We start from the raw sequence: 134,531 nt of genomic DNA on the forward strand, positions 1-134,531 counted from the left end.
ACTGTGGTGAATGAATTAACTGTGGAGTTGTAAAAGGATTGCCTAGAAGCAGTGAAGGCCATTGAGTGATTTTCTTCACTTTTGTTCAACAGCATGCAGACATTTTGCAATTGTTTTTGGTTGGCCTAACTACAAGGTTGAAAGGAACTTTCTTCCATTGGCTGAGTAAGCAGAAATTTCTTGGACTTTGAAAGGGCCCAAATCAGCACCTACTAGACCTTTTACAACATTCCTGTCTTTGGGATCTAGATGACTCCTCTCTAATGGCTTTTAGTGAGAGAATGATGCTGTATGTAGGATTAAGGGCCCTTTCCCTTCCCTCCTTGAAACCACATGGCCCTGAGAAATGGGCCTGGGTCCTTGGTCCTTTAGTCTAGGTACAGGGAGTGAAGTCTCCAACTGAACCAGATTGAGCCAGGAGCATGAGCCCTGAGGATTCAGGAGTTCAGGCATCTAGGCAGCCAGTCAAGCAGAGATACCCTAAGCAGCAAGAGTCTAGGACTCCAGCCCTCAGAAGCAGCAGCAAAGCCAGCTTTAGATGTGAACTTGTTAGGACCAATTTTACATAGGAACTGAGCTAAATTGTCAGCCTATCTTCCCACAGCTGCTGGAGGCATGAGCTGATGAAAGACAAAAGAGATACCATAACCCCTCAGGTACCCTAGAACCCTGAAGGGGAAGATAGAACAGGCCCAGCCCTCAGAAAGTAGGGCCAGAACTAACCATGTTACATGAAAGGGCCCATTCAGGATGAAATTAGGCCCCTAAAATTGGGGCCTACTCAAAACTTTAAATTTTGGCACTCCACTTTGAAGGATCCTAGAGAAATAGGTAAAAAAATAAATGGGTTGTAATTGTACAGTCTTCCCCAACCCCCCCTTTTCTGGGTATTTTCCCCTCATAAGTCAGTTCCATGGAGGTAACTTTGCAGACTCTGAATTTGTTGATTCCTTGAGTGGCATGCTATAGTATTGAATCCTTGTATAAATACTGATATTGAATCTAATGGGAAATGTGGAGTTTACATCACTAGAACACTCGTGTCTAATTGAGAAATGTTCATTTTTTTTCTTTTTGCATTTAGACAGACCTAGACTGCTTGCCTTATTGTGAGATCACTACAGGCTACAGTGAGGTCTCTTACCCAGGGGAGGACACAGCTCTGTAATGGGAAGAGTTGTTGAAAGAAAGGCTAATTACAAGGATGATAGCTTGCTAAGAGGACCCGGGTCTTTGTTCCACAGAGCTTGATTCAAACGGGCTAAGAGTCTTCTTCTTGCTCAGGAGATGGGAGGTCTCTAAGCCAAGACTCTGAGGGAGCAACACAGGGAAAGTTTCTTCTGGGCCTAGGGCAAGCATTTCTGATCTTTCTAAAAGAGCATAACAGTCCCCTTTCCCCCAAGATGGCACTGAAGGCAAAGAAGGAAGTAGTTGTCCCTCCCAAGACAGAAGCTAAGTCCAAGACCTTAAAGGCCAAGAAGCCACAAAAAGAAGAAAATCCAAATGTCTCCCACATTCCAGCGACCCAAGACACTAAGACTTCAACAGCAGCCTAAATACCCCTGGAAAAGTGCCCCTTGGAGGAACAAGCTTGACCACCATGCCATCATTAAGTTTCCCTTGACTACTGAGTCTGCTGTGGAGGAGATTGAGGACAACAACACCCGGGTCTTCATTGTGGACGTCCAGGCCAACAAGCATCAGATCAAGCAGGTGGTCAAGAAGCTATATGACATCGACGTGGCCAAGACCAACACACTGATCTGGCCCGATGGAGAGAAGAAGGCCTATGTCCGACTTGCTTCAGACTATGGTGCTTTAGATGTTGCCAACAAAATTGGAATCATCTAAACTGTGTCCAGCTATCCCACTCCACCTACAATAAAAAGTTTTCTAGTAAAAAAAAAAAAAGAACATGACAGTATACTAGTCATGAATTCCAGCTGAGCCAGAAGCTAGGGGAGACAAAATATGTGGCCAAGGAGTGACTAGCAGAGCAGTCTCCACAGACCAGAGTAGCATATTGTAGAAACTAGGAGACCAAGGTTAGCAGGAACAGCATGAAGACATGAGTAGCTCTTGTAGTTTTGCAGCATCACAGAAATTGCCTGCTCTTTGACCATATCTACATGGATGTGCCCTAGCCACACATGTTTTCTATATGTGAGCCTCTCTACTTGGGACCTCAGTATGTGTCCACTTTCCCAGATGATGCTGAGTGTACATGGAAGTGTACTCTATCATTTCAGTAAATACATTTCTTTCAGCTAATTGTGTCTTCTAGCTGATTGCAGAAAAGAAAACACATTGGCGGGGGCTAGTAAGCAACACTGTTAGAAGTGCAGAACCACAGAATACTTTAAACCTGAGGTCACCATCCTCTGGAGAATCTGTACTGCCACTTGGGGGGGGGTGCTATATAAATATAACAAAAGGTAATTTGAAGGAAGAAAGATTGGGGGATCAGGTAACACTTCATGGTGGTAGCTGAACTGAACTCTGAAGGAAGATAAGAATTTTGAAAGGAGGAATTGCATTCCGGGGATAGGGAGCAGTTTGTGAAACTGCACAGAGGCAACATGATGTCAAATTCAGCAAATAGCTAGTAGTCCAATACAAGGGCATAATGTGAAATAAAACTAGTAAAATGTGTATTAGTAAAATTGTGGAGAACCTTGAAAGCTAAGCTAAGGAGTTCATATTTTATCCTAGGGAAAATAGGGAACTAATAAAGCTTTTGAACAGTGGAGTGACATGCTCTGACTGGCGCGTGGAGATTACCTTTGCAGCTATATGAATTGATGGATTGGATAAGGGAATGACAAGGTAGAGAGAATTATTAGGACACTATTGTAATAGTGTAGGCTTGAGGTGATAAGGGGCTGAACCAGGGCTTTCTAAAGTGACCTACCTTTGCTTAGACAGCTACCTAAGGAGAAAGATATCAATGATCTAGAAAGTAGCAAGAACTAAATGAAGACAGTGAGAGAACTCAGACATTTTTGCAATAAATATTTAATTAGACTCACAGGGCCTTCTTTTGCACGTTTTGATCGGGCCAAGGGTGTTTGCTCTCTCAGTCTGCCCTGATGGGCTAACGGACCTCTAGGCTTCTCCGGAGAATCCCCACCCTTCTAGAAACCCCCAGGCTACACAGCTCTCATTCCCTCCTGGCATCCATCCCATGTTGCCACATGTGCTGGAATCCAGCAGCCTTGCCTAAGAGCTTTTTCTCTCTCTTCTAGTTTCCATGGAGACGCAACAGTTTACTTTTTCCCCAACTGTAAGCCACGGTTATTTTTGAAACACAAAACTCTGAGCCAGGTCACAGCTGGGATCTGGATGATGCAATGACGTTCATATCCACCCTTTTCTCCCACAGACTCCTTCCTTTCTGCAGTTGGGGATGGGGGTGAGCGGAAGAGGGAAGTAGGCACTTCTCAGAGATTTTTCTCCCTTGTGTAATTCTTCTTCATAAAGTTAAAGCCATGCCCTATAGTATCTTCTGGTATTTGAAGCTATTTGGAGTGCCTGGATGGGTCATAGTTATAGGATTTTAACTCTAGAGATGGAAAGGCCCTGACGAGCCATTGAGTCCAACCCTTTCATTTTACAGAAAAGGAAATTGAGGCCCAGTGAGGTTAAGTGATTTGCCCAGGGTTACACAGCTACTAAGGATCTGAGGGAGGAGTTGAACCCAGGTCTTCCCAACTCGAAGCTGCAGGTCATATTTCTGTAGGGACCCAGGTTGCGTTGATGGGGTTACCTCTCAGTGGCTGGGTTTTTGGAAAATATACTTTGGCCAAACGGGTCGGAAGCCCAATTCTTACTCTAAGTCAGAGGTATCAGGCCTCCCGGCTTCTATCTGCAACAAAGAGGTTGATCCTGCTCTAGCTTAACCATTCCTTTAAAGGGTCTCCCCTCCTATTGTTTACCCACAGATAGTGTTATAAGGAGGGTCAAATGATCTTCACAAAGCAAGTCAGGATTGTTGCCTAAGATAGTAGGTCACTGGGCTGAGAATTCAATCCTTCACCCTCTCTTCTTGAAGAAAGCCCTAGAGGGCCAGGGTCTCCATGGTAATTCTCATTGTAAAGAAATTCCCTCTAGCAACCTAGATTTACAATTCCCAGTCTCAGCAAGTTGCCTGGGGGCACTGAGAGGTTAAACAAATTGCCCAGGGTTGCATAATCAGTGTCAGAATTAGGGCTTGAACCCAGCTAATCCTGACAGAGGTTAGCTCTCTATGTCCTTCTCCTGGCTATATCTCCTTTTCATTCCTTTTCCTCACTTTGTGGGGGAAAGGCAACTATGCTCACATTGGAAATTGTCCTTTTTATCCAGACAACTTCCCAAAATTGGGAGCTGAAACAAGAAGATCTGACTGGTTACAATGGGCAAACCTCAATTTGAGTAACAGCTCACATTGGTAAAGCGGTTTAAGGTTTGCAAAATACCTAACTACACACTTTATCTCTGGATCCTCACAACAGCCTAGAATGGTAAGTACTATTAACTATCCCAATTTTGCAGATGAGTTAAGTGAGGCTCAGAGAGATTAAGTGATTTATCCAGGATCCAGCTAATCTCTGAAGCTTCATTTGAACCTAGGTCCTTCTACTGAAGTTAGAAGTTTAGGGGTGCTAGGACCCTGAAATAGTAATATGCGGGTCCTGCCCAAATGAATTAGACTCAAGCCTTCTTTCAGCCAAAGACAAGGTTTATTAAAGATCTGCCATACTGGCCAGATTCTTAAGGAATATGAATATTTGTGATGCTTGTATTGACAAGTGGGCCAGATTGAATCTGAGCACCTTGATGGAAAGTGGACCTTATATACAGAAAGACTGTGGGAGAGATCTAGGAGTGGCCAAGTAGTCTGGGGTGACTGGAGGTGGGGTCTGGGAGAAGGGGTCTAGGGAAGATCTTGATGGGAGTGAAGGGGAGGTCAAAAACCAGGGACCTGGACCAAGAAAATGGGGTCTAAATAGGATCAAAGAGTAAAAGTCTAGGGTGGAGTCAGGTGAAGATAATGAAAGGGCAGTTAATTAACTGGTGTACCCTGTCATTCCTCCCTCAAACAAATGGGACCCAAATTCTTTTGGAATAAGGGGCAAAGGTCTCAGCTTGGGCCTGTACCCCATCACTTCTATGTCCAAGTCTATTCCACCCAGTTGCCTCTCTAAATTAAAAAAAAAAATTCTCCTTCCAAACCCTCAACTCCCCTAAGCCTCCAGGCTGGGAATGCCAAGAATAGGAGGCCTAGCATAGGAGGCAGGATGGGAAGAAGGTGGACATGAACTTGCTTACTGAAGACACAACCATAGTGGGGACATTAAGTGAGAGTTTCACAAGTTCCAAATCCTGGCCCAAACACCACATGATGTTGTTTGCATAGTGCTGTTGTTTGTCCCTTCCCCCCACCCCCACCCCTGGGCTCAGAGTGAATGTAAATAGTAATTCTTTCTCTTTTGGCCCAAAACCCTGAGGGTCTTCCCCTCCCAGATTGATATATATATATATATATATATATATATATATATATTTTTTTTTCTTTTTGGTGAGGCAATTGAGGTTAAGTGACTTGCCCAGGGTCACACAGCTAGTAAGTGTCAAGTTTGGTCTGAGGCCAGATATGAACTCAGGTCCTCCTGACTTCAGGGCCGGTGCTTTATCTACTGAACCACCTAGCTGCACCCAAATTGTTTTTTTTTAAGGGCCCATCCCTCAGCTCCCTTCTTAAATAGCCTTAATCACTGAATAGCATTGCCTCAGTCAAAGTGAGAACTCAGACCATAGCTTAAAAAGGCCAAGGTCTCCTACTGCATCTGGGGCCATCTCCAGTTGTCCTGATATATATCTGGCCCCTGGACCCAGATGGCTCTGATGGGATGAGACCTAGACCCCTAAAAGGAAAAGACCATGTCTCTGCAAGTAACCTAGCCCCTGAACTTTCTCACATTGGGGCAGTTTGCCTGAGGTATCTGGCCCATCCCAGGCTACCTAGATACTCAATAATCCTTTTAACTGCCTTTTCACTGTGGCTCTCCACCACTTAACTCCTTTCATTGTCTACACCAGACCCACCCTAGGCTACTTGCCACTCCATAATCCCATCCAGACCCTTTCTCTGTTGCCCCAGACAGGACTACCCCAGGTGGTCCTTAATCCCATCCAGATCTTTTCACTGTCTTTTCTTGTATATAAACATCAGTCTTACCTCTACCAAACTTTAGACTCACTAGGAACTCTGCCCTCTCCTATAGGCGATACAATAGCAGATTTACCAGGAATCTGCCCACCATGCTGGTGTTATAATAAAACCTCACTACTTTGACTGAAAGAAGGCTTGAGTGGTCAAATTCTTTCAAGGCAGACTCACCTTCTACCCTTACATTTCTGGGTTCCCAGCACCCCAAACTGCAACGGATCCAAAGGAGAAAGTAAGGCTGTTGACTTTGCACTGCCCTCTCTCACTTAAATCCATTTCACTTGCAAGTCATGGCATCATCTTCCTGATGTCATGGTCCTCTTTGGGAACAAAGGACAATCAACAACAACAACAACAACAGCAACAAAAGCTGACTCACACCAGGAGAGAAAATTCTAAAGACGTAGTTTTCTAGAGCTTAATGGAAGAAAACTGAAGCTCCAATCCTCTGATATAATTTAAGAACAAGGGAATATAGGTTGGCAGAGTTCTTGTTGGAGGAGGAGGAGGAGGGGGAGGAGGGGGAGAGAAGAGGAGGGATGCATTAGAGGTGTCAGGAGTTGGCGCTTAGCTGTCAGTTCCCTCCCTGTAGAAGGGTGTTAAGATGACAGCATTTTTAGCATCTTTGTTTGGATGAGCTAGGGTTTAGGAAAGGAAGACAATTCTGAGTCTTTCTCTTTCCCTTTCTCCCCAGTGGGTGCCAGGTGTATTTCCACATCCCAAAGGCAACCTGGAAGCCTTCCGATTAGTATGGCTTGTAGTCCCCAAGGCCAAAGCTGAGTTAGAAAAATTATTGGTTGGGTAAAACCAGGAGCTTAATCCAGCCCAATGAACAGTTTGGGACCACAGAAATTCATCCCTTGGGCTCTGGAGCAGAAAACAGCCATCACACAAGCAACTAGCCCTAAAACAAAAGTGAAGCAAGTTCTTGCTGCCCAGGGCCCTCCCTAGGGTTTTCCTGGATGAGGGAGGTGAGGCACACACACACTAGGAGCCCATCTTTGAAGCAGCACAGATTTCTATATTTTCATACAGCCCTCAGCCTGTGAGTCTTAAGCTTCTCAATTGTACCTACTTACCTGGCACTATCTGCATTCATCTTTCTCCTTTCTTCCTAAGCCAGGATTGGAGCAGGAAAGGGTCTCTGTAAGAGTGATAGGCTCATAGACTTAGATGGAAGGGGTGTCAGAGGGTATCTTATCTGATCCTGGGAGGTGACAGATGAGGAAACTGAGGCCTGAGGAGAGGAAATGACAAGGTCATATTGGCAGAGCTAGAATTCGAGCCCAGGTCCTAACACTCTTCATTATATTTCACTGCTTCCCATGTCAAGTGAGCCAAGGTGACATGCAAGGATTTTTTTTAAATGTCAAGCACAGTGGACTGAACTATCAACTCTTCCAAATGTAACCATCTCACATTTACAAGCTTAGTAAGGCAACTAGCTTAAAAGGCAGTTAACACCCCCTCCATAAAAATGACTGACATTCATACAGCACCTGAAGGTTTTCAAAGCACTTTACATACATTATCTCATTTGATCCTTACCACAACCCCACGAGGTAGGTTCTATTATTATCTCCATTTTACAGATACTAAAACCAAGATAACTTATGACTTGCCCAGGATCCAAGATCAGAGGTGGGAATTTGAACCTAAGAGTTCCTGATTCCTTGTTCAGACTTCTAGTGATTATCCATGATGCCAAGGTAATTGTCAAAGAAAAGTAGACCAAGAATCCATCTCCCCACAAAAAGCACTGGGGCTACAAAGAAAGGCAAAAGTCGTTCCCTGCCCTCAGAGAGCTCACAGTCTAATGTAATCTTTGCCTTCCTTCCCCAGTCGCTTGCTCTTTGCTCTTTTTGGAAAAACTGAAACTCATAGTTAAACACTCTGACACGGTGGAGCCTGAGAGCTGGCCTCACAGTCAGGAAAACATGAATATAAGTCCAGTCTCTGACACATCCTGCCTGGGGAACCCTAGGCAGAGATGAAAAGACTTGCCCAGGGTCATAGACCTAATGGGTGTCTAAGGCCAAATTTGAACTCAGGTCTTGACTCCAGGTCTAGCATCCTATCCACTGCACTACTTAGTTACCTGTTGACATGGATGAAATTATAGGTTGACCTAAAAAAAATGCTGATCCTTGGTTATTCACCTATTCTCTCCTGAAAGACAGCATGATGACAAAGCAAATCCCACATTCTGCAGACAGCTTCAGGCAATTGCTTAGAAATAGATGCTGGAGAACACAGGTGTTTCTATTTAACTTTTGCTCCCAAAGAGTATCAATTCGGGGATGATCCTGATGAAAGAGGCTCCTTTCATAAGAAAGCCTTTTGTCATGACTGCTAGAATTGTGAAACTGAAGGTAATGTTCCTCCTTAGCCAGAATTGCCTGGGAGGCCCTTTCATAAATTTCTTAAATCTTAGAGATGGAAAGGAGGTCATCCTTAGAGGTGATCTAATCTATTCTATACCCCTCTTCCTCTATGTTATTGTTGTTCAGACGTTTTTCAGTCATGTCTGACTCTTCATGACCTCATTTGGGATTTTCTTGGCAGATACTGGAGTAGTTTGCCATTTCTTTCTCCAGCTCATTTTACAGATGAGAAAACTGAGGCAAACAGGGTTAAATGATTTACCCACGGTCACACAGCTAGCATCTGACGCCAGATTTGAATTTAGAAAGATGAGTCTTCCTTACTCCAGGTCTGGCACTCTGTCCACTGAGCCTCCCAGCTGCCCCTTCTCCCTTTATACTTGGCAGCAAATGCTGCTGTCAATAAGTCAACAAGCAATTATTAAGCACCTACTATGTGCTGGGCACTGTGCTAAGGACGTGGGGGTCCAAAAAAAGGCATCAACAGCCCCTGCCTTCATTGACAATTCCATTCCAGTGGGGGAGCTAACATGTAAATAAAATAGGTACATATAAAGTAAACATGACTTTAGACAGTGGCTCCTGTAGAAAGTGGCTCTTGAACTGGGTCTTGAATGGAAGCCAAAAATTCTAAGAACCAAATATGAAGAAAGAGGACATTCCAGGCATGCGGGGACAGCAGACACTGAAATAGGAGATGGGGTGCCCAGTGTGAGGAAGCCCTGTGTCTACACAGCTGGATCACAGAGTGTATAAAGGGGAATTAAATATATGAAGCCTGGAAAGGTAGGAAGGGGTCAGGGAGGACAATGGCATTCTCTCACTGTCTGCATAGGGTATCACCCATACCTGCTGGTGCTCTGCTCAAAGGGAATGTAAATTTTAATCTCTGAAACCTTTTTTTTTGTTTTTTTTCTTTCTTAAAAAAGATCAGCCTTAACCCCAAACCACTCTGGTTCTCATTGATTAGCCAACAATAGGTCCCAGGTCAAGCCTTACTTGGTCATGTTCGGGTCCTAATTAGCTCAGAATGAATGTAAATAATAATTATTTCTATTTTGGCTAGAAACCCTGAGAGTCTTTCCCTCCCATATATATATATATATATATATATATATATTAAACTAGGTAAAGAGGCCATTTTCTACCACATTTCCTATTAAGCCTTAATCATTGAATGGATTTGCCTTGGTCAACCTGAGACCTGTTAAAGACCTTAACCAACGTCCCCCACTGCATCCTGTGCCATCTCCAGTTGTCCTGATCTGTATCTCGCCACTGGACCCAGATGGCTCTGGAGGAGAAAGTGAGGCTGGTGACTTTGCGCACCCCTCTCTCACTTAAATCCAATTCACTTGCAAGTCATGGCATCACCTCCCTGAAGTCATGGTCCTCTTTGGGAACAAAGGACAAACAACAACAACAAAAGGAATTTCTTCTAGCTGAGAAAAAAGAGAGAGCTGCCTGGATAGGAAATGAGATAGAAGCCAGGCTTTCGGAACAAGTTCATTATAGGTGGAAACACTCAGTCACAAAGACAACCCTTTTTGCTCCTATCCCGTTAGATGCTTCTTTTCTTTTTCTTTTCTTTTTTTTTTAGGATAGGCTAACTACCAATGCATGCTGGTAATTTATTAAATCAACAAGGAAGCTCACTGTTCTCACTGAAGTGTCATAGACATTAAGATTCAGAGGGTTCAGAGAAAAGAAACAGTAGTGAACAAAAATGTTCAGTAGTGTTTTTTAATAGTATTTTATTTTTTCCCAATTGCATGTCAAGATAATATTTAGCAGTCATTTTTACAAGATTTTGAGTTCCAATTTTTTCTCCCTTCCTCCCCTCCTCTCTTCCTAAAATGGTAGGCAATTTGACATAGGTTATATATGTGCTATCATGTAAAACATATTTCCATATTAGTCACAGTTGTGAAAGAAGAAACAGATCAAAAGGGGGAAAAACTGAAAAAGAATAAGTGAAAAAAGTATGCTTCAATCTGCATTCAGAGTCCACTAGTTCTTTATCTGGATGTAGATAACATTTTCCTTCATGAGTTCTTTGTACTAGTCTTGGATCATTGTGCTGCTGAAAAGAGCTGAGCCATTCATAGTTGATCATCGAATAATGTTGCTGATATAGTGTACAATGTTTTCGTGGCTCTGCTCATTTCACTTTGCATCAGTTCATACTTTCCAGGTTTTTCTGAAATCTGACCTTTCATAATTTCTTATTGCAAAATAGTATTCCATTACATTCATATACCACAGCCTGTTCAGCCATTCCCCAATTGATGGATATCCCCTCAATTTCTGATATTTTGCCACCACGGAAAGAGGTCCTTTCCTCTTTTATATGATCTCTTTAGGATACAGACCTAGTAGTAGTATTGCTGGATCAAAAGGATATGCAGTTTGGTTGCCTTTTGGACACAGTTCCAAATTGCTCTCCAGAATGCTTGGAACAGTGCATTAACGTCCCAATTTTCCCACATCCTATCCAACATTTACCATTTTCATCATATTAGCCAATCTGATAGGTGTGAGGCAGTACTTCAGTTGTTTTAATTTGCATTTCTCTAATCAAATGATTTAGAATACTTCATATGGATATAAATAGCTTTGATTTCTTCATCTGAAAACTGCCTATTCATATCCTTTGACCATTTGTCAATTAGGGACTGGCTTATACTTTTTTTTTTTTTTTGGCTAGGCAATGGGGTTAAGTGACTTGCCCACGGTCACACAGCTAGTAAGTGTCAAGTGTCTGAGGCCAAATTTGAACTCAGGTCCTCCTGACTCCAAGGCTGGAGCTCTATCCACTGTACCACTTAGCTGCCCCTAGCTTATATTCTTATAAATTTGACTCAGTTCTCTATATATCTGAGAAATGAGGCCCTTATCAGAGATACTGGCTGTAAAGATTGTTTCCCAGCTTTCTGCTTTCCTTCTACTCTTGGTTGCATTGGTTTTGTTTGTGCAAAAGCTTTTTAATTTAATATAATCAAAATTATCTATTTTACATTTCATAAGCTCTATATCTTTTGTTTGTTCATGAACCTATAACTCACTTTAACTTCTCCTTTAGGAATTTGGATGCTATACCACTTGGTACATATATGTTTAGTATTGATATTACTTCATTATCTATGGTACCTTTTAGCAAGATGTAGTTTCCTTCCTTATCTTTTTTAATTAGATCTATTTATGCTTTTGCTTTGTCTGAGATTAGGATTGCTACCTTTTTTTTTTTTTACTTCAGCTGAAGCATAATAGATTCTGCTCTAGCCACTTACCTTTACTCTGTGTCTCTCTGCTTCAAGTGTGTTTCTTGTAAACAATATATTATAGGATTCTAGTTTTTGATCCACTCTGCTATCCACTTCCATTTTACAGGAGAGTTCATTCCATTCACCTTCACAGTTACGATTACTGTCTATTTTCCTCCATCCTATTTTTCCTCCTGTTTGTCCTCTCTCTCCTTTCACCCTCTCCCTCTTTGACAGTGTTTTACTTCGGTCTACTGCCTTTCCCAGTCTACCCTCTCTTCGGTCAGTGTCCCACCTCCTTTTTACTTAATCTCTTCCCCTCCTACTTTCCTGTCAGGTGATAGATTTCTATAATCAACTGATTGTGTGTATTATTCCCTATTTGAGCCAATATTGATGAGTAAGCTTCAAGCAATGCCCATTGCCCACCTTCCCATCTTTCCCTCCACTGTAATAGATTTTTCGCTCCTCTTCATGTGAAATAATTTACCCCATCCTATCTTTCCCTTCTTTCTGCACCCAGTGTACTCCTCTTTCTCAGTCCTTTTTTGATCATTCCCAATAATTCACCTTATACCCACACCTTCTGTCTATATGTATTCCTTCTAGAGGTACTATTAGTGGTACAATTATTAAGAATTACAAGTATCAACTTCCCATGTAGGGATGTAAACAGTTCAGCTCCACTGAATCCCTTGTTTTCTTTTCCCTTTCTGCCTTTTTAGGCTTCTTTTGAGTCTTATTATTTGAGATAAAATTTTTTGTTCAATTCTAGCCATCTCCTTATGAAAGCTTGAAATCCTTCTATTTCATTAAGTGACCATTTTTTCCCCTTAAGTATTAAGCTTAATTTCACCGGGTAGATGATTCTTGGTTATAGTCTTACCTCCTTTGCCTTCTAGAATATCATGTTCCATGATCACCAGTCCTTTAATGTTGTATCTGCTAAGTCCTGTGTAATCCTATCTGTGGCTCCCTGATACTTGAATTGTTTCTTTCTGACCACTTGCAGTATTTTTACCTTGACCTGACAGTTCTGTAATTTGGCTATAATGTTCTTTGGAGTTTTTATTTTGGGATCTCTTTCCTGAGGTGATCAGTGGATTCTTTCAATGTCTACTTTGCCCTCTGATTCCATGACATCAGGGCAGTTTTCCTTGATAATTTCTTGAAAGATACTATCTAGGTCCTCCTTTTGATTATGGCTTTCAGGTAGTCCAATGATTCTGACATTGTCTCTCCTGGATCTTTTCCACGTCAGTTGTTTTTCCAATGTGGTATTTTACATTTTCTTCTATTTTTTCATTCTTTTGAATTTGTTTGATTGATTCTTGATGTCTCATAGAATCATTAGCTTCTACTTACCTAATTCTAACTTTTAAGGAGTTGTTTTCCTCAGTTAGCTTTTGCACTTCCTTTTCCATTTGGCTAATTGTACTTTTTAAGGAGTTGTTTTCTTCAGTGGATTTTTGTATCTCCTTTTCCAATTGACCAATTCTACTTTTTAAGCAATTGTTTTCTTTTTCCAAGCTGTTGACTCTTTTTTTCATAATTTTCTTGCATCACTCTCATTTCTTTTCCCAATGTTTTCTTCTCTCTCTTTTATATGGTTTTTGAGCTCCTTTTTGAGCTCTTCCATGACTTCTTTCTGGGCTTGAAACCACTTCCCATTTTTCTTTAGGGTTTTGTCCATAGATGTTTTGACATTGTTGTCCTTTTCTGAGTTTGTGTCTTCATCTTCCTTGTCACCATAATAAGTTTCTACGGTCAGATTCTTTTGTTGTTGTTGTTGTTGTTGTTTTGCCCATCTTTTTTGGCCTTTTTCCTTTCTTTTAAATTTGAGCTCTGCTCCCGGGCACTATCTCAGGCTTCTTGTGCCAGGGGCTGTAGGCCGTAACTGCATATCTGGTGCTGTACTGATGTTGCCCTGAGGCCCATGGGGGGCCTTTGTGTCTGATGCTGTGCTGAGGGAGTGCGGTGGGGGGTGACTTGTGCTACTGGAGGCCATGGGGGCAGTGTCTGGCAGTTTACCTAGTGCTAAACCTGCATGTGCTGAGGCTGATGGGGTGTTTCTGCATTTCCCTGGGCGTATGCTCAAACACATGGAGGTCTGGCCTCTGGAGGTTGCCTGTTTGCCCAGGGCTGTGTTGAAGCACATGGGGGGTCTTTGTGTTGGCCATTTGCTTGCTCCACCACACTGTGGCTCAGGATCTCCTGCTGGTTTGCTGAGGTAGGGCTTGCTGCTGGCTTGCCAGGATGCTTCCTGTCCTAGATGACATTCCCCTTTTACAAGAATGGGACAGACCTTTCTTGTTGATCTTTCAAGTTTCTTGGGCTAAAAGATTGCTTCACTCTGTCTTTTTGCTAATTCTGCTTTTCCAAGATTTGTTTTGGGGTGCTATCTTATGGTTGTTTGGAGGTAAATATGGGACAGTTATGGTGATTTACTGGTTACTCCACCATCTTGCCTCCTGGAAGTCTGTTCAGGAGTCTGACTGTTTTTCAGTCATGTCTGACTCTTTGTGATCCCATTTGGGGTTTTCTTGGCAAAGATACTGGAGTCATTTGCCATTTCCTTCTCTAGTTCATTTTATAGGTGAAGAAACTAAGACAAACAGGGTTAAGTGACTTGCCCATGGTCACACAGCTAGTAAGTATCTGAGGCCAGATCTGAACTCAGGAAGAAGAGTCTTCCTGACCTTAGGCACGGCACTCTGTCCCCTGGGCCACCTAGCCACTCAATGAACAAAAACAGGGTTAGGAAATGGGACCTAGGAAAAGGGGCACTGGAAAAGAATTGATTCAAGAGAAGGGATGGATGAAGTCTTTAATTAGAAGGGAGGGCTATTACATGGAGGTTCTATTTCTATTCAGAGCAGGTTTAAAAACCAAAGCAAGAATGATTAAAGTTGACACATATTAAGAAATTTCATTTCATTAAGGATTTCAAAGCAGTTGTCTGAGTTACAGAGGAAGGTGAAGGAATCTCCCTCTCCAAACTCTTTGAGATTAAAACGAAATTATACTGGAACATGTTGGGTTAGGAATAGGTTTACCAGATGGTAAGTGGGGGGGAAAAAGGATTTTAGACGTTTTTTGGTGGATCCCGCTAGCCCTAGATTTACAGAGTAGAAGCTGTGACATAAAAAGATAGAGTCTTCACTAGGTAACAACAATGTGGGAGGAAATGATATGGAAAAGACGGCCACAACAGACACAGGCAATTGCTTTTTTCCTGCTAAACACAAAGTGGTAACAACTCAGGGGCTCCTGTAAAGGTCCATTTTTCACCAGAGCTAGCAAAATATGGTTGTTCTCAACTTTACCCAAAACAGGGACCTTGTCACTTCCCAAAACAACCCCCAAAGTGGCCTTTTTCACCCTAATTAGTTGTTTCAACCATTTCACTTCTCTTCTTTTAACTCTACTGATTCCTCATCAGAACTCCAAAACCCAGTCTGGTTTTAAAGGCTTACAGATTATCCCACTTCCCTCCCACTCCTAAGTACCCCAGCTGCCCCTTCTGTTCCAGCTAAACAAATCACTAGGCACTTCTCTTCCTCCCACTACTGCCTCCACATCTTCCACCCACTATGTCTAAAATGTCTTCCCACTTCCATCTGCCAAACCATCCCTCTTCTCTCATTCCCATCATCATCTCAAAATCCACCTCCACCAGGGAGCCTTCCTCAGTAGATAGGCTAGGGATAGCAGTAACTCAATTCTATAATCAAAACTGATAGGATGGGGGGCAACTAGGTGGTGCAATGGATAAAGCACCATCCTTGGAGTCATGAAGACCTAAGTTCAAATCCAGCCTCAGACACTTGAGACTTACTAGCTGTGTGACCCTGAGCAATACTGAGACTGGGCAAGTCACTTAACCCCACTGCCTAGCCAAAAAAACCTGACAGGATGGATTGCAAATTAAACTTGAAATAAGGGATAACTCCACGCCCCTCCCCATATAAGAGGTGTCTTAGGATCCACCCTATTTCAATAGAATGTCCTTTTTTCAAATACAAGGAAAGTCCTGCAGGGCCAATCAATAATCTCCTGTAACGGCAGTTGTGGCATGGTGGAAAGAACACTGTTTTTGGATGAATGGGTGGATGAAAAAGTATTCATTAGGTACTTACTATGTGCCAAGTGATGGAGATACCAATATAACTAAGCAAGGCTGACCTTGCCCATAAGGAACTTAAGAAGTAAGGTAAGTCCTAAGATCCAAGCACAGTGTCTAACACATAGTAGGTACTCAATAAATGTTGATTGGTTTAAAGAAAAAAAAAAAAAAAGAACTGGGAGCTCAGTAGGATGGTGTGGAAATTGCCAGGAAGGAATGTGAAAGTGAAGGTTCACCTATCAGAATCTACAACCCCATGGGCAAAGTAAAAGATTTGTAGGAGGGATGAAGGAGATGGCCAGAGTGGAGGCAGTATGATTTTAGGAATAGTTTAGGAATGGATGATGGATCTAAGTATAGAGAAGGTACACTGTGGTTTGGGGCAGGGGTGGGCATATCTTCTCTCCAGAAAAAGTAACCTTAGCAGTCAAAGAAACTGAGCTACAGGGCTACGTAAATAGAGGCAAACCCTCAGTCTGTATTTTATTCAATAGCAAAACATTTCTATCTGAACATGATTCTATCTGAAAGGAGGCCAGCATTATTATAGAAACTTCCTGCCTCCAAGAATATTTGATAAGACTAAACATTCCACTGCCACAAACCTGATCTTTGGAAACTCCAGAGATCCCCAAGATTAATCCTTCTAACCACAACCTTAACACATTCTCCCTCCAAATCACCTGCGTCCTGTCCCTGTTACTCAACCTCCCAAATAAGGAAAATGGCTAAGCAGCCTCACCAATCATCTCCTTTGGCCGCCTGAAATGTCACCCTAAGACTGTGTAAAACCCTACATGTGTGCATCTTTCCTTGTTCTGTGGAGTTACTATAGTCACCTGGAAACTGCCCATCGGCTGATGCTAATTAAACTTTTTTTCTTCTGAGATTTATTGTCCTGCAGTCCAACTGACAAAGGTGGGAGGAATGAGGGAGGATCTTAGGAACTCTGAGTTTAAGGAATTCCCCAAAGTGAGTCCTTCCTGGAGTCTGGGGACCTGGGTCTGAACCCTTTCCCAAATGACTCTTATCTCCAAATGATCTTCACTTTATCCCAATCCACATAAATCTCACCTCTCCTTACTTCATCTTACCCCCTATCAACATGAGTCTTGCCTCCACATTTTTTGCTGACCTTGCTCCTGGGAGGCTGTGCTTACATTGGATATTAATTTTCTTGACTCATTCTAGGACAGTGGAAAGAGCACCAGTTCTAGATTCCGAGGTCCTGGGTACAAATCTCACCACTGCCACCTGTGTCAGCTCTGGGCAAATCTCTAAAGCTTTCTGGGCTTCAGTTTCCTTATCTATAAAATGAGGAGGTTGGGAATCTGAGATCCCCTTTCAGCTCTAAGTCTCTGACCCTATGAAATAATATTCAAAATAATATTCAGAGTAGGGATTGTTTCTTTCTTTCCCCTTTCCTTCATTTATAGTTTTTAAAATTTCTATGCCTTGCTCTGAGCCTGGCACACAGTAGGCATTAATAAATGTCTGACTGCCTATAAAGTAACAAAATCAACTGGGCTCCTTTCCACCCACACTAGGATTCTCCGGAAGCTTCCTCCAGCTGTACTTTCATCTTTAAGGAGTTCTCTGTTTTAATTCCTTCACATCCTAGGAGGTTTTCCTTTCATCCTTCCAATCCCTTGGGGAAATGTGATCCATCTGCTCAGTTTACAAACCCCTTGGACTTTATGTAAATACAACAGAGGTCAAAATGTCTGAGCCTTGCTCCCAAGGAGTCCAAGATTGCTTTCAAGGGGAGCTTGGATGGCAAACAGGAGTTTGAATTTCAGTAACAAAGGGTTTGGCCTGAAGAAAGTTGCTGCCTAGTGCAATGTTTCCAGGGAGGGTGGAGTGTAGAGGAGGCAGCCTGGTTCTGTGAAATGGCTGGTCCTTCTTATGTTCTAGGAAGGCAGACTGAGACCTCAGTTTCAGGTTTGGTCAAACTTCTCATCCTTAGACCTGCGAAGGGACATATTTGAACTTAATAATGTTCAAAATTACTCACATATGCTCTGGTTTTCTTCCTTCTTCACCTACTGTATTTGCACACTTGTAAAAGTTTGGAAGAGTGGATAATGCTAGGCTTGGAGTCAGGACGACTTGAGTTCCTGGTCAGTCTTCAACATCCTAGCTGTGTGATTTGGCCCAAGTCACTTAACCTCTCACTGCCTCAGCAAACTTTCTAAGACAATAAATTATGGATCACCTGCTGATCTGCATTTGTGGAGGGAGTTTCTACAATGGGAATTCCCCACAGGAATAAAATCATAGCTCCCCCCCCCAAAAAAAAAATTAAGGAACACATTTCTTGCCTTTTATCACTGAGAGCTAGGGTTCAAATCTCACAAGTCAGGAACATCATTTCCATCCATCCCTAAGTCCCAGGCTAAAATAGGCAGAGAAGCCTAGGTAGGCCATATTTGCAGAGTATTTATTCCCTTGAGGGCTGGGACCAAGTTTCTGCTTTAATTCATATCCCTCAGGGATTAGCACAGTACCTATACATAGTAAGTACTTAATAAATGCTTGTTGATTTACTGATAGTTAAGAGTTGGGGGGCTAAGGGGGAAAGAGCCAGAGTCCAGTTCAAAGCTCTGGATTTGACACACCCACAAATTAAATAGCAAAACATTTTAATCCATTAGTTCTAAAAATAACAGAGACAGCTTCCACCCGGTGGGCGCCACACTCTACCACAGACTGATCAGGGAGCTAGCTGGACTGCAGTAAGTCCCAAGCTAAACCCTGTCAATTGAAGACACAGTTGGAGACAAGACGACACAGGGAAACTGGTGGCCCCTTTCTCACCAGGAGCAAGGGAGCTTCCAGTTGTTGGCTTAAAAAAAGAAGCTTAGGTGGGCCAAGCTTCTTCCTGATCTCTAAAAACATTGCCTTGTCTTCAAGACACTACCTTCCCTCACTGTACGGTATGCAAAAAGCCCGTGTCTCAGCTACCAGGCAAATGAGCTGGGCCACTGGGCCACTGGGCCTCTGGGCCCCTGGACCCATGGTTTGGTGCTATTTCGACCAGCACTGAGATGCGAGGTCCTGTGATTCTCATTTTAGTCACCAAGAGGCATGAGGGATAGATGCCCACTCACGTTAAGTAACAGCTTGGCTGGCACACAACTCTGTAGCACAACACTGATGATGACGATGGGAGCCTTCTAAAGCAGGGTGGGGGAGAGAAAGTAGACACTTTGGTACAAAACTGACAAAGTGCCCGAGTCCCCAAACAAAACTTGCTGGAATTCCCTTGGTTGTCCTTCCATCAACCACATTCCCAGCATCTGAGTTCTGGTCCCAGGCCCTCCAGGCCTCATGCTTTGGTGATGTACCCTTCTCGAATGAGGAAGTCATAGATTTTCCGGGTCTTGTTCACGTCTATCTTGATGAGAGCTCTAGCCTGTGCCAGTCTCAAGCTCCCCTGTTTGTTGCACTCGTTCACTAGAGCTGATTTGTATTCTAAATAGGCTCCAGGGACCAACCTCACCATCTGACAGAGCTGGAAGACATGGCAAATTTAATAAACATTAACATCTGTCACTCTCATAATTTTACCCAACAGGTATCACCAACAAGACAGAGAGTGACTTCATCCCATAGGTATTTACAGAGGAGCCACTGGCTGGCTGGGCCACATTCCACCAGGAGGCTTCTCCTTTAGGGAAGAGAGCAGCCTATGGAGAGAAAGCTGGGGAAGGATGTTCAGAGAGCCCAGGAAGGAGGCTGGCTCTGGACCCTGGCCTGTCAGAGTAGACCCAAGAGCTCTTTCAGAGGTATGATACCTCCTCCCTCAGGAGGCAGATGTTGAGCACCTGAGGAAAGACCAATCCACTCATCCTCATCTCTTGGTGGATATGGCCAAATGTGGCAGTGAGCAGGGAAAAGATACTTTATTTTTGAAGCCAAGATGCTTTTTAAAGTCTCAACCAAAAGAAAACACCTTAACAATCTCTTGTTTTGTAGCAAAAATTCCCTATCAGCAGGAGTGGGGGTGGGGTGAACAGATACTAAGAGAAAGCAGCAGGGCCTCCAATAAATATAGCAGCACAGACTTATGTTAGTTCACTGGCCTGCCTCACTTGAACTCCCTAGCCACTCTGCACTGAAGTTAATCTGGTCTGGCTCCTCAAACCAGTGTCAGTCAAAACCTTCCCTTTTCTCAAGAACCAAAAACTAGGTTTCCACTCTCCCTAGTGCAGGCAAAAAAAACCAAAACTAAACTAAACTAAACCCTCAAATATCAATCAAACAAGCATTTTTTAATTCCCTACTATGAGCTAGGCACTGTGCTAGGTGCTGGGAATATAAAGACATTCTATGACATCCTCACTCACTCACCATGACCCCCTTCTGCCAGCTCCTCCTAATCTGACCTGCAATAAGGTAGAAGGTTCTCTCACATGCCTGGGAGGCTTGATTTTGATTGATAACTTGAAGACTAGGCTAGATCCTCTGAACATGAGCATGTAAACTCACTGCAAGTAGACACTGTTTCCTCCTTTGTATTGTATCCCTAGTATCTAGCACATTACTAGGCACATAAATACGTGCTGATTGATTGATTAAACATCCCTCACCCCTACCCCCACCACTGCTGCATTAGAACTTAAGCTCTTGAAGGGCAAGGATGTTTCATTTTTGTACCTAGGACAATACCTAGCACAATGCCTGGCACATAGTAGGTACTTAATGTAGAACTGAATTAGCAACTCAGATATTTATTAATATCTATCACTGAATATCTGTGAACTGAACCAAACTGAGGTCAGTTGAGGGAGGGGCTAACCCTCAGGGAAATCTTCTGAGGATTTTAAGAGGAATATTGAAAAACACAAAAGGAACTGTAGCTTTGTCAGACCCTTTGAGGGTAGATCATTTTTGGAAACAGTCAAAAGAGAAATCCAATAAAATGGTAAATAAAGTGGGTGATCAAAGTGAGCTATACCATTTTGAATTAAAACAAACAAAAAAACTCAGATTGATTTTCCTCAGGGGCTCCAAGTCAGTTTGTCTAAAATTTAAAAGAGAGGCACTGCAACCAAGTTCACCCTACAATAAGTCAAAAGCTCCTCTGGATGGCTTCTTTTAAAGGACAATACTCATTTAGATGTGAAAGTTCTGTTCTGTTCTGGTTGTTTGTTCTTTTTTTTAAATCAGCCACAATACTTTCTAGGTATGTGTTACCAAAGAAATGGACACAGGAGTGTTTTCCTTCTACCCTCACAAATAACAAGGGTCAGAGGGAAGATGTCATGGAAGCACGGAAACGTAATCTTGTGTTTGTCTCTGCCCAGAAACACTGAGAATGCTCTGACACAGCTCTCTGCCTCCCACTTCTCCCTGGCTGGGTCAGGGCTCTGCGATGCCTGGACCCTGTAATTGGCTCTCAGGAGAGGTTAATTCAGTGAGAAACCAGCCCCAATCCTGTGGTCCCTGCTCCTTGTGTTACCTCTTTTTCCTTCTCATTTAGCTTCTCAGTACCCGGAAGGCCAGTGAGATTCAAGGGAGGTGCACTTCGTCTACCTACAGTCAAAGAAAGAAAGAGACACTTAGCATGCCTGGCAATTTGCTTTGGGGTGCATGCAACACTTTTTTGGGGCCACAAAGCACAATGAAAAGAAAGCTAAATTTGGAGGCAGAGGACATGGGTTCAAATCCCAAGTGGCTCTGCTATTTACTAACTGTGTGACTTTGGGTAAGTCTAAGAGCCTGTAAAATGAGAAGATTGAAATAGATGGCATCTGAGGTCCTTTCTGACTCTAAATCAACCAACCAATCAACAAACAATATTAAGGACCCTCTAAATGCCAGCCAGCCACTGTGCTAGGGGCTAGGGAGATGGAGACAAAAATGAAACATTCCTTGTTCTCAAAATGCCTATACACATTTGAGTCCATACAAAATACAGACAGGATGGCACTAGCAGCTAGGGAGAAAATAAGAAAAAGCATTATGTGGGAGGTGGTGATTGAATGGAGCTCTGAAGCAAATGAGGGAGTCTAAAAGATGGAGATGACGTAGCCAAACTAGCAAAGAAAATAGTGGTATCTCTCCAGAAAATGCTGGGCCTGGACCCTTGGGCCTCTGTCAGCAAGGATGCTATATACAATGCTTTGGGTATGGTAACCAGGAAACCAAAGATGGAAGTGAGACGTTTTCCATCCCTGCTGGGTACCCCCCTGTCCCAGTCCCAAACACACATACAGACACTTCATGAAATTCACACAGTAATAAGGAAAGGGAGCAGCCAGGTGAGGCCCCCACAGCCTCCTACTTGAAAAGTACCCACTTGAGGAAAAGATGCTTTCCCATTCCCCAGTTAAACATTGTCTGTTCCTATCCTAAATGCAAAATAATCAGCTCTAGGACTTAACTGCTGGATGTCTGGGTAAGTCACTTGTTTACTTTAGCAACTTCTACCAATGAAGCAGGAATCCCATATATCATTTTAAAAACAAACTTTATTGAAGTCTTTTGTTTTTCTTTACTCCACTTTCATTTCCAAATAGCACCATCCCCTCCACCCCTGCCTAGCAGGCCATCCCTTGTAAATGCAGAATAAAAGAAAAAAAGTTGAGCAAAACTAACCAACCTATCAACGGAGTCTGCCAGTCTATGCAGTGTTCCACATCCATAGTCCCCCACCTCTGCAAAGGGAGGGAAATGTGGTTTTGGTTTTGGTTTTGGTTTTTTCCTGGACCAGACCTGTGATTTCACTGGTGTAGAGAACCGCCAGTGAGAAACTTCCCTTTACCAAGGCAGAGCTGTATCTTCTCAGCAACTTCTTCTGGCCTGGAGGCACTGGGAGGCTAAGTGATTTGTCCAAGGTCCCCCAGCCAGAATGTGTCAGAGACAGGCCTTGAACCTAGGTCTTCCTGACTCCATAGCCAGGTCTTGATCTACTATTCCCCAGCATTTTCCTTCTCTCTTTGCCAGGACTGAGCCTAGTCAGTATAATTAAGCAGCATTCAGATTTGCGTTTCTTTTCTTTCCCTTTACATGGTTGCTGTAGTCACTGGGTATCCTGTTTTCCTGGTTCTCCTTACTTTACTCTGAATTCTTCCCAATCACCATTTCTTAAGACACAACAAGATCTGTTTATGATTTGTTTAGCCATTTCCCAACTCACGAGTCCCCTGTTTCCAATTTTTTACTGCCACCAAAATGTTGAAGCCCAGTCTCCTTAACCCGGCTGGGAAACCAAGAACCAATCCTTCCCGACTGCCAACTCTAAGCCGCCAGCCTGAAGAAGACATTGGCTGCCCTACACAACATTCGCCAACTACCTGGCCAGCAGCACAGGGCTAAACAGGTAATTATCCAGGCACTATTTGACTTTAGATCAAAGCAAGACTGTTAGGCTTTCTTATTTACTATGTGAGGGAATAGCTGCTCTTTCTAGACCTGCCCTGTTTACCTGAGAGATCCACCCAGAAGACAATGAGGCACTTATGATACAGGGTACAGGCTGGGGTTACCTCAAATACCAGAGCAGGGAATCAGAGCAGCCGGTCAATTGGAAAAATGCTGTCCTAAGTAAGGCTTTTCATCTGGGTCTGGGGTTTTGATTCAGGAACAGAGAAGGGGAGTAGAGGGTGGAAGAAACAAGGTGTAAGAAGTTTATTTAACCTCTGAGGCAACAAGACTGTCATCAAAAGTCAGTCTGTTAGAAAACAGGCCCTTCTATAAGGTAATCAGAGGAGATGAGGGCCTCTTTCCAGCCAAAGGGCCTAATCAAACATAGTCTGGAGGGGTGACAATTAGAGAGAAGCTATCAAGAGAGGGCTGAAGTCTAGGATACCAGGTTTGAGGTGACAGAGGGCAATCCAGAGAGGACAGGGGGCCTCATGAGCCTGCATAGCACAGAGTGCCAGGAAGCCTCAAGGAACAGCCAATAGAGTTAAAAAACTAAGGTCAAATCTAGGGCATCAGTGCTTCAAGATCCAGGCCCAAATCAGCCAGTCTAGGGTATGTATCTTCCCGAACTTTGCTGCTTAAAATATTTTTTTCAGTTGCTAGCAAATAAGTAACCTTGATCTGACTGGTTTAGCAACACCATAAAATGTTCACTTTTCCCCTTTTAGTATTAAAAAAATAAAAAAAATCTGTAGAAAGTTTGGTGCAAGCCATGACAAAACTAAGATCATTTTTAGAGGAAAACTGCAACATGTACAACAAAGAGATGGGGAAAAATGCAAGAGATACCAGGAAAAAAAAATAAAGGAAGAAATTTCTGTCTCCCAGCAATGGAATGTCCTCTGAGCAGTTCATCTGAATCAGAGAGACCCTGAGAAATTCCTTTGTGACTTAGGTCACGTCACTTAACCTACCTAAGCCTCAGTTTCTTCATCTGTAAAATGAAGGGGGTAGAGCCCAATGGCCTCTGAGACCCTTCCCACCTCTACAACTATGACCCTGTGACTGATTGTGAGTGAGATGGCAATAGTTTCTCATTCACCTCTTCAAAAAACTGGAAAAGTTTAGAGTGAAATATATATCTATATGAATATTATGTGAACATCATATATACGTAAATGTGAATATTACATTATATATATAATACTCATTGCAGTGCCTTTTACGGTAGCAAAAAACTGGAAACAAAGTAGGTGGCTCACTGCCTGGGGAATGGCTCAACGCAGCAAGGTCTGTGAGTGTGAATGTCAGGGACGACAAGCTAAACGATTCAGAGAGTCACGGGAAGACCTGTAAGAACTGCTGCAGAAAGAAGTAAGCAGAACCAAGAGAACAAGACTGCAGTGATACAAATGAAAACAACACTGAGAAGCAGCCAGACTCCAGTTGATTTGAATGACCCAATGTAGTCTAGGAGAATGGATGGTGAAACATATTTCCCTCCTTCAGGGGGAGGAATGCTAGGGGACTAAAGGGATATAACGTTGCATATGCTATCAGATACGGTGACTGGGTTGATTGGTTTTTCTTAATTTTTTTTCTTTGTCACTAGGGAGGGTTTAATAGGAAGTAGGCATATTTGGAAATGTCCATAGTATCAGAAACAAAAGTCATCACTAAATCCTAGGGTGGAATTTCTCAGTGCCTAATTCCCCCTATAGTACACGGAGTGGACTGCCCTGGTTGACTAAGAAAATAATTATTCCACTCCATTCAACCGAGGGGAACAAAGATAGAATTATGTTAAATTAAAAAAAAAAGCACTGTCATGTTTTATGTCTTCTCCTAACTAATATCTGATGTAATCACCAGACATCATGGATGAAGTATGCTGGGTTCACTCTCCAGGCTGTCCCCTACTGAAGGTAAAAGACAAGAAATGCACACACACTACATTTACGAAGTATTACATCACCCTTGGGTTTCTGGCAAGGGACATTCTTCTTGGTTGGCAAATGGGCTGTATCACCTACAATTAAGAGGCAGTGTGGTGTAATGGCTAGAGCACTGGACTTGGGAGTCAGAAGACCTGGCTTCTAGTCCTGGCTCTGTTATTTACTAGTTGAATGACCCTGAGCAAGGCACAACCTCTTTGAACCTGTTTCTTCATCTGCAGAAGGGGAATGATAATATTTTCACTCTCTATCTCCCCAGAGTTGCCATGAGGATCTAGGAAGATAATGTATGTCAAGTGTTTTGTCCCCTATAAAGTAGTCTATAAGTTTTTATTACTGCTATTTATCTCGGGGGGGGAGGGGGAATAATTCTCACAATCTGTAGTAATTGTAGTAATAACCATGAGGAAACAAATTATGCGTAAAGAAAGAGCCAGATAGAGAAGAAATAAAATCTCTCCCACCTTGAGGTCTTCCTTCCCCTGTCTCTGCAGAGCTGGGGGAGGGGAAGAGATTGGGACCCTACGCCTCTGGTAACAAGAACCAAGGAGATAAGGCAGTGTGTGGACACATGGGTCACATTGGAACACACACACTCTGGCCACAGCCCATTAGATAGACTGAGCTGATGCTACTCCTGCCACTCTGGCCCTCAAGGATGTCAAGGTAACCCTAGTGACACACAGGCAGTCTCATTTCCATAGTCACTCCAGATTGGGGCATAATTACCTGAATTTGAAGTCACTGGAACTGAAGGACTCAAGCCTGAATCACTATAATGAAGAAGAAAAATTTGAGCTCATGTTACATCACATAAAGAAGGCAATGGTCACAAAATGACCCTTGGGGGTCTTCTGCCATTCCAATGATAATAACAAACCCGTTTTCTAATGGTCACTTTGAATGAATACAATGAAACTGAGCCCACTTTCCCTCAGTGGGCACATGACTACATTTATCCACCAAGCAGGAAAACTCTCCTGAAGGAAATATTGACCTGGATTGGGTAGGACCGTGCAGGCTCTGAGCTCACCCTCAGGGCAGTGAGGACAGGGAACGCCATCCATCAGCTGAAGTCCTAAGACTTCACTGGGATGGGAGGGATGGACATATTTTTAACAGGATCAAAATGACCAAGCAGGATAAGAGAGGATGGTCATATTTCCCCAAACTGAGAATAAATCACCATTCCCATGACAGACTGTTTAGAGTTTGAGCCATGGCACCTGTCCTGGTGGGGGAGGGATTGGAGTTAGTGTGGTATAGTGAGAAGATCACTGTATTTGAAGTTGGAGAATCTGACTCTACTATTTACTAGTTGTGTGACCTCAGGCAAGTCACTGCATCTGGTTAGGCCTCATTTCCTGAGAGGGTAAGGGTGATCTCTAAGGGAGATAGTGGGGTACAGTGGAAAAAAAAGTAGACTCGAACTCAAAAGGCTTGGGTTCAAATCCTGCCCCAGATACTAATTAACTGTGTGACCCCAGGCAAATCCCTTATTTCTTTATCTGTAAAATGTGGGTGCTGGACAAAACGGCCCCTAGGGTCCCTTCCAGCTTTAAGGCTTTCCTCATATGAGGCCTCGCAGTTCTAAATCCTATGGCACCAGGCTCAACAGGCACCAAATTCCCATAGCTGTGGGCTGTGGCCATACATGTCAGCTTGCCGACGGAGCCACTGTTGGCAGGCGCTGCTGTCCTGAATGTACTGAAGGACCTCCGACAACATGGTGCGCTTCAGGCGCTCCTCCTCCCGGGTCTTCTTGAGGTGATCATAGGCTCTGGCACCTGAAGAAGACGCCAAGATCATGAAGCCCATACCTGCCCAGCAGTGCTACCTGAATCCTCTGCCCAGCCTCAGTCACTGGCTGAGCTGCTGCCACTGTCTTTAACAAAATTTCTTCCACTAACTGGAGGAAAATCTAAAATTTTTCTTGATACTGGATGAAACGTGTACAACTTCCCCAAAGCACTGGTTATTTGAAACTGTCCAGAGCGTTTTCCTTTTCACTTTGTTTATTAGAATCTCTAATATAGATATTCCCAAAGTCTGACCCTATTCCACCAGGGCTACAGCAGAGCAGATAACCTGGGGAGGGGGGAGGGGAGGAGGGATAGCTTTCAACAAGATGACAAGAGAGGAAAAGGGGAGAGGAAGCACCGATCTGATCAAAGATCTTGCCCTCCTTTTTTTCTGATTTGTTTTTTCCTAATGCTCCCCAACCTTTCCTATTCCAAATAAACTTAACTGAAGGCACCTCAAATTCTTGAAAACTTGGTGAATAGGGAAGGACCAGATTCTCCACTTGCAAAACAAAGAAGATACAAGGTGGAATCTTGTGGTACCTGATAATCAATATCAAAAATCAAGAGCTTAAGCACAGGCTCAGGTCTTAAAGGAGAACCCTGGCCAGAGACCTGGTGAAGTTCTTGACTTTGTTTGGGTTCTGCACCTCTTTGAGAGAAGTCCGGTGAACCTACAGACAAACCCCTTCTCAGAATCAGGTTTTTAAATGCATAAAATAAAGTGCATGGGATAAAAAAGGAAACCAGCAATACTGAAAGTTATCAAAATATTTTTAAAAGCAAGTTCACAGACTTCAGGTTCATAACCCCTGCTTCTACCTTCTCTCTCTCTCTCTTTTTCTCTGGTGACATTTCTTCCACCCTGAAGGACACATGACTATTCAAGTATGGGCCTATGTCAGGAAGTTTTAGCCTGGGGTTCATGAACTTGTTTTTTAAAAATATTCTGATAACCATATTTCCATAGAGTTAGTTCACTTTGTAATCTTTTGTATCTTATTTTCTGCATTTAGACACAGCATCGTGAGGAGGTGTCCTTAGGTTTTATCAGATTGCCCTAGGTTCAATGACCCAAATGAAGGTTAAGGACTCCTGAATGCCGGAGGCTGCACAGGAAGTTAAGAGAAAGAACTCAATCTGTACCAGCAAAGCTTGAAACAAAGCAGACCTGCTCCAGATCCAGGAAAACACCAAATCTTCTGATACAGGGGCATGGAGGTCAATCATACTGTACTTACTACAAAAATTGGTGATTCCGGCTGTCCTGTACTCCTGAAGCCGCTTGATTTCCCTTCGAAGCTCAAATTCTACTGTCTCCCCCCAACAAAAGAATGAAGAAGGACAAACAACAGAAAGATAAGAAGTGATAAATTGGTAAACGCTTCCATTGGCATTTCCACAATTTGAGTCATTCTACATCATACCACAAGAGCAGGTTGGGGAGATTCTATTTGGGGAGGCTTATTTAAAAACTTTTCCCTACTGGCAGCTTCAATCAGAAGCTGATAAAAAGCCATTACAGATGCTCTCCAGCTGTTGTGTCCAGATGTTTAGAGGACTGTTGTCTCTAAGGCAGTTGAGAGCTAACTGGCTTCAACTAACTCTCCTGAAATAAAAAAAAAAAGAAAACCAAACAAACCCATCTCTGTGAAAAATTCAGGCCCTGGAGACCAAATCCTTTCACCTGTCTCTGAGATTAGCTGATATGTCCCTTTTTCAGGGAAAGCACAAAGGCCCCAGATGGGATTTCTTTGCAGCTTTTCTCATAAAGGGACAAAAGAGCAGTTTGTTTTCCACAAACCCAAGGTTTCTGTCTGCCCTGAACAGGTTGCATAGACTGGAATGTTAAGCAATGGAACACTCTGAGCCTGGAAGGGTTTTAGAAATTGACAGAGGACAGAGGTTTTAGAAATTCTGACAGAGGAATGGCTCAGTCTGTTGGGAGGGCCCACCTCTTTAGGGGTGACACATGAACAGGGTTCAGCATAAGCTGGGGCAAGAAGTGAAGGATCACTCATCAGGACAAACCACACGTGGACAGACAGCCAAACAAGGCCACAGAATTGGCTCAGACTGATGCACACAATTTTCGTGCGAGCAAATATTTGAGTGATGAGACACTGGATAAATACGTTGGTAAGGAGCCTTACCAGAATCCTCTCTTTGGTAATCCTGGGCAGAATAGTTGCCATGTACACAAAGCCCATAGCTGAGGCTACACATTGAGAAATCCAGTCTGTGCTGGTTTAAAACCTGCATCTTACTGCCTAGGTTACCTGGGGCTTTATGTGATGGTGGAAATCAGGTGAGGGAAGCTGTTGTCTCAGAAACTTCACATAAAGGGAAGTGAATACTGGTCATGCCATCTGGATGACTCATTAAGCCCCAGTGCCACTGAAACACCTTGTGCTTCCCCAGAAAAGTCACTTAGACTTCTTTCTCGTTACTCACTCTTCTTCTACCCTCAGAGTCATAAAATTATCTCCAGGGTCATAATAGAAGAGCCAAGACAGAAATACCCATCTATTAAACAAAAGTATATGTTAACAGCAACAAAATCTGGAGTACCTCTCCTCTGTGCAAACACACACATAACACACAAATATTGAAGCTTGCTGGTTCCCTACATGCATAGCTTTCAATGAATTTGTCATGCTCAACTGGTCCCACGATCCTTGCAAACCGCCGCATCGTCTCATACAGATCTTGGACCTCTTTGGGATAACGCCGCTCCATCACTACAAGAAATAACAAGACACGGGCAGTTGTCTCAGGCGCGATGGCTTCAAGGTTACTGCGGGGCGCCAGGGCACTGGCAGTCCAGGCCTTGAGGGCCTGTGGCCCTGCTCGGGTGGTCACTCGCTCCATGGCGACTGGAGGAGATATCCCTTCTGATGAGGAGCAGGCTACTGGCTTGGAGAGAGAGAGATTATGATGGCTGCAAGGGATGATTTGGATCCATACAATATCCTAGCCCCAAAGGCAGCTCCAGGGACTAAGGAGGAATCCAACCTGGTCCCTTCCATCACTGACAAGTGAACAGTGGGCTGTATCTGTGAAGAGGACAACAGTGTAGTCATCTGGTTCTGGCTTCACAAAAGCGAGACACAGCGTTGCCCTAACTGTGGAACCCATTACAAGCTAGTACCCCACCAGTTTAGCCACTGGGCCCCTAGACTGGTTTACTTGAGATGTGTTGTAATGTTTTCTTCCCTCCAATAAAAGATTAGCCATTTCCCTGGCTCTCCCATAATGAAAAAAAAGAAAAAAAGAAATAACAAGACATGACTTTTGATATCACAGTGAAAGGAGAGGGGTCCCTAGGTCATCTGTGTTTCCCAGGAGGAAGGTCAGGGGGAAATGGGAAAAATAATTTATTAAGCACCTCCTGTGTGCCAGGCACTGTGCAAAGTGCTTTACCAATACTATTTCATTTGAGGGAAGGGAACGGTTTCAAACTATATGTGACATATTTACCTATGACCAGGAAGCAAACAGGAAAAGCTAAGAATGCAAAACATTAATTATAATAAGAATAGCCAGCTTGTAACTACCACAGTGATGTTATCACACAAGAGCATCTCCACAGAGCACCAAGGTGACTGCATGTACCTTGTTTTACCTGGTCAGGGGCACCTGCAAAAGCTAATGGGAGATACAACTGAGGGATGACACCTGGCAGCCTGAGTCACACTTTCTGATGTTATATGTTGCATTGGACCCACCCAAATTCATAGCTTTGTTTATCTCTCCAGAAAACCCAACAGCCAAGCTAAAGCAGTTGTCTTATCTCTGACACATACACCCCTGATATTAAATTATCCCTCTCTATGTACCCCCAGGTAAGGGGCACACTTCTTCATTGTGTGCATAGGGCATTTTGAACCCTGATAAAGGCATGGCACTTGGCAGCTACAACTATTAAGAGTGACATTTTGCTGCCTCACCCTCCAGGTAGGCCCCCGTTCAAAGCAGTCAAAGCCAACAGCTTCCAGAGTCACTTCCTTTCCACCAAGTATCTGTTGCAGTAGGAAAGGGAGGTGGGGTGGTGCAGAGGGAAAGAAAGGACACACCTAGGCAGGTAAGCCTGACACTGCTCTCAAGACACTCCTGAAGTCACCTGCTTTCTCAACTGCTGAAATAAACATCATAGATTTAGGAAGAAACCTCTGTTTTTGCCTGAGATTAAGAGGAAATCCCCCTTTCTGTTTCTGTTAAGAGTCCATGGTACAATAGAATGCCCAGCAGCTAACAAGGAAGACTCCTCTAAAACTAGACAAAGAACTAATTGATTTGTTGGAATCTCACTACATGAGAGGGTGGAATTTGGCATAAGGCCAGTCTGTTTTGGACTTCATCCAAGGAGGCTGACTGTATATGGCAACTTAAAAGTTGCCTCTCTCTAAAAACGTGTCAACTTATGTACCCAGTATCCTGGCAGCTGAGTCCTTCACACCCTCCCTGGCTTTCAGCAGCAACAAAACTTCCATGTACTTGTGGCATAAAGCTGTTGCTAATGAAGTAACAGGGCTGGGGAGAAATCTTCCCATTTGATGATAATCAAAATGGGGATGACCAGGCAATCTCTATGGTTAGTAAAGGTCAAAACACTGGATGACTTATGTGCTTAGCTGTTATACCCTGCAATATGCAGGGAAACTCTAACTTCCCCAGCTTCCTTCAAGTCTCAGTTAAAATCCCACCTTCTACAAGAAACTTTTTCCAATCCCCTTAATGCTAGTGCCTTCCCTCTGTTGATTATCTCCAATTTATCCTCTGTGTGTGTGTGTGTCTTGTTTGTACAGAGCTGTTTAAATGTTCTCTTCCCCATTAGACTGTGATTAAGAGCCCTGAGGGCAGCGACCATGTTTTTGCCTTTCTCTTCTTAGCACTGTGACTGGCACACATGGTAGGCGCTTGATAAATTCTTGTTTGACTTGACTACCATGGGACTAAAAGGACATCACGAAATCAGTTTCACCTAGGAGGCAGTCCCTTCAAGGTGAATGCTAGGTTACCTTCTGGGTGACAAGATGAACTTAAGAGGTACCAAGAGTGGATTTGTTATTTACAGTATAGATATTGAGCCAACCACTATTATTAGTATTATTAGATTTTAATCTTATACTTTAAAATTTTAATTAATTAATGTAATTAATTTAATTACATTAATTAATTTTAAAATTATACTTTGCTGATAGAAAAAGACAGCATTAAATTTTAATCTGGCCTATCAGACACACTCCCCCTAATGATCCCCAGGGTCAATACTGTGGCCTTGAATTCATGCCATGAGAGGACTGGTTAAAGGAACTGGGGTTATTAAGCTTTGAGAAGAGAAGATTAAGGAGAGACATCATCACAGCTATCTTCAAGGACTTGGAAAGCTATCCCACGGATGAGTGATCAGACTTGTTCTGCTCAGCCCCAGAGGGCAAAACAAGAAACAATATATGGGACTTGCAAGAAATAAAATGCATATTTAATGTCAAGAAAAACTTTCTAACAATTAAAGCAATCTAGAAATGGGATGGGCTGCCTTAGAAGACACTGCACTCCTCTTCAGTGGAGGTCATCACGAAAAGGCTAAAGACTCATTGGGTGTGTTGTTATGGAGATTTGTAGAGGGGTGGGAAGGGAATGGGTTGGGCTAGATGGCTGCAGAGGCCCCTTCCAACTCATCTGAAAATCTGGATACTCCCAGTGAGGGGCCATGATGGTTACATGTTATGGCTTTACCATCACTAGCCAATAGTGTTTAGCATTCCCTTGTGTTTTAAGTCCCTTCTGTTTCACAATATACAATTAAGACAGAGCATCAGTTCCTATTGATTTTTTGATAAAATACATATATAATTCAAAGGTCAACACATTTGTGCTATTATTATTGTTGTTGTTGTTATTGATAGATGATCTCAAAACATTTCATCATGCACTTTTAGAAAATGATCTAGTGCTCTTCCATTAGTATTCAGATTTGTGCTCTCTTAATTTTAGAAATTAATCACTTTGTCCCAAACCAGAGAGGGTGCATAATTAGTTTCAATCTAGTCATTCTTTCTGGAAGATATTTTAAAACAAATATATTAATAGTACTTACACTGAAATTTTTTAAGGTTGATTAAGCCATGGTCTCGTATGATCCTAGAATGAAAAAAACCCCACAATATTTACATATGATAATGAATGTAGTGTATCCTCCACTAAGAGACACAGGGAAGGATAATGGATAGAGAGCTGGCCTCAGTCAAGAATGGGTTTAGTCACTTGGGTTCCTCTCAGTGACTCCAGCAACTCTCTAAGACAGGGGATTTTAATCCCTTGGGTTCCAAGGACAGATTTAACCTTCCATGAACTTAAATAGGAAAAAAAGATGACATCTTTATTTTCACATTTTCTGGAATTACTCAAAAACATGATTCTGAGAAAGGCTTCACCAGACTGTCCAAGGGGCCAATCATTCAAGAAAACAGTTAAGAACCTCTGCTCTAAGCCAGTAAGTTGTCTGGAAGGTGCTGATCTGGCTTGGTAGAGGGAGTTTCCCCACTGGGAGGGAAAAAAAATGTTCTCTATCCAAGTCCTAGTCCAATGTCTCCTCACAGTACAGAGAACTCAGGGAATCTCCTTGGGTTCTCAAAGGTTACACCAACAGAACGTGAGTTTTGGCAGGTCCTACCAGACCTGACACATAGTAGGCACTTAATATATGTTTACTGATTGACTGGTCTGATTGATCAAAAGCTTCAAGGATAGGCCTAGTGATAGACTGTATGTCTACTGTCTGAGGATCAGCCTAGCTAAGACCAGAAAAGATCAACAACACCCTTGAAAACCAACTACTAACAGGGCTTTTTTTATTGGTACCAAGAGTGCCCACCCAGATAAAAGAAGAGATCCAATAAATATGGAAGTAATTAAAAGTACAGCAGTACTTTCTATACACAGTGTTTATTAGGTTAAAGACTCCACACAGGAAGGTAAAGAATAGGGAAACTGAGGCCCAAAAAAGTGAAGCTAAACTCTTTAAGGTTGTCTGAGTCAGTGAATTGAGAACATCCAGAATCTTAAGTCTCTGATAAACTCAACTGTTCCATGAACATTTTTTGCATTGTCCTGCCTCCATATTCCTGGAATACCTCTCCCTATCGTCACCTGCTGAAATTTTACCTGCCTTTCAAGGCCCAACAGAAATGCCACTTCTTCCATGAAGTCTTCCTTGATTCCTGCCCCCACCTCTCAAATCTGAATGTAATCTCTCCTTCCTGCAAAATCTCACAAGGCTTTGTACCTTTCTGCTGAATTTAATCATTCTATATTCTAGTCCTTTGTGGACATGCCTTATCTTCTCTACTAGACTGTCAGCTCCTTGAGGACAAAAATAGGCTTTTATTACTGAACCTTCCCTAACCCTAGCACGGTGCTCTGCACAAATCATATAAACGTTGGTTGTATTATATATTTTTTTCCTGTTCATGCATGGAGTAGTTGCTTAATAAATATTTGTCAAATGAATGAATCAATCTAGGACTGTACTTCATGAGATAAAGGATATGTCTCTGCTACTTACAAGGACACATTCCAGGCCAGGAACTCTGTGCTATGTGAGAGCTAGGAAAACCACCTAAGTCACTGAGGTTATGGCACATTAATCAATAGAGAAAATGATTAATAATTCCATTATATGATGCTTCACAACTTCTTACAATTCAATTCAACAAACATTATTTACTTCCTGCTGTGTGAGAGGCACTGTGGATGCAAAGATGAACTATGACCCATTTCATGTCCTCAAGGAGCTTAAATTCTACTAAAGAAGTAGGGCACATACATAAACAAGTATAATACAAGATGAAGTGTGATGGGGGCAAAGGAGAGACCAAGACAAATTAACCTAAGAAAAGCTGAGCTTCTTGGGGGAGACAAGCAGTACATGAATGGATCTTGAAGGATTTCAACAGGTGGGAATGAAGAAAAAAGTGCATTTAAAAGGCAGCTTGGTATAGTGGAATGGGTACTGGATTTGGAACCACAGGACCTGGATTCAAATCCGGCCTCTAATACTTAGCAGTTTTGTGTGACATTGGAGTAAGTCTGTAAAGTGAGAGGATGGAACTAGATAATCTCCAAGACCCTTCCAGCCTGAAATCTATGTTCTTATGACCTGGATATATGAAACAACATCTCCAGTGATCCTGATCTAGATCTCACCACTGGACCCAGATGGCTCTAGAGGAGAAAGTGAGCCTGGTGACTGCACAGCCCTCTCTCACCTAAATCCAATTCCCCTGCATGTCATGGCATCACCTCCCTGGTGTCATGGTCCTCTTCGAGAACAAAGGACCAACAACAACAAGAGAACACAGAGAGGAGAAAGCCAGCAAGTCTCTCACTGTATAATCCTTGTTTAATGGAGGGAGCAGGCCTGTGTATGGCACGCAGTCTGTGAGTGAACCATCAGAGGTTAATTAATGTCAGTGCTAAATGAGGCTAACACCACATCTGAGCCTCTGCACGAATCCCCAGTCTCTATTACTCTTTGTCCCTAATTGTGTTTCAGGCAGAACAAAAGCTTGTATTCTCAGGAACAATGAGTAGCTGTTTGCTATTTTAGAGCTTTCGAGCACAGGGAGCCTTCCATCCCCACCAGGGGCACTGGGCGGATGAGACCTACACTTCTCCTTGAGGGGAGGGCGACCCTGAGAGGCTCAGAGTCTCCTGCACGGATGCCCCGTTCCTTCATTAGTGTTTCCTGAGCTCCAATACTAGTAAATACCTTGTTAATGCCCTGGGACCACTGTCTCTCTCTTTCTCTCTTTGGTCACTTTCTCTCTGATAAAGTCCTTCCTTAAACAGATACACAGACACATACATACCTTACAATTTAGATCATCTAATCTAAATCCATCATTGTATAGAGGTGTGGGAGCTGGGGCCCAGAGAGAAGAAATAGGTCTAAGGTCTCAGTTGGGACAAAACCATCAATCAATCAACAATCATTTATGAAACATCCTTTGTGTGCTACATACTGTGCTAGGCACTAGGGAAACAAAGCTAAAAATCAAACAGTCCTTGCCCTCTAGCCAAGACAAGTATGTTCCCCAATTTACTGAGGAAATGAGGAGACTGAGGCTTGGAGGTATTAAATAACTTGCCAGCAGTGACGTAGCTAGCAATGGAACAGAACTAGGACTTGAACTCAGGTCTCCTAGCTCCAAGTACCCTGGGACCCTTCCCACTACACTGCTCTGTCTCTGTGACCACACTGGGTTCTAGCAACCTGAACACTTGAGTCTGTATTTTGGGTCTACTGGAACACAACCAGGGATATACCCAGGAGTCTGTCTGAAAATCATCCAGTTTCTCTGAAATTATTTTGAATGAAAGGCTCCTTATAATAGTGATTGGTCATGAATGACAGTATTTAGAAAACAAACAAACAAAAAAACCCCAATAACCCTAGCAACACAAAAACCCCTTAAATTTAGCTCATGTCTCTCTTCCGGGGAGATCAAAACTGCACAACTGCATCATCTCATCAGTCATCATAACATTCCTATGAGGTTAGGAGGGAGTCAAAATGGAATGAGGATTATTATCCCTCTTTGACAGACAGAAAAATTGAGGCACAGGGACTTGCCCAAGGTCACAGAGTGAGTCATCAGTCACACAGCTCTGACGTGCCTCACGCAGTCAACATTTCAATGTCGGAAGATGAGAGTCGTTGAGTAAACTTACTTTTTCCGCCTCTGCCTCTCTTTTAACCTGGAGTGATAGATATCTACCACAGCGATCTTCAGGGCTGAAAACACAAAAGTCACAACAAAAATAAATCTGTTATTCAAGCTCTCCTGGTCCTTGAAGTCCACGTGGCCAAATGATGCATACTTAATCATTAGACAGTTTACCTTTGGAAAGATGAAAATGTACCCTACATCCCTTAAAGTTCTCTAGCAGCAAATTCTAACCTAGGATCCCAGGCTTTCATTTCTTCCCACACACAGGTATGAATCTGGTTATTTGTAGAGAGAATGCCATAATAATGGCATCATTTTTCTGTACAACTTCACCTTATCTCTCTGGTCGTCTCTCTAGGGCAAGAGTAAAAACGGTTCAGCTATCCACATACAAGACAGACATGAGGCCTGGATACCTTAGAGTAATGCAATAAAGTAATTATATTAGTCGTATCACTGTATTCTTATAAATGACGAGTCTTCATGAAACACCTTCTATATGCCAGGCACTGTGCTGTTTGCTGGGGATACAAACATAATGCACGGGATAGTCCTGGAGTCAGGAGGACCTGAGTTCAAAACCAGCCTCAGACACTTGACACTTAACACTTACTAGCTGTGTGACCCTGGGCAAGTCACTTAACCCCAACTGCCTAAGCAAAAAAACAAAAAACAAAAAAAAACCAAAAACAAATACAATGCATGAAGCAATCCCCACTTGCAAAAGGATCATGGATCTGGAACTGGAAGGGATTTCAGAGGCTTTCTAGCCCAGCTCCCTCATTTTACAGTGGGGAAAACTGAGGCCTATGCAGGTTAAGTGACTTGACAGATGGTCAAGGGTCAAAGGTAGGATCTGAACCCAGGTCCTTTAACTCTGGAGCTGGTGGTCTTACAAATGTAGTCAAGAAAACTGATACTAATTGTAAACCCAACTGACCAGGCAGAAATGTGGAAGACCCACATGGGAAGGGGGGGGCAATGAAATCAAGAGGTAATGTGAAAATGGGACTGATGCAGACTGTGGTAAAGTGAAGTCAGGAAGGGAGTCAGTATTTACAGCTGGACTGGAATGGAGGATGTAGCAGGTTTGATGTGGATCTTTTTTGAGGGTGGGGTGAGGGAATGAATGTGGAGAAACAAGGAATTATTTTAGGAGTAAAGCTTTGCATCTGGTTTGTGAAAAGCTCCACTCCTCCCTGACTAAAAGCTGCTTCTAGTCACTTGAACCTCTCCCCTCATATTGCTTACCTCAACCCTTTCCTAGCTAAGATCTTCTGCAAAGCCATGGGGAAAAGGAAGACAAAGGGAAGCAAGAAAGGGAAAAAGGAAAAGTTGCAGTTGAAATTTGTCCAGGGATCAGCACAGACTGTATTTATATTGGGTGCCAGTGCAACATGGGGTACTGGTTATCTATGGATTATTTTGAGGCAGATTTTTCATGTCCTTTTCTTCTTCTCCCTATTTTAGGGCTACTGCCTTTATTGGCTCTAGCTCTCATCATTTTCCCTCAAATCTAGTCATATTTCTCCATCTACCTACTAGACATCCCCCCCTTGGATTCTTGGTCATCCACCTTCAAGTTATCATCTAAAGTTGAACTCATCCATCCCAAACTGGCTCCTTCTCTTGATATCCCTGTTTCTGTCAAAAGTATCCTTTTGGGAAAAACCCTGGACTTTCCCACATGGCCAAATCTCTGGAGTTTCCCTGAGGCTATAATCCCAGCAACTAGCCTTTCATTGTGGACCTTCCTATGGCCACATATGGCCACACTGTGGACCTCCCTATGGTCCAGGTCCCGGAGTTCTGTTCAACCCAGTTTATTGGCCACTCCCATCCAGATCTCCTTAGACCCCTCCTCCAGTCACCCCAAACTACTTGGCCACTCCTAGATCCCTCCCACAGTCTTTCTGTATATAAGGCCCATCTTGTCTCCATTAAAGTGCTTAGATTCTTAAAATCTAGCCATGGGCTCAGATTCTTATAATCTAACCAACAGCTCACTAACATTCAGACTCCTTAAGAGTCTGCCCAACGTGACAGATGTTCTAATAAACCTTGTCTTTGGCTGGAAAAAAAAAAAAGGTATCCTTTTTGTCCCAGTAACCTAAAACCTAAACTTGCCATCTTTGACTGCTCACTTTCCCTCTGTAAGTAGTTACGATGGCCTATTACTTCTTCCTTTATATCTCACTCTTGCCTCCTCCTTTCCATTCCCATGACCATCATCCTAGACCAGCTATTTATCAGCACATACCTTAATGACTACAGTGGTCTCATACTGGGTCTCCTTTCCTCCAGTCTCTCAATTTCTTAAAAGAGCTTCCACCATGTCATTCCCTTATTCAAAACCTTCAGGAGCTCCCCATTATGTGGATGATAAAGTCAAAACTCTTTAGTCTGTCATTCAAAGCTCCTCACAAGATGAACCTAACCTGATGCTTCAATTTATCTCCTCTCATTCTCCCTGATAAACCCTTTGCTGTAGACAGAATTCCCTTCCTCCTCTTCCCAGACTCCCTTTATCCTGGCCTCTGAAGAGTTCTTTGCTCCAGCTGTTGCTCTCCATTGAATTCTGCACGTCTACGTTAAGGCCCAATGGAAGTTCTACTTCATCTAGACTTCAGGAAAACATGAAAATTGTCTTCAGGTGTCTGAAGGGCTACCAAGAGGAAGAGGGATTAATTTTAACTTGGTTGGCCTCAGAGGGCCAATGAATGGAAATTGTACAGAGACAGCCTTAGACTTAAGAAAAAACTTCTTAACAATCAGAGCTGCCAATAAATAAATAAAAACAAACAACTAGAGCTGCCCATAAATGAAATGGACCATCTCTATCACTGGAGGTCTTCAAGTAGAAGTTGGACCATCATTTGTCAGGAGGGATGTGGAAAGGATTCCACTTTCAAATTGGATCAGAAGACCTCTAAGGTCCCTTCCAACTCTGAGTTTGCTAATTCCTCTATGTTAGCTTCCCTGATCACTCAATCCCACTGGAACCTTTCTCTTCTTAGAACCCCTAACATTTACTTAGAGGCATTTAGGTAGCACAATGGATAGGAAGAACTGAGTTCAAATTCTGCCCCAGATACTTTTTTGCTGTGTGACCCTGAGTCACCTAATCATTGTCTGCTCCAGTTTCCTCATTTGTAAAATGGACATAATAATAGCACGCATCTTATAGGGTGGTTGCGAGGATCAAAAGAGATAACATTTGTAAAGCACTCTGCTAACTTTAAAGAGGTATATAAAACCTAGCAGTTGTTGTTTTTGTTATTATTATTATTATTATTATTACTACTGGAAACTTAGCCATACTGTTTTGTGATACCTTTTATATTGTTGCCTTGAACACTGGCAGCGTTAGTTAACATTTTATATGTCTACATCTTATTTCCCTGGTTAGATCATCATCTCCTTAAGGACAGGACAAATGTACTACAGGTTTTTGTACCTGCAGTGTCTATCCCAGTACCATTTGTACATTGTTAGTCCTCCATAAATACTTGTTGAATGAATGAAAAAAGACAAAAGCTGATTCTGTTACTTATTAACAGCTCTGAAAAAAAAAAAAAGCCTTGGTAGGAAAGATATCAACACTACCGTCCAACAGGCCCTTATTTTTCATTATCTATGGACTTAATTTCTCTGTTCTTTCTGTTTCCTATTGTCATGGCTAATTGAGAATGGAATGCTTGTTTTGAAAGAAGATTCATATGCGAAATGCCTCAAAGTCTCAGATTTTTAAATCAGCAAGACAAACTCTTGCCAACTCTAGAAAAAATATGGGGAGCTGGGGCTAGGGGGGTGGTGGTGATCATGTAACCAGTCCATGCTACTCTGAATCATTCTTCTCATTTAGATTTCCATGGATTCTGAAGGCATCCTAAGGTTACATTTTCTGTGTAGGTCCTAGAAATATCTTGATGAATTGGTATCTCCTTAAATAAGTTTTGTGTGGGCTGGTGGGATTTCCCCCCCCCTTTTTTTGGCTAGAAGGGAGCCAGCAGAGATTTTCTCGCCATTATTAAGTGCCAATGTATTCCGAAAAGAAACAGGGCTGGGCAGATGGCCTATCTTGAGTGCTTTGAAAAACTATAACGTATTATGCACTTAGAAAATGTTATCAGAGTTAACAAACAATATACTAGCTTCTTATGTGAGGCAAAGCCTTCAGTTGTGTCTGTTTCTTTTCCTTTAGTCCCAACACTGGAATCATTTCTTCCAAGGGAGTTGTCCTAGTTCAATGACACAGCCTGGCATGGTCCTCTCCCTAGAGCCTCAAGAACTTTGGTAACTTCAAATCACAATCCCTTTGACTTCTCTTCTAGGGGAAGATGAAAGGCAAGCTCAAGTTAAGGTGGTACAAGCTTAGTTCATGACAGAAATGAGTCAGCACTCAAGATGCACTTTCCTTTAGTACTGGATTTTTATGGTAGAAAAAAAAAAATAGAGTGATCATCCAAAGAGAAAAACCAAGACCAGACCACCTCATTAAATTCACCAATTTGGAGCCAATGTGTAATCTCAAAACTAAGCTGCCAGGAAATCAGTCATAATAGCTAGCATTTACATAACTCTTTGAGATTTACAAAGCATTTTACATACATTATCTCCTGTGAATCTCACAAAAATCCTGCGAAGTAGGTAGTGGAAATGTTATATTCTCCTTTTATATATGAGGAGATCGAGACTCAGTAGAGATTAAGTGGCTGACCCATCAGGTAAGCAGAAGCAGAGTTCGAAGCCAGGGCTCTCCTGATACCAAGTCCAGCACACTTTTTATTGTACCACACTGCCTAAGGACATCCAAGAGATAGTCCTGGAGACAGCAAATAAGGAAGGAAAGGCCATTTGGGAATATAAAGCAGTGTATTTCTCTATCACTTCATCCTCAGGAGATTTTTAGAATAACAATTGCCTAAAAGACTAAATGGACAGCAAGGCCTGGGACTCAGATCCTTGGTTACGAAGAAGGGCTGCTCTATCTGAACCACCCTGCCTCTGTTCTGGTCCAAAAAGAAAAACATCTTGAGTTACCACAAAAGACATCTGGAGTTGTAACTGTAAACTCGTGTCACAGTTATATAGTCATTGCCATAAGCACTTGCATTTTACAGAAAAAACACAGGACCAGGCCAGGCCCAGCTTTTCTTTCTGTTTTGTTAGCTTTGTGACTTTGGATGTCAGTTACTGGTGTCCTCTAAGCCTCAGTTTCCCCATTTATGAAAATGGGGGGAAATCCTTTAAAACTAAAAAGGGCACAAGACTTGAAGGAAGAAGCAAACCTGGGTTTCCACGCCCAGTTATGACCCTTTCTAGTTGTGTGACTCTAGAAAGCTGACAGTAAAGAACACTGGACTAGGAGTTAGAAGCCGTCGAGAGTTCCAATCTCAACTCAAACCTTTCCTAGCTATGTGACTCTAAGTAATATCATTTGATTTCTCAAAGCCTCAATTTCCTTACCTGTATGGCACTTGCACTAACCATATAAAAAGAATCTACTGAGGAAACACTTTGTTTTCAAGGTGTTCTCAGGTGTTAAGGGAATTATAATGATCATTACGCATGGGTTAAACAAAAAAGAATTCAAAGATTTCATTGATGTCTCGTTTTCTTTCTTACAGACAGTTTTTCCTCAGGCTTTTGTCCTGGGATGACCCACAGGCCTGAGTTCCCCTCTCCTTGGGCAGGCACATGGTTTCCTGTGCTAATGTGACAAATGGTAACCCCTTTCTCCCAAAGTGGCCCCAAGGCTTAGCCTTTCCCCAGACATCTGAAAAGCTTCATAAAGTATTATTCTTATTTTCTTCCTAAATATTATGGTTTCGGTATATTTTAGGAGAGATACTAAGTATGGCCATTCTATCTAAAAATTCAGATAAATCAGAACCCCCTCAAAATAATGGTGTTGGTAGACAAGAATAATTACCCCATTGTCACTTCCATATTATACCGAAAGAAATTATTAATGATGATAACAATAATAGCTCACATTTATCTAGTACTTTAAAGTTTGCAGTGTTTTATATAAAATAATCTTGAGTCTCACAACAGATGCATCCTAAAGACCATGTGACTTTTCCATCTGACTTGGGGCGGAAACCTTCCTTATGTGCTGTCTCCCCCATAAAAATGTAAGCTCCTAGAGAGTAGGGACTCACGCTGTATTTTGTATTTGGCTCTGTGTATCTCCAGCGCTTAGCATAGTGTTTTGCACAGAGTTAAATGCTTAATAAATGTTTTATTAATTCAGATATTATAATCCCTATTTCACAGAAGAGGAAACTGAGTCTCAGAGATATTAAGTGACTTGGCCATGTTCATAGAATTAGGATCAGAGGTAGAATGCAAACTCAGGTCTTCCTGATCCTAAATCAGATACTTGTTACATGCTACCACATACATGATCTCTCCACTACACACACACACATACACACACACACAAATACACACACACACACACATATTCTCATTATACACATGTGGACATATGATAACCTGAAGTAAAACTAGATTTATATAATATCAAGGTGTTTTTAATGGCATTTTATTATATCTCCCATAAGTCTGGGCACACTTAGGAAACTCACAGCTTAGAACAAAGAAGACTGAGGGTAATCAGTTCCGTCGTCCGACAAGTTCTTTTCTTCACTCTTTAACTTCCAAGACACTAACCTACCATGTTATTTTCTGGGATCTGTGTGGGAAGTACTGAATGAAAAAACAGGAAGAGATTGTATTGGGTAAATTCTATAAATAGTTCTGATAATCGGCCCTGTTGTTTGATCCTCTCAGTAAAGTTGAAACTTGTACAAATAGCTTTGGGGAAAGAAAAAACAAAAGAGAGAAAGGAACACACAGGGCCAGAAATAAATGGGAGGAGGAGAAAAACTGGAATCCACCCAGAGTAAAATTCATATTCAAAGCCATCTCCTTGCTTTATAAAGTACATTCAGAGAAGATTACAAGATCTTGAATACGTGAATAACTCAGGGACTACCACAGTTATGCAAGCAAAACAGGAATAAGAAGAGAGACAGCAAGAATAAGAATGGTTGGTTCATGGTTTACTTAAAACAGCTGGGAGAGAGGGAGAAAAAGCAAAAGACCATGCAGAGACTACTGAAAAAAACAAACACCATCACCCAACAAGCCACACACACCCTGATGCAAGACAGCTGAAATCCCCACTTTGGGGAAGGAGCAGTCTCTCTCTGATCACATGGGGTACCAATGGTGAAGATTTTTAAATTGGTGGCCCTAAAATATTTTAAAAGGTGGGCAGAAGTCAGAGGCACTCCTGCCCACCACAATATATTTCCGAGACTGTTCAAAATAGCAGACAACATGTTTCTATTTTTCTAACAGAAGGTACTTGCTGCTTCCCTGGGGGAAAAAAACTGACTTGATGGCCACAGAACAGCCAGGCCAATTACAATCCCTGTTGCAATCACAGCAGTAGAAACCCGTGGTCAGGTATCCCCTGGAAGAAGGAGGCAAAGTTTCTTTAGTCCTTTTCTCTGTGACCTCCCTTCTCAAGAAGCACACCATTAATCTGATGGGAGTCTACGGTATGACTAAGTGGATAAAAGCTCTGGTCTTGGCTCATTCCCTGACAACAGGACCGTGGGCAAATCATTCACTTCTGAGTGGGTGGGGGTGGGTGTGGGTGTGCGTCTCTCTCCCCTTCTATGAAATGGTTTTTTAAATACCTAATCCTACATCCCAGGAATGTTGTAAGGTTATATGAGGCAACTAATGTGACAGAGCTCTTTGGAAGAGCCACAAAAATCTAAGGAATGTATGATATGCCTATAATGCTTCAGAGACAAATAATCAACAAGGGTGAGGTATTGTCAACAGGAGAATGGATGAATGGACTAAAGAGGTCCAGGCTGGACTGCTTTGTGCTACACAAAGGGAGGTAAGGATTAGAGGGGGCAGTTAGGTGGTAAAGTGGATAGAGCATTGTGCTTGGAATCAGGACGACTCATCTTCTTGAGTTCAAATTTGGCCTCAGACACTTACTAGCTGTGTGACCCTAGACAAGTCACTTAACCCCATTTTGCCTCAGTTCCTCATCTGTAAAATGAGCTGGAGAAGGATATGGCAAACCACTCCAAGTACCTTTGCCAAGAAAATCTCAAAATGAGGTCATGAAGTGCAGGACCTGACTGAAATGACCGAACACAACGAGAATTAGAGACACAGGCCACAGGAGTTAGAACAAAGCCGAGATCCATGCCTCGGCCAAACAATCTTCCTCAGTGTCTGTTTCTCAAATAGGAGAAAGGTGACCCAGTGTTGGAAGAATCCCTTGGAATTCTGTTGAAGAAACTCCCATGCCTCATTCTTGCCTGCAAGAACCAATGTGGGGAAGGAACCAATGGTGGAAAGTACTTGGGCACCCAAGAATGCCTAAGGCAACAGAAATCCACAGATTCACAAAAGAAAAAAGTTTCATGAAAGGCACTGACACAGGGAAAGGGCACCACAGATAACAGAGGAACCTTATTAATCAGTTGCTTTAAGGAGCATAGAACCAGAGGAAGGGAAGCTAAGGATCCTCTGCGTTACATCTTCTTGAAGCAATAATGGCTTCCCTCTTGGTAAAAGATGGGCAGGTACCATATTAGGTCCTGTAGTCTTCCTCCCCTCATTCTCCAAAACTGTTTGCAAATGGGGCTCATCGCCCCATTTACAGGATCATAAGATCACAGATCTAATAGAGCTAGAAGGGACCACAGAGACCATCTGGTTCAACCTCCTCATTTTTTTTTTAATTTCATTTTACAGATGAAGAAACTGACTGAGTCCCAGGAAGATTAAGCCCAAGGTCATAAAGGCAGTAAGCATCAGAACTGGGGTTTGAACCTAGCCCCCTGCTCCACTCCAGAGTCAGCACCCCTTCCATTCCATCACACATTCCCTCCTTGGTCCTTTCTGAAAGTCCTTCCTGAGGGTCTGGGATGCAATTAATTGTCCTTCCATTGTGATTTAGACCTCCACAACGAAACACACAGTCCATTTTTATTAAATAATAGTATCTGGGATTCAGATGGTGCTTCGTAATGTCTGCAAAGCACGCTGTATATGTTGTCTCATGAGATGCACATCACAACCCTGTGAGGTAGGTATTACCAGCATTAATCTCTCCCTTTTTACAGGTGAGGAAACTGAGGATCAGAGAGGTAAAGGGACTTGTCCAGGGTCATATGGCCACTAAGGGTCAGGAGATGAACTCAGATCTTCCTAAGTCCTTCATTCTTTCCACTAGAGACCTATCTACAATAAACTCCATGAATCAAAGTCTTTGTTGGGGTATGACAAGGGGTGGCTTGGTTTGGTGGCATCAGCCATTCTGCCACATGCCACCAAGTTATTCCTTTTAAGTACTGATGAGTGGGAAATTTAAAAGGGATGCATTTAACAATAACTAACAATAACTAAAATTGAATAATGGGGTAAAGCAAAGGTAATAACGCCACTTTAGGTTATGCACCATCTTTTTATCCAAAACACACACACTGACTAATCAATGTCACCTCCTCTTTATTAGCAGAGAAGGGACAAAAGTTCCAATGGCTTGCCTAAGATCATCCAATGAGTCAGAGGCAAGCCTGGGGCAAGGCCACAGCATCTCTATTTCCACTGCAGCCACAGGGCCATGATGGCTCTTGCTTCCCATTCTTCTCCAGTTGTCCTTGGAGACTTCCCTGAGCTTCTCTTCCCTCTCCTGTCTTGTTTCCTCTTCATTTCACCTTCTGGGAGGGGAGGGGCTACACAGAGGGAGTTCTCAAGCTGTGCCGTGGGAGGAGCCATTCCTAAGCCCACCAAGCAGGGACCATATGCTGCTGCCTCTCATCTTCTTTAGTCTGAGCGTCCTTCAAAAGTGCCCCAACTGAATGGCCTGCAGTCTCCCAAGTCATTTGGAGGCTACGATGGACAGTGTGGAAAAGAAGCACTGGACTGACTTAGGAGTCCAGAAGACACATGCTCTGGTCCTGCCTCAGACACTTACTGGCTGTGTGACCTCGGACAAGTCACTTAACTCCAATTGCCCCCCCCACCCAAAAAAAAGAGTCTATTACGTACTGACTGGCATAAGTCCAGCTCCTACCTGAATCCTACTATGTGTCAAACACTGTGCTGTGCACTAATCTAGGCTGAATGAAAACTAGTGATGTGCGAGATGGCAGGAACCTTCTGCCTGGAATATGGATTGGGAATAAATTAGGGTTTTTTTTAATCTTACTCTCTTTAACCTGTTAACTGCAGTTCTGTCAATACCAAGTCGAGAAGAGGCCTAACAGAACATCCTATGGGTGCTCAGAATGGCAAATCAAATTTAAAAACAAGCATTCTCCACTGTCACTGTGTCTGCCTTATTAATGTTGAGAAATGAAAGTGAGGTTCATTGAGGAGCAGCCACTAGTCTCTCAGAGTCAGGAAGACATGCGTTCAAGTCTTACTTCAGAAGCTTACTAGTTGTGTGATCCTCGGCAAGTCACTTAACCTACATTCCTTAATCTGCTCATTTGTTAAATGAGGATGTTGAAGCTGATGGCTCTCAGGTCCTTTCTAGCTCTAAATCTACGATCCAAACATGGCAGCAAGCCCCACTCCCACTAAACTCTCATTCACATCATGTTTTAGAGTCTGTAATTTCCCTCACAACAATTCTATAAAGGGGAAGGCTCAGGGATCCTAAGCCCTACTATACAGAGGCTCAAAGAGATTAATCAACTTATCTGCAGTGACACAGCTAGTAAGGAAGAATTTGAACCCAGGTCTCCTGGGTCCAGTGCTCCATCCACCCCGCCCCACCCCATATCATAAGGTCAGACTCATGCCTTCCTGGGGTTCAAATTCCTGAAGAACACCTTCCAGGAGGTTGCTTTCTATGAGGCTGCCCTTCTTGTGATGTGGTAACCCAGGGCTCCCGCAAAAGGGGCTAAGAGCCAGGCAGTGCATGAGGCTTTAACTAAAGTTGATATGGAAGAGGGGGAGAAATATGAAGGAACACCACAGGAGGTAAGAAAGAGCAAGGTCATGAATCATTGGGACTGAAAAGGAAAAGATACTGATGGGTAAGACAGAACAAATATAAGGAAGCTGACGAGCCCCAGAATGACTGGCTGTTAAGCTTTCCTCTTTTAGTAGAAACTGACTCACTTTGTCTTTCTGCAGAGTCATGTAGGAGGGAAGAGGAGGGAAAGAAATTTGGGGAAAAAAAAACAAAAACCTCTAAGATGATAGGTAGAGAGAATTTTTATAAGTTAAAATTTTCATGGAGGCTCTCTTGGTCACAGATAGAATCTATTAAATTCCTAGGTTGCTCCCCTGGAGAGAGTAGAATCAAGTCACCCTCCATGTGACAGAGTAGGTCTTAATTCAAAATGAAAAAGTAACTTATGATTCAAAAAAGGATCCTGGGGTTAGAGCTGGTCATCTAGCTCAATTATGTATTTATTTACCTTGTATGTGTTTTATATTTTCTCATCTGTGTTTATGTTACAAACCTTCCCCCTCTTTTCTAATAAAATGGAAACTCCTCAAGGATTGTTTTGTCCCTGGTTCTCTACTTAATATAGTGCCAGGCAAACAGTAGGCCTCTAACAAATGCCTGTTGATTGATAGATTGGGTGATGTTGTCTCCTCCAAGAGGATCTAAGTATGTTGAGAGCAACATCTAGCAACATCTAGAAGAGTGCCTTGGGTATAACCTAAAGGGCTGTTGAATTGAACTCCTAGAGATGAGAAAACCAAGGACTGGAAAGCTTCAGTGATCTGCCCAAGGTCACACAGATAGTCAGTGATGGGAATGATAACTTCAAATCCATCGGCCTACCCTGCTGCTCCTTCCCACTTAAGGAGTAGCTTTGAAGGAAATAGGTAAAAGAATGTTCACAAAAAGTAAAGGAAACTGGGGATTGGGGACTGGTGAATTCAGGTCCTTGTTATTTATCCACTGTATCCTGCTGAACTCTGGACTGCTAGGAAAGAGCACACTGACCTTTGCAGGTTTTTTGAATATGCAATTAATCATGGATGGGCAGGGAAAGAAAAGGGATAGTATCTCCCACTCTTAAGAGTCCTTTGGCATTCATAGTTTAAGTTACCAAAAAAGGGTAGAAATGAATCATAGATAATTAGGGCAAGAAATATGGAGATGCAAGCATAGGAGTACAGAAAATTCAACAGTACTGAGCAAAGAGAAAACCAAAATCTTCCTTCCTGAACACTCAACTCCTGTAGAATGCTAACTTTCCTGCTATTTCTTCTGGCAAATTTTAGGCTGATCAAGCTCAGATTTGCCAAGGGAACAGTCATGACAGCCAGTGGCTGTCATCATTAAAATCTTAAAGTTTTAACACTGTTCTTCTTTGTCCCCAAGAAGGCTGTGAAGGCCATGCCACACAGACAGGTCTGCTCCCCTGGAGGCTCCTCTCGGCCAAGAGGAAGACCACACAATCGGAGATAGAGGGGGTTTCAAACCTTCTGCATAGGATGACTAGCCCCACATTTATCAATGCCTTACTCTCTTCCTGCAGTCAATGTAAGGCAACCGAAAGAATGCTGGATTTGAAATTGGAGCCCCTGGGTTTGAATTCCAACTCTCTGGCTTCCCAACGGCATGACTTCAGGAAAGTCACTGTAGAGAGCCAACATGGCCAAGTACACAGTGGCTGGCCCCATCACCATCCAGGTGGTCATTCGGACACTGGGTGGTGAATCTTTTTGATCACAGACACTCAAAAAGATTTTCCATTAAGGAGGAAAGGACTGCAATCGGTGTTGATGGAGGGAGTGCCTACACTGACGAAATTATGAATCCCTAAAGTAATGCAAAGTTATAATTTAGGTGAATTAGGAAGACAGGCCTGTTCCGGGTCTCAGTTTCCTCATCTGGAAGACGTGGGGGTAAGATCAGATGATCTCTAGGGTCTCTTTCATCTCTAAATCTATAATCACAGGATTTTGACCAGAGCTTTCCCAAACTCACCATGTAAAATGTCCGAGTCGTCCTCGACAAAATCAATGTCTCTCAAGTCCCATTCTGCGTAATTGTCAAACTCCTGTGAAAAGAAACACAAATGCCCCAGCCCAGCCCCATGAGCTTGAGTTAATCACTTAAGTTTGGACATGATCCCAAAGGAGATAGTATCCAGTGGGGCACCTACTGCAAGACACTCTACATGACAAGAGGCCGGGATATCCTTCTTTTAAGTAATCAATAGTAAAGTGGAGGGAGTCTGGGGGTGGGGGTGGGGGGGACTTACCCAGTAGAAAAACACTTAACGGTGGTAGCATAAAAGTGAGTACTTTTGAGAATTCCAAAGGAAACAATCAAGAGAAGCCAAACATAGGCCAGTTTAGTTTCAAAAACAAAACTGAAGCCCACACCCTCCAGTAAACCCCCAGGGTGCTAAATGCCACGGCAAAAATGTCAGCTCTATTTCATTCCCTGAAAGCTGTGTTCCTCTGTAATACTATGTGTTGACAATGGACATAAAAGGCAGCACTGGCTGTGTCAATGCGTTGGTTCACAAGCTGAATGCACATGAGTGGTAAGAGTGGTTAAATGTGATCAAAGGGAACTCCTCAGGCCAGGGCCATTTTGTGGCAGGTCAATAAATTTTAAGAGGAAATCTGCAAGGTTGCTCCATGTGAAAGTCTTACTTGGAGATCTCAGCACAGATTGGAGGGGATCCCAAGGTCTCAAAGGCTATTCCAGGGGAACTTTCATTCTGGCAGGTCTCATCATGCTGGAATAACTTAAATACAGGTCCAGCAGATTTTGAGAGAGAGAGAGAGAGAGAGAGAGAGTGTGTGTGTGTGTGTGTGTGTGTGTGTGTGTGTGTGTGTGTGTGTGTTCGTTCCAAGAATTAGCCAGGCCAAGTTCACAGTGACTGGCCCTATCACCAACCAGGTGACTGCACTTGGTTGTTTGGCCATTGAGTGGTGAATCTTTTAGATCACAGATATGTTAAAAATTTTCCTCTGAGGAGAAAACAATTGCAATCCGTACTGGTGGAAGCAGTGCTCACACTGATGATATCATGAATCTCTAAAGTAATGCAAGGTTATAATCTAGGTGAATTAGCAAAATGGCAACATCATGATTTGCTGGACCCCCATCACCCTCATGATCCCTGAGTTATGTTAAAATTCATTCTTGGATACAGTTTTTATGCATATTCTTTTTTTCTTCTTTTTGGACCAGGCCTGTAATTTAATTGGTATGGAGAACTCTCAATGAAGAAACTCCTTCATACATTTCAGATCAGTACATCCTTTGCCATTTATTGTCTCAGAGAGTTGCCAAGGCCACTGAAAAGTCATGTGACCTTCCCAGAATAACACAGCCAGCAGTATCAGAAGTGGACCCTGAACTTTCTATCCAGCTTTCCATCTATCATATATCATCACTATCTGGTCTTCCTATCCAGCTCTCCATATAACTGTCATTCTGCCCCTGCTTAGCATAGAACAGGCCTTTAGGAAATGCTTACTGAACTGAATTAGTGTGAAGACAACAATGAGTACTTCTACTACCACATAAATGAGGCTGTCATGTGTAATAAAAAGGGCGATGGCGAGCCTACACTTCCCAATGGGCCTTTTGACCCACTGAACCTGCAATATGTACATGTAAAAAAGCATCCCCCTTGATGACAGCCCATTCTCAGGCCTACCCAACTCCCAGGTTTGAAGTCAGAGTCCTCAACAGAAGCAAACCCTGCCTTTGTACCCAAAGAAAGAGTCAAGTTTCCCTACCTCAATGAAGTCTGCTCGGGCTGGCATGTACCCTGCCATGTCCCGGGAAAGCAGCGAATCAAAGGCAGGCCTTGGAGGATCATCTGTAGCTGGAAGAGTTTGGAGTTTCATATTAAAAAAACACACACATACACACAAAAAGGAAAATGAAAAGAAATTCAGAAGGGGACACAAAAAGGGAAATGTTGTTACTACTTTGTTAAATGTAATACACAATTTTTAAAAACTACATAACAGAAATTTACAATTTCCTCTACAATGCTCTTAAAATTTTTTTTAAATTTTTTAGTGCCAAATTCTTTCCCTCCTTCCATCTCCTCCTCCACCCATTGAAAAGGTAAGATACAATCCTCTTTTTGAGTTTTTCTATGTATATCAAAATATTAATTGTTAATTGACTGTTATTGTCTGTTAATTGTACAATTAATAGGGATTGGGACTGGACCTGTGATTCCATTAGCAAAAGGAACTCCTGAATGAGGAAATTCCTTCCACCAATCCAAGTTGCACCTTCTCCATAATGTATCATTTTAGAGAGTTACCAAAAGCACTGAGAGGTTACTGTCTTGCCCAAGGTAACACAGTCACCTTGTCACAGCGTGACACAAAGGGATTTGAACCCAGTCAGAATTTTATGATTTTACTCAATCACTTAACAAAATAGTGACAGGAGGAAGCAACACAAATAGTAACATAACACCAAGAAGGGATGTACAAGAGAGGATCAATAAAAGCTCAAGGATAAATGTCAGAAAAAAGAATCCAGATGTTCCTCCTCACCCCAACGACTTCAACACAGTAATGTCGTTTAAATTCAATGCATTTTAAACATTCTTTAGCGAATCCCCTTGGGAAACTTGGGGAGAGTCCCTATGAATTTTTCATTTACACACTGAACCTGAGGAAGAAGGTTTTCATAATATCCCCCAGACCCAAATATTCACTCTTCTTCCTCATGTCCCTCACTCCCTGGAACAACTCTCAATTTACTGATCTCAGATGAATATTATTGGATTTCCTTTTTGTTCCCAATTGATTATAAAACTCTGAATCAGACAGCTGTAAAGCTACGGCTGGGGCAATTTGAGGTTAGGAGTGGAGGTGTGGCGGGGGAGAGAAAAGCACTGGTATCTTGTTACTCCTGTGCTTTGGACCATTCAGAAGCAATGCCCATTCATAATTCATCATGTTTTTAGTTATGCTTATAAAGGGGCCCAGGAGTCCCTCAGCCACAACAAACTAAAAATACATTTTAAAGAAGGGCCACCATTACTGGTACTGACAAGAACAATGCATTGCTACAGGGCTTTAATATTGGATGATTAATAATCAAACACTGCGCACGTCTATAATGTGTCTCTCAACATAAACTCTGCAGGGGACACACCAACAGTCTCGCCCTCATGATGGCCCAGTGAGGTGGGTCACTTTTTTTTTTTCAGGTCTCATCTTACGGATGCAAGCACTGGAGTTAATTGATACACCTGATGGGGCTCAATGAGTAGGTGTGGAAGGGCAAACAGGACCTAGGCACCCAGACTCCCAACCCAGCATTCTGTCTACAGGGATGGGTCCCCTCCCTCCCACCTCATGGTATAGGTTCTCAGCCACTGCCCTGGCCAACTCCACCTCTCTCTTTCACCAGGCTCTCCCCAGGCCTGGAGCAGTCAGTCATCCGGCCATCATTATCTGCAATTGTCAAAGAACAGGCTCTGGGACAAGCCCAGTCCTTTACAACAGCAGGCAGGCACTTACACTGGAATGGAATGGCTGTGTCAGCAGTTTTCGCCTCCTCTGCTTGCTTGAGGTTGAGCAGGGTAGAAGCAAAAAGAGGGTTGTTGATGAAATGTTTCATGTAGTGTTTCTCACACTCTTCCTTGGTCTTGGTACACATCTGATTGGCCACATCCTGCCTGGAGGGAGAAGGGGGGGAAAAGTATATGTGGGGATGGGTGAAGGTTTCATTTATGGGTAGCTTTAAGAAGCACAGTCCGCTCCTGCCTTATTTAAAGTTGAACCCATCAGAGGTCTGAAATCTGACACCAGCAGCCCCCAACTGGCATCCAAGAGGAAGCAGTAGACAAATGAGACAGGTACACATCTGGTCTGAATCCATCTTGACCTTTGAAATTCAGTCAGCCTGAGAAATACAAGCGGAGGACTAGAAGTCCTTACTTTACTACCAGTTATAGGATGTTACTATGCCTAGCCCTAAAAATCTGTGACCGGGGCAGCTATGTGGCACAGTGGATAGAGCTCCAGCCTTGGAGTCAGAAGGAACTGAGTTCAAATCCGGCCTCAGGCACTTGACACTTACTAGCTGTATGACCCTGAGCAAGTCACTTAACCCCAATTGCCTCACCAAAAAAGAAAAAGAAAAAAAAATCTGTGACCAATGATTTACTATTAAGGAAAGGATCACTACCTAAAGACACACAGCTCTACTGTGCTTTGCTTTTTACTGCATTGGGAGGAAAGGGATGTCACCAATCTTACTCCATTTAGTTTGGGACTGCATTGGGGTGGAGGATATGGAAAGAGATGAAGAGAGGACTAACTCAAACCTGCTTTGAAGGAGGAGAGAAAATGTAAAGGACTAGGCCAAAGCCAGCCAGTAAGATTCTCGAGAACAGACATCACTTTGTTTCTCCCACCATTCCTAGTACAATACAAAGTTCACAAGGGAAGCCCTGTAGAATATAAACTCTTTGAGGACAAAGACATTTTCACTTTTGTCTTTATATCACCAGCACCTCCTAGAACATTGTCTGGCTCACACTCAGCATTTAGTAAACGCTTATTGAATTGAATGGGCACTTGATAAAAAAAAAATTGTGGAATAAATGAATTTTAGAAAAAAGAAGAAGCTGGAAACTATTGCAGAGCCTTCGGCCTCCTACTTCTGTCCTTCAGACATTATAAAGGGAGACAGCGTAGAAGAAATAGAAGCCAGGAGATCAGGACTGACTGACAACCAGATATATGACCTTGGCCATTTTATTTCTCTCTTGTCAACCTCCATTCCCTCACTGGTAAAATGAGACCATAATATACCTCTCTTCCTACTTCTCAGGGGTATCATGAGGACAGAATGAAACTATGTATAGAAAAGTACTTTGAAAAAGCATGAAGCTCTAGGCCAGCTACGAGTCTGCACTTAATGTCTCAAGACAAAGACCTTGCATGCTGGACAGTTCTGCCCAGCACAATCCGGGACAATAGCTTGAGAGAGGGGGAAAAATTTTAAATTCAAGTAGGGAGTTTGTGGAAATTGAATCACCAAAAAGCAGGAAAGATCTTCCCCAAGGGCCTGACTCCCTGAAAGAGATTCAGCCTTGGTACAGCATAGGAGTTGTAAAAGCAGACAGAAAAAATGACCTGCCTGAGAAAATGAAACTTCCCTTACGTTCAGAAAGGAAAAACCGATGCTTTTGGTGACGATGTAACCATGTAGATTTTGTGTAGATCCCCTAAGCATCCCAATGTACCCTGTGAGTTCATCCATCATCAAGGCACAGAAGGAAACTAGAATAGTAGTAGTGGTAATAATAATAAAAACAATAGTAACAACAACAATAGCTATTATTTATATAGAATTTTAAGGTTTGCTAAGTATTTTACATATGTGATCTCATTTCATCCTTAAAACAACCCTGTGAGGTTGTTGTTGTTATTGTTTAGTTGTATCTGACCCTGTGGACCACACTGTGCCTGTGCTTTTCTTGGCAGATGCTGGAGTGGATTGTCATTTCCTTCTCTGGTGGATTAAGGCAAACGAGGTTAAGTGACGTGCCCAGGGTCACCCAGTTAGGTAGGTGCTATTATTACCCCTATGTTAGAGATGAAAAAACTGAGAATGAGAGAGGTTAAATGATTGCCCAGGGTCACAACAACTTGTAAGTATCTGAGGCAGGATTTGAATTTAGGTCTTTCCGACTCCCAATCTAGCGCTCTATCGTACCACCTAGCGGCCTCAGGCACAGAGGACAGAGCAGAGCTCCAAGCAGCCAGAAGATGGCTTCCAGGACTCCTCCTGAAGGCCCTGTCTAGGACATGATGAGGAAAATACCATGCAGGGCAGGGCAAAGTGGTGGGAAAACTCTCACCAGTTTCCAAAGCCACAGTCCATCACAGCCTCCAGAAGGGCCATTTCCTCTTGAGCAGTCCAGCTGGGATCAAGGACAGGAAAGTCTGAGGTCTGGAGGAAAAGTGATTTTACAAAAATCAATTAACTACAAATAGTGGTAGAAATGGGTGCTGGTAACCCTGATCACTATTTCTGGTCTCCTTGAATGATCTGCATCACAATGGTGCCAAGAGGTCCCTGAAATGAATTCCTATAAGTTGTCAGTCTCCTACCTCTATTTCCTCCCAGTATAAAAGCCTCTCTAAGAAACATCATCACCTGACAAAAGATGGGAATAGACAGTGCTGGAGGGAGTACGGAAAGGAGCTGTGAACTGGTCTAGCCATTCTAGAATTCAATCTGGCCTTATGCAAAGAAGGGGACTAAACTGTCCATTCTGTTTGACCCAGAGATCCTACTGCTGGGAAATTTGCCCCAAGAAGGTCATCAATCTGAAGAAATTCCCATACACACCAAAATATTTACAGTAGCATTTTTTGTAATAGTGAAGAACTGGAAACAAAGTAAATGCTCATAGATTAGGGAATGGCTAAACCAATGAATATAATGAATATAATGAATATAATTTAACTGTAAAAAATTATGAATATAAGGACCACAGAGAAGCCTGAAAAGATGAACTGATACAAGGTGAAGTAAAGGAGATCAGGGAAATAATATGCACAATGACTCTAACAGTGTAAATGGAAAGAATAACAATAAAACAATTGAAATTGAGCTCTTTAAAATGATAATGGCCAAGCCTGGTCCCAAAAAAGAGATGAGAAAATGCATCTCTGTTCCTTCTTTGAAGAGGTGAGCAACTATGGGTGTGGAACACTGTTCTATACAACATCCTAAGTCATACTTGGCCAATGTGTTGGTTAGTTTTGTCAAATTGTTTTTTCTTATTTTTCTTCCTTGTCAGAAGGGTTGGCTCTCTGGGACAGGCAGGGAAGAAGAGACATATTGTCAAATGTAGGGGATTTTTAAAAAATCACCAGTAAAATTATTTTAAAATATAAAAAAATTGTCAGCCACCATTGCTGGGTAAGGAACAGAAACATTAAAATACCTGTTACAAGAAACCCTCTCAATGTCTAGGCACATGTGTATGTGCTTTTCATGATAAATATTCCTTTGAGAGTTTACTGATATTACAACTCTCATTAATGAGGACTTACTAGGGGCCTAACACTGTTAGGAACTAGTCAGTACAAAAGAAACATGACATAGTCCCTGAACACAAGGAGGCCAAAATTAACTACTACCAATCTGAAGGACTAGGACACTTAAATACAGCACGTCATACACCTACTGAAAGATTCTGAGAACAATGATATCACTGTCAACCTTTGAGCTCAACAGAAAATCAAATAGATTTAGAGGGCTTTAAAAGTTTGCAAAGTGGTTTCCTTATAACCACCTTGAAAAGACTAGAAGTATCTGAGCTGGGATTCAGACCCAGGTCCTTGACTGATTCCATGTACAGCTTACTCTTTCCACTACATCATGTTGCATCCCAAAGGACTTCAAGATTGCTCCACTAGTCCTCATTTGCAAAATGAGGCAAACAGGCAATAATGAACATCTTGTTAGTTGTGGAAGCAGCTACTCAAGAATGTAATAATCAAATGACAAAAAGGTGTATAGCCTGTGGGGTTTCCGATTCATGCTCCATCTGCCACAGCACAAATAACTTGTTAATATGAGGCTAAGATATTATTTAGATCCCCTCCCCCTCCCAAAATTTTTTTACATGATCTGAAATCTCCTATATGGAAAATCAATAATCTTTATTACTGTAGAAAATAAAATTTGGAAAAAGGTGACAAAATCAATGGAAAAATTTCCCATCTGAATGGAGAGCCTAGAAATGTATAAATTCTTAAGGAGCAACTGATGTCTATCTACTAAAAGCCTCTCTTATGATTCCATGATCTCTACTTATCCGCTCCCCAACCCAAAAAGAAGAGGGAGAATTTTTTAAAAACACACAGACACACACATGATAGCAATTTGTTGCTATAAAGGTAGTGTGTGTGTGTGTGTGTGTGTGTGTGTGTGTGTGTGTGTGTGTGTGTGTGTGTGAGAGAGAGAGAGACAGAGACAGAGACAGAAACAGAGACAGAGAGAGAAAGAAAGAAAGGGATGACATAATTGGAAAAACTAAATAAGGAAAAAGTTGAACCTGCAGAGAAATTTGGTTTCCAAGGGAGATGGGGCCCAAAACGGCTGACAAGAGAATCTGGCCACTTAAGTAGATACATCCTTACAGTGGAGAAACGTGACTCATCATGCCAAGCAAGCTTGAGTGAATCATCCCTTTCAGACCTTCGCCCTCTTCTGATCTCATTCTGTATACCTGCCAAATGACTTTTTAAATCTTAATTCAGTTCCTTAAGTAGATTTTCCTATTGGGAAATGAAAGCAGTTTGTAAATGTTAAGAATGAATATTTGGGCTGCTTCACATTTTATATTCCTAATTATAAGTTATATTCCTAATTATAAATTAATAAATTCTAGTGCCAGTAGATCTTTTATGCATTTGCTAAGTATGAGCTAGTTTTCCCTGAACATATGCAACTCTAACTAAGATGGATAGTAAAAGGCCAGACCCTGGAGAACAGAAGAAGTAATGAACATTGGAGCCTGGCCAAAAATAGTTTTATGGGAGGAATTCTTAACCTTGTTTTTCTCATGGACCCCTGGAACAGTCTGGTGAAGCCTATTAGCCACTTCTCAGTGTAATGTTTTTAAATGCATAAAACAAAAAAATAGGGTTACAGAGAAAACAAATCACACAGAAATAGTTATCAAAATATTTTTTAAAAAATTCAAAGACCCTACATTAAAAACTCTTGCACTTCAGAAAAGCCCTCTTTTAAATTTCTTAAAATTACCAAAAAAGACAATAAAAATCATGATTTCAAACCATAATATAAACAAGAGTTTCCTACTGTTTTTCTCTATTGAGGACAGTGGAACCAGCAGACTCGGGACGCTACCATCATAAGTCCCGAAGTACTTACAAAGAAAATAGAAATGACACTCAAAAGAACAAAGACCAGAAAGGCAGCCAAATTAGATCAAGTATATTTAGAGGAGATTGAAGCTGGAGGTGATAGAACTGTGAGATCTCTGAGGGACTACAGAAAGTATGTAAAGAAAGGGAAAGAAGCAAAGGAGTGGGAAAAAATTTCAGATCTTACTGATAACAAAAAAGTTGATCAAGAGGATATCAATAATCATTAACTTGATCTAAAAGTGAATGAATAAGGGTATGTGTAGGAAACAGGCTTTCAAAAAGATTCAGAAATGGGCCACATCTTTACCATCTCACAGCTGAATGAAAGACATACAGAATATAAGATCCCACTGTGCTTATGGGTTGTTGATTACCAAAAACACCCTCAAAAAACAAAAAAACTTTTACCTTGGTAGAAGGAAATGCTACCACGTAAGCTGTTTGACAACAAGTACTTCCCATCCATACACCACAATTCTCTGAGATTCTTTAAAGTACATAAAAACAGAAATAATCCGGCTCAATGATCTGATAATATGCATAAGGGGAAACCAAGACCAGGGAGACATTGGGAGAATGCCAAAAGTCTTCTCCACTGTGATGAGGGAGATTCAGCACAGAGACTGGGTGATCCTCCAACTGCTCCTACTTGCAGATGACATTGGGCTAAATGCATCAAGCCCCGAGACACTGCAGAACGTCCTGGAAGAGCCCTGTAATCATTCAAAGGAGTTTGGTTTGTCCCTCCACACAAGACACACCACGTGATGAAGATATCTATTACCCAAATCTCAACATGCATACTTGAATGGACTTCCAATAGAGCATGTCCAACAGCATGGATATCTGGCACAGACAGTACAAATGGACAATGAGCTGTGTCCAGAGTTGAAAAGGCCTTGAGAGAAGCGTGGGCTGAATAGCTTTGGGGAAATTACAAAGCACTGTTACCAACACCAAGTTTCTCATAACAGCAAAATCTCATCTTTTCAAAACAAAATTTTTCTTGGTGTTGCTGAATGAGAGTAAGACCTTGAACACCATTGCTTCTGAAGAACTAAAGATAAGGATCATAGAAAGAGAAGGTCATAGAAAGGAGTACAATGGGTGTGAGCAGGTTGCAACATGTTACTGATAAGAAATTCCACACAACAGGAGTGAAAGAGTGAAGTATGATAGAAAGAGAAGATGGGTTTCTCATATGGCAAAAGTGAAGTATGATGGGGCATTACCACAAGGCTCTAGTGGTACCCTCAAGATGTTGAAGAAAAGTGAGGAAAGCCTCTGGCATTTTGGGTGGCCCAACCATGGGAGACTTTTGGGAGGCCATGGATAAGAGCTGCACTGGATGGGCTGCATGGATGGGTGGTGTTCTGCAAGGTGGGAATATCGGAATTGATGAGATTACAAGATAGATGTGATTACTGTATACTTGTGCACCTAAAAAAACAAACAAACCCACAATTCATTTGCCTATCAGTAACTTCAAAAAAAATTACCTTTTAGAAAATGACAAATGTTGGAGGGGCTTCAGGTAAAAACATGAATAGACTATTGGTAGAGTTCAGAATCGGTACAGCCATATGTAAAGCAATTTGGAATTATGCCCCTAAAGTCATTAAACTGTATATACTCTTTGACCCAATGATATCACTACTGGGCATATATCCTAAAGAGATCAAAGAAAGAAAAAAAGGACCCATATGTACAAAAATTTATAATAGCTTTTTTCATAGTTGTCCCAAACTGGAAACTAAAGAGGTACCCACTGCGAAACAAATTATGGTGTCTGAATGTGATGGAATGTTATCGTGTCACAAGAAATTATAAAATGGAGTTTTAGAGATAACTGGAAAGACTATGTGAACTGATGCAGAGTAAAGTAAGCAGAATCAGGGGAACAATTCATATAATGATAACAACACTATAAAGACAAATAACTCTGAATGACTTAAGAACTCTGATCAATGACAAACAACTATTCCAGAGGTCTAACGATGAAGCACCTCCTGCTCAAAATGCAGAAAAAGACATGTATTATTGGACATGGCCAATGAAGGAATCTGCTTTGCCTGACTGTACATATCTGTTGTGATAGTTTTATTTTTTCTTTATCTTTGCTTAGTTGAAGGGGAGGGGCAAGGGGTAGGAGAGAGTAAATGCTTGTTAATTAATAAATAAATGTTAAAATGACCTCTTTTAGATTTATAGAGTTCTTTAAGATCTGAAGATCTCTGAAGCTCTTCCAGGTCCTGGAGGCTTTGAAGGACTCTATCACTGATGTGTGGTAAAGTAAAAGTTTTGAGCCAAAATACCTTGATAGACTAAGAAGCTTCTAAAAAACTTACTGGACAACTACTATTGCAGTCAGAAAAGGAGGAATACAGGGGAGAAGATGTCAAAAAAACAAATACAGAAGGAATAATAAAGTAGCAAAATGAATGGTGATGAAACCAAGGATAAGGACAGCTGATGTCTCTTTGGCCCTTTGTGACTGTGAAAATGATTTGCAGGCATTATCTCCTTTGATCCTCCCAACAGCCTTGTGAGATGGTTAGGACAAGTACTATTAATTCCATTTTATAAATATGTAAACTGAGTATCAAGAAACAAAGTTAACTTGCCTGAAGAACAATGGATAGGAGTGTCCTGACCTAGGCTGTGTCTCTGTGGTTCTACTACCACTAAATGGGTGACTTCGGGCCAATCACTTCTTTGGGCCTCAGCTTCTTTTTTTTTTTTAATTTTTTTTTATTAATTTTTTTTGATTTATCAATAATCACTTCCATATGTTTTTAAGTTTAAAATTTTTTCTCCCCCTTCCTCCCCACCACCCTCCCCAAGATGGCACACAATCTGATATAGGCTATACATTTACATTCATATTAAACATATTTTCATATTAGTGATATTGTAAGTAGAAACTAAAATCAGTAGGAGGAACCATCAGAAAGAGGAAATAAAACTCAACAGAAGAGAAAAAAAATAACAATTTGGCTTCCATAGTTCTTTCTTTGGGTGTGGATAGCATTTTCCATCACAAGGCTTTGGAGAGGTCTTAGATCCTTGTATTGCCAGGAAGGGTTAAGTTTATCAATATTAGTCATCACACAACATGGCTGTTATTGTGTACAACGTTCTCTTGGTTCTGCTCACTTCACTCAGCATCAGACCATGCAAGTCTTTCCAGGTTTTTCTGAAGTCAGCCTGTTCATCATTTCTTATAGCACAATAGCATTCCATCACATTCATATACCACAACTTGCTCAGCCATTCCCCAATTGATGGCCATCCTCTCAATTTCCAATTCTTTGCCACCACAGAAAGAGCTGCTATGAATATTTTTGTACATGTAGGTCCTTTTCCCATCTGTGTGATCTCTTTGGGATATAGCCCTAGAAGTGCTATTGCTGGGTCAAAGGGTGTGCACATTTTTATAGCCCTTTGGGCATAGTTCCAAATTGCTCTCCAAAACGGTTGGATCAGTTCACAACTCCACCAACAATGCATTAGTGTTCCAATTTTCCCACATCTTCTCCAACATTTATCATTTTCCTGTTTTGTCATGTTGGCCATTCTGATGGGCGTGATGTGGTACCTCAGAGTTGTTTTGATTTGCATTTCTCTAATCAATAGTGATTTAGAGCATTTTTTCATATGACTATAGATGGTTTTAATTTCTTCATCTGAGAACTGTCTGTTCATATCCTTTGACCACTTATCAATTGGGGAATGGCTTGCATTCTTATAAATTTGACTTAATTCTCTATATATTTTAGAAATGATGGCCTCAGCTTCTTGATTTTCAAAATAAGTGGGGTAGTATAGTCAGTCCCTAAGGCCCCCTCCTCTAACATTCCTGAGGACTCATAAGACAAATGAAGTTCGATGTTCTTACCATTATTTCATAAGTGTGGTCACTTTGATGCTTCTTGTACTCAAATCCTCGGGTGAAGCACTGTAGAACAGAGAAAACAAGTGACTCACAAGCTTTTCCAAGAGCTTCTTTACAGGTTAGAGAAAGAAAATTTTTTTTTTCATATTTGAGTTCGTAAGTTAGGACGGGGGTGGGGACCTGAACCTGTGAATTCATTGGATATAGGGAACTTCCATGAGAGGAAACGCTCTCTACCACTGCAGGTAGACACCTTCTCTACAATGTAGGATCTTCAAGAGTTGCCTAGAGCATTGGAGGTTAAGTGGCTAGCCCTGAGTGACCCATCCCCACATATGTGTAAGAGGAAAGACTTGAATTCAGGCCTCTCTAGCTTCAAGGTCAGCTCTCTCTCCATTACGCCACACTGCATCTCAGTTCTTGTGATTATAAAAACTGTTTTCAAAGCCTTTTGTTTGAAGCTTCAATCAAGCAGGGCACTGGCTACCACAGCCAGTGACGGAGTGGCCCTCAATAGAAAGACAAAACCAGCAGCCTTAACATCGGGCTTTTGTCTGCATCTCTCCATACTGGTTTGACTCCTTCTGGCTGTCTGGACTAATCCGGTCATGTACTGTCATGTCTGCTATCCAAGTTTTACTGCCATCAGGTTAAGACAGAAAGCAGTGTCTCAGGTTATATCAAGGTCGGCAATTCTTCCTCCTGGGGTGTATTTGCTATCTCAGTGCTTTAATGTTCCCAACCAAAGCAATGTGAAGAGTGCCAAGGCACAGAAAGAAAAGGTCTATATGGACCAAAATATTCATGACAGAGCTTTTGGGTGCAACAGAAATAGAGATAGGAACGCCACCCATGGTTTCATTAGTATAGGGAATTCCCTTCTACCAACACAGGTCAGAACTTTCTCTGCAACTTAAAGTCTTAGAGATTGGCCAAGAGCAGAGAGGTTATCTGGGTTCACACAGCCAGTAGCTGTCATAGGTGAGACCTGAACCTGGATCTTTCTGGCTTCAAGGCCAGCTCTCTATCTATTACATCATAAAGCCTTTGATGTAGGAAAAAAAAAAAAAACAAAAACAAAATAAAAGCCAGAAACAATGACAAGGGAGTGGTTGAACAAACTGTAGTACATGGAATACTAGTGACTCATTAGAACCTACCAATGGAAGGAATTCAGAGAACCTGGAAAAATTTCTCTAATTGAATGCAGAGCAAAACAAGCAAGGAAGAAAATACACTATAACTAAGGAAAGAAGGAAACAAAATACACTAAAATTAAGATTTAAATGAAAAGAACACTTTAAAAAAAGGCAAATCCAGTATACATTGTAATGACCATCACTGGCCCTGAAAGAACTGAGGAAATGTCTCATTCCTCTTTCTCTGGAGGAACGGGGGTTTACAGGGTAGAATGTCGCATACCCCATTGCACATGGCCACTCCGTAGGTTGGTTTTGCTTAAATTTTTTCTCTATATAAAGAAGGATTCCTTGGATGGAGAATATATCTAGAAAAGATCATGATGTGAAAATAAATAGCATCAATACAACTTAGTATTTAAAAGGAACACATAAACAAGGGGAGAAAGGGATAAGTATTAAGGTAAAAGGGAGAACAACACCTACCATGTCTGCTCCCAAAACATGATCCAAAACACCAGAACCCAGAAGACCTGAGTTCAAATCTGCCCTCAGTCACTTTCTAGCTGTGTAACCCTAGGCAAGTGACTTAACCTCTGTTTACCTCTGTTTCTTCATCTGTAAAATGGGAACAACAATAGCACCTACGTCCCAGGGTTGTTGTGAGGATTAAAGGAGATAATAATTGTAAATAATTTAGCACAGTGTCTGGCACAAAGTAAGCACTACGTTAAGGTTAGCTATCATCATGATTATCACATTAATAAGGGACAATGACAAGCCGGCTAGAGTCCTTAGGAAGATGACCAAGATGTTGAATTGAAAGGATAGTTACCATGTAATCAACATGCTGGCTAAAGAAAACTCAGGATGGTTAGTCTGGAGAGGAGAGAATTTATAGGGGTCATGATATTTGGCTTCAAATAACTTTAATGTAGGGGCAGCGAGGTGGTGCAGTGGATAGAGCACCAGCCCTGGAGTCAGGAGGACCTGAGCTCAAATCTGGCCTCAGACACTTGACACTTACTAGCTGTGTGACCCTGGGCAAGTCACTTAACTCCACTGCCTAACAAAAAAAACAGACAAAAAAACCCAAATAACTTCAATGTAGCAGGGAAATTAGACTTGCTTCTCAACCCCAGAGGGCAGAAATAGCTGACGCAGTGGATAGAGTGCCAAGCCTGGAGTAAGGAAGACTCATTTTTATGAGTTCAAATTCTGTCTCAGACACTTACTAGCTGTGTGACCCTGGGCAAGTCACTTACCCCTGTTTGTGTCAGTTTCCTCATCTGTAAAATGAGCTGCAGAAGGAAATGGCAAACCACTCCAGCATCTTTGCCAAGGAAACCCCAAATGGGTTCATGAAGAATTGGACATGACTGAAATGACTGCACAATAGCTTCAGGGGAAGCAGGTTTCAGTTCAGGATAAGGAAGGACTGCCTAACAACTCAAGCCGTCCAACAACGAGATATGCTGCCAGGAAACAGAACTATCCCCTCATTAGAGGTGTTCCAGCAAGGGCTGTCTCGCCCTGTCAGGGATGTTTTGGAGGAAATTCCTGGACTGGTTGGGATACTGGACTAGTTGACCTCCACAGTCATCTTCATCAACACAAAGGTTCCACAGTTTTAGTGTGGTCAATGGTGTGCACAGGAGAGATGAAGTTAAAGAAGTACGTTCCATCTAAACGACCAGCATTAATCTCCTATACTATGCCAATAGATCAAGGCTAGGAAAAACAAGTGCTCAGAACTCTGATCAATGCGGTGCCTAGCCATGACTTCAGAGGACTGATGGCACAGCACGTCTCCTGCCTCTAAGCAGAAAGGTGGTGGACTACAGGCATGAAGTAAGACATACATTTTTAGACATAGATAGTGTGTTTGTTTTGCTCAACTGTCCTTGTTACAAAGGAGAGCTATTTTGGAGGGTGGGGGTGTCGTTAGGAAGTAAGTGATTTTAAAAAAACGGCATCAATAAAATGTTTTAAAAGAAAAAAAAGACAGAAAGATGCAAATGTCTGGGCTACTTTGTGAGTCACCTGCAAGCAGAGGAGGAATGGAGGAGGTCCACATTCAGCACATTTGATATAGGGCTCCATGAGATAAGAAGAGCAACCCCGGCAAGGAGGCTTATCAAAGGGATCATCTAGAAAAAGAGGGAAAAAAAGAAAAAAATTATAGCTATTTTTGTCTTAATTTATTCATATTTTTTTGGTTTTTTACACCATCTTCTTTTCCTAATACATCCCAATGACTCCCTTCCAAAGAAAGCCATCTTTTGGTGAAAAAAAAAAAAAAGCAGTTCAGCAAAACTAACGAACACATCAAGTGAATCTGACAGGGGAAGGTGTATTTTCTCCTATCTTCTTCATGGTCAAGGTTTGTCATAGCATTCAGGGTTTTCTGCCTTTTCTCATTATTGCCAATTTGCTGGACATGAGATGGAAATCTTGAGTTGTTTTGATTTCCCTTTCTCTTATTGTTAAGTGACTTGGAATAATCTTTCACATGATTGTTTATAGTTTGCAATTCTTCTTTTAAGACCTGTTTGTTCTCTGTGGTGAATGGTTCTCAGTATTAAATATTTGTGTAGTTTCATATACATCTTGAACATCATACTCTTCTTGTAGAGATTGGAGGGATATTCAAAATAATTTTTTTCTCCAAATCAAGAGCTTCCTTTCTTATTCTAATAGCATTGATTTTGTTCCTGGAAAAAGCTTTGCAATTTGATGTAACTAAAATTATCTATTTTATCTTGGGTAATAGCCTCTCTCCCTTTGTTGAGTTAATAATCTCTCCCCTAGTCATGGCTGTGAAAGTTACCTGTTCTGGTTCTCTTCTAACTCTTCTTTTACAGCATGACCTTTAGTATTCAGGTCACATAGGCGCTTTTCATTTTATCGTGGCATTTGCTATAAGATGTGAATCTAAAACTAATTTCTCCTAAACTGCTTTATAGTTTTCCCAGAAGTTCTTATCCAAGAGAGAGCTCTTTCTCAAGTAATTTATGTTGGCAGGTTTAATCAAACAGTAAGTTATTGAGTTTGACAGTTTCTGAGTCTTCCTTATCTAGTCTGTTCCACTGATCTACTTTTGTATTTTTTTAATAACCAGTAGCAAACAGTTCTAAAGATTACTACTTGACAGTGTAATTTGAGATCTGGGCATGCCAGCCCCACTCCATTCCATTCCTGAGATCCAAGGCTGTTTGTTCCTGCAAATGAATGTTGTTATTGCTTTGTCTGCTTCTATAACACATCCCCCAAGCATCACTGAAAACCTGAGGATTTTATAGTAACAACCCAGGGACCCTGTGGACACACCCTCACCAAGGGGAGGAAGAGCTCAGACATACAAAGGTGATACTCTCCAAGGTCCTGTCCAGCTTGACAGATCTATGACTCAAATATATCATAGAATTGTCAGTAATTTTTAAAAATAACTGTTTCGCTTTCTACTACTGATGCAGGTTCCACCCTGTGTCAAGTGCTGTAACTTGCCGAGAAATAGACAGAACTGCTAACTTCAAGAAGTTTCCAGACACAAGTCTGATGGAAGGGGACAGAAGAAACTGACGGGGCAGTGACTGTAGAGAGTATTTTTGCGTGATTATTTTTCTTCATTAGAAGGGAGAGTTCAATTTAGAGGGAAAAGAAATGTCCACAAATGACTGTGATGTAAAAACAAAAGGCATCAATAAAATTTGTTTTTTCCTTAAGTGTACCTTTAAATGTACCTTTGGAGATATGTGCACACACACGTGCACACATGCATACAATACATGCATGACTCTAGATATGCATGCACACATGTGTACATACATATATGCATATGCCTGTATATATACAGGTGTCTGTGTGTGTGTGTGTGTAGGTATGTACTATGCGGGCATGTGTATGAATATATGTATGTGGGTATACATGTATGTCTGTATATATTTATATTATGTCCATCTATATATATTTATATTATGTGTATGTATGTGTATATGCACAAACCTATATACAGACACAGATGTACAGATACACATACATATACACACACATACAAACACAGGAACACTGGCTCCCTTGCCCTTTGCTAGTCCCAGGAATGAACCTCTTTTAATGGCTAGAGTCTTCATCAATTATGTGAATGGAATAATGAAAGATGACTGCACCATAAGAAATGATGAACATGAAGAATCTGAAGAAACCTGGGTCACCTCGTATGAAGTGACACGGGTGGAAAACATGTGGAATCTGGACAATTTACGTGATGACAACAATCACGTAAAAGGCAAATACCACTGGCGGCCTTCAAAACTCCAATTGATGGAGTATCCAGTCTTGACCTATAACCATTTTGGAAAGCAATTTAGAATTACACAAAAAAAAGACTAAAATGTCTGTCCTTGCTGTAGTGAAACACACCTCCCTCCTCTCAGGAGACACGTGGGGGTGACCTGTGGGTGCAGGAGGTGGTCTGTAGTGTTCAGATATGACCAATGTGCTCATCTGTCACTTAATGGAAAGCCAATATTCAGTTGGGGGGGTGCCAGAAGAGGAGGGAGTCATTGGAAAATGACGGCAATGCAAAAAAAATTATGAATTTTTTTTTAAAAGAATGAAACCTGTTCCTCACTTTCAATGACCACATATTCAGAAACACTAGTGATGTGATTGAAATCCATGACATCTGAGGCTCTAAAAATTCAAGAAACAGAGCTGCGGTCCCCCATACTTAGCTTCCCTGCAGTTTAAGCTGATTTAGCAAGGTTGTTTTCTGTGATGGAGGATAAAAGTTTGAGAAAACATGAGCTCTGAAGGCAAATGAAAGGAAATGAATCTGTAGAGCCTGGGGCAGGGTTTTGTGGGTCTTTTTTTTTTTTATATATTATAACAGCATTTACCACCTGAAGTGCAGAAAACACTGCTCACCACCCAACTATCCCTGGCCATGGTGATTACTACTTCTTCTAAATGAGGATCTAGAAAAAAAAAAAGACTAAGAAAGAAACGTGCCCTTTCTGACATGGGCCCTGAATTCCATGGATAAGAACATAATGGTATGGAATCAGAGAAAGGACCTTAGAACTTATCCAGCCCAAATTCTACTCAATCAACTTTCTACAGGATGTAGAGATCTCCACCCACAATATCCTAACAGGTAATCTGGCCTGCTCGAATGCTTCCAGCGACAGGAACTCACTACCTAGTGAGACAATATTGTGCCCAATTTCTCCTCATTTTAAATTTGGTTTATGAGTAGACAATGCTTTAAATATTCAATACTACATTGTAGAGGCCAACTTTTTACTAAAGAAGGCTGGTTTTTATTAAACCCAAGATAATTTTCCTCCTTGGTTCCTTATACTTTCCCTACATATGGCTGCTTAACCTTCCTAATTCAGGTTCTAGAATCATGGCATCACAAATTTAGAGCTCGAAGGGACCTCAGAATCCATCTACAGATCCATTTTACAGATGAGAAAACTGAGGCTTAGGGAGATAAAGCAACTTGCTCAAAGTTTTGAGTGGCAGTTAGGATTTGAACCCAAGACCTGGTGCTTTTTCCATGAATTTTCAATGTTGAAATTATTTAAGAAAGTAGAATAACCTTCAGAAGGAGACAGACAGAATTGGAAAGAGGCTGAATAGAGACTTCCTTGAAAAAACGCTGCCAAGGGAATAGAAATGATCATCCATAAAGCCTTTTTCCAACCCTTGGCCCAATGAATCTCCCAAACCAAATAACAGAATTTTATGTTTCAAATGCCAAAAATACTTATTGTGAAACTGGGGGAAGTGAGGATATGGAAATAGAAATCTTCTAAATGCAAGTGGCTGCCTGAATTTATCCCAAAAAGATAATTTCTTACAGATTTCTTTCCTTTACCCAACAAATATTTATTGCTGATAACGCTTGATTCCTTAACTAAAGTCCTACTCCAATGCCCCATTGTGGAACAGATACGATCCTAGGTACTTTTTTTTTTTTTTTTTTTTGGTGAGGCAGTTGGGGTTAAGAGACTGCCCCGAGTCACATTGCTAGTGAGTGTTATGGGTCTGAAGCCACATCTGAACTCAGGTCCTCCTAAGTCCAGGGCTGGTACACTATCCACCAAGCTGCCCCCACCCACCCCCACCCTAAGTTCTTATAGGCTAAAGTAGAGGTCCATCTCTGAAAAGGTCTCCCAAGACAGAAGTAGTGGATGGTGTAGCTGTGATTTGAGGACCAGGCTAGTGACAGCCCTCATTAAAGGGCTGGCCAGTAGCTCATCAATTGTTTTTAGCCACAGAAACTCATCAAACTCTATTTTAAGACAAGGAAGCAGTGGAAGGTAGACCCACACTGACAAAAGCAGATTCTTAAAATAATAATTTATATTGTTATTGTTGTTAGGGTTATATTCCAAAAAAATAAATTCCACCTAAAAAAGGGCCTTTTCTTTTTCCTTCAGCTGGCCTGTTAAAATCACTGGTTATGAACCCATCACTCAGGCTGTATCTTGAGAGATTCTATCGCTAATGTTATTGCTCTCTCTTTTTTTTTTAAACATCACCTTAATTTCAAAACATATCCCTCCTCCCTCCACCTCACAACAAGCCATTCCTTCAAAGGACAAAGAAAAAAGAACAAAAAAGAAAAAAATCAGTTCAGTATAAACAGCCAATATACAAACCACACCTGATAGCATATAAAATGTTCCATGCTCACAGTCCCCTAACTCAACAAAAAAGGAAACGTTTTTTGAGGAAATGTTTGGGTCTCATAATGACACTGTTGTTGATGTTTCCATTTATGTCTCCGCAGTCACCAAGTACACTTCACTCTGAATTGAGGGCTAGAAATCTTCCCAGGCTCCTCTACATTCTTCACATTCATCAAAGAAATCTTATTGCTTTTTAAAATCAAGGTTTAGCCTGGAAAGACTTACATGAACTGATGCAGAGTGAAGGGAGTAGAACCAGGAGAACACTGTGCACAGTAACAATCACAGCTGTGCATTGACTAACTTTGATAGACTTAGCCCTTCTCACAATGCAAGGATCTAAGACAGTTCCAAAAGATCCATGATGAAAAATGCTATCTGCCTCCAGAGAAAGAACTGATGGGAGTCTGAATGCAAATCAAAGCGCATTATTTTTCACTTTCTTTATTTTTTTTTTGTGGGTTTTTGTTGTGTGTCTTCTTTCACAAATGACTAATATGGAAATAGGTTTTGCATGATTGCACATATATAATCTATATCAAATTGCTTACCATCTCAGCAAGGGGGGGAAGAAGGGAGGAAGAGAATTTGGAACTCAAAATTTTTAAAAAATGAATGTTAAAAATTGTCTTTACATATAATTGGGGAAAAAAATTTAAAAATATATATACATATTTTTTAAAAATCAAGGTTTAAGGGACAGCTAGGTGGCACAGTGGATAGAGAGCCAACCCTGGAGTCAGGAGGACCTGAATTCAAATCCGGCCTCAGACACTTGACATTTACTAGCTGTGTGACCCTAGGCAAGTCACTTAACCCCATTGCCTAGCCCCCCCCACCAAATCAAGATTTAGGAAGATTTTTTTTTTTAAACACCTAAGAACCTGAAATAGGAACAAAAGAAATGAATTCTAATGACCAAGGTTGGCTGCAGAGAAGAATTGAGAAAATACACCTTTATCCCTTCATTGCTAAGGTGGAGGACTACGGATGCGGAACGGTGCGTGTACTATCTATGTTGATATGTTGGTTGGTTTTACTGACCCATGGTCTTTTCCATTCTTGTAAAATCTTTGTTGCAGGGGTGACTGGTTGGATGGAGGTGGGAGAAGAATAGTTTCAGAAATAAATGTGATGTAAAAACAAAAGACACCAATAAAAATGAGAAAATTGCTATTAGAAAGAAAAAAAAGGGGAGGAAATCAAGCTTTAGCATAACCATTGTAGCCTCATACTCTGGCACTTTTCTGCATCATTTTCCACTAATTTCACAACTAGGGTGTCTTATCACTGCCTTACAGGGACTGGGCAATGAACAGAAACATGTATGATTGTAATCTGGTTTGATGTGTTTCAAGCAGTTTCAGAATCAGATGCACAAAAGGCCTCTACAGGTAGATCCACAACGTTTTCATCCCTGCCCTCACTTGTCTGCTCTAAATGCCACCGAGAGTCACCTGAGGTCATACTCACTACTGAAAGAGCCCAATCTGTCCATTCCCACACTGGCAGAGGCTGCAGCTCCGGTCGCCCTCCACGTGGGCAGTCTCCCTCAAAGCCCGATCCCAGCACCTGTCGACAAATCCCTGGGAACGGGGCGATCCCTAGAAACAGACAAAGCCAATGAGGGAGGCACACAGCTGACGGAAAAGAAGGGCAAGGATGAAGAAGAGCCAGAAGACCTAGGTTCCAGTCCCAGATCTGCCAATGACTGTTAACAAGTCACTGTACTTATTTCGTATGTACTTATATCTGGTCACATTGTCTTCCCAACAGAATATACAACCTTGGGGGTAGGAACTATTTAATTTTTGGCTTTGCATTCTGAGGACCTAGCTGAGTACCTGGCATACAGCAGATGTTTAATAAATGTTGTTTAGTTGTTTCTGACTCTTCATGACCCCTTTTGGGGTTTTCTTGGTAAAGATACTGGAGTGGTTTGCCATTTCCTTCTCCAGCTCATTGTACAGATAAGGAACCAGAGACAAACAGGGTTAAGTGACTTGCCCAGGGTCACACAGCTAGCAAGTGTCTAAGGCCAGATTTAAACCCATGAGGATGAGTCTTCCTGACTCCAAGCCCAGTGTTCTATCCACTGTACCACTCAGCTGCCCTCATAGTAGATCCTTAATAAATGCTTATTGACTGACTGACTTTTCCCTGAATAGCTTAATGAATTGCAGACACTAAATATTTCCCTGAATGAATGAATAATAATAAGTAACATTTAAATAGCACAGTGTCAGGCACTATGCTAAGCACTTTATAACTATTATCTCCTTTGATCCTCACAATAATCCTGGTAAGGTACTATTATTATCCCTACTTTACAGATAAGAAAACTGAGGCAAACAGTCAGAGAGGTTAAGTGACTTGCCCAGGGTCACACACCTACTAAATGTCTCAGGCTGGATTTGAACTCAGGAAGATGAATCTTCCTGATTCCAGGCCCCTGAAAACCCTGATAAAGGTTAGCAATTACCCCTATAAAGGGAGCCACATAGCACAATGGAAAGAGTGCCACACGTGGAGTTAGTAGTGAACCTGCCTCCAACATGTCCTAGCTATGAGGCCCTGGACAAGTCACTTAACCTGTTTGCCTCTGTTTCCTCATCTGTAAAATATAAAAAAATAGTTCCAGGGTTGCTGTGAGGATCAAATGAGAAAATATTGGTAAATCAGTTTTACAAACCATAAAACATTTATATATATATCTATATCTATATATATATATAATACAGTAAATAGTATAGTAAATAAATAGTAAATATATATGTGTATATATACACATATATATTTACTATTTATTATCATACAGTTATATGGCCATAGATTTAGAGCAGGAAGATGGCCAACTAGTCCAACTTCCTCATTTTACAGGTTAAGTGACTTGACCAGGGTCATACAAGCAAGAGTTCTGGCAGGGAGAGAGTACTGGTAGTTTTCGCTCTGCTACGGAGTCAGGGAAGAATGGGCTGCTCCCATTCCACTGATGGAAAAACTGAGGCTGCGGGGGTGAGGCAGGGCTTGAAAGGGGAGGGGCTCTCAGCGTAGCAGACGGCCAGGGGTCAGTGGGGGCCGCGTGCGCGGCTCCCGGGAGGCCCCGCGCGCTGGCTCGCTCTCCGCCCCGCCCCCCTCCGCTCAGCTCCAGCCGGCGCGGTCGCTGCGTGACCACGCGTGCCTCGCTGCTCACTCCTCTACGTTGGCCTCGACGCCTGCCTCGGCCCGGGACCCCGAGCTCCCGACCGCCAGCTCCCTCCCCTCCTCCCCCCGCCTCCGGGCCCCCGCGCCCCACCCCCTGCCCCTTGCCCCGCGGCCTCGCGCCTCACCTCGCCGCGTCCCCCTCCTCCAGAGCCAGGAAGCCCGGAGCCGTTCGCGCGCACGCAGGCGAGGAGTGTGCGCGCGCGCCTGTGGCCCGTCCCCTCGCTGCTCCGCGGAGCATGCGCGCTTCCGCCAGTTTTGGTGCGCTCTTGGGGCTTATTTGCAGCTACCTGCATGGTACGTGCAGGTGTTTTTAATCTGACTCTCCCTACAGATCTGCAAGAAATAGCTTTCCACGCGCAGCTCATGCATAAAGTCCAGCCAGCATTTATTAGGCACCTACTGTGCGTCGAGCAAGTACTGTGCTAGGCGTTAAGAATACAAAGACAAAATGCTCCGTTTTCAGACTCCGGGCGTTTTCACTGGCTGCGCCCCGTGCCAGGAATGCTTTTTCTTGTCTCTGTCTTCTGGCTTCCCTGGCTCTCTTCAAGTCTCAGCTGAAGTCCTACCGTCTGCCAGAAACCTTTCCAAGGCCTCCCTAATCATGTTAATTATATTCAGCGTAAGATTTTGTTGAATTTTGTAAATCGATCTTTACCATTCTTGTTTATCTCCTCCAATTTATCTTGTCCATATTTTGTTTATACAGTTGTTTGCGTGTCAGTCTCCCTCATTAGAGTGAAAGCCCCTTGAGGGGAAGGACTGTCTCTTGCCTTTGTATTACTAGTGCTTAGCACAGTGCTTGGCACATAGGCCCTTAATACATGTTTTTTGATTGGAGTTGTCCCTTTCTAAAAAGAGGTTACGTTATACCGGGGACCACAACCAGAGCTCAAGGCAATAGAAAATATATTAATACAATTTTAAGAGAGATAGAGATAACTATGGAGAATAAGGAAAGGCTGATCCAGATCCCTGACTAAAAGTCTGAGACAGAAGCTCCAATTCTGCTTCATTTCCATTTATTAAGCACCTACTATGTGCCAGGTACTGTGCTAAGCGCTTCTGTCTTGCTAACTTACAGCTAGCTTTGTGACTTTGGATACCACTGGATAATCTCCTAGGTCCCTGCCAGATCTCACGTTCTATAGTCCTGAGTCATTTATTTATCATCTCTTGGCCTCAGCTTTTTCATCTGTAAATCAGGGATAATAATACAACATCTATCCCACAGGGAATATTGTGTACTTAAAATGATAAACAAAAGGAAGTTACTGGTGTTGTGATTACTATTAATAGAAGGGATGGAATGTGGGAGAAAGTAGTCCCCCCTGAAATCAACCCTAAAGATAGGGCTTTCCCAACTTTTCTTTCTTATTTCTAGACCAGGGGATTTAGAGCTGGAAAGGGCCTGTAGACATCATCTGATCCAAGAAAATCATTTTATAAATAAGGGAACTGAGGCTGAGAGAGGGGAATGCCCCAGGTCACAGGTATCAGATAGAAGATTAGAACCCAAGTCTTCTTGACTAAAATTTAGAATCCTTACCACGATTCCACCCAGACTGGTCTTTCTGTCACAAATTTGTTCATTCCCTTAAAAAATTTTTTTTTCTATTATATGTACACATTGGGCCGATGAATGTCTTAAGTTTAGGGCCCTCTGTATGTAGTAGTTTTGCATTCATTCATCAGATATTTACTAAGAGCTGAACCATCCTTTTTAACAACAATATTGTCCCCTCAAAACCATATGGCAGCAAATTATAGAACCCAGAAATCGTGGAAAAATCAAATTGATGGGCCCTTCAAAGGACAATGAAGAAGGATGTAGCAGACCTGAGTATGATGTCTTCTATTACCAAGGATGACTTGTACACAGGAAGTAGCATAAAAGAGATCAGGAGGAAATCAGAAAAGGAGGTAAGTCTTGTAGAGCAATCTGTCAACAAACATTCATTAAGTACCTTTATGTGTGTTCAGGTACTCTACTAATGACTGGGGGGCCAAAGATGAAAACAGAAACAATTTCCAAGAAAACGAAGACAAATATAAATGTAATTAATCCATTTTTTAAAAAAGCATTTATTAAGCACCTATTGTGTATCAGGCATAGTGTTAGGTATTAAGAATATAAAGACAAAAAAATGAAACAATAAATACAAGGTAGTTACTCATGTCTAAGTGCAGCAAAGTGGGGGAAGGGGTGAAGAGATTTCTTTTTCTCTGGTAGTAACAACAACAAAAAAAAGCAACTCGCAGAGAAAGCACATGGTGAGGAGCCTGTATTCGTCTAGGTGAGCTTGAGTGGAAAGTTCCTAGACCCCCTGGTTCCTGGATACCATTGTCTGCCTTTCTATGGTCTTTTCTGAGGACAAGTCAGTGACTAGCAATCCTAAGAATGGACGTTTCCATCTTGTGGGTTACCTTGTGGGTAAGCCTGGCTTCAAGAGTTTCCAAGTTCTCTCGTCTCCTGAAGATTTAGAATTCCTGAATCTGAGCATCAGGCTCTCCCGTAAATGGTTAAAGGCCTATGAGACCCAAGGGACCTAATGGCAGTGTTACTGATAACAGAGAGAGAAGAGAAACAGGAGCATAGATTTAGAACTAGAAGAGATCTCTGCAGAGGCCCTTGAATACCCTAGAGGTGGGGAAAATTGAGACTGAGGGAGATTAAATGACTTGCCCAAGGTCACAAAACTGGTAAGTGGCAAAGGTAGGATTTGAGCCCAGGTCCTCTAATTATGAAGCCCAGACTCTTTCAACGTGGGTGACTAATCATCTGTTACTTCAAAGAGTAAACAAGTATGAAGATTGGTCTGGATGGACACATGAGTGCTAACTGTCCTCAAGGGAGGAATGTGGGGTTGGGGAGGGAAGGAAAGGGAGAGTTGTGCTGTGTTACAGTTTTAAAATCTGGCAGTTCATATGCATTGCTTAAAGCAGTGGTACAGGAGAAGAATAGGAAAATATGAATAGATGTAAACTACTGTTCATTGAACAAGAAGATTAAAGTGGACCAATATGCCATACCAAGAGAAAGGAAGGGGAAAAAGCATTTATTAAGCACCTACTGTGTGCCAGGCACTTTGCTAAGAGCTTTACAATATTTCATTTGATCATCACAACAACCCTTGAAACTAGGTGCTATTGTTATCCTCATTACACAGTTGAGGAAACTGAGGCAAACAAAGATTAAGTGACTTGCTCAGGGTCACACAGCTAGTAACTAAGGTCAGATTTGAACTCAGGTCTCCCCAACTCTAGGCCCAGCACTCTATTGTGACACCTCCTCTTCTGGATTGTCTGCTAGGCAGCCAGTGGTTTTCAATATTGGATTTACACAGTAGTACCATCAGCTCCCTGAGGCAGATGAAGACAGAGAAGGCAGCTTTCATCTTCTCAGCTAGATTTTAGCCAATTTGAGAATATCCCCATTCACCCTTCCTCACTTGCCCCTATTCCAGGCATCTCTGGGGTCACCTGCTACTTCACAATGGCATATGGAATAAGGCTCTGGAGACATAAACTGCATGGAAACATTGGGGGGCCTGGATGATCACTATGAGCTCAGTAGGCACTATTGACTAGGGGAGACTAACACAAATGTCCCAAAGACAACGTGACACCATTGGTGATAGTGGTACTCCTGGAAGGAGGGAAGGCCAGCTATTTGTGTTGCCTAGGGAGTCAGACTGCTCCACTTTCCATTTGGGATTTCCACCAGAGAATGTCAATGGCATATGTGAACCTTCTTTCATTCAACCAGACAGTTCTATAGCACTTTCAGGTTGGCGAAGTCTTTGAGACCACACTGTGAAAAAGGTAGCATGACCTCCCTTCTTTTTAGAGTCATGGGTGTGGAATATTGCATATCTTGCCTTACACAGTTGATGTGTTGGTTTAATTTGGTTCAGCTGGACCTGGAGTCAGGAAGATCAAATTCAGCCTCAGACACTTACTAGTTGTGTGTCCCCGAGCAAGTCACTTAACAAATACCTCATGGTCTCAGTTTCCTCATCTGTAAAATGGGGATAATAATGGTACCTACTTCCCAAGATTGTTGTGAGAATCAAATGAGATCATATTTGTAATGCATTTTGTAAACCTTAAAACTCTGCACAAGTGCAGATTATTATTACTGCAAGTGTAGTTACTCTACACTGCATAAAAGGGAGGAAGAAAGAATATATTTGGAAATGAAGGTGATGTTAAAAAATCAATCAAAAATAAAAATAATTAGGTGGTGCAAGTAGTAATATCCACATTTTCCAGGTGAGGAAAATGAGGTTTCAAGAGGTTAATTGACTTGTCAGGGGTCACACAGCTATTAAGTATTAGATGTGGAATTCAGACCCAGGATTCCTAATGCCAAATCCATATTACTCCAAACTTTTTGGGAAAGTAATGAGCTCATAAGCAATTAATCAAAGGATTGTTAGGCAGCAGAGACAGCTCAGTTGAGGTTACCTAGGATAAGTTTGTACTGGAGCTACTTTTCTACTAGCATTGTTGCCTAGCGAGGAAGAGTGAAGAAGATAAATGGGGGTAGTTACCCAGCGTTGGGGATTAATAGAACTGGAATGTTGGAAGGACAGGCTCTGAGGGAAGAGAAGATGTGGTATAATGAAAATAATCCTAGACTCAGAACTGGAAGAACTAGGTTCAAATCCAAGTCTGCCACTTTCTACTTGTAGAACCTGGGCAAGTCACTTAACCTGTATGAACTTCAGTTACCTTCTTTAAAATCAAGGGGTTGGACAAGATGATAAAAAAAATTTTATTTTGAAATTAAGTACCCCAAAAAGGAGCATTTCTATTCTCACAGCAGAACACCACAAATGGAATGTCTGTGAAACTGTCAGTCTCCATTTCACACTGTTTTTCTTGACTCAATTTATGAACCAGAACTCTCTCGCTAACATCCTATGAATTTGGATCCAAAAGTATGTCCCCAGAGCATTTTTCTATATGCCATTGTGAAAAAGCAGGTGACCCCAGAGATGCCTGGAGTAGGGACAAGTGAGAGAGGGGGGATGGGGATATTCAGCAGTGTTGAAAAGACTGACCAATGGGGAAAGACTGAGTAGGAAGTGAAGCCTAGCCAGAGGTGACAGAGAAAAGGGAGGAACTAAAAGACCAGAGCTCATAATAAGGTTACAGAGAAGGTTTAGCACATGAAAGGGTAGGAGACTGTGGTCAGAGGATGGGAATTTCAAAATTCTAGCTCTTGAAAAGGGAGTACTTTTGAATTAGGATGTGGATTGAGGTGTGACTGCTTTAGGGTCTGGCTCAAGTTGAGTGAATAGAGTTCATAATTGTCGAAGAAGTCTTCCCAAGATAAGTGATCAAAGTATACGTAGAAACATTTTTCAAAAGAAGAACTGCAAAGTATTCACAGACACATGAAAAAATGCTCTAAATCACTAATAAGAAGAGAAATGCAAATTAAAACAACCCTGAGAGTTTACCTTATACCTCTGCAAATTGGCAAAAATGACCAAAAAAGACAATAGTCAATGTTGGAGGAGTTGTGGAAAAATAGGCACACTAATACATTGTTAGTGGAGCTGTGAAACGGTACAACCATTTTGGAAAGTAATTTGGAATTATGCAGATTAAGTGACTAAAGTGTCCATAGCCTTTGAACCAGAGATTCTATTACTTGATAAGAAAGAAGCCCCCATATACTCCAAAATATTTATAGGAGCACTTTTTGTGACAACTAAGAATTGAAAACAAAGTAGATGCCCAGTAATTGAGGAATGACTAAACGAATTGTGGTACATGAATATAATGGAATATTACTGTGCTGTAAGGAGTGATGTGTGATGAATACAGAGAAACATGGAAAGATATAAATGCACTAATGTAAAGTAAGCAGAGCCAGGAAAACAATATAGACAGTAACTACAATAATGTCACCAGAAAGAACCATGACACACCAAAAAAATGAAAAGTAAATGTAACAAAATTATAAAGATCAAGTGAGACTCCAATGAAGAGAAATGAGAAGACATCCCCAACCCATCCCTTTGTGGAGGTGAGAGGTCCACAGGTGTCACACGTTGTACATGTTTTCAAACTTTTTTGATGTATCCATCAGTAGTGCTAATTTTTTTTCATTTCTAAAAAAATACTATTTGTTTTATGGGATGGCTCACTGGAAGTGGGGGAGGAATATATGGAATATTATGGAGATATAAGAAACAGAAAATATCAATAAAAACTTAATTTTTAAAAAGAGTTTAGAAAGTTAAGAGCTATGAGTTCAGAATGTTACAAAGGATTGTCTATGTGAATACTGAAGTTATTTTTAAATAATATTTTATTTTTTCCCATTTACATGTAAAGAAAATTTTTGGCATTCAATTTTTAAAAATTTTGAGTTCCAAATTTTCTCCCTCCCTCCCTTCCCACCTCCCTGAGATGTTAAGTAATTTGATATAGGTTATATATGTGTTATCATATAAAACATTTCCATATTAGAATACTGGACTTACTAAAAATTATTCTAAATGAGTTTCTAAAGTCACTGAAGAAGACAGTGTCCTCAGGAAGTCTGTATATGACAGCAATATGGATTTGGGGAAATAGTGGTAATAATTGGATAGAATGAGCTTCAGCAAAGAACAAGTTGTTGAGTGGTGATGGTGGCAGAGTAGGAGCCTGAAAGTAGTTCCGGAGAGCAAAGGAAGTTGCCAGCTTGTTGGAAGCAATGTGATGCAATGCAAAGAGTAATATTCATGTAGGCCCAGAATTTGGGTTTGAAATCCCAGCTCTGCCATTTACTAGCTAGGTGACCTTGGCAAATAGCTTCACATCTCTGGCCTTCAGTATCCTCATCTAGAGTTAACTACAGATTTGCTACCGGCCCAGGCACCCCTCAGTTCTGGGTTTGTAATTGTAGACCAGGCTTAGACTAGGGGATGGAAGAGGCAGGGCTGATCTCTGAAGGGGGAGGTTGGCCCTTTTTTGGTTCTTCTCAAACTTTGGCTCTTTACATTCCCACCCCAGAGTCTCCAAGAGAATCACTTAAAACTTAGGTTTGGCTTATTTCTAGGGCCTCCCCAATGAGGGGAATCGTTGTTTGTCCCTTGTTTTTGAAGAAGACCAGTGTTTTCATGAGTGACATCTTGACTTGCATGAATTGGAGTTGAGGCAGAGTTGCACAATGGTGGCCTCACTCTTTCTTTTTGAGTCCAGTGGCGGGACAAAAGGCAAAACAATTGGTGATGGCCCGGGATGCAGTGGATGACCAAGCTCTCAGCACTCCACAGTGCCTGCTTCAGCTGCCTTCATGGCTGTTGGAACACATTTTCCTTATCCACCCATTCTCCTCAGGAAAGTCTTCACATGCTTGGAGTAGACATCCTCCTAACGCACCCAACTCAATGTATAATATAGGCTAAGTACAGGACAGCTATTTATTTCTTCCATATGAAAGAAATCTTCAAACATAAAAGCTTCACAAGTACATGTTGATGAAGACTTAAACATTAAGCAGCATGTTATAACTACAATTATACCCTTTTTTCCTTGCACCCCCCCTCCATCATACTCAAAATATCAAAACATGAAATGGGCCTGTTAGCTCTACACTTCCCCTTTCCCTTAGCTCTGAGTATCTGAACAGCTCCCTCAAATTCTGTGTTCTGGCAAGCCAGGCCAGGAGTTGTTGTAGCCTGTCCTCTTGTCATTCAAAGGTAGTTTTCTCCAAAAAGGACTGTAGAAGCCAAAGGACAATGACTCCTTTAAAATCTCCTATGTGGGAGGGGCAGCTGGGTGGCACAGTGGATAAAGCACTGGCCCTGGAGTCAGGAGGACCTGAATTCAAATCCTGTGTCAGACACATAACACTCCCTAGCTGTGTGACTCTGGGCAAGTCACTTAACCCCAATTGCCCTCACCAAAAAATAAAATAAAATAAAATCTCCTATGTGGGCAGCTCTTCTTGGCCCAGGGGCCAATCCTCTTTGCTGCAGCCTTCCCCATACTCCTCATGGAATGAGGGAGAGTGAGGAAATGTAGTCTATAAAAGCCTATTGTGTATGCCTTTTTTTAGGGGGCCCACCAGAAAGTTCCAGAATCACTAGAGGGGTTCCAACTCCAAGGAGAGGACATATAGCACTGGAAGGGGCCCAATTCAGGTATGCTTTGTGGAGTTTGCTCTAGTCAGAGACATTGGGGAGACGGTTCTACTGATTATGAGTGGATTAGACTAGATGACCTCTGAATTGCCTTCCACATCTAAATCTATGAGCCTTTTATGCATTTAAAAATTTTATTTATTTTTAACATTCTTTTCTTTTTAATTTTGAGTTCCAAATTCTCTCCTTCCCTCTTACCTCCTCCAATACCCACCGAGAAGGCAAGCAATAACATATCAATTATACGTGTGAAATAATCCAAACTATATTTCCATATTAACCATATTTTTTTTTAAAAAGCAAGAAAAATAAAATGAGAAAATAATATTTCTATTTGCACTCCTGAGTGTAATCCTTCAGGGGTATCAGGTAGATAACATTTTTTCATCATGAGTCTTTGAAATTGTCTTAGATCTTTGTATTGATCAGAGACAGTTGATCATCATTACAACATTGCTGTTACTGTGCACAATGATCTCGTAGTTCTTCTCACTTCATTTTGCATCGGTTTATATGATCTTGCCATGTTTTTCTGAAACCATCTCCCTCCTCATTTCTTATAGCACAGTAGTTTTCTATCACAATCACATGCCACAACTTGTTCAGCTATTCTCTAATTGATGGGCATCCCCTTGATTTCCAGTTCTTTGTCACCATAAAAAGAGTTGCTATAAATATTTTTGTCCTTTTTGTCTATATAGGTCCTTTTCCTTTTTCTTTAACTTCTTTGGAATACAGTCCTAGAAGTGATATTGCTGGATCAAAGGGTATGCACAGTTTTATAGCCTTTGGGCATAGTTCCAAATTGTTTTCCATAATGGTTGGATCAGTTTCTGCTCTACCAGCAATTCATTAGTGTATGTATCTTTCCCTCATCCTGTCCAGCATTTGTCATTTCTGTTAGGTGTGAGGTGGTAACTCAGAGTTGTTTTAATTTACATTTTTCTAATTAGTGATTTAGAACATTTTAAAATATAGCTTTTATTTAATCTTCTGAAAACTGCTTGTTCGTATCCTTTGACCATTTATTAATTGGGGAATGGCTCTTAACTTTTATAAATTGAACTCAATTCTATACTCAATATAAATTTGAGAAATGACATCTTTATCAGAGAAACTTGCTGGAAACTTTTTGATATTATTTCATTGTCTATGGTACCTTTTAGTAAAACGTAGTTTTGCTGATTATCTCTTTTAATTAGATCTATTTCTGCTTTTGCTTTGTCTGAGATTGTGATTGCTACCCCTTCCTTTTTTTTTTTTTTACTTTAGCTGAAGCATACTAGATTCTGCTCCAGCCCTTTATTTTAACACTATGTGTGTCTTTCTGTTTCAAGTGTGTCCCTTATAAACAACATATTATTAGATTCTGGTTTCTTATCCATTCTTCTATCTGCTTCTACTTTATGGGTGAGCTTATCCTATTCACATTCACAGTTATGATTACTATGTATTTCCCTTCATCCCATTATCTTCTGTTTCTTACCCCCTTTTTATCCTGTCTTTTCTCGGAAGTCTGTTTTGCTTCTAATCACTGCCTCCCTTAATCTGACTTCCCTTTTATCATCCCCAACTTCTTCTTGTTCCCTCCCCCTCCTTATTTCCCTATTGGGTAAGTTACCTTTCTATATACAACTGAGTGTGTGTGTGTGTGTGTGTGTAAATATAGATATATATATTCCAATTCCAGTGAAAATGAGGTTCAAGCATTGCTTGCTATTCCTCATTTCCCTCTCAATTGTAAAAGCTCTTCCTTGGATGCCTCTTTTATGTGAAGAAGTTTTCCCTATTCTACTTCTCCCTTCCCCCTTCTCTCAGTGCCTCCTTCTTTCTTCCCCCTTCATTCCCTGAGGTCATTCCAACATAATCAACTCACACTCATGCCCTCTGTCTATATAAACTCCTTTTAACTGCCCTACTAATGATGAAGTTCTTAGGAGTTACATGTATCATCTTCCTATATAGAAATGTAAATAGTTTAACTTTATCGAGTCCCTTATGATTACTGTTTCCTGTTTAATTTTTTATGTTTCTCTTGAGTCTTCGGTTTGCTTGTCAGATTATCTATTCAGCTTTGGTCTTTTTATTAGGAATGCTTGAAATTTCTCGATTTCATGAAATATCCATTTGTTCCCCTGGGTAGGTGATTCTTGGTTGTAATTTAGCCCCTTTGCCTTCCAAAATATCATAATCCAGCCCTCAGCTGTGCTGTGGAAGCTGCTAAATCTTGTGTGATCCTGAATATTTCCAGACAATATTTGAATTGTTTCTTTATGGCTGCTTAAAGTATTTTCTCTTTGACCTAGGAACTATGGAATTTAGCTATAATGTTACTGGAATTTTTCAATTTGGGATCTTTCAGGAGGTGATCAGTGGATTCTTTCTATTTCTGTTTTACACTTTGCATCTAAGATATCAGGACAGTTTTCTTTGCTAATTTCTTGAAATATTATGTCTGGGCCCTTTTTTTGATCATAGTTTTTGGGTAATCCAATAATTCTTAAATAATTTCTCTTCAATCTGTTTTCCAGGTCAGTTGTTTTTCTGATGAGATATTTCACATTTTATTCTATTTTTTTCATTCTTTTGACTTTGATTTATTGTTTCTTGATGTCTCATGGAATCATTAACTTCCTCCTGCCCAAATCTAATTTTTAAGGAGTTCTTTTCTTCAGTAAATTTTTGTGCCTCTTTTACCATTAGGCCAATTTTGTTTTTAAAAATGTATTTCTTCAGAATTTTGTTGTGCCTCTTTTACCAAGCTGTTAATTCTCTTTCTCTCTCTCTCTTTTTTTTGTTTGTTTGTGAGGCAATCCCTGTTAAGTGACTTGCCCAGAGTCACACAGCAAGTAAGTGTCAAGTGTTCTGGATTTGAACTCAGGTCCTCCTGACTCCAAGGCCAGATCTCTATCCACTGTGCCACCTATCTACCCCATGTTAATTCTCTTTTCATAACTTTCTTGCATTACTTTTTTTTCCCAATTTTTCCTCTACCACTCTTATCTCTTTCTTTTACTCTTCCAGGAATTCTTGCTGGGCTTGGGTCCATTGAGCATTCTTCTTTGGGGTGGTGGTGGTGGGGTGCTTTTTTTGGTAGCTGTTTTCACTTTGTTGTTTTCTTTTGAGTTTATATCTTGATCTCTTGATCTTCCCTGCCACTGTAGCTGTTTTTTTTTTGTTTGTTTGTTTTTTGGTTTTTGGTTTTTTTTTTTCAGCCAAAGACAAGGTTTATTAGAACATCTGTCATATTGGGCAGACTTTTAAGGAGTCTGAACATTAGTAAGCTATTGGCTAGATTATAAGAATCTGACCAGTGGCTAGATTTTAAGAATCAGAGCTGTGGCTAGATTATAAGAATCTTAAGCATCTTAATGGAGACAAGATGGACCTTATATACAGAAAGCCTGTGGGAGAGATCTAGGAGTGGCCAAGTAGTTTGGCGTGATGGGAGGAGGGGCCTAAGGAGATCTGGATGGGAGTGGCCAGTAAACTGGGGTGAACAGAACTCCTGGGACCTGGATAATGGAGCCTAGCTAGGATTAAGTGTGGTAAATAGTCAGGGGCCATAGGGAGGTAAGACAATGGAGGGGAGATTGGGTGTAGCCACAGTGAAAGGCCAGTTGATGGGATTATAGCCTCAGGCAAACACCAGAGATTTGGCCACTGTGGGAAAGTCCAGGGTTTTTCCTTTCTGAGGCCCAGATCCCAACCCCATCATTCCCCTCTCAAGGACCCAAATTCTTTTGGAGTAAGGGGCAAAGGTCTCAGCTTCTGAAACTGCTTCCTGCTGGCAAGGGGCATAGAGCTGTCCTTGCCTCGAAGGGGTCCCAAAGAGGAGGTTAACTGGAATCGAGCACAGGCTGCATCCAGGGAACGATGGGGGACATTGGCTGGTACTTGCTGTTTGCTACCAACTGTAGGTGGGTGGCCTGTAGTCTGGAAGACACAAATCTGACAGAAAAGACTGCAGGGCCCAGATATAAAACAGGGACTAAATTTAGGGCCCAACTTTGAGAGGATAAAACATCCCTAGCTCTATTTGGATTCAGATAATTCAGTTTTCTAACCCTTCAGTATCAAATCCATCTCATAGCCAGACTCAGGAATAGCCAGGTGAGTAACATTCCCTTTCAAAGGAACATAATGAGGAAACTGAGCCAGGAGGATCCCAACTTAGACTGAGGCTAAAATTGGCCTCTCAGCTTCTCCCAATGCTGACTTCCCACCAGTATCACCTTCTCTGAGTAGCTTGTAGCATTTCTCTCAGATGGTGGATTATTGGTTATCGATGGATTATGACCCATCAGACAACTCAAAATAAAATCCTATGGGTTTTTACCTCAAACAACAAGTTTTACTAATCACAGTCGAGGAAAAACTTTTCCAGGATTTACATCTCAAACTTAAATTTGTCCTGGTGTAAAAAGCCAACCATCATGATGGGGTTGGGGTCTGGGCCCCAGAAAGGAAAAACCCTGGACTTTCCCACATGACCAAATCTCTGGTGTTTGCCTGAGGCTATAATCCCATCAATTGGCCTTTCATTGTGGCTCCACCCTATCTCCCCTCCATTGTCTTGCCTCCCTATGGCCCCAGGCCACTTCCCACCCTTGGTGGGAAGGTAATTCTATTACTTCTTGGACTACTTGGCCACTCCTAGATCCCTCCCACAGTCTTTCTGTATGTAAAGTCTATCTTGTCTCCATTAAGATGCTTAGATTCTTAAAATGTAGCCACTGCTGGGATTCTTATAATATAGCCACTGCTCAGATTCCTAAAAATCTAGCTACTGCTCAAATTCCTAAAATCTAGCTACTGCTCAGATTCCTAAAATCTAGCCACTGCTTAGATTCTTAAAATCTAGCCACTGCTTACCTGTGTTGAGACTCCTTAAGAGTCTGCCCAGTCTGATGGATGTTCTAATAAACCTTGTCTTTGGCTGAAAGAAGGCTTGGGTCGAATTCTTTCAGGCAGGACTCGTGTGATGTGATTTTGGGGTCCCAGCACTCCTGAACTTCATAACCGCATCATTTTGGTGGCCTGTACAGGGAAACTGCCTAACTCCAAGTTCTTCTCCAGCCAGGGCACGAAGGTATGTAAGCCTCCCCTCTCTCCTTTCTTACTCTGCAGTTGGGGTTGCTCTCCAAGCACCGAGGCTTGGAGGTGCTTTTCTGGCAGACAGTTACAAGGCTGTCTCGCACTCGGCCTAACGCTCTCAGGCTCTTGGTCCACTGGGTTGGAATTGGGGAAAACTGCAGTTGCTTTTTGGTTCCCTGACGCTTACTTACTCCCTTCCCTCTGCACCTCTGAATCCTCCTTCATGGAGGTTACAGGGAAAGTTAGAACAACTAAAAATATTTTGGCATATTCTGGAGGTTTTGTGATTGATCATTAAGGAGTTTTGAAACACCTGTCACCCTTTACCCCTCACCTTTGATTTCGCCTCCCCCACCTAGGAAAGGAAGGAGAGGGGGGGGGCAGCAGCTACAGCATGGGCCCCACTGGCAATGGCCTTGGGCTGTGGGGCAACCTTTGCCTGGAAGCATCACCCAGGTTCAGCACATCCTACTCAAGGATGAAATTAGCCTCTAAACTTGGGTAAGCACACTCTTTTAAATTAGTAGTTTTAACTGTTAATGTTGAGATGTTGATTCTCTGTGTAAAGTAATTTGGAAGTGCATTTCACAAAACTGAAGTCACCTGATTGGTAATGGGTTTATTTCAAGTTTCAAATTGGTGAACTTTCTGTATCAGTTATGTCAAGCAACTTTTCATAATTTGGTCATCGCCAAAATAATTTAGCTATTGTTGGTTATTGTTTTAATGTGTAAACTAGCCAAAAAGCTTGTTTGGGTTATGTATGGCTTGCTAAGAATTTGCAAGTGCATAGAAATCTCTAATGATTGGCTTTTTACATTAGAATAAATTTAAGTTCGAGATGAAAATCTTGGAAAAGTTCTTCCTAAACTGTGATTAGTAAACTTGCTGTTTGAGGTAAAAGCCTATAGGATTTTATTTTGAGTTGTCTGATGGGTCATAATCCATTGATAATCAATAATCCACCATCTTGAGAGAAATGCCAGTGAACTGGACGACCAAGAGAAATCAGAGCACAGCACCCGATTGACATGAATTGTGAGCGCGTTTATTTGAGCCGGCTGGCGACGGACCCCAGGCGTGCATCCCAGGGGCCGCGCCACCGAGGGTTTGATCTGAAATATTTATACTGTCAGGTTACATAACAGGGTCCGGTGGTGTGCCGGGAAGACAGATCAGGTTATTTACAGAACAGGATGTTGCACCCCACCTTACAGGATGTATGCTAGAGGATCTCACCCAGGATGTTGCAACAGCCGTTAGGGGAAGCTGAGCCAGAGGGCCCGGGGCGTGGTGGCCTGGGGCCCTAACGGAGGGTCTATCACACCACAAGCTACTCAGAGAAGGTGATAGTGGTGGGAAGTCAGCATTGGGAAAAGCTGAGAGGACAGTTTTAGCTTCAGTCTAAGATGGGATCCTCCTGGTTCAGTTTCCCCATTATGTTCCTTTGGAAGGTAATGTTACCCACCTGGCTATTCCTGAGTCTGGCTATGGGGTGAATTTGATACTGCATGGTTGGAAAACTGAATTATCTGAATCTAAACAGAGCTAAGGATGTTTTATCCTCTCAAAGTTGGGCCCTAAATCTAGTCCCTGTTTTATATCTGGGCCCTGTAGTTTTTTCTGTCAGATTTATGTCTTCCAGACCATGGGTCATTCACCTACAATTGGTAGCAAACAATGAGTATCAGCCAATGTCCCTGGATGCAGCCTGTGCTCCCTTCCAGTCAACTTCCTCTTTGGGACCCCCTTCAAGGCAGGGGCAGCTCTACGCCCCTTGCCAGCAGGAAGCAGTTTCAGAAGCTGAGACCTTTGCCCCTTACTCCAAAAGAATTTGGGTCCTTGAGAGGGGAATGATGGGGTTGGGATCTGGGCCCCAGAAAGGAAAAACCCTGGACTTTCCCACATGACCAAATCTCTGGTGTTTGCCTGAGGCTATAATCCCATCAACTGACCTTACATTGTGGCTACACCCAACCTCCCCTCCATTGTCTTGCCTCCCTATGGCCCCAGGCCACTTCCCACCCTTGGTAATTCTATTACCTCATGGACTACTTGGCTACTCCTAGATCCCTCCCACAGTCTTTCTGTATATAAGGTCCATTTTATCTCCATTAAGATGCTTAGATTCTTAAAATGTAGCCACTGCTGGGATTCTTATAATCTAGCCACTGCTCAGAATCCTAAAATCTAGCCATTGCTTAGATTCTTATAATTTAGCCACTGCTTACCCATGTTGAGACTCCTTAAGAGTCTGCCCAATATGATGGATGTTCTAATAAACCTTGTCTTTGGCTGAAAGAAGGCTTGGGTCGAATTCTTTCAGGCAGGACCTGTGTGATGTGATTTTGGGGTCCCAGCTCCCCTGAGCCCCTGAACCTCATCAATTAGAAATTTATATATACTTGTAAATTCTCAGCAAGACAAAACCCAAACCAAATTATGAAAAGTTGCTTGACACAACTGATACAAAAAGTTCACCAATTTGAAAATTGAAACAAACCCATTACCACATCAGGTGACTTCAGTTTTGTCAAATGGGTTTCCAAGTTACTTTACAGAGAATCAACATCTCATCCTTAACAGTTAAAATTAAAACTTTAAGAAGAGTGTGTTTACCCAAGTTCAGAGGCCAGCTCCTTTACCTTGAGCAGGATGTGCTTAACCTGGGTGATGCTTCCAGGCAAAGGTTGCCCCAGGGCCCAAGGTCATTGCCAGGGGCCCATGCTGTAGCTGCTGCCCCTTCCCCCTCCTTCCTTTCCCAGGTGGGGGAGGGTGAAATCAAAAGTGAGGGGTAAAGGGTGAAACTCTTCTTCTATGAGAGGGGTTAACAGACACCCTCTTGACTCAAGGGAAGGGAGTGACCAGGTTGTGCAGGTGTTTCAAAACTCCTTAATGATCAATCACAAAACCTCCAGAATATGCCAAGACATTTTTAGCTATTCTAACTTTTCCCTGTAACCTCCATGAAGGAGGATTCAGGGGTGTATAGGGAAGGGAGTAATTAAGCCTCAGGGAACCAAAAAGCAACTGCAGTTTTCCCCAATTCTCTAGCGCCGAGGGAATTGACCACACACTTCCCGATAGGGCATCTGTCCTTGTTCTCTGTACTGCGGAAGGTATGCCCAGGTCCGTGGCCTTGAACCAACCCAGTGGACCAAGAGCCTGACAGCATCAGGCTGAGTGCGAGCCTTGTAACTGTCTGCCAGAAAAGCACCTCCAAGCCTTGCTGCTTGGAGAAGCAACCCCAGCTGCAGAGTAAGAAAGGAGGAGAGAGGGGAGGCTTACATACCTTCCTGTCCTGGCTGGAGAAGAACTTGGGGTTAGGCAGTTTCCCTGTACGGGCCACCAACATGATGCGGTTCAGAAGTTCAGGGGTTCTGGGATCCCAAAATCCATCACACGAGTCCTGCCTGAAAGAATTCGACCCAAGCCTTCTTTCAGCCAAAGACAAGGTTTATTAGAACATCCGTCATATTGGGCAGACTCTTAAGGAGTCTGAACACAGGTAAGCAGTGGCTAGATTATAAGAATCAGAGCTGTGGCTAGATTATGCCTGTAGCTGTTTTTTATGGTCAGTTTGTTGCTTGTTCATTTTTCCCGCCTGTTTTTTGACCTTGAACCTTATGTTAAAAGTTGAGCTGAGCTCACTTTGGTGTAGGGAGCACTGTCCCAAGATTTAGGGTTTTTTGTGCTGCTGTTTTCAGAGCTAGTTCTCAGGGGGTTGCAAGTTTTTGGTGCTTCTAAGGTGGTGTGATCCTGGGAGAAATAGTCACTGATATCCTGGTCTGCACTCTAGTCTTTGCCAAGGAAGGGCCCCTGCTCCCCTGCAGCTTCACACCCTAGTGCTGCTGACTGCTTTGTTACTGTGACCAGGGCCCTTGCTCCCTTGTGACTGACCACCAGTGCTCCTCTGTATGCTGGAACTGCAATCTAGAACAGCAGCAGAGTGGCCGCTTAGCACCAGTTGTACCTAGTGCCAACAAAGGGTCTGTTGTAATCACTTTCTGAGCAGTTGTACAAGAGTTCTGAAGCTATTGCTGCAGCTGCTGTTGCCACTGAGGCATGTGTGGGCTCCAGACAGACCTCCAGCCCAGTATTACAGAATTTTTCTGCCTACCTCTTAAGTTTTCTTAGGCCAGAAAACCATCTCACCCTGACTTTTTGTTGGCTCTGGCACTCCAAAATTTGACTTGAGGTTTTTAGAGGGGAATGCTGGGAGAGTTCAGCAGGGTGGCTGCCTCTAATCTACCATGTTCTAAATCTATGATCTTAAGAGCCTATGGCTAGAATTAGTGAGAAAAGAAATCTTATCAGTGGAAAGTCTCATTCTAGTTAATGCAGGAAGGTGGAATTATATATTAAGAAGAGGTTGAGCATCTTACACTGTATATCAAGATAAGGCCAAAATGGTACATGATTTAGACATAAAGGGTGATATCATAAGGAGAGCAAGGAATAGTTTACCTGTCAGATCTACAGAGAAGGGAAGAGTTTATGACCACAGAAAAGATAGAGAACATTATGAAATGCAAAATGGATAATTTTGATTACATTAAATTAAAAAGTTTTTGCACAAAGTTTGTTTGCAACCAGGTTTAGAAGGGAAGCAGAAAGCTGGGAAACAATTTTTACAGCCAATGCCTCTGATAAAGGCCTCATCTCTCAAATATATAGAAAACTGAGTCAAATTTATAAGAATTCAAGTCATTCCCAATTGATAAATGGTCAAAGGACATGAACAGGCTGATGTAGATGTAGAAATGTAGAAATCAATGCTATCTACAGTCATATGAAAAAACACTAAATCACAGTTGATTAGAGAAATGCAAATTAAAACAACTCTGAGACACCATCTCACACCTATCACATTGACTAATATGACAAAAAAGGATGATAAATACTGGAAATGATGTGGGAAAACAGACTAATTCATTGTTGGTGGAATTGTAAAATGATCCTGCCATTCTGGAGAACAATTTGGAATATACCCAAAGGGCTATAAAACTGGGCATACCCTTTGATCCAGCAATAGCTCTACCAGTCTGTATCCCAAAGAGATCATAAAAATGGGAAAAGGACCACCATGTACAAAAATATTTATAGCAGCTCTTTTTGTGGTAACAAAGAATTGGACATTGAGGGGATCATCAGTTGGGGAATGGCTGAACAAATTGTGCTATATGAGTCTCTTGGAATGCTATTGTGCTAAAAGAAATAATGAATAGGCTGACTTCAGAAAAACCTGAAAAGACTTGCATGGACTGATGCTGAGTGAAGTGAGCACATTGTGTGATGACTAATATTGATAGACTCAACCCTTCCCAGCAATGCAAGAATCTAAGACATCTCTGAAAGTCTCATGATGGAAAATACTATCCATATCCAAAGAAAGAACTATGGAGTTTGAATGCAGATCAAAACATACTATTTGCTCTTTTTTTTCTGTTTTGTTTTGTTTCTTCTTTCTTCTTGTTCCTCCTATTGGTTCTAATTCTTCTTTACAATGTGGCTAATGTGAAAATATGTTTAATAGGAATGTATATGTATAGCTTATATCAGATTGTGCGCCGTCTTGGGAAGGGAACTAAGGAGGGAGGGGGAGAAAATTTAGAACTTAAAAGTTTATGGAAGTGAATGTTGAAAACTAAAAATAAATTAATAAAATAAAAAAATAATGATGAGCAGGCGGATTTCAGAAAAACTTGGAAAAACTTACATGAACTGATGCTGAGTAAAATGAGCAGAACCAAGAGAACATTGTACACAGTAACAGCAGCATTGTGCAAGGATCAACTTTCATAGACTGAGCTCTTCTCAGCAGTGCAATGATCTAAGACAATTCCAAAAAACTCATGATGGAAAATGCTATCCACATCCAGAGAAAGAACTGTGGAGTCTGAATGCAGATGGAAGCATACTATTTTCTTTTTTTTTCTTTCTCATGGTTTTTCCCTTTTGTTCCGATTCTTCTTTTACAATATGACTAATATGAAAATGTATTTAATGTGATTGTACATATATAGCCTATATCAGATTGCATGCTGTCTTAGGGAGGTGGGAGGGGAGGGGAAGGAGAAATATCTGGAACTCAAAATCTTATAAAAGTAAATGTTGAAAACTAAAAATAAATTTTAAAAATGTAAAAAAAAAAAAAAAAGAGGTTGAGGATGATTAAGAGTTTGTTTACAGTAGAAAGGGAGAACCAAAGAATACATCTGAAACCTGAACTGGATAGGGTTGACAGTGTGTGAGGGAGTAGCAGCGGAAAGGAGTTTCTGACAATTTGTCATGAAAGGAGGAAGCTGAGTTCAGTAGGATGAACAGTGGTCCTAGACAGAGGACCTGGATTCTAATTCTACCTTTGATGCTTACTACCTGTGTGACCTTGGGTAAACCAATTAACCTCCCTTGGCTTCCATTTCCTCATTTATAAAATGAGTGGTTACCTTCCAGTTCTAAATCTATAATCTTACGTAAATGACAGGGATTAGAGGAAGAGGAAGTAAGAAGCATCCTGGTATTGTAAAAAGAGTTGTATTTGGAGTCCAAGGTCTTGGGTTCAAATGCTAGCTCTACCTCATATTACCTTTGTGACCCTGGGTAAGTCATTTAACTTCTCTGTGCTTCAATTTTTTCTTCTTCAAAATGAGGAGTTTGGATTAGATAACTTCTGAATTCTCTTCCAGCTCTTAAATCATAGATCCTTCTGTCCTAAGCAATTTGGAGGGACAAGTTGCCCTAAGGAGCACAGGCATACCTTGGAGATACTGCAGGTTTAGTTCCAGACCACTGTAGTAAAGTAAATATTGTAATAAAGTGAGTCACATTAATTTTTTGGTTTCCTAGTGTATATAAAAGTTATCTTTATACTATATAGTAGTGTATTGAGTGTGCGATAGTATTATGTCTAAAAAACCAATATATATACCTTAGTAAAAAAATACTTTATTGCTAAAAGAGCTAACCATCATCTGAACCTTCACTGAGTCATAATCTTTTTGCTTGTGAAGGGTCTTGCCTCAGTGTTGATGGCTGCTGACTGATCAGGGTGGTGGTTGCTGAAGGCTGGGATAGCTGTGGCAATTTCTTAAAATAAGACAACAATGAAGTTTGCTATATTGACTGATTCCTCCTTTTACTTGAACACTTACAGGCCATCATAGAGTTATTAATTGGACTAATTTCAGTATTGTGTCTCAGGAAATAGTGAGGCCTGAGGAAAGAGAGAGAGATGGGAATGGCCTGTTGGTGGAGCAGTCAGAATACACATAACATTTATTGTTTGAGTTCTCTGTCCTCTACGGGTACCATTTATGGAGCCCAAAACAATTACAATAGTAACACCAAAGATCACTGATCACAGATCACCATAACATGTACAATAATAATTAAAAGTATGAAATATTATGAGAATTACAAAATGTGACACAGACATGATGTGAGCACATGCTGGTGGAAAAATGGCACCAATAGACTGATTTGACGCAGTGTTGCCTCATACCTCCAATTTGTAACAAATGCAATATCTGTGTAGTGAAACTCAGTAAAATGAGGTGTGCCTATACAGAGTCGGCAGAGTGAATTCAAGGAAGAGCTTGTAAGAATTAGTTAACTCAAAGATTCCAGTTAGAGTTGGTATAATAGCGTCCTTGGTGAACTTTGCCAGGAAGGTGGAACCAGCCTCCTCTTGGTCCCGTGACGTTCCATAGGTATCACAGGACACTAGACTTACCGCTGGGAGCAAACTCAGGCCATTTAGTCCGATCCTTTTATTTAGCAAATGAAGAAATGGTGGCCCAGAAAGATTAAGGGACTGGCTCAGGGATCAGTGTAGGGTAGGAATCGAACCCAGGTCTTCCTGGCTTTCAGTCCAGCATTCAATCTGCTGTGCCAAGCTGCCTGCTAACAAGGGGCAGAACTGGGATTTAATCATTTAAATCCTCTAAAATAAAATTTACTTGGAGAATTTATAATTTGTTGCATGAATAAACAGTAATTTCAAATGTAATGCACAAAACAACATCATTTTAGGAGTCATTCTAGTTATACATAATATATTTTTATGTTCTTTTACTTAACAAAACGACTTGACATCTGTAAAGGATGCTAAAAAAATTAGTATTTCATATATTTTATAGCCCTTGAGCCCTGAAGTCTTTACTTTTGCCAGGAGAAATCTGGTAATTTTACAGCAGTAATCAGGAGATGGAAAAAGACCTGCTGGCATGAATTGGCTGCCCCCAAACCCTAGTAAACCAAGAGGTTTACATTATTAATGTTCACAGTAAGTGCTTGGACTAGCTTTGCTAAAGTCTAACCATCAGCCCAGACTTAATATTCTCAGCCCCAGCTGAGAATGGAGACTTCTAGATACTCAGGACCAACCAAAGACAATGGCTGTGTCATACTCTGTAGTAGTTGGCCAGTACCAACTTGAGTTCTATAACTTCTAAACTGTTGCAGTAGGGAAGAGAATAAGCAGCTTTGGAGTGTCCCTCTTGGCAGGGACATTTATTTACATCAACCCACATCATCTCTTGGTTGCCTTCACATTCTGCCACACTCCTCTGGTCTCCCATTCAATTTAATTCAACAAACATTATTAAATACCTAACATATGCAAGGCACTGGGAACATACAGACACACGTGCACGCTTATAGCAGGTACAGATATTCCCTGCCTGCTTTCAGCCAACTACAGATGTGACTCAACATTTGGGCACTGGCTGTTTTGGGCTATGTGGTGACCCAAGTATGTGGAGTTTGGATCTGCTGTGGTTAACCCTGAGTGGCCCTTTGGTCATTATTCTAGCCCCGTGAGGGAAGAAAAGAGGAAGTTAAGGGAGGGCTGCAGAAATGGTGTCATAAGGGAATGGTGTCAAAAGTGGTTAACTGGCAGCCTCTGTGTGTGTATGACACACAGCACCACCATACTAAAATGAGATCAAAATAGTTCCTGCTCTCAAGGAACCTATATTCTACAGAACTGTGGTGTGGGAGGGGGCTGGAATATGTACGAAGATCAGTAAATGCAAGTTAATATGAGGATGGAGAAAGTACTCACATTTGGGGGGGAGGGGGTAAATTAGGGACAGTCGCCTGGAGGAAGTGTCAGCTGAAGGAATGAAGGTGACTTCCTTAAAGGAAGGTAAGGATTCTGAGAATCCAAGTTGATTAAAAAAAAGTACACATCAGGCATGAAAGAAAACTTGTGTGACTTTATGAGGGGTAGAGGTGAAATGCCAAGTTCAAGGAGTAGCTACTAGTCCAGATGGCCTGAAGCATAGGATATAGGAGGGGGAATAATAAGAAAAGAATGCTGGAAAGGTAGTGAACTCAAGCCAGATTGTGAAGGGCCTTAAGCACCAGACTGAGGAATATGTGTTTGATCCTAAAGGCCATAGGCATCACTGAAGGTTTTTAACTGCCCAGGCCTATAATTTGGAAAGATTATTTTAGCAGATTGGAGAGTTCAGAGTTTAGGATCAGGAAGAACAATTAGGGGCTATTGTAATAGTCCAGTTGAGATAAGAGTCTGCATGAAGGGAATCATACTCTTAAGTGGAGTGAAGGGGGACAGATGCTAGATACACCGTGGGGGGATAACTGGCAAGACTGGGTCAATGGTTGGATGTGAGGGAGAGGGAAGAACTGTGGCTCAGGGGCTGCAGACCTGGTGATTGGCAGGATGGTATTGCCTTTCACGGGAACTGAAGGGGTGACCATCAATTAGAGAACGGCTGAACAAATTGTGGTATACAAATGTGATGCAATACTATCATTCTGTAAGAAATGATGAAAAGGATTCATGATTTCTTCATCTTGAGAAGTGGGCAGAACTAGAACAATTTATCCAGTGACAACAATATGGTAAGGATAAGCAACTTTGGGCCATGTTGAATTTGAGATGCCGTCAGATATCTCATGGTTGAATTGACACTTTAGTTGTTGAAAGTCACTAGGAAATGTTACATTATTTCCAATGTACTGGCGGCATGACTCCCATACGATCCCAAAAGCTGGTGCTTTGCTTGCCAGTTACTGCCCCTGGTCCTTTCTCTTGCTGTATTTCCTCTGGTTTGGGCATGGTCTGCCTAGACATTGGGTTGCCCTGGTGATGTTGTGAGTTTGTTTCCTGCTGTGGTTCAAATTGGACTTCCAGTGTCACCACATAGCCCAAAACAGCCAGTCCCCAAATGTTGAGTCACATCTGCAGTTGGCTGAAAGCAGGCAGGGAATATCTGTACCTGCTGTAAGTGTGCATGTGTGTCTGTATGTCCCCAGTGCCTTGCATATGTTAGGTATTTAATATGTTTGTTGAATTGAATTGAATATGAGACCAGAGGAGTGTGGCAGAATGTGAAGGCACTCAAGTCGGTACTGGCCAACTCCTACAGAGTATGACACAGCCATTGTTTTTGATTGGTCCTGAGTATCTAGAGGTCTCCATTCTCAGCTAGGGCTGAGAATATTAAGTCTGGGCTGATGGATAGACGTTAGCAAAGCTAGTCTAAGCACTTACTGTGAACATTAATTTTTCCAATATATGATACTTGAAATTCCCTTGTGCCAGGCTCAGGAACTTATTGCCAGAATTATTTGGGCTGCTAGAGTTTTGAGGAATCCGGAATATTAAATGGAATGGAATGGAATAAGCCTTTATTTTCATAGGACCTATTATGTGCCAGGCACTATGCTCAGGATCTTTACAAATAGGATCTCATTTAATCCTCACAACAACCCTGAGGGGTAGGTACTATTATTATCCCCATTTTACAGTTGAGAAAACTGAGGTAAATAAAGGTTAAGTGACTTGTCCAGGGTCACACAGCTAGGGTCTGAGGCCAAATTTCAATTCAGGTCTTCCTGACTCCAAACCGAGGACTCTATCTACTATACCACCTACCTGCTTAGATAGAAGAAATTAGGTGGATTTGCTGGTATATGATCCCTTACAATTTCTTCTGGTTTTTCAGTCTTTTGATTTTATTTTAATATTCCTTTTGTCTCATTGAGTCATAATTTTTTTCTAATTTTCTGGCCCATTCTAATTTTCGGGGAATTCAGTTCTTGAGTAAGGTTTATCACCAAATGTTCCAAGCTATTATTTCTCATTATTTTTTCCTCCCTCACTGTCTTTTTTTCAATGTTACATTTTGTATCTCTTGTTTTATTTCTTCCTGGTACTCTTAATTGTCCTTGTAGAGGGGTGATTCTTTTCTTTTCTTTTCTGTTCTATTTGGTTTTAATGTGAAGTTATTCTTTTCTCCTGGGTTTACCACTTGGACTTCTCTTGTTAGAAGGTATTTCTTCATTGTGTTCTACATTCTCTTCTGTTTACTCATATTTCAACCCTCAGTTTCTGGATTGGGCCTTTGTGTTTGGATCAGATTCTGCTACCCCATACTCATTCATGTTATGGACAGATCCTGCTTAGTCTTGGATACAATTGCTAAGACTAGGCCTCATCTTCTTCAGGAATTCCTAGGTTCCAATTTGCTCTCCTGGTCGCTAGGCTTAGATTTTGACTGTGGCTCCTCTGTCTCTGTCTCCTTGAACAATTGTGAATGAAGAGTTGGTTCAGTCTCTTGAAGTGATCCTTGTGGGCCTCAACCAGATATTAACTGTACTGGCGACGTGACTCCCATACAGTCTCAAAGCTGGTTCTTTGCTTGCCAGTTACTGCCCTTGGTCCTTTCTCTTGCTGTATTTCCTCTGGTTTGGGCATGGTCTGCCTGGACATTGGGTTGCCCTGGTGATGTTGTGACTTTGTTTCCTGCTGTGGTTCAAATTGGACTTCCTGGTCTTTTGGGTTGGACATGGCCTGTCTAGGTTCTGATCTGACTATTTCCTGTGGTGGCTTAGGCACTGGCCCTGCAGATGCTAGTCTGGCTTTGTCTTGTATATGGAGGAGTTTATAGCTATTTCTTTTTAGTTTTAGTTTTTTTTTTTAATTACTATTGCTTCTGTTGCATTTTTAAATCTTAACTGTTGCTCTTGGCTCTTCTAGATCTTAATGCACTGTCACCTTCCACAATTCCCATAGGTGGGTTTGAAATTTGTGGTGACTATGGTGCAACTTCTCTGTGGCAAAATCTGCTTTGTTAAATGTACTGTTTCTTAGATTAGCAGAACTAGAAAAAAAACTTTGATGAGTAGTCCACCCCCTTCATTTTTTCAGAGAAGGCAACTGAGGCACAGAATAGTAAATGAACTTGCCAAAGGTCACATAGTTAGTAACAAGGCGGGAACTGGTAGCTAGGTCTTCTGATTTCCAACCTAGTACTCTTTCTGCCACAGTGACATCAGAAAATTCTGATTCTCTAGACAGGGCTTCTTAAACTTTTTTTACTCCTGGTTTCTGCAACATTCATTGGCATTGCATGACCTGAGGACATGTGCAGTGCTTAAGAGCTAACCTCTGAAGCTGTGGACCAGAGACCTTCAACTTTTATTCATTTTATCCTCAGTGCTTAGCACAGTACCTGGCACATGCTAAATTAAATGCCTGGTGGGCAGAGTAAAAGAGGTGACTTGCTTGAGCTTTCCCCCAAACCCCTCCAAATACCTGTAAAAAATGGCTCTAAACAAATTCTAGAGCAGCAAAACCCACAAAAAGACAGAGTGAAACAAATTTCCAGCCCAAGACAACATGGGTCATTGATTGGAAAGGTCTGTTGCCCTGGGTTAGGGGAGGAGTGCAGTTCAGCTTGGGCATACAGGCAAAGACCAGGCCTTAGTGAACCTGGAGCAGGCCTCAGGGGACTGAATCACAAGCAGCTGTGGTGGCTTCCAGACTTCTCCACCCACAAATACCAAAGACAACTTAGAAGGTCAGTAGGAAAGGTCTGTGGGACCATGGTAAGAGAGGAGCTCGGTCTGGCTCCAATCCCGGCACAGCACTGTCGTGGTGGCTGCTTCCAGAGCTTCCAGCCCACAGGCGGAGCCGGGAATCAAGCAGCTGATCAGAGGGAAATTGCAGGGATCTCTTTGCTGGTGCTGAGGCAGGATTCTCTTGCTTTGCCCATGCTTGGGTCTGGGTCACAGTTCTGGGTGGAGGTCCTGGGGTGAGGAGGAGCGCTGGCGTGGTGGAGCTTGTGGTGGTGGTGGAGAGGGAATCCTCCTCACAGTTCCAAGGCAGAAAAGAGTGCTTGTGGTCACTCATAGACCAGAGCACAGGCCAGGAAAGGAGTAAACACCTCTCCTGTGATCATACCACCTTGGAAGAACTGCAAATTCACAGGTCCCTAGAAGTATCTCTGAAAACAGCTGCACAAAACCCCAGAAGCTTGGGACAGTACATTTTCCACACTGGAAGTAGACCCCTACTTTAACAAAGAGTTTAAAAGTAAAATAATTGGCTGGGATCATGAACAAATAGTGCAAAAAAAAAGTCAGACCATAGAATATTACTTCGGTGACAAACAAGATCAAAACACACAACCAGAAGAAACCAGCCAGTCAAAGCTTCCACATCCAAAGCCTCCAAGAAAAATATGAATCAGTCTCAGGCCATGGAAGAGCTCAAAAAGGATTTTGAGAAGCAAGTAAAAGAAGTAGAGGAAAAACTGGGAAGAGAAATGAGAGTGATGCAAGAAAATCATGAAAAACAAGTCAACAGCTTACTAAAGGAGACCCAAAAAAATACTGAAGAAAATAACATCTTAAAAATAGACTAACGCAAATGGCAAAAGAGGTACAAAAAGCCAATGAGGAGAAGAATGCCTTCAAAAGCAGAATTGGCCAAACAGAAAAGGAAGTCCAAAAGCTCACTGAAGAAACTACTTCTTAAAAATTAGAATGGAAGGGCAGCTAGGTGGCACAGTAGATAAAGCTCTGGCCTTGGAATCAGGAGGACCTGAGTTCAAATCTGGCCTCAGACAGTTGATCCTCACTAGCTGTGTGACTTTGGGAAAGTCACTTAACCCTGATTGCCTCACCAGAAATTAAAAACTAAAAATAACAATAATAATAACAATAAAAAAAATTAGAATAGAGCAAATGGAAGCTAATGACTTTATGAGAAATCAAGTAATTGTAAAACAAAACCAAAAGAATGAAAAAATAGAATGCAATATTAAATATCTCATTGGAAAAAACAACTGACCTGGAAAATAGATCTGGGAGAGATAATTTAAAAATTATTGGACTACCTGAAAGCCATGATCAAAAAAAGAGCCTAGCACAATCATCTTTCAAGAAATTATCAAGGAAAACTGCCCTGATATTCTCTTACCAGAGGGTAAAATAGAAATGGAAAGAATCTACCAATCACCTCCCAAAAGAGATCCTCAAAGCAAAACACCTAGGAATATTATAGCCAAATTCCAGAATTCCCAGGTCAAGGAGAAAATATTGCAAACAGCCAGAAAGAAACAATTCAAGTATTGTGGAAACACAGTCAGGATAACACAAGATTTGGCAGCTTCTACACTAAGGGACCAGAGGACTTGGAATATGATATTCTGGAGGGCAAAGGAGATAGGATTACAACCAAGAATCACCTACCCAGCAAAAATGAGCATAAGCCTTCAGGGGAAAAAATGGACATTCAATGAAATAGAGGACTTTCAAGCATTCTTGATGAAAAGACCAGAGCTGAATAGAAAATTTGACTTTCAAATACAAGACTCAAGAGAAGCATGGAAAGGTAAACAGAAAAGAGAAATCATAAGGGACTTATTAAAGTTGAACTGTTTACATTCCTACATGGCAAGATGATATTTGTAACTCATAAGACCTTTGTCAGTATTAGGGTAATTGGATGGGGAAAAATGTATGTATAGATAGATAGATAGAGGGAGGGAGGGCACAGGGTGAGTTGAAGATAAAGGGGTGATATCTAGGGGCAGCTAGGTGGTGCAGTGGATAGAGCACCGGCCCTGAAGTCAGGAGGACCTGAGTTCAAATCCGGCCTCAGACCAAACACTTGACATTTAGTAGCTGTGTGACCCTGTGCAAGTCACTTAACCCCAATTGCCTCACCAAAAAAAAAAAAGAAAAAAAGGGGGTGATATCTAAAAAATAAAATTAAGGGGTGAGAGAGGATTATACTGGGGGAAGGAGAAAGGGAGAGAGAGAATGGGGTAAATTATCTCATATAAAACAGACAAGAAAAAGCTTTTACATTGGAGGGGAAGTGGGGGAAGGTGAGAAGGAATGAGTGAATCTTATTCTCGTTGGATTTGGCTTTAGGAGGGAATAACATACACACTCAATTGGGTATGTAAATCTATTTTACCCTACAGGAAAATAGGGGGGAAGGAGATAAGAAAGGGGGATGATAGAAAGGAGGGTAGATTGGGGGAGGGGGTAATCAGAAGCAAACACTTCTGAGGAGGGACAGGGTCAAAAGAGAGAATAGAATAAACGGGGTGGGGTGGGGTAGGATGAAGGGAAATATAATTAGTTTTTTACAACATAACTACTATGGAAGTGTTTTGCATGATTACACATGTATAACCTGTATCAAGTTGCTTGCTATCTCAGGGTAGATGCGGGGGGAGGGAGGAAGGAAGAACATTTGGAACCCAAAGCTTTAAAAACAAATATTAAAAATTGTTTTTACATGCAACTGGGAAATAAGATATATAGGCAATGGAGTATAGAAATCTATCCTGCCCTACAGGAAAATAGAAGGGGAAGGAGATAAGAGTAGGGTGGGGTAATAGAAAGGGAGGGCAGATTAAGGGAAGGGGTATTCAGAATCCACACCATCTTGAGGTGGGGGGAGGAGCAAGATGGGGAGAAAATCTAGAACTCAAAATCTTGTGGAAATGAATGTTGAAAACTAAAAATAAATAAACTAATTTTTAAAAAATTATTTAAAAAATTAAGTGTTTTAATTTTTAAATAATGCAGCATAGGGTGTGGTGGCACATGCCTGCTACTGGAGAAACTGAAGCTGGCAGATCTTTTTAGCTTAAGAATTCTGAGCTATATTGGGCCAAACCAATCAGGTGTCTACACAAAGTTGGCATCAATATGGTGAGCTGGCTGAAATGTGAGATGAGAATAGACCAGGTTGCCTGAGAATGGGTGCATTGTGCCAGGCCAGAAAATGAAGTCATTCAGATCTCCTTTGCTAATTATAGTGAACTGACTTGTGAATAACTTCAACATTTCCAGCCTGGGCAAGATAGAGAACTCTAATCTTTAAGAAAACAGAAGGCAACCTGGTTGAATATTCTTTAGGCTGGCATATATATGAGTGTTTCTTGGCCTGAGCTGTAGAGCAGATCCATACATGGCACACCCATACATACCATTTGGCAGTACTGAATAAATGACTGAATGAAGGTTGGAAAAAAGGACATTAAAAAAAGCCAAATATTGAGTAGTTGCAATGAGGTAGCTGTGTGGTACAACGCATAGAGCTCTGGGCTTGGAGTCAGAAAGATTAAATTCAGATCCAGGCTCAGATACTTCTTAACTGTTTGACCTTGGGGAAGTAACATCTTTTGTTTGCCTCAGTTTTCTCAAATGTAAAATGGGGAAATAAGGAAATAATAACACTGCGTATCTCGAAGGATTGTGAGAATCAAATGAAATGACATTTGTGAAGCTCTTAGCACAATGCCTGGCATATAGAAGGTGCCGTATAAATGCATGTTCCCTTTTCCTCCTCTGTTCCTGAGGGTTTATTGTGAAGATCAAATGAGATTTTTTTTTTTGAGGCAGTTGGGTTAAGTGACTTGCCCAGGGTCACACAGCTAGTAAGTGTCAAGTGTTTGGTCTGAGGCCGGATTTGACTTCAGGTCCTCCTGACTTAAGGGCCGGTGCTCTATCCACTGCGCCACCTAGCTGCCCCTAAATGAGATATTTTTAAAGCAGTTAGCACATAGTAGGTGTTATATAAATGCCATACTAGCTACTTGTAGTATATCAATACCTTATTACTATTATTATTCAAGTTAACTGTTGACATTTTATTTTTATAACATATCCATCAGTGTTAATATTTATTGCTTATTTCTATCATTGGTTTTAATACTTAGCACTATTAATTAATAATTAATTATCATCATTATTATTGGCCAACTTTGGCCTCCAGAAAGAGAAGGAAAGACATTTCTCTTTTTTCGTTAGAGAGGGGTGGGATCCTGAATGAGGAATGGTCCATATGTCAGAAGAGGTTAGTCTATCAGTTGGTTTTCTTTAATTGTTTTTCTTTGTCACATTTTTCTTTGTTAATTGGAGGGAGTTGGGAGTATACTATAACTGGAAATGACTGAGTTCCAATCAATAGTCATGAATAAAACTTACTGTTTTATAAATAAAAATAAATTAATGAATATAGAATGATGTCCTTGACCCACAGCTCCAGAGGTGTTCTTGAGGCTAAACTGGGATTTATTGCTCCAATCTCCATCCCATGCTGGTACTTGCTTAGCAGATAATCTCTGAATTTTCTGAGTCCTAGGCTTAAGATAAGATAAATTCCTCAGTAGAGGCTCGGAAAATTCCCATCATGTCAAGCCATTAAAGAGTGTCCGTAAGGTCAGGACATTAGTGTTCATCCCTCTTTCCACTATTTAGGGAAGATGATCAAAAGTGCAGGTTATTTTGCAGGACATCAAGCCAATTTCTAGTCCCCATAGTTGCCACCTGACATGATCCACCTCTACCTAGGACAGAGATTATCTCCAAAACTCAAAATATCAATTTTTTTAAATGAACAAGATGAAATCACAACAACTAGAGAAGGGATCAGAAGAATTATGAGAGTATACTATATACAATTAAATCCTTGTAAAACTGAAAATTTAAATGAAACAGAAGATTGTCTACAAAAATTTAAAATATCCAAATTAACAAAACATAGAGCCCTTGAACAATCCTGTTTCAGAAATGGAATTTGAAGAAAAGGAACTACCAAAGGGGGGAAAAAACCCTGTTCCAGACTTGTACAAGTACATACTACCAATTGTTTACATAATTAACACCCATCCCACTGAAATTAGTTTTTAAAATTGAGAAAGAAAACACTACTAAACTTTTATGGGGCAAATATAATCCTAATGCCTAAACCAGAGAAGCAAAGAAATGAAACTATAGACCAAAACCAGTAATTATTATAAAATAAAAAAAGTTTTAAAAAAAACTATCAAGATTTTAATCCAGGAGCAATTTTCTCTCTAATTTAAAAAAAAAAATGTTGAGCAGAAGGAGGGGGTGGAACCAAGATGGCAGAGTAAAGGCAGGGATTCACCTGAGCTCTCCCAAATTTCCTTCCAAACAACATTAAAACAATGGCTCAAAATGAATTCTGGAATGGCAGAACCAACAAAAGGACAGGGTGAAACAATTTTCTAGCCCAAGACAACTTAGAAGGTTGGCAGAAAAGGTCTGTTTCACTGAGGTGAGAGTGGAGTGCAGTGTTGGCTTCTCGAACTCCCAACTCACAGACAGTAAGGGGGTTGGATAACTGGTCAGAAGGGATTATAGTGGTCCCTTTGCTGGCACTGAGTGAAGGATTCTGTTGTATTGCCTCTACAGCGTCCCCAGTTGCAGGCCCAGGGCAAGGAGGAGTACTGACATACCAGACAGAGCCTGTGGCTACAGGGGAGTGGGGACCCTGGTCACTCTTCCAGGGTGGAAAAGAGTGCTTGTATTCACTCACAGACGAGGGCACAGGCAAGGAGAACACTAACCACACTTCTTCTTAGAGAATACCACCTTGGAAGGACTGAAAATTTACAGACCCCCAGAATTAGCTCTGAAAACAGTGATATAAAAGACCTGAAGCTTGAGACAGTGCCCCTTCCACCCCAGGGAGCCCAACTTTAACATAAAGTCAAGAAATAGGCTAGAAAATTGAGCAAATAACAAAAAAAGAACCTGACCATAGAACGTGACTATGGTAACAGGGAAGATCGAAACACAAAATCAGAAAAAGACAACAAAAGTCAAAACAGCTACATCCAAAGACTCAAAGAAAAATGTGAATTGATCTCAGGCCAAAAAAAATTCTGGAAGAGCTAAAAAGGGATTTTAAAAATCAGGTAGAGGGAAAATTGGGAAAAGAAATGAGAGTGATGCAAGGAAATCATGAAAAAAGCTTGGTAAAGGAGGCACAAAAAAATACTGAAGAAAATAAAATCTTAAACAAACCAGAATAGGCCAAATGGTAAGAGGCACAAAAATCCTGTGAAGAGAAGAACCCCTTAAAAAGCAGAATTGGCCAAATAGAAAAGGAGGGGTGAAAGCTCACTAAAGAAAATATTCCTTAAAAATTAGACCTGACCAAGTGAAAGCTAATGACTCCATGAAATATCAAGAAACAATAAAACCATATCAAAAGATTGGAAAAAAAGAAGAAAATGTGAAATATTTCGTTGGAAAAACAACTGACCTGGGAAATGGACCAAAGGAAAATAATTTAAGAATTATTGGACTGCCATGATCGAAAAAAAAAAAAAAAGAACTTAGACATCATCTTTCAAGAAATTATCAAGGAAAACTGCCCTGATATTCTAGAACCAAAGGGTCAAATAGAAATAGAAAGAATCCACTGATCATCTCCTGAAAGAGATCTCAAAATGAAAACTCCCAGGAATATCATAGCCAAATTCCAGAGCTCCCAGGCCAAGGAAGAAAATATTGCAAGCAGTCAGAAACAATTCAAATATTGCAGAGCTACAGTCACAGTAACACAAGTTTTAGCAGCTTCTATATTAAAGGATCAGAGGGCTTGGAATGTGACATTCTAGAAGGCAAAGGAGCTAATTTACAACCAAGAGTCACCTACCCAGCAAAATTGAGTATACACCTTCAGGAGGAAAAAAATGGACATTTAATGAAATTGGGGACTTTCAAGCATTCCTGATGAAAAGGCCAGAGTTGAATAGAAAATTTGACTTTCAAATACAAGACTCAAGTGAAGCATAAAAAAGTAAACAGGAAAGAGAAATCATAAGGAATTGAATAAGTTTAAACTGTTTACATTCCTAAATGGGAAGATGATACTTATAACTTATAACTCCTAAGAACTTTATCGTTATTAGGGCAGTTAGAAGGAGTGCCCATAGACAGAGGACATGGGTATGAGTTAACTATAATGGAATGATATCTAAAAAATAAATTAAGGAGTGGGAAAGAGGGATAATTATGATAGGATGACATCCAAAAAATAAAATTAACATATGAGAAAGAGGGACACACTGGGAAAAAGGAGAAAGGAGAAGTAGAAAACGGGTAAAATATCTCATATAAAAGAGGTGGGGGGGGTAGCTAAATGGCACAGTGGATAGAGCACCAGCCCTGAAGTCAGGAGAACCCGATTTCAGATCCAGTCTCAGACCAAACACTTGACACTTCCTACCTGTGTGACCCTGGGCAAGTCACTTAACCCCAATTGCCTAAAAAAAAAAAATTTTTTTTGAGCAGATGACTGTGCTGCCTGAGGAACATATTATAATGATCCAACATAGAGTATATAGCATTTACTATTACAGTCAAAATTTTAAACAAAATTAACTTTACACTTATTTAATGATATACATTCAACATCAATTTTAATGGACTTTTCTGCAGAGAGTATAGATACTGTTACAGTGTTGTTAAGAGGCAATGGAATTTTGGATAATGGTAGTTTAACTGCCATTCGTTGAGGGGACATGTAAGGAGACCAGGAGACAGAGGGGGAAAAGACTAAGAGAACTTACTTCCTGAGAGAACTAAGTCTAAAACTTACCTTGTGGAGAAAAAATTTTTTTTTAAATTCTTGAAAAAAAGACTGATGTCTTTGGTATCTTGAGAGAGCTAAATATTGGAAACTGTGTTTCTGGAATTGAGAAGTCAGCAGTTGTAATGATGGTTAAAGGTGACTTTGGTTGTGAGCATTCTCATAGACAACATTGGAAATAATTATTTACATCTTTGCTTTATTGTTTGTTACACTGTAAATAAATAGCATAGTCAGTAACATGGATGTTTATTTAAGGCTAGGAGATTAGAGTATTACATATGTGTTTATACATATATATATATGTACATATATCTGCTTATAGGAACAAACGCTTATGGGAAAAGAGGTTTCTCCAGTTTAATAAACTGGAGTGGGGATTCAGAGCCAATTGATTAATTAATGAGAGAAGTTGTAATTTTAGTAATTAACATCAACATAGCACAACATACCCCTTTATTATCTTAGAAACTAGGATGAGAATGAATAAAGAAAATGAGCTAGTAACAGGTAGAAATTGCCCCACACAGGCTACCTATAAGGGATCAACCCTAAATCTCTACTATATTCATAAATGCTATTGTGCTAGTTCACGAATGGGGGACCTGTGGCCTCGAGGCCACATGTGGCCTTCTAGGTTCTTGGGTGCAGCCTTTTGACTAAGTCCAAGTTTTACAAAACAAATCCTTTCATTAAGGGAATTTGTTCTGTGAAGTTTGGATTTAGTCGAAGGGCAGCACTTAAGGACCTAGAGGGTCACGTGTGGCCTCAAGGTCTCAGGTTCCCAACTCCTTTGTTGGTAACTAGAACTGAGTGGTAAACAATTAATATAAATAACTATAAATTGGGCTACTTTTGTATAGTCAAGTCCACATAAATATTTTACTTATCACAGTTCTCACAGTTTCCTTTTCTCTAATCTTTAAGATAGCCATCTATTCATAATTTTCTCTTAAACTCATACAATTTAGTCACCCACCACCACCACCACCACCACTCCCACCAAGAGAGGCAGAATGGTGTAGTGGCCTTAGGGCCAGGAAGACCTGGGTTCACATCCCATCTCTGACAAATATTTGCTGAGTGATCCAGAGCAAATAACTTAATCTCTCAGTGCTCTAAAAAAGTTTCTAAGACTAAGTTTCAGAGGAGGTGCTAACCTGCATTTGTAGAATAAGTTTATCTGGGAGTTTCCCATTCCAATAAAATCACAGGTCTAGTTCTATTCATTATGTTAATACATCAAGTCCCACACATTAAAAAAGTATCCAGAGCATGGCACTAACATAAAGTCCAAAGTCAAGAAGGAGGCTAGAAGAATGAGCAAATGCAAAAAAAGAAAATGACCATAAAGAGCTACTATGGTGACAGGGAATTGGAAAGCACAAAGAAGAATACTATAACTCAAAAACATCTACAAGCAAAGCCTCAAAGAAAAATTCAGACCAGATACAAGTCAAACAAGAATTCCTAAAAGAGTTAAAGAGGAAAAAGAGATTTAAAAACCAAATAAGAGCAGTAGAGGGAAAAAATGGAAAAATAAACAAGAGTTATGTAGGAAAGATAGGAAAAGGGAATTAACAACTTGGAGAAGGAGAAGAAGGTAGAGGAGAAAACCATACTAAAGAAAATTCCTTGAAAATTAGAATTGGCCAAATGGAAACTAATGACTCCATGAGATATGAAGAAAAATAGTCAGAAGACTGAAAAATAGAAGAAAATGTGAAATATTTCAAAGGAAAAATTGACCTGGAAAATAGATCAAGGAAAGATAATGTAAGAATCATTGAACTATCTATAAGAATAAAAAAAAAAAAAAAAGCCTAGACATCATGTTTCACTAAATCATGAAAGAAAACTGCCCAGATCTCTTGGAATCAGAGGACAAAGGAGAATTCGAAAGAATCCACCATTCATTTTCTGAAAGAAATCCCAAAATGAAAACCCCCAGGATTTTATAGCCAAAATCCAGGGCTCTCAGGTCAAGGAAAAATATTGCAAGCAGCAAGAGTACTGACTCTGTAATCAAAGAACGTGAATTCAAATCCTGCCTTGATGTTTACTATCTCTATGACCTTGGGCAAATTACTTAACTTCCTTGTACCTCAGTTTCCTCATCTGTAAAATAAAGGATTAGACTAAGTAACTTCTGAGGTCCCTTCCTACTCTGCATTTATGACCCTTCTCACATAGGATCATAACCCTACTCATGTGTGGAGTTCCTTTTCCCCTGATCATGCCTCAGAGCAAAGCTCCCTGAGGTTTGCCCATGTACTTCCATCCTACCAGTCTTTTCCTGTGCTTCATCTCTTGCCCTCATCCCTTCCTCCCATATATACTTTAGAGGGTCTTGCCAACAAACGTGGAATGTGAGACTGTGGATCACCTACAAGGAATGGGGAGCAAGATTACTAGTTCATGGGTAGAAAGATGATGTATAAAAGTCTAAGGATCCATTTGGAGCTATGAGAGATGCTTGCAGTCAGTGTGGTATCCAGCTTTTCAAATACCAAGAGTATCAGGAGCTTTGGTTTTGTCACCTGTATTCCAGTGGAGAAGATAGGTCATGAATACAAACCCTCAAGAGGCTGATGGCAGAGCTGTTGGACCAACAATGGCTGTCTTCAGAAAGGTGTCTCAAAGACCAGATCTTTATTTAACCATGAAAAACATCTTTGTGGGTGGCATTAAGGAAGACTCTGAGGAACACCCCTGAGGAGACTACTTTGAACAGCGTTGACAGATTTATGTGACTTGAGGTCACACAAGACCATTACAGTGGAACATGGCAAAGTAAAAACAGGGACTCGCTTGAGCTCTCCCCCAAACCCCTCCAAATACCTGTAAAAATTACTCTAAACATACTCTAGAGCAGCAGAATCCACAAAAAAGACAGAGTGAAACAAATTTCTAGCCCAAGACAACCTGGAAGGCTGACAGGAAAGATCTGTTGCATCGGGCTGGGAGAGGTACACAGTACAGCGAGAGTGCCTCCAGCGAACCCAGAGCAGGCCTCAGGGGACTGAATTGCAGGTAGCTGTGGCGGTTTCCAGACTTCTCAACCCACAAACTCCAAAGACAACTTAGAAGGTCAGTGGGAAAGGTCTGTCAGACCTGAGTGAGAGAGGGGGCCATTCCAGCCCTGGTCCCAGCACAGCCTCAGGGCAGCGATAGCAGCAGCTGTGGCTGCTTTCAGAGCTCTCAACTCACAGAGGTAAGGGGATCAAACAACTGATCAGAACGAGATTACAGGGGTCTGTTTGCTGGCACTGCGGCAGGATTCTATTGCTTTGCCCATACTTAGATCTGGGTCGCAGTCCTGGGGTGAGGAGGAGCACTAGCATAGCAGAGCTTGTGGCAGCAGTGGAGAGTTAACCCTTCTCACATTTCTAGGGCAGAAAAGGGTGCTTGTGGTCACTTACAGATCAGAGCACAGGCCAGGAGAGGAGTAAATACTTTTCCTTAGATCATACCACCTTGGAAGAACTGAAAACTTACAGGTCCCTAGAAGTATCTCTGAAAACAGCTGCACAAGACCCCTGAAACTTGGGACAGCTTGCTTTCTACCCTGGAAGCAGAACCCTACCTTAATGAAGAGTTAAAAAGTCAAATAATTGGCTGGGGAAATGAACAAACAGCCAAAAACAAACAAACAAACAAACAAAAAACACTTCAGACTAGAGAAACATACTTTGACAAGGAAGATCAAAACATAACACGAGAAGAAGACATCAAAGTAAAAGCTCCTACATCCAAAGCCTCTAAGAAAAATGTAAATTAGTCTCAGGCCATAGAAGAGCTCAAAAAGGATTTTGAGAAGCAAGTAAGAGAAGGAGAGGAAAAACTGGGAAGAGAAATGAGAGTGATGCAAGAAAATCATGAAAAACAAGTCAACAGCTTGCTAAAGAAGAACAAAAAAAAAATACTGAAGAAAATAACATCTTAAAAAATAGACTAACCCAAATGGCAAATGAGGTCCAAAAAACCAGTGAAGAGAAGAACACCTTCAAAGCAGAATTGGCCAAATGGAAAAGAAGGTCCAAAAACTCACTGAAGAAAATAATTCCTTAAAAATTAGAATGGAGCAAATGGAAGCTAATAACCCTATGAGAAATCAAGAAATTATAAAACAAAATCAAAAGAATAAAAAAATAGAAGGCAATATGAAATATCTCATTGGAAAAACAATTGACTTGGAAAATAGATCCAGGAGAGGTAATTTAAAAATTATTGGACTACTTGAAAACCAAGATCAAAAAAAGAGCCCAGACATCATTTTTCAAGAAATTGTCAAAGAAAACTGCCCTGATATTCTGGAACCAGAGGGTAAAATAGAAATTGAAAGAATCCACCAATTACCTCCTGAAAGAGATCCCAAAAGGAAAACTCCCAGGAATATTATAGCCAAACTCCAGAGTTCCCAAGTCAAGGAGAAAAGCAGGCAGCCAAAAAGAAAAAATTCAAGTATTGTAGAAACACAATCAGGATAACACAAGATTTAGCAGCTTCTACATTAAGGAACCGGAGAGCTTGGAATATGATATTCTAGAGGGCAAAGGAGATAGGATTACAACCAAGAATCACCTACCCAGCAAAAACTGAGTATAATCCTTCAGGGGGAAAAATGGATATTTTTTGGGATACGCACAATTTTATATCCCTTTGGGCATAGTTCCACATTGCTCTCCAAAATGGTTGGATCAGTTCACAACTCCACCAGGAATGTATTAGTGTGCCAATTTTCCCACATCTTCTCCAACATTTATCGTTGTCCTGTTTTGTCATGTTAGTCAATCTGATAGGTGTGATGTGGTACCTCAGAGTTGTTTTGATTTGCATTTGTCTAATCAATAGTGATTTAGAGTGTTTTTTCATATGACTATAGATAGCTTTAATTTCTTCATCTGAAAACTGCCTATTCATATCCTTTGACCATTTGTTAGTTGGGGAATGACTTGTATTCTTATAAATTTGACTTAGTTCTCTATATATTTTAGAAATGAGGCCTTTATCAGAGACACTGGTTGTAAAAATTCTTTCCCAGTTTTCTGCTTCCTTCCTTGTCACTTTCAATGACCATAATTGTGCAGCTAAGATTGTCGTTCAAAAATGACATACTGTTCTCATGCTGTTGGAGTTGTTAACTGGACAACACAACCATTCTGGAAAATAACTTGAAATTGTGTGAGAAAAGTCATAAAACTGTTCTTACTCTTTGGGCCAGAAAGCCCACTGCTGGACACGTGCCTCCAAGGAGGTCAAACACAGAAAGAACAGCCCAAAGAAAGTAAAATACTCATAGCGGTCTTTTTTTGTAGTAGCAAAGAACCAGGCAAAGTGAATGTCTTTCCTAACCACAATGCCCCCACCAGCTGTGACGGCCATCTCTTCCCAGCTGACTTATATTTCTGTCTCCCATAGTAGCGTATCAGCTCCTTGAGAGCAAGGATTGTTTTATTATTGTTTTTTGTCTTTGCAGGCCCACTGCCTAGCACAATGCCTGACACGTAGTAGGTACATAATAATTGCTTGACTAGGAAATGATTGAACAAATCATGGTATATAAATATAGTGGACTATTATCTTGATGTAAGAAATGATGACCATAAGGAATAGAGGGAAACATGGAATGGGAAGACTTGTATAAAGCGATGCATGGTGAAGCAAGCAGAGCCAGGGTAACCATAGACAAAATGACTGGGGCAAAGTAAACAATAAAATGAACCTGTAGGGCATCAATAAAACTTTTTTAAAAAGAAATAAAATAAATTGTAATGACTGATCTTGGCACTAATGAGCCACAATCAAAGATGGCCCCATCTGTCCATGATTTCCATTAGAGGTATGTTGATGGATACCTATTTAATAGATGCACAAACTGAATCACATAAGCTAAGTCTGTGGTTGCGCAAAGGTCACTCTGAGTCCTGAACTCAAACTCTTCACTGGTGTTTAAAGTTTGATTTTAATATCATCTGGCAGTACACAAGCTGTATAAGAAACTTCTATCTCATGTGAATGATGGGGAGAAAACAGAATAGGAATATAGAACATGATTTTGACCACTAATGTTCAGTGTAGAAGGCAGAATGGAACAGTCATCTGTTTGTGCCTAGAAAAAGAGTTTTTCAGAAGTATGTCTGGTGAATAATGATGATCTCAGACGGCTTTTTGGGAGAAGATAAGTTGGGAGCTTCTGTCCTTCTGGGTCCAACCTAAAGAGCAAGAAGAAATACACAAAATAATGGATACAAACGGGCTATTTCATGGATCCAAAGTGGGTCCCGGTGATACGGTTATTAACAAGGAGCATCATTTTTCCTATAGTTCTGGGGTCATTTCATTCAACCCCTTTGTGACCCATTGCTCCTGGTAAAAAGAAGCAGAGTAGCATATTGCATAGAGCACTGCCCTTAGAGCCAACAAGACCTCAGTTCAAGTTCCACCTCTGATACATGCTGGCTATGTGACCCTGAGCAAATCATTGACCTTCTCAGTGCCCTAGTTAACTCTCTAAGACTATAAGTTGCAGAGCAGGCACTGATTTACATTGGTTGAAGAAACTCACACCAATGAAATCACAAGTCTGGTAAAAAAAAAATGTAGGAAATACTTTGGCTCCCTCTTCCAAGAAGATGTGTGAATGGTGTAGGTGTAGCCAGGGTAGAACCTACAGCCCAAAGTGTCCACCTGTGGTTGATCCTCTCTGTAATGTACAGAAAGGGCCCCTATACCTGCAACCATGCTAAGAGCCAAATGCTGACCCATGAGTACCTTATTTTATTTTCTGCATCAAGACCTGGGTCAAACCAGCTACATTATCAAAAGGGGTGTAGATTTTAGGCCTAGTGGACCAGCCATTCTCTGATTCCCACCCAGATGGGAATTCCACTTGGCTGCACTCCTTTGGATTTCTCCATCATGCTCCCAGGAACTTCATCATAGTTGCTTGCATGTTGTATTTCCTATTAGACTGCACTCCTTGGGGTCAGTTTTTGCCTTTCTTTGTATGCCTAGAGCTTAGCATAATGCCTAGCACACAGTAGGTACTTAATAAATGCTTGTTGACTGGCTGTTGACTGAGATAGAGCACTAAGGTTTGCAGAGGCCTTTATATACATGATCTCATTTGAGCCATAACAACAGTCCTGTAAGAGAAGGGACTTCAGGTATTCTTTTACTCTTTTCAAAGATGAAGAATATGAGGAGTGAAATGACCTGTCTGTGGTCACACAGCTCATAAGTATCCAAGGCAGGATTCAAACCTAGGTCTTCCTGATGGTAAGTTCTCTGTTGTGTATCCACCACAATGCAAAGCTTAGAGAAGGTTCTGGGGGCAGGTGGGCAGGAGTCACCCTTACCGCCTGGCCACCAACAGGTCATCTGAGGAAGTTACAGGAGATTAAAGTGTAGAAAGACTCCCCATCATGCATTCTCCATCTCAGACGGGCCTACTTTGTGTCGCCAACATACGACATTCCATGCCCAGCTTTTATTCCTTTCTTTGCACAGTTGAACAGAACTCTTTTTCACCTTAACTATTTCTATTGGAAATCCTTGAAGACCCAGCCCAGGTTCTGCCTCTTGTTCAAGACCTTTCTTAATCCCCCCTGGTTGTTAGGGCTTCAGGTCCCTTAAATTATCTAAGAATGTTAGCTCTTTGAAGACAGGACTATCTCTTTTTTTTTTTGTCGTTGTATATCTAGTTGCACATGGTTGAAGCTTAATAACTGCTTGTTAAAGGAATAAAGCAATGAATGAATCCACAATTTGTTTAAGCTTTAAAAGAATTAGAGACCCCAGTATTCTCAGTCCTGAGTGATACTGACAGTGCTTTAGGCAAGGGAGAGGAGGGGTCTGCTCTCTCCACTAAATCTTCCTTATAGTCAAAAGTGGGGTCTACTCCTGGGAAGAAGCTGGAGTTTAATCTGTGATAGCAAAAAGCACGTCTGTGGTGGCTGCACTATTTATGTCAGACACCAGAGGGAGCCAGTAGCACATACAGCCCTGATGAATGGTTGGGAAAGGAACAGGAGTAAGGAAACTGCTTTGTTAAGAACGCATAAGGATTTGAAGTGCTTTGGCTAGTACTGCTTCTAACATGCCTGCTCAGGAAAATAGGATCATAGACCTAAAGCTCCAAGAGGGCAGATCTAAATGACGTAGAGGTCATTTAGGATGGTTCAGTAACTTGCCCATGGTCCCATGGACGATTAACAAGTGCTAGTTTTTGCTCTTTGCAAAACACTATAAATGTGTTCTCTCATTTGATTCATGTGGAATGTGCCATTATTTTCTCCATTTTACTGATGGAGAAATTGAGGCCGAGAGGTTGAGTGATTTGTCATGCTGCTCTCAAGTGTCTGAGGCAGAGTTTGAACTCAGGTCTTTCTGGATTCCAGGTCCAACACAGTATCCACTACACCCCTTGGCCACCTCATAATTAAGTGAATGGTAGGGGGTGTGATTTGAACTTTGGTCTTGGGTCCAAGTTCAGTGCTCTTACTGGTGTTTGTCCTCCACTCTCAAGGCTGTATGCCATCCACAATGGTAGAATCACTGAATCTCAGTTTTGGAAGGGACCTCAAAGATCACTGAGTTCAACCTGTAGTTGGCCAAGAATCTCCCCTCTGACATCTCCAACAGAGTCACCTAGACCTCCCCAAGGTCAGCCTACTCCACTTCTGGGCTGCTCTCATTGTTGGGACATTTTCTTTCCAAGCTGTCTCTGCCATTTCTGCCCACTGATCCTGGTTCTGCCCCCTAGGACCAGGGGTGAGAGGTCTGACTCATCCCCCAACCCCTCCTCCTTCCATGTAACAGCCCTCCAAACACTGTTAGCCCATGAGGTGTCCTTGTCATGCAAATTGGGAACATTATGAAAAATATGCAACTTTCCTTCTCAGGCTTTCCTATTATTGGGGCTCCACTTGCCCCAGGCTGGGGCCCTCCACCGATGCCATCTTCCTTCTGTCTTCTCCACTGTTGACAATGGCACAAGTTCCCTGCTCTACGCCATGCAGGCTGAAGGCAGAAGAGAAGCTCAGATAAGGATGGTAATTTTACCATCAATGCCTCAGCCCCTTCTCCGCCCTCAAAGAAAACGAACCAACAGGTGTTATCTTCGCAAAAGGATTCTTTGAGACCCAGTCTTTCCAGGGCAGTGTCACTGGGGTTGTGGGAGGATGATGGGCAAGAGACAGTCTCCCTAGACCCAGTGGGCCAGTGTCCCATTATAAGAAGCAAGCTTACCGGGCAGGGGACTTCAAAAATGACAAACACGGTTATGGCTAGTCCACTGCTCAGCAGGATGACAGCAATGAGGCTTTTGACCACAACGCTCCATTTCTTCCTCAGAAGAAGGTCCTCATCTGTGTCTGAGTTGGCAAAGAAAGGGGAGAAGAAAGACAAAGGGTGATCATAATTGGAAAGGACTTTGGTGGTTGTCCAGTAATAATAGCAGTAGCTGGCACTGATATAGAGATTTAACATCTGCAAGGTATTGTACATGTGTTATCATTAGATACTCACCATAACCCTGTGAGGAAGGTGCTTTTATTACCCTCATTTTACAAATGGGGAAACTAAGACTGAGGAAGTTAAGTGACTTTTCCAAGGTCAAACACCTAGTAATATGTCTGAGGAGGCATTTGAACTCGGGTCTTCCTGAGTCCAAGTCCACCAGTCTCTTTCTAGTACCCCATTTAGTTGCCTGGGAATCCACTCCAATCTATAAGGTGAAAAACAGCATCTACCTCCTGACAGAGAGATGATGAACACAAGAAGCAGAAGGAATCCTGTATTTTTGGACATGGCCCATGTGAGAATTTGTTTTGCTGGACTATATGTATTTGTCATGAGGGTTTTAACTTCCATTTTCTAATTGTTCAATTGGGAGGGAGACAGTAGGAGAGAGAGATAATAAATACTCATAAAAAAAATTTTTAAAAATCAGTCTAATTTCCTTGTTTTACAAAGGAGGAAATTAGAACCCAGAAAGGGGAGGGACTTGTGTGAGGTCACCCAGAAAAGGCAATGACAGGATCATTTATTTTAGAGACAGTAGGGACCTTAAAGGCCATTGAGTTGAACCATTTTTTTTTCTTTTTGATTTGGATATGATTTTATTGCTACAGGGAAGGTCCACATAAGCAAACTTTCTTTCCCAAAGAAGGTTAGTGCTTGCTCTGCAGCTGGGAGTCTTAGAGAGTTGGGGAAGGGGGCATCTGGAGGGTTGGGGTCACTTGCCCAGCGTCCAGGAGTGTGCTGGGAAATGGTTCTCTGAAAAAAAGTGTACACAGGCCAGACTTTTAAGTTTAATCTGAGTTATTAGCATTTTCTCTATTACTTTGTTTGGTCTAGAGACAATCAACAAAATGAGAAATCAAGCCCTGATGTATAGCTGGTTTCCAAGGTGTAAATAAACGTTCACGCTGGAAATTTAACAATAGACTCTCTAAGGTTCAGCTGGTTCCAGCATATCCCTGCCAGGTTCATACAACCAGTGTGTGTCAGGGGTGGGATTTGAACCCAAGTCTTCCTGACTCTGATTCAGGTTCTTCTACTATATCATGCTGCCTTTCACCCACTCATTTTGCAAAGGAGGAAGCTGGGACCCAGAGGGGAGTCACTTGCCTGAGTCAGACAGATCAGAGAATCATAGGCTCATATATTTAGAACTGGATGGGACCTTAGAGAACATGAGGAAACTGAGGCCTACATTTATATGTGCCTGTGTGTGCATATATACATATATATATATATATATCTACACACACACACACACACATACATACAAAGCAACTAGTTGGTGTATATATATGTACATATATATAAACACGCATATACATATATACACACATATATTTGTATATATATACATATTTGTGTATATCTCTTTTTGTATATATTTGTATGTACATATTTGTGTATATATCTATGTATATATGTATGTACATATATATTTATCTCTACATCCATCCATCCATATCTATCTTTTCATCTATATCCATTCATCTATTTATTCATCTATCTATATCTATTCATTTATCCATCTATCTATGTCTATCTTTCCATCTCTATCTCTATCCATTCATCTATCTATGTCTATCTATAGTTATATCTCAGTGACCATATCCCAACCCAGATCTTTCTGGCTCCAGATCCTATGTACGCTTTTCTGTAAACTCAAGGGGTCTCCTAGCTTAGACTGGGGGTAAAATCAGATTCCTTGAGTTTCCTCAGAAGCTGAATATCTTATTCAGTCTCAAATCCTCCATTCCTCACTCTCACTGCCCCTTTTACCCCACCACATATCCAGTCAATTGCTGAGTCCTGTCAATGCTGCCTTGGCAACATCTCTCCCCTGACATTACTAGCACCTCAGTTCAGGCCCTCATAACCTCATGCCTGGACTACAGCAATAATCTGCTGGTTGGTCTCCCTGCCTCAAGTCTCTGCCTACTCCAGCCCATCCTCCACTCAGCTTTCAGTGATCTTCCTAAAGCATAAGTCTGACCATGTCAACTTCCCACATCCCCCCCCCCCAAATAAACTCCAGTGGCACTCTTTATTACCTACAGGATAGGTTGCCTACCTTAGCAGGGGATAGGAGGATGTAATCCAACCCTGTCATTTTATAGATGGGAAAACTGAAGCTCAAAGTGGTGAGATATCTTGCCAATGGGATATACAGCTAGGGAGTGTCAGAGATAGGATTCGAACCTTGGTCTTCCTGAGTATAAGTGTAGTATTTCAGATGCAGCTATGTGGTAGAATAGACAGAGCTTGGGCCTAGAGTCAATAAGACTTGAGTTCAAATCCAACCTCAAACACTTACTAGCTATGTGACCCTGGGGAAGTGATTTAATTTCTGTCTACCTCAGTTCCCTTAATTGTAAAATGAGGATAATAATAGTAACTAGGATTATTGTGAGGATAAAATGAGATAATATTTGCAAAGTGCCTGGCATATAGTAAGTGCTTAATAAATGTATTTTTCATTTTCTCCCCCATGCCAAGCTGCATCTTATAGCTCAACTTCACCTGCATTGAGGATAGTGTCTTTGGCTGTCAGTAATGTCAGAGTGCAGAGTTCCCAGGACGTATGTGTATGTTTAGGCAAGCTAATGTTCCCAAGTGGCATAGTAGATAGGAGGGTGGTCATGGAGTCAATCAATTAACAGATAAAAAATGTACTAAGTACCTACTACATGTTAGGCCCTGAGGATACAAATGCAAAAGTGTGAAAAAAAAGCTAAGAGAGAGCTAGATTTGAATCTCACTTCTGATACAAACTATTTTACAGGGCAAATCGCCTCCTCTCCGATTCTCAGTTTCATCAACCATAAAGTAGTGATTCTAGTATTCATCTTACTAGGTTGTTGGGTGGCTCAAATAAGATAATGTATGGAAAGTGATTTTTAAAGTTTGAAGTACTCATGTATAGCAAGTCTGCCTTAGAGTCAGGAAGACCTGAGTTCAAATCCTGCCTCTGACACATATTGGCTGTACTTAATCTCTCAGTGCCCTGGGCACCTTTCTAAAACTGCCAAATTGTCCATGAGTTGCTGATTTACATTGGTGAAATATGTTTCGATATCCAGAGTTCCCTGTAATCATGAAATGGCAGGTGTGGATGATAGGTAAGTAAGTAGATAAATAAATGTCAGTTATTCTTCTAATTATCATTAAATATAAACCTTGTGTTTATCACGTTTCCAGAAAACTTTCAAAGAGTTTTCCCAAAGAGGCCCATGTTATTGCTGGATTCCCCTTATTTCTCTTCCCCTTGGACCAGCTTCATGCTCTGCCTTGCTGTAGAGAGACAACCATTACCAGTAATAGGTGCCTTCTCCTCTTCACTGTCCTCTGCAGTGGTAGTGATGGTGGTGGTTGGTGACAGTCTCTCCGATGAGGCCTCAACCACAGGGTAGAACTTACAGTTGGAGATACTGGGTAATAACACTAGAGAGTGAGAAACAATTGAAGTAGAACATTTGAGAGCGTTCTACTCTGTTCTTCTCATCAACCAGTAACACCCCAGGTATACACACAGTCAACTGTACCATGACCTCACTGACCCACAGATACAGGGTATGGGCCGAAGGCAGTACCAGGGTGAATGAGGACAAGAATATTGAGTAAATAGCCAAAGGAGGCCAATGACTGTAGGAAGATTAGACCTGGGAACAATGGTATCTGGCTTGTATCATCACTCTCAGGGTCATAGTAATAATGTCATTATTGGGAGTTACCCTGTGGCATGTTGGTTTTTTTTTTTTAAATGAAGTACTCTGAAGTTCAAGGATCTGGGAGATGTTGAAGCTTCTGCCCCCTCTGCTGGACTGAATTCAACTGAATGCTCTGGAAAAGGCTTGGAAGAGCACAGGCTGTGTTGGTAGGGGGAGGGAGAAGCTGTGATTCAGCATTGCAAGCTCTTTAAATCAGAGGAGACCTTCAGGGTTCAGCTCACCCCAGGCCCTCTGCTTTCCAACAGGGCTAGAACGTGCTCAGTTTTACCTCATGGCCTCTGATTCCTCATATGTAAAAGAAGGAGCTGGGACTAAGGTCCTTCTAGCTCTAAAACATAGTATCCTATGAAGCCCAGAATGGTTAAGTGACTTCCCAGGTTCACCCAGGGAAGGAACAGAACCAAAACCTAAGTCCAGATGCTCTAACTCCAAACTCAGCCGCCTTTGTGACTGCACTCCACTATAAAGCATTCTGGCAAAGGTTCCTAAGCTCTGCTTTCTGTTTCTAAAGTAATTCATCCTGCTGAGAACCTGAATCTAAAAAATAACACCAGAGATGCCGGACCAGGAGGCCTGGAGAATGGCAGATTCCTTTGATGGGCCAGGCACCATACATAAGATTCCAGAAGAAAAGTGCTGTTACCCTCAAGAGTTTTCCATTTATTCTAGAACACTGGATTGTCGTCAGAACAGAGACTATGCTGACAGAGATAGACCTGATAATCCAGAGATTACAAAGGAAAAGCAGAGAAAATGGGTGATTTCAGTGTGATGATTCTGTCAGTGAATAGCCAGTTTTAAGCTTAAAACTGCACTAAAACTTTTGGGACAGGCTGTAGGTGGATGTGAGGATGTGAGCACCTTAAGAGCATGGAATGTTTCCTTTTTTCTGTTTGTAACTTAGCACGGTGCTTGGTGCACCGTAACTTCAAAAATATCTTTTCATTCATTCATCACTGGCATTGAGAAGAAGAAGAAAATCTTTTGTTTCCTTTTTTTTTCTGGCCCTTCCTAAGAACTCTAGTTCTCTTGGAAATTGGTGGTATTTTGTGGGATCATAGATTTCAAGTCAGATGGAACCTTAGAGGGCACCTCATCCACTGTCCTCATGTTCCAGATGAAGACCTAAGTTGCATATCTTGCCCAGGGACACCCAGGTATTAAGCAGCAGAATACATCGTCACAGCCTGAGTCACTGTTGCAAAGTCCAGCTTGTAGGGACAAATAGTCAGTGTATTTTTAGTGCTGCTTAGCTTATGTGTAAATCCACATGTCAGTATTTGCAATTCAGATTTCTCAGGTGTCATCTCTTGTGGGAGGTGACCGGTGAGGGACCCCTCACGTTATTCCCTGGAGAGAATGGATGGAAATTCATTGTTGATTTTTCTTTAGCTAAAACTCTCCAAAGTCAGGCTAGTGTAGAAGAAAAAATACCGTATCTGGATTCAGAAGTCCTGGGGTTGGATTCTAGATATGCCACTCACTAGCTATTTGACTATTCTATTAAATTCAATAAACATTTATTAAACACCTACTGTGTGCCAGGGGAAAATAATAATCTCTCTAAGCCTCAACTGCCTCCTTTCTTTTAATTAAAATAATAAAATAATACACACACTACCTATTTAGATGAATTATGAGTAAAAACCTTCAATCAAATGTGAAGCCTGGAAGAAGAGAGGAAAATATACCTCCATTCCTGATTTCCAGAGGTGGGCTGTTATAGGTGTGGAATATTACATATTCGACATGGTTGAGGTGTTGGTTTGTTTTGCTAAACTGCTTTTTCCCCTCTTTGCTTTAAAATCTTTGTTAAGGGACAGCTCTCTGAGATGGGTAAGGGACTAAAATGTATTTGGAAATGAAGATAATGTAAGACAGCTAGTTAGTATAGCAGATAGGGATGCTGGCTGTGGTGTCAGGAAGACCTGAATTCAAATGTCTCAGATGCTTACTGGCTGTGTAATGCTCAGCAATTGGTTTCACCTCACTTAGCCTCAGTTTCTTTGTGTGTAAAATGGGGATAGTATTAGAACCTGAGTCAGCTAGGTGGCACAGTAGATAGAGGGCCGGGCCTGGAGTCAGGAAGACCTGGGCTTAAATTCAGCCTCAGACACTTACTAACGATGTGACCCTGGGCAAGTCATTTAACCCTGTTGGCCTGAGATTCCTCATCTGTAAAGTGAGCTGGAGAACCACTCTAGTATCTTTGCCAAAACCCTGAAAGGGGTCACAACGGGTCAGACATGACTGAAAATGACTAAACAACAACAAATTAGGATCTACCTCACAGGATTGTTGTGAGGGTCAAATGTACAGCACTTTGCAAAACTTAAAGCACTATAAAAATTCTAGCTGTTATTATTATATAGAAGCAAGATATAAATAAAAATGAAATATAAAAAGTAAAAGACTCCAAAATATCAGACAAGTAGGCAAGTCACTCAATACAATTAAGCCTCGGTTTCCTCATCTGTAAGATAGGGTGAACTTATTTCCTGGTGTTGTTGTGAGGATCAAATGAGATAGTATTTGTAAAGCATTTTGTAAACCTTAAAGAACCAAATAAATGCTATTATTATTATTATTATTATTATTATTAATTTGTACTATCTATTTCACAGGATTATGCAACCCAAACTAGAAAATGAACCCCACTTTCAGAACCTCCCCTTTACCAAAAGCCCCATTGACAAAAGAGTTAAGTTAGGAGATAATTATTCAGTTACTGAATCTTAGTTTCATTTGAATGGTTGCCTAATCATTGGGGAGTAAGATTGATGGGGTTGCTTAAGTGTGTCAGGGTTACCTCTGCCCTTGCGGGTCTGGATCCTCAGCCTTGTGGGGTCAGAATCTCCATTTTATTCATGGGGTATTAGGGCTAAAAAGACTTCGAAGGATCAAGAACTGCTTTGCACTAGATGAACTCCAAAGTCCCTTCCAGCTGTAAATCCTGTGACCCTTTGATCCCATGATCCCATCCATAATCCCTCATCTCAAATTTTTAGGTCTTGGGACCCCTTTTACACTCTTAAAAAAAAGAGCTTTTGTTTATGTGGGTTAGATCTATCAATATTTACTATGATAGAACCTAAAACATCTTATTGTTATTAAACAGATAGTTTTGCCTTTGTGGGGACCCTCAGGAGTCCTTTGACTCACTTTGAGAACCGCTGGTCTAGTCTGACTCGAAGAAGAAGAAAATGAGGCCAGCGAGGGGGAGGCCATTGTCTAATGTAACCTGAGGAGCAAGAGATCCCACATCTCCTCCCTCCCACTTTGGAGCTGATTTAGTTTGTCCTGGGGGTGATCAGGCCCTAAGAAGTTGATTCATGATAACCAAACTTAGAGAAGTCTGATTAATAAGTGCCAATTTATTGATTTACAATGGAGTTAATGTCTCTTATGTGGATTAAAGAGCTTTACCTTCCTGGTGCAAACCTGACCACAGTTGTCTCACTCTCCCCTTCAGTGTTCTCATGTTTCTGCCCAGCCCAGTTCTGCTGGCTCTTCCTAGGATTCCAAGATGGGGCAGCCCCTGCCACAACATCTGGTCTCTTGGGGTGCATTGAGCCACCGAATTCTCTTGGCCTAAACATGGAAAATCTCTTTCCTTCATACTTCAGCCCCCATGGGGTTTGAATGTTTCAAATAGAGCGTTTACCAGGAAACTAAGGGAAAAGCCAATCCTCAAAACATAAAATTACACTTGTAGAATCCAGATTCTTTAATTAATGTTTAGCCACTAACTGCCTTAATCTGGCACACAGCTCCCCGGGCATTCTCTCTCTTACACACGCACACAAGTTCCCACTTCAGTTTCCATTCCCAGCCTTGTCTGTCCTATTTAATTTAGCAATAGCATATTTGCTAGTTGTAAATTTGTCACTCTTCATTGAGGTTTGGCTTTTTTACAATCTAGCAATATGTAATGAGAGTCATAAAACTGTTCTTACCCTTTGACCCAGGCAGTGATCCCACTACAAGGACTATACCCTAAGGATCATGGAATTGTAGATTTAGAGCTCAAAAGAATCTCAGAGGCTTAGTCCAACCCTCTGAAAGTTTTAGAAACTGGGCCCCAGAGAGGTAAAAGCCTTGCCCAAGGTCACACAGGAAATAAGTGGCAGAACCAGAGGCAGCTTGATGACATAGTAGATAGAGTGCTGGATTTGGAGTCAGAAAGACTGAATTTGAATCCTCTCTCAGACGTTTATAAGCTGTGTGATACTGAGCAAATCTCTCCATGCCTCAGTCTCCCTATCTGTAAAATAAGGAAGTTGGAGTTGCTGGCCTCTAGAATTCCTTTCAGCTCTAAATTTATGATCTTATGAAATTAAGTCATCTCACTGCAGACCTAGAGTTCCTTCCATTACATCATGCCTGTGTGTACAAGGGTATTATATCTAATCTTACTCATAGTAGCAAAAAATAATTACATTTCTATAGTGCTTAAAGGTTAGCAAAGAACTTTACAAATATGTCATTTGATCCTCAATAATCCTGAGAAATAGGTGATACCTTATACATCCTTATTTTACAGATGAGGAAATTGAGGCAGACAGATGTTAAGTGACTTGCCCAGGGTCACACAGCTAGGAAGTATCTGAGGCCACATTTGAACTCTGGTCTTCGTGACTCCAGGTCCAACACTGTATCCACCGCACCACCTAGTTGCCTCCTCTTTCCCTCCCTAGCTAATTATGAGGTGGGGAGGGGGGACTCAAAGTACCTGCCTCTCCAGGTCAAGATCAGACACATGCTTGGGTTGAATCCATCTTTCCCTCTCTGGTGGGCAGAGCCACTGCTTAGCATTAGGCCAACCAGGTATTCCATTGGATTTAATTCAACAAGGATTTATTAAACACTCGTCGTGTGCCAAGCCCTGTGCTGGGTACTAGGGATAAAATGACAGAAATGAAACCAGTCTCTGCCTTCAAAGGAATAAGTACAAAATATATTCAATATAAAAACAAAATGATTAACTAGAGAGAAGGAGGGATTAATGACGCTAATCTCTGGGGGGACCAAGAAAAGCCTCTTGGAGAAGGTGGCCCTTGAGGTGAGAGGGCTTCAAGAGGCTGAAGTAAGGAGGAGAGCATTGAGAGAGTCTATAAAAAGGAACTGAGACAGGTACAAATGACGTGTATGGAGAACAGCAAGTAAGCCAAAGCCCTGGCTGGGACCCACAGGCTGGTTTCAGCTGAGTCTGGGCCCTCTGGCTTCCCCCTGAGCGTCTGGTGCACAAAGAGTTGTGCAAAGGGTGGAGAGAAGAATGGGCTGAGGGCAAGTAATGGGTCGCTGGCTGTAGTCAGATTGTGCTTCGTATGTTAAACAAAGGAGCCTGTGTTTGATCCTGGAGGCCATAGGGAGTCAGGGAAAGCTTCTTGTGCAGGGGAGTGACATCTTCAAACTGGTGAGATGATTTTAATTGGTTTGTTAGGCCATTGATAGCTGCCCAAGTGCTGATTGACAGCTCAGTCAGCCAGTGTGACATGGCTCAGAAGAAGAAGGCATGTGATCCTTTTCCAGCATTTTCACATTCCCCATTAGTACAAGCATCTACACTTGCCTCTGGTCTACAGGTTCTTCTCCCTTCACAGAGGACATTCACTTGGCCTTGTCTGTCTATTTCGCTTTTCTTAGTTTGTGGTGCCTACTTGATGTTCAACCTTCTTTGGTGAGCTGATTGTTAAATTTTCACTGTAAGCATTTATACCTTGAAAATAAGCTAATATTACAAATCATAATTCCAAAATGTTAGAATAGAATTGCAAGAACACTTGGAGACCAGGACAACCCTTTCATTTTATGGAAGAGGAAAATGAGGTCCAGAGAGGGAAAATAACTTGCCAGGCCCACTAACTGCTAATCCGAGAGTCCTTGTCCTCTAAGAACTTGCAGTCTAATTAGGGAAACAATACACATGTGTGCACACATACAGACTTAATGAAGAGTCTAAGGCTTATGAATAATATGAAGCAACAGTGTTTCATATAAACAAATGGAGGTTATTTCAGAATCAGATACATTTTTGGGACATAATAACAATAGCTAACATTTATATAGAACCTACTGTATGCCAGACACTTTACAATTATTATTTCATTTGTTCCATACAACAATCCTGGGAGGTAAGTACTCTTATTATCCTCATTTTACAGATGACGAAATTGAGGCAAATAGGGGTTAAGTGACTTGTCCAGAGTCACAAAGCTAGCAAGTGTCTGAGGGTCATACAACTAGCAAGTATCTGAGGCTGTGTTTGAACTCAGATATTTCTGACTCCAAGCCAGGCACTGTATCCATTGTCCTGCCCAGCAATGTCTGACACAACATAGTCAATATGCTTCTGATTCTCCCAGATTTTGCCACCATGCCTTTTCACCATGGACCTGAGGCCTTCTCACCCTTAATATCTCTCTGCCATGCTGACCCTCTTCTCCCATTGGTGACCTCCTTTCAGGGCTTCCACTTTGGAGACTACCCAGGCTGGCCATATTTAATTCCCTTCCCTGGCTCTGCTTCTGACTCTCTAGAATTTGGGACCAACCCCTCAGGGCCCTTTTATGTGTGGTCTTCCGCTGTTAGAATGTAAGGTCCTTGAGGGCAGGGGCTGTTTTTGCCTTTCTTTGTATCCCAGTCAGTGACTCAGAGACCTCCTTCAAACCATGGGCCCTTTGTCTCACCTTGGACGGTAAGATGGCGTCCGGCCTGGAACCACAATTTGGGGGCTGTAGATAAATAGCAGCGTGGCCCCGTGAGGTTGTCCTGGAGTGGAGCACTGATGACACTCAGGCTTTTCAAGGTATACCTGGCCTTTGACCTTCCCTCTGAATCCTGGAGATTGATTGTCACTTTGCCCCCTGAGCCAAGGCACTGCAGGGAGGCCACTGTCTGGTTTTGGCCTGGTGCTTCCTTTTTGGCATCTTCCTGTGCTTCTGGAAGGGGGAGTGGCCAAAGGTGAGAGAAGACAGCCGATTCTTAGTCTGAGCAGTGGGAGGCCATGTTAAAGGCTGGATCAAATCCCTCCAAAGGACCACCAACCTCACCTGCAGCTTGCAAATCAAATGCAAACTCTGCCTGTTTCCTCTTTCCTTTTACCTTCCCATTCTTCCTTCTCTCTCCTCCCCTCCCCTCCCTTCTCTCCTCCCCTCCTCTCTTCTCCTCTTCTCTCCTTCCTCTCCCACTCCTCCTTCCTTCTCTTTTTCCCTACTCCTCCTTCTCCCTCTCCTCCTTTGCTCTCTTCCACTCCCTTCTTTTGTCCCCTTCTCGTCCCCTCCCATTTCCTCTTCCCCTTTCCTCCTCCCCCCTCGCCTTTCTCCACCCTTCCCTTCCCCTCTTCACCACCTTCTGGATTGCCCCCTTGCTCCCTTCCCTCTTCAGCGTGCTCCCCTCTTTTTTAAAAGACGCAGATGTATGCCCACACGGCACCTAACTCAGAACAGCATAGTTCTTGACCTAATGTTCCCTCCTTTATGTTTTAATAGACAGCCACCCTGGCAGTTCCCTGGAGGAAGAGGCTAATAACTGGGACTGGCACTCTGCCTGGTAAAGCAGGTGAATACTTCTTTGTTGTGATTTTGTGTGATGTGGTTGTTGCCCCTGGTTTCTTCCCCTTCCTGCTCTGCTGTCTTGCTAGCAACAATTTCTCTGTTATCCTATCGGTCAAAGCTTTCTTCCCCCATAATGAGTGTGGGGATGTTAAGGCCTAGGAAGGCCTTGTGATTTGGCCAAGGTTGTACAGCCTCAGAGTAGGGGGGAGAAAACAGGTGGGTGAGGAGGTTCCAAAGGTGTGGACAGCCCAGGGCTTCATGGGGATGAAGCTGTGAGATTCAAGTAAATAATGATTTGAATATTAAGGGCTAACTATTTCCTCTCCATACTCCTGAACTTGATTTCAGGATCATAGATTTAGAGTTATGAGGGATCTTAAAGGCCGTTTAGTCCAAATCCCCTCAATTAGCAGATGAAGGAACTGAGGCCCAGAAGTGAGGTCACGTGGCCAGAGTTGCACAGGTAATAAATAAGTGGCAGAAGGAAGAGTTGTACTAGAGTTCTCCCTGTCCCCAAAGTCAGCACTCTTTCTATTGTATCCTTTTTCTTCTCTGGTTCATATTTGGCTTTGGGGCCGAGGACCAAGGCAGGTTTCAGTATGTTCCTAATTTTTTTTTTTAACAAATTGTTTTTTAAATTATGAAATCAGTTTTTTATGATTCCCAAGGCACCCTTTTAGCCCTCACTTCTTCGTGTCATGAATCTTGAGTCCAGACTCTCCATGGGAGGAAGTTCATCTCTTCTCTGATGTTGCCCACTTCCCCTCCCTAGGTGTGTCTGGTATCTGGGCCTTCTTCATGTTGGTGCTCTGGCCTCCCCCGTCTGACTGGCAGGGAGACCCATGGCGTAGGCGTGGAGCTTCAATCCTCCCCAGGATTGCGCTGGCTATGTAATTAGCTTAAAAAGCATTCGATGAGGCCCTCCTTGGAGAGGCAGACCTTCCACGTAATTAATCTTCAGGATTCGGGTAAGGAAAAGCCCCTCTTCTAAAGGAAAAGTTCTCCAGAAAAGGGAAGTGAATTTCCAAGGTAAGTCCCCTTACCTTGCATCAGCAGCACTTTGATGCTTCTCATGCCCGTTGGGAATAGTCCAGGAAGCTGCTGTACTTGACAGTTACTGCCTTTGAGTTCTGAGGAATGTGGATAAAAGAAAACCAGTGTTTACTGAAGGTGCACTCAGTGGATGCCTGGATGCTCTGAGGGTTGTAATAATAATGATAATAATAATAATAATAGTAATAAGGGGTTATCCTATGTTCTGACCATCTCCATCCCACTGGAAACTTGGACTCCTCTGAGTTGGATAGGTGAATGTTTGCCATATCTTGCCAGGGTCCAGGCCTCCAGCCCACTCTCTGGCTATCGCTCCCCATGCCCTATCATGGGGGCACCCTCCTCAGCCCTCCACCAATTTTCAATTAGAGCTACATCAAGACTCCTCTGTGTATTGTCTTCTATTAGAATATAAGCTTTTGGAAGTCGGAGCTGTCTCGCTTGCTTCTATTTGTATCTCTGACACTTAGCACAGCATAGCATTAGCACAGTGCTTAATACATTATTGCTCTGTCTAGAGCATCTATCTTTCTGTCTACATGGCACTGCTATATACTATCTCATTTGATTCTCTTAAAAAGTCAGTTAATTTCTTTGTACCTCATTTTGGTTGGATTAAATGGCTTCCGAGATCCTTTTCTGCCCTAGGTCTGAGATCTTTTCATCCTGGGATTATATTACTTTGGATCACACTTATCTGAGTCTGTCCTATTACTCTGCTAGATACTGGGGATGCGCCCTCAGTGCGTTCTGCATCTCCCCTTTGTCTAACATGGTGATCTGTATAACACAGCCATTTAATAGAAGTCAAATTGCATTTCATTGAATCAAATAAACTTGAGGTCATACATTTAGAAGTGGAAGAGGACCTTAGAAGTCATCTTGTCCAAACTTCTCATTTTATAGATGAGGAGACTAAGGCACAGAATGAGTGAATTAGCCAAGGTCACTCAGATCATAAGGGATGGAGCCCAGATTATAACCCAGGTCTTCTGACTTGGAATCTAACACTACTTCCACTCCACTGAGTAATCCACCCCAGGATGGGACCCAGATGGAGTAGTAAGCTAGTAGATCCTATTTTCATGCGGCTAGAGGTGGAGAGAGAGGAAGAGTATCAACTGCACAGGTATGCAGGCCAGGTATTGTACTCATTTTATAGTTGGGTTACATGACTTATTCAAGGAGATATGGCTATTAAATAGATCTGGGTTTTCTGCTTTCTAGGCCAAAAGTCTCTGCCCTCCAGGAACTCAGTCTAGTTGGAGAGACCAATACAGACCCAAGAAAAAAGAGTTATAAAAAGAAGAATGGACACTTACATCACAACAGATAAACAAATATGAATTAATCCAGTATAATGGAAATGCTGGGGGGAGGAAGAGGAGGGAAGAGAGTAAAGGAGCAGTTGGATCACATGAAGATTGCTTGAAGGAATGGGAATATTTCAACTGGAGAAGAGAAAACTCAGGGGGAACATGATAACCTTTTCCTAGAACAGGGGTTAGACTTGTTCGCTTTGTGGCCAGAGGGCAGAACTGGATGGGAGTGGCAAAGAAGCACCTTTAGGCTTGATGCCAGGGAAAATTTTCTAAGAAATACAGCAATTAAAAGATGGGGTTAGCTGTTACCCCTCATCGAAGTTCTTCAAGCAAAGGCTGAATGACCCCTTATTGGGGATGTTGAAGTGGGAATTATTTTTCATGTACAGATTGATTGCAAAGATCCCTTTCCACTCTGAAATTCTGTCATTCTGTGAGTTTGGAGGTGAAAGAAGGCCTGTCCCTCATACTCCCACCCCTATTTTTTCTAATCTTGTTTCCTTTCCCTTCTGTCCCCTATCTGACCTATCTTAATAAAGAAAACTTTGGCTAGCTTCTTGGGTATAACTTTAAACGGGATACCTGTACGAAAGTCCTCTCACCCACAGGTCGTAACAGTTGACTCTATATATGACTCACAAAGGAATTGAGGGTTTTCTTCATCTGTTATATTTGTAATGGCTACACCTGCTGCCACTTAGCCTCAGGCTGGACTAATGTGCTTTGGGGAGGATCTTTTTTCAGAATGCTTTCAAAATCATGAAGATAAACAGTTCCCCAAAACTAGCAGTGATGCTGTCATTCAGCTAATCAGTTAGTAAACATATATTAATCGCCTTCTATGTGCCAGGCAGTGTTTGAAGAACTGAGGGTACAATGTAAAGGAAAAAGACAGTCCCTGGTCCCAAGGAGCTTACACTCTCACATGCATATAGTTCACACGCATGTAGATGTATCAATGCATCTTTGCTGAGCTATGCAAACAACCAAGCTATAGAAAGGACAAATTGGAGATAATCAATAGAAGGAAGGTACTAGAATTAAAAGGGTTTGGGAAAGAATAATATATGGGTTACAGAGCAAGTGCATGATGAGTAATGGATTGTGAGATCTAACATGATCCTCATATTCATGACAAGAACAAAGAAGATGATAATATTATATTTGCCAAAGAGCTTCTATCCCAGAAGAAACTCCCCCTATCTGTCTGGTTCAGGTTAGCACAGTCCTGTCCAAAGGCAGGGGGATGGATAATCTTTGGGGTATTTTGTCCTTTGCATTCTCTGTTTCCACTGCAGTAAGAAAGGAGATTTTATAGGCTAACTCTGTAAGGTTGAATCCTGTGGGGAATAAGATAAGAAGGCTCCTTACCTTTCTGATTGGCATCAGAGGCTGCAAAAATCAGGCTAAAGAAGAGAATTGTATCCATCTTCGCAACAACACATGTTCCCCTTTGGGTAGCTGATCTTCCAGGGCTGCTGTGGGAGTCAAGCTGGGCTGCTGGGCAGTACCCACTGCCGTCAAGGTTAGGTCTGATCCCAGGAGACTTTTGTTCAACCCAGAGAAATTCGCTTCATTTCTCAGTGATCAAGACTTTGAGCTGATATGAGAACAGGCTGAATAATTTATTAATGATTGACTCAAGAGGTCTTCCCCTAACTTCCTCAAGATTGCTGACAAAGGGAAAGTTGTACTATGGGGAGGTTTCCCCAAGCCAAGAGGGCACACAGATACACATATACCCATGTATACAGAGGTATACAACAACACCCATAAGGTTTAAATCTGGAAGAGAGTTTAATGATCATTTAGTCCAACCTCCTCATTTTATAGAGGGAGAAAGGCACTGGCAGAGAGGTTACGTGACTTATTTGCCCACATCACATAGCTATTAAGTACTAGAGCCCTATGTACAGACACACGTAGACACATGCATGCAGACCAACAGAGGAATTGGAAAAGGGACACACAGGATGAGAATGGATGGAAGGGGTCTTATTGGCATTAATAGAGGAAATACCACCAGAGGCTTAGATGAAAAGGCACGAAGGACTGAATCAAGTCAAATCAACAATGATTTATTAAGTACCTTCTAGGTGGCAGGCACTGTGCTAAGTACTAGAGATATATACATATATAATTTTAAATTTTAATATAAGAATTTTAATTTTAATTTGTATATATGTCTATATAATAAACAAGGGAGTGGCATACAGGTGGAGAGATGTATCTTGGGTGCAGTGGGAAAAGAAGTAGATTAGTAGTCAGAGAACCCAGCTCTGCCCCTTAGTGCCTGTGTGACTTTGGTGAAGTCACTGAACTTCTCTCTGGGCTTCAGTTTCCTCATCTTTAAAATGAGGAGATTGGACTGAGTTCTGAAGTCCTTTCTAGCTCTAAATCTGTGATCTTACCTGTGATTTATTTGTATAGGGAATTTCTATTGTGGAAATTCCTTCTGCTGATAGGGATCAGCAAGTCATTTTAATTTCAAGTGTTACAGCTGTCTGGAGCACTAAGAGGTTGTTACTTTCCTATGATCACACAGTTAGTATGAATCAGATGTAGAACTTGAATCTAGGTCTTCCAGATTCCAAGACTAATGTTGCATCCATTAAGCTGTGCTGTCTGTCACTAAGACCCATAGTAAGCAGTGCTTAACACATGCCTAGCACATAGTAAGCACTTAATAAATGATTGTTGACTGGCTGACTGACAGAAATATACAGAAGAGCATACATAGATGGATACTGAGATATATATTAGACGTATCAATGTTCAGATAGGCAAACCCAGGATTACATATAGTAATGTAGTCACACACACCCTCAAATAATTCAGATATATATCTCTAAATATCCACATATCTCAATTCCCTCCTCTTCTCTCTACCAACATTGTCACTAGCATAACTGGCTGTTTCCCTGGTGTAGTTCCTTATCATCTCTCTCCTGGACTATTGCAGTAGTCTCCTAATTGGCCTCCTTTCCTCAACTTTCTTCCTCTATTTTATTCTCTGTGCGTCCGTGAAAGTGATTTTCCTAAAGCATGGCTCTGACCATGTCACTCTCTACCTAATAGACTCTAGCGGTTCCTTATTATCTTTAGTAGAAAACACAAAATCCTCTGTTTTGCCTTTAAAGTCCTTTACAACCAAGCTCCAACCTACCTTTCTGGCTTTCTTGGACCTTACTTCTCTTCATGAACTCCACAGTCCAGTCAAACTGGCCTTCTAGGTATTCCTCCCACATAACATGCTCTCATTTCCATGCTTTTCTGCCATGCTTGGAAGTCTCTCCTTCCTCACTTTCAACTCATGGAATCTCTAGCTCCCTTCAAGGCTCAACTCAAGGGCCACCTCTTTCAAGAGACCTTTCCTGATTCCCACATTTCCCCTTGAAATAACTTTGCGTATATTTTGGGCAGAACCTGTACATAATTCATTGTGAACATGTTTTATTTCAGCCATCCCTGTCAGGGCTTCTTAAACTTTTTCTGCTTGCCACCCCTTCAATGCTTCTTAAACTGTGGGTCTCGACCCCATATGGGGTCTCCAGGCCTAGTATTCTATATGTGGTGCCACCTAGCTGCCTCTCTATCTCTAACTAGATAACTATTTCTATTAATGCATCTGTCTTGTCTCTTGATTATTCCAAGAGCTTCATTTTCCTTAGTTAAAGGGTAAAG

General features: G+C 41.6%; 2 protein-coding genes and 2 pseudogenes across 6 annotated transcripts; 2 read left to right on the plus strand and 2 right to left on the minus strand.

Moving 5' to 3' along the window:
• Positions 1-1,345: 1,345 nt before the first annotated feature.
• On the plus strand, positions 1,346-2,008 carry LOC114049155 (annotated as a pseudogene).
• Positions 2,009-17,405: 15,397 nt separating this feature from the next.
• TADA2A (transcriptional adaptor 2A) lies at positions 17,406-73,907 on the minus strand. 5 transcript variants are annotated; one of them, XM_027870497.1, is made up of 17 exons: positions 73,856-73,907; positions 72,000-72,130; positions 65,869-65,975; positions 62,690-62,749; positions 55,743-55,834; positions 53,392-53,549; positions 51,637-51,725; positions 49,862-49,934; positions 36,851-36,914; positions 33,216-33,259; positions 29,743-29,853; positions 28,354-28,425; positions 26,965-27,097; positions 26,040-26,083; positions 25,331-25,384; positions 21,449-21,522; positions 18,610-19,498 (listed from the first exon to the last, which is right to left on the minus strand). In XM_027870497.1, exons 2-17 carry the CDS (start codon positions 72,022-72,024, stop codon positions 19,313-19,315), a joined length of 1,386 nt encoding a protein of 461 aa, XP_027726298.1. In that variant the 5' UTR covers positions 72,025-72,130; positions 73,856-73,907; the 3' UTR covers positions 18,610-19,312. The 5 variants fall into 5 exon arrangements, with proteins under 5 accessions (XP_027726297.1, XP_027726298.1, XP_027726294.1 ...); XM_027870496.1 differs by lacking the exons at positions 18,610-19,498; positions 25,331-25,384 and adding an exon at positions 17,406-17,952; XM_027870493.1 differs by lacking the exon at positions 25,331-25,384.
• LOC114049237 lies at positions 29,874-30,337 on the plus strand (annotated as a pseudogene).
• Positions 73,908-113,678: 39,771 nt separating the features above from the next.
• Positions 113,679-132,276, minus strand: CUNH17orf78 (chromosome unknown C17orf78 homolog). The gene is made up of 6 exons (XM_027870642.1): positions 132,219-132,276; positions 129,516-129,602; positions 127,606-127,857; positions 120,501-120,629; positions 116,916-117,040; positions 113,679-113,878 (listed from the first exon to the last, which is right to left on the minus strand). Exons 1-6 carry the CDS (start codon positions 132,274-132,276, stop codon positions 113,792-113,794), a joined length of 738 nt encoding a protein of 245 aa, XP_027726443.1. The 3' UTR covers positions 113,679-113,791.
• Positions 132,277-134,531: the final 2,255 nt, after the last annotated feature.

This window comes from Vombatus ursinus, unplaced genomic scaffold, assembly GCF_900497805.2.
Source record: "Vombatus ursinus unplaced genomic scaffold, bare-nosed wombat genome assembly UNPS02014797.1, whole genome shotgun sequence".
NCBI lineage: Eukaryota > Metazoa > Chordata > Mammalia > Diprotodontia > Vombatidae > Vombatus > Vombatus ursinus.

Coding starts and splice junctions, on each gene's coding strand:
- TADA2A (XM_027870497.1), bottom strand. CDS start 72,024: ATGGACAGATTGGGCTCTTTCAGTA. Junction 53,550..55,742: donor GACTGTGGCTTTGGAAACTG/GTGAGAGTTTTC, acceptor TTCTCCCTCCAG/GCAGGATGTGGCCAATCAGA. Junction 33,260..36,850: donor GAGAGGCAGAGGCGGAAAAA/GTAAGTTTACTC, acceptor TTTTCATTCTAG/GATCATACGAGACCATGGCT.
- CUNH17orf78 (XM_027870642.1), bottom strand. CDS start 132,276: ATGGATACAATTCTCTTCTTTAGCCTGATTTTTGCAGCCTCTGATGCC. Junction 129,603..132,218: donor CTCTGATGCCAATCAGAAAG/GTAAGGAGCCTT, acceptor CACATTCCTCAG/AACTCAAAGGCAGTAACTGT. Junction 117,041..120,500: donor GGAGAAGGCACCTATTACTG/GTAATGGTTGTC, acceptor TTGCCAACTCAG/ACACAGATGAGGACCTTCTT.